Consider the following 137,122-nt stretch of genomic DNA (forward strand, 5'->3'; position numbering starts at 1 on the left):
GTGTCAGTAACTCTGCCTCTTAAATAAATATATATATATATAGCCATTTTTAAATTGAACATAGGAAAACTGATTGGAGTTTCTCTTAAGAAGCCTTCAGAGCCACCTTGAATCAAAACCACGTTGGGTACAAGCCAATGGGTTACCTACTTCCTCCACTTGGAAGTGGAGAAGAAAATCACTGTCTGTCTATCCCTTGGAAGTCACTAACATCAACTTTAAAAGTGCAGGTAGCTGGCCAGCGCCATGGTTCACTAGGCTAATCCTCTGCCTGCGGTACTGGCACCCTGGGTTCTAGTCCCGGTTGCTCCTCTTCCAGTCCAGCTCTCTGCTGTGGCCCGGGAAGGCAGTGGAGGATTGTCCAAGTGCTTGGGTCCCTGCACCCATATGGGAGACTGGGAGGAAGCACCTGGCTCCTGGCTTCACATCAGCGCAGCGCTGGCTGTGGCGGCCATTAGGGGAGTGAACCAATGAAAGGAAGACCTTTCTCTCTGTCTCTCCCTCTCTCTCACTGTCTAACTCTGCCTGTCCAAAAAAAAAAAAAAAAATGCAGGTAGCTGCCCCAGTGAATATCATTTGGAACCTCTCCTTTAGTACAGTAATGGAGACGTCCCATTGTGACCCTGGGGACCCAGTCACTGACCTTACCAATTATACATCAGTGACTTCAGAGATCATGCTACCCGGGAAGCCAGAGTCCCAGGGGAGAGAAGCGTGGCTAGAACAGAATGGACTCGGGGTCAGAAGGTGGTGAGTGTGAGTCAGCTCTTCTCCCTGGCCCCAGCCTCAGCTCATCCCCCTCCTCTCCAGTTCCACGCCCTCAGCAAGTGCTCATCAAGGGCCTGCTAAATGGCAGACCCAGTGCTAAGCAGGAAACACACAGAGGGCTCCCTGCCCACTGGCACTCACCAGGCATCAGCACACACTAAACACACTATTATGTGATTAACCTGCACTCCCACGCTGCCGGAGTGCAGCTGCTGTGAGCACAGGGGGCGCCGTCGGGGGAGAGCCCGCATCAGCAAGAACATGACATTCAGCCAAGATTTACACGAGAGGCAGGAACAGGCAGGCCCAGGTCTAGAGGAGTGTGTTGCAGGCAGCCAGCACAGCCTGTGCATACAGGCCCTGAGCTGGGAAAGCTCCACCTTGGCAGCCTCAGTCAAGCGAGCAAGGCAGAAGGCCAGGCAAGGTGAGGCTGGGCCACGAAGGCCAACGCCAAGACGCTTGGCTTGTCTGAAACCAAGGGATGGACTGGGTCAGAACAAAAACCAATCCGTATTTTTATTATTCATTTGAAAGATACGGAGAGAGCAAGCACTCTCCTCCACTGCCCAAACGCCACAACAGCCAGGGCTGGGCTGGTACAGAAGCTGTGAGCTGGGAATTCAATCCAGGTCCTCCCACATGAGTGGCAGGAACCTAATTACTTGAGCTATCTACACTTCCTCCCAGGGTCTGTATTAGCAGGAAGCTGGAGACAGGAGCCAGAGGCAGGCATCCAACCCAGACACGATGACATGGGATGCAGGCCTCCTACCTGTAGCTTAACCACTAGGCCATACCCCCACAATCTGCATGTTTAAGGAGCCCCCTGCCAGGCTTATGGAGGATGCCTCTGGGGGATAGGCGGGTAGGAGTGGGCACAGAGCACCCTTGTGTTATGGCCCACACTACATCACAGCGACCAAGGTGGCCTAGGCAGAGCAGTAACAGTGAAGCTGAAGAGGAGACAGACAGGAGACACATCGTGGAGGCAGCTCAAAGGCACGGTAGTCAGCTGGCTACGGGAGGGGAGGAGGGGTGTCAGAGATGAGCACGTGGGTGGCTGAGCTGTTACCTACCGAGATGGGAGTGGTTGGGGGAGGAGCAGGTGGCAAGGCAAGATGAGGACACTGCATTGGGACACACTGAGTTCAAGGTACCTGAAATCTGGGCTCAGAGCTCAGCAGAGACATCTGGGCTAGACAGAGATCCTTGGGAGCCAAGGCGCATGACTGCATTTGGGCCTGGGGTCAAAGATGAGCTGTTGTGCAGAAGAAGAGAGGAGGGCCCAGGACCTGACTGGAAGAGACTCTGACATTTAAAGGCCCTGTAGAGAAACCGGTCCCAGTGTTGGTGACTGGTGGAGGAAGGAGACAGGAGGAGGAGGCCAGGCAGGGTGCAGTGACAAGCGTGAGCCCAGTGGATGAGGCCAGTGGTGCCCAGTGCTGCTGCGCAGCCTCTGCAGGGGCAACGTCAGGCCACAGGTGACCCCAACCCCGGGGAAAGCAGGCTGTAGGGGCTGCAGAACCAGGGCAGTGAGAAAGGGAGAAGGGGAAGTGAAGCTGCCCTGCTTCCTCTCTATCTCCCCTGTGCCATCCAAAGTCTCTGGCCGAGGGCAAGACAGCAAACCAGTGTCCCTGACCCAGGCAACTGGATTTCAACCCCCGATGTCACACTGGCAGGGGCACCTGAGGACTACACTCAGCACAGATCAAAGAATCGGCTTTGGAGCAAGGAGAAACCTCAACGTGGGCACTTGAGCCTCAGCTCATGAAAAGGACATAGTTGGGATTTTGTTTTTCATTGGAAAAGCAGAGAGCCAGATCCCATCCCCTGGTTCAGTGGTTCACTCCCTCAGATGCCCACAATCGCCAGGGCTACACAGGCCAGAGTCAGGCGCCAGGAACTCACTCTGGGGCTTCCACACGGCTGACAAGGACCCAAGTAGTGCAGCCATCACTTGCAACCTCCCAGAATGCACATTAGCGGAAAGCTAGAATCAGAAGCAGAGCCAAGACCTGAACCCAGGCACTCCAATATGGGATGCAGGCATCCCAAGCAGCCTCTTAACCCCTACATCAAACATACCTTGAGATCTACTCCCAGATGAGTGCCTGCTGGTAGCACTCCTTTATAAACCTTCCCCAAATCCTGGCCAGACAATCAGCTATGGCCCTGAGCTCACAGGATGACTTACTGGATTTGAGCCAGGGCTCCTTGGCCAGGAGGTGGGGAACAACAGGCCCCACACAGTCCAGGAGGGCTCAGACCTGCGCAGGATAAGATGGCAGGCAGAGAGGCAAAGGGCCCTTTGTTGGTGGCCAAGGGTAACTCTCAGACCTTCCCTGTGGGCCCTCCAGCCACAGCCCTGTCTCGGGGAGGCACCCCCAGCAGCACTGCCTCTGTGCTTTTGTCTCCATGGCTCCTTGGCTTTGGCCGCCCTCAGCTGCTTGACTCTTGCTGCTCCTTGGTGACTGCTGACACACCCCCATCAGAGCCAGGTCAGGGGCTCGTCCAGGTTAAGGAATTTGGACAGTGACCACCATTAGCCACTGTTCCTATGGTACTTAGTGTCTCCCATGCACTGGGGGTCTTAAGGGTCTGTGAGTTGGAGATGGGTCTTGGGAGTAACGTGCTGCGGGGGTAAAGATTGACAAGTGAGAGTGAGAGTACCTACACCCAACAGTGGGTGGCTAAGGGAGCCGTGCACCTCAGGAGCGCTGTTCTCTGCTTTCCTCTGAGGCTTCATGCCCCAGTTCTCTTCACGGGTGATGACAGAACTCGGCACATGGGTATTGACGTCGTTTATCTGTCAAACTCCTCTAGACCAGAAATCCCTTGACTTCTGAATCCTCACCACTGGCCCTATAGCATGTCCTCGATAAAAGTTTATGGACAGCCGGCGCGACAGCTCACTAGGCTAATCCTCCACCTGTGGCGCCGGCACTCTGGGTTCTAGTCCTGGTTTGGGCGCCGATTCTGTCCCAGTTGCTCCTCTTCCAGTCCAGCTCTCTGCTGTGCCCCGGGAAGGCAGTGGAGAATGACCCAAGTGCTTGGGCCCTGCACCCGCATGGGAGACCAGGAGAAGCACCTGGCTCCTGCCTTCGGATCAGTGCAGCACACCAGCCGTAGAGGCCATTTAGGGGGTGAACCAACAGAAGGAAGACCTTTCTCTCTGTCTCTCTCTGTCTATAACTCTACCTGTCCAAAAAAAAAAGTTTATAGACAAATAAAGTGCTTTTGTTCATTAACTATTTTGGTTAATAAATAGCTACCATATTGAACCCAGGTAATCCACTTACAAAGAATTAGGATGTACAAAATAAACCCTGGTGGTAGATTATTGTTCAACAACATTCACACCCTCCTTGGTGCCTTCAAGGGAAATGTACATTTCCCTGACGCATGCTTTGGGCAATGCTAGCATACGTGAACCAAGCAGGGGGTGGAACTGCTTGCCCATGGGACTTTCTGCCATTTCCATGAGAACATACCCTGGGGCCAGCCCAATGGTCCAAGAGGATACAAAACATCTGGAACATACTCCAGACCAGCTGATCCCAGCTGAGATCAGCTCACCCAGGAGACCTGCAGGAAAGTAAAAAAAAAAAAAAAAAAAAAAAAAACAAACCACATGCTTGGGACTGGGTACGCTGAGACTGTGGCATGGACTGCTAGGCAGCCCAGCTGATGGATACAACCTCCCATGTCTTGGCTATGGATTGAGTATGTCCACAAAGGTTCATGAAGCTTAGTCACCAATGTAGTAATGTAGTAGGCCTTTAAGAGGTGTGGCCTGGCCAGCGCTGCGGCTCAATAGGCTAATCCTCCACCTAGTGGCGCTGGCACACCGGGTTCTAGTCCCAGTTGGGGCACTGGATTCTTTCCCGGTTGCCCCTCTTCTAGGCCAGCTCTCTGCTGTGGCCCGGGAGTGCAGTGGAGAATGGCCCAAGTGCTTGGGCCCTGCACCCCATGGGAGACCAGGAGAAGCACCTGGCTCCTGGCTTCAGATCAGCGCAATGCGCTGGCCACAGTGCGCCAGCCGTGGTGGCCACTGGAGGGTGAACCAATGGCAAAAAGGAAGACCTTTCTCTCTCTCTCACTATCCACTCTGCCTATCAAAAAAAAAAAAAAAAAAAAAAAAAAGGTGTGGCCTGGTAGGAGGTAATTAGGTCATTAGGGGACTTACCCTCACAAGGGATTAATGTAGTTTTCACAGGATCAAATTAGTTCTCACGAGAATGGGATTTTTTTTCTTTTTTTTTTTTTTTAAGATTTATGTATGTATTTGAAAGGCAGAGTTGGTTGGGGGGGGGTGGGAGGGAGGGAGGGAGGGGGAGAGAGAGAGAGAGAGAGAGAGAGAGATCTTCCATCTTCTGGTTCATTCCCCCAAGACAGCCACAAAAAGATGCGGCTGGGCCAGGCCAAAGCCAAGAGGCTAGAACTCCATCTGGGTCTCCCATGTGAGTGGCAGGGGCCAAAGCACTTGGGCCACCCTCTGCTGCTTCTCCAGGGAACTGGATCAGAAGTAGAGCAGCCAGAACTTGAACTTGTGTTCTTATGTATCCATATGTATCCATATGGGATGGATAAATAAATCTTTTTTAAAAATTAAAAAAAGTACCCAGCCTTGAGTATTCTGTGAGAGGAACATAAAATGGAAAGAGAAAACCCTCTACTAACAATGCCCCAGTATAATTTTTTGTCTTCTTTGTTTAAAGACTTACTTATTTATTTGAAAGTCAGAGTTACACAGAAAGTGAAGAAGAGGCAGAGAGAGAGAGAGAGAGAGAGAGAGAGAGAGATCTTCCATCTGCTGATTCACTCCCCCAATTGGCTGCAACAGCAGAGCTGTACCGATCCAAAGCCAGGAGCCAGGAGTTTCTTCCAGGTCTCCCATGAGGGTGCAAGGGCCCAAGGACTTGGGCCATCTTCTACTGTTTTCCCAGGCCATAGCAGAGAGCTGGATCGGAAGTGGAGCAGCCAGGACTCAAATTGGTGCCCATATGGGATGCCGGCACTGCAGGTAGTGGCTTTACCCGCTATGCCACAGCGCTGGCCCCTGACCTTTGTTTAGGAGGGCGAGCCACAGACTCTGGATTCAGATGACCTCTGATCTCAGTTTCCTCACAGGTAAAAATCCATGAGGTTGTTATGAGGATTGAGGAGGAGAATCCAAGAAAATCATTTAATACAGCCCCTGGCACAGGCTTCAGTATGTGCTAAGGTGTTCCTGGGCCTTGGGACCTTGACCAGCAGCTGGCCCTGGGCATGGGGAGTGCCAGTGAGCAGAAAAGAATGTCAAGGGACACAATGACTGACCACAGGAGCCCCCTCACCTGCAGCAGAAGCATTCCAAGACCCCGGTGGATGCCTTAAACCCCACAGAGCACTGACCCCATGTATAACGTGCTTTTACCCTTAGACACCTATTAAAGTTCATTTCTACATTAGGCACAGTAATAGATTAATAATAACTAATAAAATAGGAAAAGTGTAACAGCATTATTAAATAATAAGTTACACGACTATGACCTCCCTTGAAAAAGCCGCGACAGATACAAGGATATTTCAGAGTTCACGGAAAGGGCTCAGTGTTGTGGTGCAGCAGGTGAAGCCACCCCTGCAACTCGTATGCCATATGACAGCACTGGTTCAAGTGCTCCACTCCTTTTTTTTTAATAGAAAGCCTTTATTTAATAAATATAAATTCCGTAAGTACAACTTTTGGATTATAGTGGTTCTTCCTCCATACCCGCCCTCCCACCCCCAAACCATCCCACCTTCTACTCCCTCTTCCATCCCATTCTTCATTAAGATTCATTTTTAATTATCTTTATATACAGAAGATCAACTCTACACTAAGTAAAGATTTTAACAGTTTGTACCCACACAGACATTCAAAATATAAAGTAATGTTTGAAGACTAGTTTTATCATTAATTCTCATAGTACAACACATTAAGGACAGAGGTCCTACATGGGGAGCAAGTGCACAGTGACTCCTGTTGTTGATTTAACAACTGAGACTCTTATTTATGACGTCAGTGATCACTCTTGTCATGACCAACTGCTCCACTTCCAATGCAGCACCTTGCTAATGTGCCAAGAAAGGCAGCATATGATGGCTGAAGTACCTGGGTCCCTGACACCCAGGTAGGAGACCTGGATGGAGTTCTGGGTTTCTGGCTTCAGCTGGCCCAGCCCTGGCAGTTGCAACCATTTGGGGAGTGAACCAGCAGATGGAAGATCTGTCTGTCTCTCCCCATCTCTCTATCACTCTGTTGTTCAAATAAATAAATGAATAAAATCTTTCAAAAAAGGAAAGATCTTGGAAAAGAGAATTAAAAGACGATTTAGTACAAAATGTTGAAATCCATGTATCTTTTTTTCTTTTTAAGAGCTTTTATCTATTTTAAGAGCTTTTGTTTATTTAAAAGGCAGAGTTACAGAGAGAGAGGGAGGGAGAGAAAGAGAGAGAAAGAATCTTTCATCTGCTGGTTCATTCCCCACATGGCCAAATCGGCTGGGTCTGAGCCAGGCAGAAATCGGGAGCCAGGAACTCCATCTGGGACTCCCATATGGGTACAGGGTTCCAAGGGTCCAAGCACTTGAGCCATCTTTTACTGCTTTCCCAAGCACATTAGCAGGGAGTTGGATCAGAAGTGCAACAGCCAGGACGTGAACCAGCAACCATATGGGATACCAGCATTGTAGGTGGCAGCTTAACCTGCTGTGCCACCCTGCCTGCCCCTGCATCATATTTTTCTTACTACATGTTTCCAAGAGCTTTTTGAAGACCGTTCATATTAACATTTTCAGCCCACGGTTGACCGTGGGTCACTGAAACAGCAGAGCACAAAGCTGCAGGTAAAAGGGGAGCTGCTGCACTGACAGAGACCTCTCCGCAAAAACCTGGAGTGACCCGCCCCACCTGCTGCCCAAGAGCGAGGACACCGAGGCCCATCCTCCCCGACAGTAATGGTGGCGCAGCTGTCCTGGAGGTGGCAGGAGCGTCCCCATGTTGCATCCCGTGGTGTGAGGGAGGCTGTGGTGTGGGTGAGGGCTTTAATCTGCTCATAGCAAGCAGAGGCAGGTCGCCAGCAGAGCACTTAGCACAGCCTCCCCACCCATCTGTCTTCTCTGCTCGTGGCCTCTTAATGCTGCCGAGCACTACCAGGCAAACTGTGTGCTGGGAAAAGACCCCGCACAGGGTGCAGCCCAGCCCCACCACAGTGCATCTCCCCGCGCCTCCCCGCAGCAGCTCATGCTTGTCCCAGAGCAGGATAAACCACAAAAAGCTCCCCATGCCCCCCCCACCCCACCCCCCACCAAGGTAAGGAGAATGATTTTCAGACTTTGGCTAACACAGACATGGAATCTGAAGCTATCTCATATTTGTCTAATCCACCAACTTGCAAACCCTTAGGATCTGCAGCTAAACTGAGCAAATCCTGGTGTTTGCACTATCCAGAGAGCAGGAGGGACTTCCTGATGTTTGATTGGGGACCGCAAATGTTTCTGGAGGCCCAACTGAATCTTAGAAAACAGAAAACAACCCATCCCACATTACATAATCGGGCCAGCAAAACATGCTTCTTATTAAAAAGGCAGCCAGTGATTTCCAGGGCTCGGACTGAGCTCTGCATCTTTTGTTTGGCCCTGAACCCACTAATTTTAACCTCTCCGCTTCTCCCCATGTCTCAAGCACAGACACATTCAGCTGCCTCTCCGTGGCTGGCACACCTCTTTGTGTATTGTGTTGTGTGTTTCACTCGAGAGAGGTGAATAGATATTGAAGCACAAGAATTATTATGCCTGGCAAAGAAGATGAGATCAATAAAATGTTCCTATCACAAATAGGAAATGAAAATGAAGAGCTATCAAGGTTCTCCGAAGCAGGCCTGGTCCATACAAAAGTGCAACAAAAGCAAACATACTCAAAAGGCCAGTCCCTCCAGAGTCATGCATCTTATCCACCCTCCCCCATCCAGCATACCCACCCCCTTAATCCTCCCCCCAGAACTTTGAGCTCCCCCAGGAAGGCCCCCAGCCCTGGCCTGGCCAACCCCCTCCCAGTACTCCTTAGCTCATCTTCATGACCATACGGTGTGAGGGAAGAACTGCTGCGGATGGTGAAATTGTGCGCTGCTCATGAGCATGGACTATGCAGGCAGTCAGTGTTAGCTTCAAATTCTGGGTCTGGGGCCAGTGCTGTGGCGTAGCAGGTAAAGTCACTGCCTGCGGTGCCGGCATCCCATATGGACACCGGTTCCAGTCCCAGCTGCTGCATTTCTGATCCAGTTCTCTGCTATGGCCTGGGAAAGCAGTGGGAGGTGGCCCAGGCCCTTGGGCCCTTGCTCCCGTGTGGGAAACCCAGAAGAAGCTCCTAGCTCCTGGCTTCAGATTGGTGCAGCTCTGACCATTGCAGCCAATTGAAGAGTGAACCAGCAGATGGAAGACCCCTCTCTCTCTCTCTCTCTCTCTCTCTCTCTCTCTCTGCCTCTCCTTCTCTCTCTGTGTAACTCTGACTTTCAAATAAATAAATAAATCTTTAAAAAAAAAACAAAATTCTGGGTCTGTTGCTTGACCCTAGGCAAGCTATGTAACCTCTCTCAGCCTCACTTTCTTTCTTTTTTTTTTTTTAATTTATTTATTTGACAGGTAGAGTTATAAACAGTGAGAGGGAAAGACAGAGAGAAAGATCTTCCTTCCGTTGGTCCACTCCCCAGATGGCTGCTATGGCCAGCGCTGTGCCGATCCAAAGCCAGGAGCCAGGTGCTTCCTCCTGGTCTCCCATGTGCGTGCAGGGGCCCAAGCACTTGGGCCATCCTCCACTGCCCTCCCAGGCCACAGCAGAGAGCTGGACTGGAAGAGGAGCAACCGGACTAGAACTGGCACCCATATGGGATGCTGGCACCGCAGGTGGAGGATTGACCAAGTGAGCCACGGCGCCAGCCCCAGCCTCACTTTCTTCATCTGTAAAGCAAAGGTAGGAATACCTCCACCACTGGTGGCCCCGAGAGTTAAGTGAAGTATGTGTGTATATACGTAAAGATAAAAACACTCTTGACTACCAGCACACAGCAAACACCCAGCAGCGTTTGGTGGATGGGTAAGTGGCAGAGCTGGTTTCATCCTGTGCAGGTACACACTTGGTTTCATGCTCTCATGTCACTGTAGATGTTTCAACACAGAGCCCCCCATTTTCATTTGGCACTGGGCTCAGCAGAGCCTGTAGCTATCCCGGCAGCCCCTGGGAGGCCAGCTGTAGCTCTGGAGCAATCTCGGCCATGCAGCGGATGAGCCGAACCCAGGCATGACCTTGGGTCGAAAGCACATTGTTGTACTTTTATTTTTGCAATGATGCCACATTTGGAACCAAGTCAATGCTGGGAATATTTCACACTAAACACATGCCATTTCATAGCAAGCTTCAAGGTATTTTTTTTTTTTTCTTAAAAAAAAAAAAAAAAAGCAACTGGGGCAGGTGCTGGACTCCACTTGGGATACCCACATCCCATACTGGAGTGCAAGGGTTCAAGTCCTGGCTCTGCTTCCCACTTCAGCTTCCCACTAAGGTGCACTGTGAGGGGCAGCAGGTGATAGTACTTGGGTCCCTGTGACGCATGTGGGAGACCTGGATTGGGTTCGTGGTCCTTGGCTTCACCCTGGCCCAGCCCTGGCTGTTGAAGGCATTGGAGAGTATACCAAATCTCTCCTTCCCCCTCTCTCTCCTTCTCTCCATCCCTCTGATTTTCAAATAAATAAATACATCTGGATAGAAGGCCTGTAAACATGACTATAAGCCTTGGCTCCAACCCTGAGTTTCAGATTCAGCAGACCTGGGGGGTGCTGCCCAAGAATGCGTACATCTACCAAACGGTGGTGCTGCAGCTCTTCTGGGAGTTGCGCTTTGAGAAACAGCATCTGACATAAAACGGTTTCCACCCATTACAGAGCCAGAGCCAGAGCCACAGCCCAGGTACCTGTGCTTTGGCCCAAAGCCCTTCCTGGACCATCTTCTTGTCCAGTGGTTTTGCCTTCATCAGCCCCAGTCAGAAAGAAGTTCCCTTGGTTGTGGTTTTTACATTTGTCTGCTCCACTTGAACTAAACTTGCTCTCTGCCTCAAAATAATGTCTATGATGAGCCTCAGGCTTCCTAGAAAAGAATGCTTTAACAACACCAAGTATTCCTGGCACTAACACGTATTATAAGAAGCATGAAGAAAGAGCAGTTTATAGAAAAATAATGTAATTGAAGATAAACTTAAATCCCTCCAAAAACCAAGAACCCAAAAGGTGCATCAACTTTTGGGGGGATCCTTCTGGGTTTCATCTATGCCTATGTTTATTTTGTTAAAAAAAAAAAACAGAAACATTGCTTGCATGCACCTAGAATATTGGTAATCAAGTTTTTTTTCCAAGTCCATCTTTTGAAAGCCCTCTTTTCTGGGCATGCAACCTGCATTACTGATTTAGAAATTACAGTTCCCACTTTAAGTCACAGAAAAATAGGGCCTAGGGATCTATTTCCTCCACCACCACCCAGGGGCTGACAGCTCTTGCCCAACATTCAAGTGATGGCAACAATTCTGCTGACCCCTCCTTCTATACCCTGTCCAGGAAAATGCCCCTCATGTGAGGACTCAGCCACAGAACTGCGAGCATACAGAGGGCCAACTGCATTGGGATCAAAAGGCAGCTTAGCTCCAAACAAAAGACCTGGGAAGAGCACACTGGGCACATTCCCACCTTGGTCCTTCCAGACTCGCGTTTCATGCAGATGATGTCACTGAAAGATTTGCTTCTCTGCCAGAGGTCATCTTTTGGACTAAACCTTTTATTCTGCCCTGAGCCTCTAATTTTAATATCCCAGTCCCCAAATCTATGGAATGCAGGCATGGTCATTCTATGGAAAATGGAACAGTGGCTGGTCCCCTTGTCTCCCCACAATCTTGCCTGCATGCTGGGTCTCTGTTTGAACCCAGTGAGTAATCTTGATGACAAGAGTAGGCCCAACCGAGAAGGATTCTTGCATAGACTCACAAGCATACATATCCACCCACACCCACACAGACAAAATGTGTACAAACATGAGCTTTATCCTCTACTTACATTTACAAAGTTCACCAGAACACAGAGTTTATGTTCCTGCTTGAAATTTTCAGCAAATTTACAGATTTTCTGGGATCAGACAAGTTCATAATATATAGAAAAATGGTCTAAACCAAAAAATCGAAAAATGTAAAGCTTTTTTGATTATTTATTTATTTGAGAAAGAGAGTACATGCTCCCATCCATTCAGTAGTTCACTCCCCAAATTTCCACAAGGGCCGAGACTTGGCTAAACCAAAGCCAGAAGCCAGGAAATCAACCCAGGCCTCCCACATGTGCAGCAGGTGCCCAATCACTTGAGTCATCACTGCTGTCTCCCAGGGTCTGCATTAGCAGGAAGCTGGAGCCAGGAGCCAGAGACAGGTATCAAAACCAGGCACTGGCCGGCACCATGGTTCACTTGGTTAATCCTCTGCCTGTGGCACCGGCATCCCATATGGGCACCAGGTTCTAGTCCCGGTTGCTCCTCTACCAGTCCAGCTCTCTGCTGTGGCCTGGGAAGGCAGTGAAGGATGGCCCAAGTGCTTGGGCCCCTGTACCCACATGGGAGACCAAGAGGAGGCACCTGGCTCCTGGCTTCAGATCGGCATGGCTCCGGCCATAGCGGCCATTGGGGGGTGAACCAATGGAAGGAAGACCTTTCTCTCTGTCTCTCTCTCTCGTTGTCTGTAACTCTACCTGTCAAATAAATAAATAAAAATCTTAAAAAAAAAAAAAACAACACGCACTGCAGTGTGGGATGTGGCCACCTTAACTGGCATCTTAACCACTAGGCCAGACGCCTGACCCAGACCAAGTGTTAGTGAACTTATTCATTGTTTTGCTATTAAGTTGTAGGATTAATAATAGGTCTTAGACATGTTTTTGTTGGAGTTGGCATTGTGGCATAGCAGGCTAAGCCACTGCCTACAACACCAGCATCCCACATAGGTATCAGTTTGTGTCCTGGTTGCTACACTTCTGCTTCAGCTCCCTACTAATGCATCTGGGAAAGCAGAGGAAGATGGCCTAGGTGCTTGGGCCCCTGCCACCCACGTGGGAGACCCAGAAGAAGCTCCTGGCTCCCGGCTCCTGGTTTTGGTCTGGCCCAGTGCTAGCCACTGCAGCCATCTACAGAGTGAACCAGCAGATGGAAGATCTCTCTCTCTCCCTCACTCTCTCTCCCTCTCTCTCTCTCTATATATATATATAATTCTGACTTTGAAATAAATAAATAAATATTTTTTAAAAAGAAAGTTTATGCTATATATAAACATACTTTATTTCCTTTAATGCCTATGTAACATCCCTTTGAGTTGGTAGGTCGCTGTTTTCTGCTGCCAATCTTTTAGAGTTTTGTAGTCAATATACTGTTATTAAAACAATGTGCTAAAAACATTATAAACTGATGACAACTTCCTTTGTGACCTTGAGTCCTTGCTCATGATGCTTATCAGTTTCTGCCTTGTTTTATGGCTGTCACTACATCCCCCAGGAGACAAAACTCCCTGAGGGAGGAGCCATGCCTAATGCCACCTCTTCCCGTATGGGGGTACATACAGTCACACACATGGTGAGTGTGTTAGTCAGCTTTTTGTTAAGGGAGAAGGTGTATTTGGAGGTTCCTAGGTCAAGATCAGGCAGCCCCACGAGTGTGGCATCTGATGAGTGCAGTGGATGGTGTACACATGATGAGGGAGGATCATACGGCAAGCCAGGAAGAACAGAGAGAGACAGAGAGAGAGAGAGAGAGAGAGAGAGAGAGAGAACGAATCCTAGTCTTCCATGTCCTTGTGTCTCTCTTCATAAAGCCTCCATGATTCATGGGGACTCCACACCCGCAACTTAATGCAACCCAATGACTTTCCAAGGATCAAGTTCCATCCTTAATTAATTAACATAACACTCTGCAGATCAAGACTTTAACAGGCAGACCTTTGGGGGACATCCAAACTATGATCCAGACTACAACAACAGGTGAAAATGTCCACTGTTTGTTTAGACCCTTTTTGCAAAGCCATATGGAAGCATCTAGTGTATGGGAGGATTTCCTCTGAGCTTCAGCAGACTTTTGTGACTTATCACCCACCAAAGGCAGAGGTTCCTGCTGCTGCAGAGACCTGAACACTGAACCTGCAGACACGAATCTGGGCAACAGCCCCAGATAAAGCAGAGGAGTCAGTGCCCTGCCTTGGCTTCCCCATTCAGGGAGCCACAGAACACAAAGCATACCTTCTGTTTTAAAAAAAAATGCTAAAACCTGTTGTTCTCTCATCCTGAGATCAAGGCTCAGAGAATGAGAAAACAGAAGCAATTCTACCCTTCATGACTCAGGAAGTCTGTAGTTAGCTTGCATACCATATTCAGCTTCTGTCTGGCAGAACCAAATATTCCTCCATTTTCAAAGGACAGGCAAAGTATTGTCTGTACAGGATTGGGTTCTTTGCAAACGTCTGTGAAGGTCCTCAGCCTGCCAGAGCAGACACAAGGCTGCTGACTCACACTGGGATCAGCTGGAAGCCTGCACCAGTGACTCCAAGATGAGTCTCCACACTTGATCCTTTCATGCCAAGGCCTTCCCTAAACCTAGTCCCGGACTCCCTTCTGCCCAACAGTGCTGCACAGCACTTTTGCAAAGTCTGGGCTAAAAACAACAGAAGCAGCAACATAAAAGCCCATTCTACTTTGCACACCTCACAAGCTCTCTGAGCTTCCTGGAAGCACCTGGGGTGTTTCAATGAAAAGGAGGCAGTGCCAGGGACAAGAGAACCACATTCCATCAGGGAGCCTGGTAGGATGCAGCATCATGAAAGGGAGAAGGAAATCACCCATCTCCCTCTGGAGCAAAACAGGAAGCCAGAAAGCTCTCAGAAGAAAAGGCCAGCAGCAAAGAAGGGGCCAACATTGTGGCACATGGGTTAAGCCGCTACCGGCGATCCCAGCATCCCATATGGACATCAATTTAAGTCCTGGCTGCTCTGCTTCCAATCCAGCTCCCTGCTAATGTGCCTGGGAAAAAAGCAGAAGATGGCCCAAGTTCTTGGATCCCTGAACCCACATGGGAGACCCAGATGGAGTTTCTGGTTCCTGGCTTTAGCCTGGCCTAGCCCCAGCCATTGTAGACATTTGGGGAGTGAAGCAGAAAAATGGAAGATTTCTCTCCCCTCTCCCTTCTCCCTCTGCCTTTCAAATAAATAAACAACTCTTTATTAAAAAAAAAAAAGGAAGGAAGGAGAACAGGTGCACATGTATACAAACCCCAACCTATGGATCAATACAATAAAAAGGTTCACCCTGGGAATCACTGCCCCCCTGTATCCTTTAAACCCTGGGACACAAGTGTGATTACCAAAATGCAACAAAACTCAACTGCAGATGAGCCAAGTGGCCTCTGTGTGGCCTAAAGTCATGAAGTGACTTCATGGGAACTGACCTCCCTATGTCAATTCCCACAATCAGTAAACACAAACAATGCATGGATATGCTCTCAAAAGTAGAAATCATCCTGTAGGAATGGGGTGGGGTATTTAATATTAATGATGAACACTAGGCAACTAAAGCAATCCTACTTGAAAGACTGGAAAGCCACTCTGGCCTGGGACAGCTGGAGAGCAGAAACCCTGTTTTCATCTTGGAGTTTGATGCCGATGGGCTCAGTCCCCCACAGGACACTAGGGCATCAGCAGCACCTTCCAGCCACATCAGGAGGGTGACAGGAGTTGAACTATTGCCTAGGCCCCTGGCCCTCTGCGATCTTTCCTTCTAAAATCCACAACTCCAGTTTAATCATGAGAAAGACATCAGACAAATCCCAGCTGAGAGACTTTCTACAAAATACCTGATTGTACTCTTCAAATCCATCAAGGTCCTCAAGAAGTGGGCGGGGGTTGGGGCTGAGAAACTGTCATGGCCAAGAGGAACAGAGGAGACATGAGGAATAAGTGTAACGGGGGGACCCAGAGCAGAACCAGGACATCAGGGGGAAACAGGAAATCTGGATGGGAGACCTTTCTCTGTCTCTCCCTCTGTCTGTAACTCTGCATCTCAAATAAATAAATCTTTTTTAAAATAATGAATAAAGTAATGTTACTCCTGTTTTTCATAGGAGGAAAGTGGGGCTCAGGGAAGCTAAGAACAGTGCCCATGCTCCCAAGGCAGGTGAGTACAGTACCAGGACTCACAAGGGAGGGAGTCCAATCCCTCCCTGCACACCTGGCCGCTTGTGTGAGCAGCCTCTGGTCTAGGCACCTGCCTTGGGCTGTGGAGAGGGTACCTCTGCCTAACAGGGAGGATGCAGAGCCCAGGGGGCCCTAGAGTCAGGGAAACACACCCAGAGATCAAAGCAGGGGTGCCACCGCTGCCTCGGACCCTCTAAGCTCTGCGTGCTGGAGGACACTGACGATCACAAAGGAGAGTGGGTTTCCTGTGTGTGTGTGTTCTAGTCCCTTCTACATGCAGACATGAGGGTGAGAGGGCAATGGGTGAAGGGCTCACTCTCCACAGCCCCCCAGGAAACAGGCTTACTTCCCTTTGCAGCTCTGGAGCCCTCCCAAAGATGAGGGAAGTGGATATAAGGATAGGTCAATATTGTGAACAGAGCCACATTATCATGTTTCCATATAAATCCACTTTGTAAAAAAACTGTAGCCCAAACCCCAGTGAGCTGGAATCCAAGCAAACCTTCCTCTGTCCACAAGATTAGTATTCTTGTTGCATCCCGTAGCAGCAAAACTGAAAGTTATCAGCAGGCAGACAGCCAGCTTTCAATCCCAGGCACCGCAGCCCGCAGATCGTAGCAGCACTTGCAGACATTAGAGAAGATTTACAGACCCTCACCGTCGCCGCCAGCTCTGAGCCTCTGTAAGGCATCTGATGGTGTGACATTCATCTGTGAGCAGGGGAAAGGAACAAAACATAATAACAACCTTCAGGAGCCATGCAAAACCCTCCGTGTGAGGTTGGGGCATTCTTCTCTCTGGCCATGCCAAGCCTGAGAGGCAGGGCTGAGATCAACCACCCACTCCACCCCCAGTCCCTCTTTTGGGACTCCCAGTTGTGGGGTCTGCTGAAGAAGCAAGCAAAAATAGAGTGGTAAAAATGGAATGTGCCTATTCTTTAGTTACAGTGAGCTGGGGTGGCCAAGCATCATCCCCAGGGGTCCTCTCTCTCCATTTGACCGTGGTGGCCAGGGTTTCCCATGTACGGCCCACCTAATAGGCAAAGGATTTGTGCAGTGGCATGGGCTCCACGTTGAGAATGGTCTCATGCTTGGTTTAATACTCTGCCTTCACCATCTTGAAACTGTCAGTAACTCAGACACAAGGGTCCCACCTTTTCATTTGGCACTGAGTACCGCCAACTAAGTAAGCCAGTTGGGGTTCCAACCCTCTCAAAAGAAGACCACAAAACATGGGCCATATCTGCAGCTCTTCTTAGAAAGTAACTCTCCAGGGGCCAGCACTGTGGCCTGTGACACTGGCATCCCATATGGGTGCTGGTTCTAGTCCCAGCTGCTCCTCTTCAGATCCAGCTCCCTAAAAATGTACCTGGGAAAGCAGTAGAAGATGGCCCAAGCACTTGAGCCCCTGCACTCATGTGGGAGACCCAGAAGAAGCTCCTGGCTCCTGGTTTTGCATCAGCGCAGGTCCAGCCATTGCAGCCATTTGGGGAGTGAACCAGCAGATGGAAAATTTCTCTGTCTCCCCTCTCTCTGTAACCCTGCATCTTTTTTTTTTTTTTTTTTTTTTTTTTGACAGGCAGAGTGGACAGTGAGAGAAAGAGACAGAGAGAAAGGTCTTCCTTTTTGCCGTTGGTTCACCCTCCAATGGCCGCCGCAGCCGGTGCGCTGTGGCTGGCGCACCACGCTGATCCGATGGCAGGAGCCAGGTACTTATCCTGGTCTCCCATGGGGTGCAGGGCCCAAGCACTTGGGCCATCCTCCACTGCCCTCCCTGGCCACAGCAGAGAGCTGGCCTGGAAGAGGGGCAACCGGGACAGAATCCGGCGCCCCGACCGGGACTAGAACCTAGTGTGCTGGGACCGCAAGGTGGAAGATTAGCCTAGTGAGCCGCGGCGCCGGCAACCCTGCATCTTAAGGAAGGAAGGCAGCCAGGAAAGAAAGAAGGAAGAAAAAAAAAATTTAAGTAGCTAAGTAACTCTTACGGAGCAGGTACGGTATACCCCTACGGCATACAAGAGTATCTGCATTAGAGTCCAGGCTTCACTCCCTCCCAGCTTCCTCCTAATGCTCACCCTGGGAGGCAGCAGCAACAGCTCAAGTAGCTGAGTTCCTGCCACCCACCTGGGAGACCTGGACTGAGTTTCCGGCTCCCAGCTTCAGCCCAGCCCTGGCTGTTGTGAGCATTTAGTAGCTGTCTGTCTCTCAAATGAATGAAAAACAAACAACAACAACCAAAAAAGCAGTTCTCATCAAGACCATAATGCTGTTGATTATTCCTCTTCATGGCAGGCCACTGGGTGAACTAATCCATGTCTTGGTGGCCCCTTGATGCGTCTTCACGATGGGGCTCCTCTGGGGTGGAAAAGGTAGCAGTGCCGCTGTGCAGTGTAATGTTCCTGCAGCAGCAACCGGGCTGCTGGCTTCTGCTCGCTTCACAGGCAGCCAGGGCTGCAGGGGCAGACCTTGGTATGCCACTTATTTTGGGCCAAATCGAGCAATTCCAGGTAGGTAGGGCACTGTTGGCTGAGGCTGCCTCTCCAGTGCAGAGGCACAGACACAGGCAGTTGCCCAGTGAACGCGGGCTGGTGCCTAGCCTCCTTGAAGCTGACCACAGAGGCAAGAATGCCCGGAGAATGGGGACTAGCCACTCACCTGGTTACTGCTCTCCCCATGATCTCACCTCTGGCCCCTTGAGCTTGTTCTTGTCCTGACAAATCAGGTAAACTGTGCCACCTGCTGGAATTCAGAGAAACCATCTGTGAGTCACAGCAACAGCTATGCAAACCAGGTTTGCAATGGAAAATTGAAACACATGGAAGACCTACAGAAAGAGTACCTCCAATTGAGACTATTCTGGAAAATCCTAATGCTTCATCCCACATGTAGAGTGGTAAGGTAACAGTGAAGGTGACAATAGAATGAATTTTCTCTCTTGCCCATCTGGGCTGGCAGCACACCTGGAATAACATCTTTTTTCTTCTTCTTTTTAAGGATCTGGACACAATAAATTCTTGGCTATATCTGCATTCCCAGCATCTTACCTTCTGATTCAGAGGTCTCAACCCTGGCTGCTTTTTGGACTCACCTGGGGAAACTTTTAAAGATCTAGATGATTGGCCCAGGCCTCAGTATGTTTCTTATTTGAATTTGTTTATTTGAGAGGCAGAGAGATAAACAGAGATGGTTCCCATCCACTCCTTCACTCCCCAAATGACCACAATGGCAGGGGGACTGAAGTCAGAGCCAGGAGTTATATCCAGGTTTCCCATGTGGGTAGCAGGATCCCAATTACTTGACTCACCACCACTGCCTCCCAGGGTCAGTATTACCAGGAAGCTGGTGTCAGGAGCCAGAGTCAGGTACTACACACACCTAGGCACTTCAGCATAGCACTCAGGTATCCCACCCAGAATTTTAGCTGCTAGGTCAAACACCCATTCCCTGGGTGGGTCCTAAAAGCTCTGCATATGATCTAACATCCAAAGTGGAAAAGCACTGGCCCAGCCCGTAGAAGGGACTCAATAAACAGTTACTGAATGTGGAATCCACAGATGGTTCCATGTATTCCAGCAAATACCATGGCATCATCAGTCAAGGATCCTCTAAAGGAGGATGCCTTGGCTACATCAGTAAAGAAGCATGGAGGGTGGCATGGTGGCGTAGCAAGTAAGCCTACCACCTGCAGTGCCAGCATCCCATATGGGTGCCAGTTCCAGTTCCAGCAGCTCTACTTCCGATCCAGCTCTCTGCTGTGGCCTAGGAAAGCAGTGGAATATGGCCCATATCCTTGGACTCCTGAACCCACATGGGAGACCCAGAAGAAGCTCCTGGCTTCAAATTGGCTCAGCTCTGGCCATTGCAGCCATTTGAGGAGTGAACCAGCGATGGAAGACCTTTCTCTGTCTCTCTCTGCCTTTGGCTCTCTGTAGTTCTGCTTTTCAAATAAATAAATAAATCTTAAAAAAAAAAAGAAGTATGGAGTCTGCTTCCTTCACTAAAAATAGCCCATGGGGTCTACTTCATGGGAGGCCGCAGGCAAACTACAAAACCAGCCCCTGTTCACAACCCAGCATAACGATTCCCAGTTGCCAAGATGCAGTTAATCCTCCCCCTGATTTGGCAGATAATTAAATAAAGCTCCCAGGGATCTCATATTCCCCTGGAACACACTGAACTTGGTTTTAGAGGGGGAAGAGAAGGAATCACCTTCAGTATCTTGAAGAGTGATAAATTCCCCACCCTATGTCCCTGGCTTTTGCCAGACATCCATGTTTCCCAGAAAAGAGGCTCTGGAAAGATTGGGCCAACTTCCCAAGCCACTGTAGAGTCCAGGCAGGAAATCCTGGCATTTGCCCCAAGGAAGTCTTTCACTGAACAACTGATGGGGCACCTGGTGAGCCCCTGCACAGCCAAGCTTAGGGAAGGGGAGTGCTAAGCTGCTCTCGCCTCCAGCTGCTCTGATCTGGGCACCAGCAAGCAAGTGCACTCCGCTCTCCAGTTATGTTGGAAGCCCTGTGCTCTTCACTAGGGTTCACATCTAGGCAGTGATGCAATGCCCCTCGTGAGAATCTCAGTAATAGCTCTGTAGCCACGGCTCCAGCGGTGATCCTGGTGACCAGAGTCAGCTTGAGCTCCTCATTGCTGTCATTCAGAAAACACGGTGACCCGGGGAAGGCCCTGAGCCCTCCTGTGAATTAAGTGTTGAAGAAAGGGCTCCAGGTACTGGCTCTGTCCACCTCTAGCTCGAAGCTGCACGCATCACTCACATGGCTGGCAGCACGCCCATCACTATGCAATCACTGTCCAGGACTTCCAGGCCTGCCAGTGACTCAGGCTGGCCACGGGGCACGCTGCTCACCTTGCTTGGCTAGTTCAGTGGCAGCTGCTTTTCCAATGCTGCTGTTCCCTCTGCAGACCAAGAAGGCTCTTCCAGGGACTCGGACCTCCAAGGCATCAGCGGGTAAAGTCCTCCGATGCAGACTCCTAGTCACTACTGGAAAAAGCAGACCCACAGGAAGAATGGCCATCAGGAGCCAGGACACAGACTCCTTCAGAGAGAAAGCCTGATCCTCTCTCTGCCTCTTCCAACACACCGCACGCCTTCCTTCCTCTTCTCTTTTCATCCTCCCTGCTTCCCTTCCTGCTCTCACAAACACCACCATCTTCTCTAGGCCTACGTCTCCTGGAATATTATCTTCCTCAGATTTTAAAAATATAAGAAGACTTCAACATTTTGGTTTCTGAACTGTCTCTCTGCCTCTGATACTGGAAAGTGGCAAAAACAAAGACCAAAAAAACCCCAAGCCCTATACCCTTGATCAATGGACAGTCTTTCTCGTGTTCTGAAAAGGAACGTGTGGGAGGCCACTAACAACGTGCTGATTGCACCTCACGCTATCCCTGCCTTGAGGACAGGGGCCGATTTGCAAGTGGGCCATGAAGGAGGAGGAGGCAGAGTGATTTGGGCTCTGCACCTGCTCAGGGGGAGGCAAGGCAGCTCCTTCAGGGCACACAGTGCACTGCACAACTCCAGAGGCGCCTTTCGGATTACAGCAGTGAGAGACCTGCACCTGCATTATGACAATTTTCCAGCAGATGACGGTGAGCATGCAAAGTGCTTTTACCAGTTTGCACAAAGGGATCACACCAGACAGGCATAACCTAGAGTGGCTGCATGGCTTCACTCCACCTTCCTCTTGCAATACATCTACTTTTACTCTGTTCCTTTCCAGTTTACAAAATTGGCAGGCCTGGGGGAGGGGGAGGGGGAAGACCATGAGGGCAGACTCTTCCCATACACAGCTCTGTGCCCCCACAGAGCCACACAATCCCCCCTCTCAAGGGAGAGCAGGACTCTAAGCCAAAGGGTCCACTATTTCCCCCTCAAGGGAGAGCAGGCCTCTAAGCCCAAGCGTCCACAAGAGGCCGAGAGCCTTCCCACATGCCCTGATTACACACACACACTGCCAACAGTTGGCCAGCTGCCTCAGGCCCCGGCCAGGTTCAACAGCCCGTTACACGCCCCGGAAGAGGCCCAAGGATGTTTACAAGCCTGGGTTTGGTTTGGAAGTCAGTGCCAAGGGGCAGGCATCACCTCTTGCCTCGGTCAGGTCAGTCATTCTTTTGTGAACAGGAAAAATGTTCCTGTTTGCACCACCTATAACTTGCCTGAATGCCCAGGCCATCCAGAGAATGTTCTCCCCTTTCCTTCCACTGTGAGTGGCTCACTGGTGGTTCAAGCAAGACTTCTTATTCCAAAGCCTTCCTGAAAGGTTGACTTGAAACTAAAAATAGTATCAGCAGCAAGGGCTTGGACTGAACAACCTGGGAGTAAATCACAGATCTGCCTTTTTAAAAAATGTTTATTTTTATCTACTTCAAAGTTGGGGGGGAGAGAATGAGAGAATCTTCCATCTGCTGGTTCATTCTCCCAAATGCCTGCAACAGCCAGGGCTGGGCAAAGCTGAAGCCAGGAGCTCCATCCAGGTCTCCCACAAGGGTGACAGGGACCCATCACCTGCCACTTCGTAGGATCCACTAACAGGAAACTGCATCGGAAGCGAAACAGCTGGGACTCGAACCAGGATACAGTTTAACCCACTGCGTCACAACACCAATCATACAGTTCTGCCTCTTAATAGCTATGCAACCTAGTGTGTTGACTTAACCTTTCTGAGTTTCTGTTTCCTCATCTACAGATGAGGAACAATAACACAGATAATAAGTGCTACCTGTCGGATGGCCTAAATGGAAAAAAAGAGAGCGAGAGATCGTGTGTGTAAGGTATTTATAATAGCACTTGGAACATACTAAGAACAGTGGTTGCTGTTTGTACTATTATGATTATTCAAGCCAATTCCTTCCATGTTTGGTTGAGCTCATGGACCTCCTAACCCTTGGCATTAGTAGGGCCTCTAAGTACATTTCAAACTGCAAAGACCTGCCTTCCCTTCAAGCAGAAGTGAGCCCTAGGGTTGCCTTGAAAGGATTTGCTGATGGAACCAAGGGCCCTGGGTCAGTGAGTGGGGACCTGCCCAGGAAGGGCACTGGCAGAGAATGAGCGAGGGCTTCCTAAAGCACAGAGAGCCAGAAAAACAGCAGGCCACGGGGAACATGGAGGAACCCGGCCGGAAGCCCCTCTCCTCCAGGCAGGAAGCCACGCAGGTGTTCCTCTGACACCCACTAGAGGAGGCAGTGGCCTCTGGGCTACCTGGCTGATCCGCATTAGACTGCTTGCAGGGAGGTTCTGTGGATGAAAGCTCTCCCTCAAACTCCAGGCTGGGAGCCCCGCCAAGCGGGCAGTGCGTGGCCAGCCTGCAGGACGCGTCCTACCTGCCCTTGGCCTTGGATCTTGGCCTTCCACACCAGAACTCCAGCCTGGCCCAATCTGTTGTTAATAAGACTTGGCTTTCATGTGAGCGCCCTCTCCCTCTTGGGGAAGCACTTCCTTTTCACAAACTCTGGATGTCAGTTTTAAGGTCATGAGATAGTAGAGGATAAAGGCCAAGGTCTTCCGTGTCAAAGGGGGAGGCCCCAGACCAACCTCACCTGGAGACCTGTGAGAAATGCCTTCTGTCTCCTAAGTCAGACACTGTGGGGTGAGCTCTCCCCATGATTCTGATTCCAGCTGAGAACAATGGAACTTAGTGCTACCTGAACCCCAGATAGTAGGAATCACGGTAGGGGTGGTGGGGGTGGTGGGTGCCGGCTAGGAGGCATTCGGGTCCTCTCACCCCCTACTCACCCAAGTAGAGAATTTGTTCAGGTGGCACCCATACCTGCCTGGGGCCTGGGAGTCCTTTTTAAAATAGCCAGGGAACTGTCAGATTCTGGCAAGTTTAGGAAACACACACCAGACCCTGCTGCTTAGGGACCGAAAACAGGAAGGCTTTACAAAAATCCTGGCGTGCCAACAAAAATATCATAAATCCTAACTACAGGTTCTCACAATGTAATCAAAAGAAGCTGTTGTCTGCCCCCACAACTCACCAAGCGGAGCAGGCAAAGCCACCTAAGTCTGTGCCGCAGCCGCCTGTTCCACGCACACCACTGGCTTGGGACGGGCCCTTCAAGCTGGGTCAGAAGGAAGGGGTCCAGAGCCCCAGAGAGGGATTTCTACCAGCTTGCTCTCCCCGGGCTGCAAGCTGGCGCAAGCGTTCCTACTGTGCTCTGTGTAACACAGAAAGATCCAGCCAACAGTGGCCACTGCCAGAAGACATCCTTTGAAAGAAAGAGGCCGTCACCTGTTCTTTAGTGGGACAGGGCGGAGAGTTATTCTCAACATTCTCCACGCCTCAGGAGGGACTGAACTTTTCCCAAAACCCTGTGGGGTGAAGAGAAGGGAGCTGCAACTCCTGCCTCTGCTCGGAGCTCCGCCTGAACCCAGGCAGGACGGAAACGAACAAATGATAAAACCCAGTGCAGGGACGGACGGAAGTCGCCCACCTGGCGGGTTTGAAAGACTGCCAGGCGAAGCCCCGCGCAGCCCCACTGAGTCAGCGTCCCTACGGGTGGGGCCTGGGAATTGGCGTCGTTATTCTCCCCCAGGCTCTGACGCGCAGGCAGGGTGGAGATCCACCAGGGAGCTTAATAAATTCTCAGATAAGAACCTCCCTCTGCCCTCCGCGGAATCCGCCAGCCCTGGGGCTCCTGGAGCCACCGCCAAGCGCCCTTCACCAGGCGCGCGCACGCACGCGCGCCGCATCGTCTCGCTGACCACAAACACGCCCGGGGAAGTACCAAGGCAGAGTCCCGCATGGCGACTCGCGACGAGCGAGCCTCACGCCGCAAACACCCTCACGAAGGACGGTCCCCCAGTGCGGGCGCCGACCTAACGCCCAGGAGGCTCCACGGCGCTGGCGCCGCCCTACGTCAGTGGGGCGGACGCGGGCGGGGGCGTGGCCAGCTCCCGCCCCCCAGACGGAAGCCGCGCCCCCCAGCACCCGGGAGCAGCACTCTGGCTGCTGCACCACAGGCACCCCTGTCGCTCCAGACTCGTTTAGTCCCTCCACTTAGACGGCGAGAGAGCCTCGGGCTCGGCCCCTCCGGCTCCCACTAAAGCGGGCCACGTGACAGCTCTCTGGCCCCGCCCACCGGCCGCCCGCGCGCCCGGACCCACGCGGCGCTGCGGAAAAGGCATGGGGCTTGGACGCGCGCCGCACGCCGAGCCCGCGCCGCGTACCCGACGCCCTCCCCCGGCGCGGCCCCGCCCCCGGGCTGCGGGAGCCGCCCGCGGTGACGTCATCCCGGTTATGTAAGAGCGGCTGAGGCCGCGGCTTCTCTCTGCTGGGGAGGCGGCGAGGTCCGGGGCCTGGGCGGTGTGCTCGGGCAGCTGCTGTGCGGGCTCGGTGCGCCTTTGGGGAGTACCCGCGTGCTGGGTCATGCAGGGTGTGGCTGGGATGCGGGATGGCCTGCTGCGAAGTGGGCTACTGAGGACATCCTGCGTAATCTAATGCTGAGGCTTAGGGTATTAATGTCTACATCGAATGGGTCTTACCATAAGGGTTATTATAGTAACTAGCAGCTTCTAAGTTCCTACGTGTGTGAGTTCACGCGGTGACTCCCAACAGGGTCTCCGTAACTGACCTCCGTCCCGGGTGTCCACTGAGGTCCCTCGGTGAAATTCCACGCTGCTTTACCCAACTGGTAGACTGAGGAAGATGTGTGAGGCCTGCTGCTCTAATAGCATCATTACCTGGGACACAGGATCGCTGCTCACTCACACCCCGCGCCCCCCACCCGATGGTCGTGCCCCTACTCCAGAAAAAACTTGTGAAATAAATTCTGCCAGAACGGCTTCCCCTTTAAACAGGACTCTGTTGGGGGGAGGGGGGGGGTCCACTGTGCGGCTCTTATTCCTGATGGTTGATGAAAACAGGTTTAAATGAGTCACATTTTGCAAACCTACCCATGCTGGGTGTGACTTTCCAGGCCTGCCCGCTTCCGGCGGGAGGGTATTTTGAGTGCCCAGAGGTAGGTGCCAGTGCCTTGGACACTGTGTCAGCCCTGGGAAAGCTGTCAGTCTGGGGTTCCCTCTCACTATATCAGGAAATACTTGGGGCTCATAAGGGTGAGAAATTATTTTGAGCCTCAAAGTCTGTCTGCACATCAGTGGCCCCCTGAAGTCGGGGGGTGGGGGTGGGGTGGAAACCCAGCTCTCTCCATGAGCCATGGTGAACCTGGACGAGCTGCAAAGCCGCTCGGTCTTGGCTTGTTTATTTGTAAAATGGGAATGAATATGTTCGCCTCATAAGGCTGCTGGGATGGTTCATTATAAAAAGCTTAGCTGCATGCAGTGTGATCAAAACTTGTCATTTCCATCTGTAAGTTTTCTTCCCCCTCCTTCTTCCCCTGCACCTGTGGCCATGCAGTTGCATTCAACAAATGTTCCATGAGTGCACGAAATGTCTAATGTTTAGCCTCAAAACAGCACATATCCCCAAGGTAGGTACTGTAAGCACAAATGCATTTCATAGGCTTTAAGAAAAGCCAACCTCCCCACCCGAGACCCGCTTCTGCTCTCCATGGGACAAGTGACACATTCACGAAAAGAAACAAAGGGTGGTGTGGGGTTAACAGGAGGAAAGCTCCAGTTTACGTAGAAGTCACCTGAGCTGGATTCTAGTCCAATTTCTGCCTCTGGCTCCCTACATGACCACTGGCAGTAAATTTATGGAGGGTTTAATATGTGCCAGGTGCTGTGGGTTGTCTTACTTCATCATCACACGGATCCATAAGCCTGCTCATACTATTTTTATTTTCTCCATTCTACATAGGAGCAATTTGAGACTTGGAGGGGTTAAGTAAGTTGGCAAAGGTCAGAGGAAAATACACCCTGTAGCCAGGATTGTAGGCCAAGTGTAAGGTGCATGCCTTCCCCTCGCTATGGGGCAATTCGCTTACCCTCTTTGGGCCACCGTTTTCTCATCTGAACAAAGTCAGACCAGATGACAGCTGCAACTTCCCTTCCAGCTCCAACTGCCTGGAAGTCCTCAGTTCAGTAGGGTAGAAAGCCTCTAGAATATTTGTGTCCCTGGTTCCAATTTGCCACTGAAGAGGCCAGAGACAGAATTCATCCTCTAACGCTTCCTTCCCATTGATTTAGATCCCTGAGGTTAATTTTGACCAAATGGAAAGGAGACACAGAAGGTGTGGACTAAGAAAGCCATGGCTTCCTGCACCACAGATGTACATGGTGGGAGCTCTGCGTCTCCTACACACACACACACACACACACACACACACACCAGTGTTCATCTCCCCTTCCACTGAAACTCAGAACCAGTGTCTCTAGCCAAGTTGTCATGGAAACACCAGCTGCCAATGAGATCATGGAAGACAAGGTCATAATGGCAATAGTGCCTTAATATTTTACCTAGCAAAGCCACTTAGTTAATAAGATGAACAACCATCAATCATAAATTCGCAGGAAACCAGGCACCATTTACGGTAGGTGTTTAGAGTACAGCTGGGGGTGGTGAATAGAAATGGAGGGGAGGGAAATGAGCACTAAGAAAGAGAGGATGAGGCAGGGGGTGGAAGAGACGGCCCTGATGCGGATCCTTGTCACTCTCAGCATAGACCAATGCACAGGGCCTGACACTGCCTCTGTGGGTTTTTCTTAAGGACAAGAAGGATTGGGGGGGCGGGTAGGGGTGTGTTGTGGGCTCCCAGCCTCAATCACAAAAGGCTGAAAAGAAGCCCAAGGTGACTGTGTTTTGGAGCACACACTGGCGGAGCAGGGACAGTGGACGCCACCCCCTCCGCCTCCCCCACGGTGGCCACCACTGTAGCCCTGTAGCCTCCGGCGGCCCTCGGTGCCCGGCAGCTTTCACAGATGGGCTCACCCTGGGGCTCTTTGTGGCCCGTGAGAACCAACTGCCTAAACAACAAATCAATTTGACCGGAGGGTTTCCAAACATAGTGCGGGTCTCAGTCTGGCAAGAACTTGGCCGCGGGGCGCCAAAGCTGGGGGGAGGGACTCAGCCCACACGGAATAATACGCCTTTGTGCCTTGGCGTTTTGTAACCTGTGCATGAATCACTTAGACAAAAAGCGTGCAAACACCCCCAGCTCCCCCCCCACACACACCCCCAGTTTCTTCCTCCAGCTTTGTCCACCCTCTAGGGAACAGACCCACGGCACTGAGATGGGCCCAGGGTGGGGCAGCGGGGGCCCCTGGCAGGTCAGTCTTGCACAGACTGGTGTGGGGGGTCTTTATGTCTCAGGGCTCCTGCTTGATAGCAAGCAGGCTCTGTTCCCAGTGCACAGGCAGGTTCCCTCTGTTGGGCCTCGGGGAGCAGGAGGACCAGGACAGCACAGAGTTTGCCCTAGCCCAGTGCTCTCTGCACTGCGTGGGGCCAGCACTGGCTTCTAGGGGAAGGGCTGGCAGCGCAGGCTGGGAGTGGAAAGTGGATGCAGAGTGGCTGGGTGACAGGAGCCGCGGTTGGAAGTCAGCAGGCCAGGGCTCAGTCCGACGCCGCTTCAGAAGACATTCCGCGCTCTGTTTCCCCACTCCATAACTGTGCAGTGCTCACATCGTGGGAGGGAGGAGCAATAAGCCAGCACTCACACTGCACTGCCCATGTGCCCCGCACTGCCCTGAGCTCCTTACAAATGAAGCTCCAGGAATGGTAGCAGCAGAGTGTATAAGATCAGACTTCTAGAAGGGTGCAGAGCCAGGACCCAGTCTGACAGTCCACGACCCCTTCTCCGCCAGGACAGGGGACATGTCCGGTGGCGGCTTTTCTGCAGGTTCTTATTTTTAGTAACTTGTGGGGGCTGGAAGCTTCCACTATCGTCCCCTCAGCCTCTGGGGTTGGTTGATGTGTTCCCAGGTGTGATTGGGTGATTTGCGATTCCCATGGTTCGCTCTGCCAGCTTTCCTCCCCACCTCCCAAGCCACAGGTGCTCAGAGACTGAACTCTGCGCTGAGACCTGCCATCAGCCAGGCGAGGATCCGGTTGGAGCCTGTGGGCTCATGTGCCCTGATGTATGCACTGGATGAGCGCATGAGCCTGCCCTGGCTGGCTGTTTCATACAGGGCAATTTGGACATTTGGCACAGGCCTGGCTTGGGAGTCCTGAAGAATACATTACTTTTACATTTTTAAAGGGATTTATTTTATTTATTTGAAAGAGTGACAGGGAGAGAGAGGGAAAGAAAGAAAGAGAGAGGTCTTCCATCCACTGGCTCACTCCCAAAATGGCCTCAACCACTCGGGCTGGACCAGGCTGAAGCCAGGAACCCAGAACCCCATCTTGATCTTCGATGTGGGTGGTAGGAGCCCAGGTACTTGGGTTATCTTTGCTGCTTTTCCCAAGCACATTAGCAGGGAGCTGGATGGGAAGTGGAGCAGCTGGGACTTGAACGAGTGCTCTAATATGGGATGCTGGCAGTGGCTTAACCCAATGTGCCACAATACCAGCCCCCAACTTTTACATTTTTAATTGTGGTAAAATGCACATAACATAAAATGCACAACTTCATTTTAAAAAAGAGATTTATTTATTTATTTGAAAGGCAGAGTTACAGAGAGAGACAGAGAGAGAGAAAGAGAGAGAGAGAGAGGTCTTCCATCCACTGGTTCATTCCCCAGATGGCCACAATGGCTGGAGCTGCACTGATCTGAAGCCAGGAGCCAGGAGCTTCTTTTGGGACTCCCAGGCGGGTGCAAGGGCCCAAGGACTTGGGCCATTTTCTACTGCTTTCCCGGGCCACAACAGAGAGCTGGATTGGAAGTGGAACAGCCAAGACTCGAACCGGCACCCATATGGGTGGGACTTCACCCGCTACACCACAGCGCAGGCCTCAAAATGTGCCTCTTTAAGCGTTTGCAAATGTGCAGTTCAGTGGCACAGAATACATTCACCACCACCCATCCCCAGAACTTCTTCATCCTCCATCCAACGCTCTGTGCTCACAAAACACTGAGCCCTCAACCTGCTCCCACCCCACCCTGCCCCCAGCCCCTGGCAGCCACCATTTTTTCCATCTCTGTAATGCTTACTACTCAATACCTCATATATAAGGCTACTTCTAAAAGTTTATGGAAACGAGAAATAAAAGGTAAGTTTATTTAGGTGCAAAACAATTTGAAATCCATGCATGGCATTTTCATAATACTCATTTTCTATGAACTTTCTTGAAGACCCCTCACACTTTCTCACACTCACCTCTCAGTTGTTCGTGTAGCAAAATCACATTTCACATTACTGGTTTTCCTATTTTGATTTCCAGAAAGGATACAGCCTGCCAGGTACAGAGACCGTGCCCCTTTCAGCAAGTGTCAGGAAGATAGCGCGTGTTGGTGTTGGAGGCAGATCTCTGCAGGGATAACAGAAAGAAATCCATGATCCAGGGAGTGCAGCAAGCAGGCCACAGGATGACAGGAATAGTCTGGCATGACTTACGCACATATGATTAAAATCACATGGGGTACTAACAAATGAATGCAGGGTACTTTCTTGTAAAAATCTATTTATTTATTTGAAAGACAGAGAGACAGATATTCCATTCATCTGCTGGTTCACTCCCCAAAGACCTGCAATAGCAGAAGCTGGGCCAGGCCAAAGCTTGGAGTCAGGAACTCCATCCAGGTCTCCCATGTAACTGGCAGGGACCCAAGTGGCTCACCACTGCCTCCCAGAGTGTGCATTAGCAGGAAGCAGGAATTGGAAACAGAAACAGGACTCAAACCCAGACATTGTGATATGGGATGGGAGTGTCCCAAGCAGTATCTTAACTGCTCTGCCAATGCCTCATCCCACTGGGCACTTTGTGGCAACTGGAACTGGGACTTGGGGCAGAGCTTGACATTTTTCCTATTTTGCTCCCCACCCTTTGATGTTCTTTGAGTTTCTAGTCAAAGCATGTATCACTTTTACAATAAAAACAAATTTTTAAAATAGACATTTTAGGAAAAGAAAGAGGGAATATGCTAGTGATTTATCCCGTGCCTCTAGCTGTTGAGAACCACTCGTGGCTTAGCCGGGTTCCCTGGGTCCGTGTAATGCAGCGTCCTGAGGGCGTGGTCTCAGGAGAAACAGGATTGAGAATGAGGGGAGAAGGACAGAGAAAGGGAAGACTTTGGGATGTGGCGGCCCATGAAGTGCAGTATCCGCCCCATCTCCCCGAGAGCCCTGGAGCACAGGGGGTTGACCAGCCCTGTAACAAGGGGTTGAGCTTTTGCCCTTCTTCCTGCTCCATCCTTACCTACGAGGTAGGGGTGAGGAGGACAGCAAGCAGTGACTCCCATCACCTCCTGGTAGCTAGCCCCAGTCAGCCACAGGTGGGCCCCAGGAACAGGTGCAGGTGGGAGCCATTAACCACCACACCTGCTGCAGGGCTGCAGGGCGGGAGGGGATCTGGGCTACCCCCTTCCCCCATGACTTGGAAATTGAACCAAAACTGGCTTCCTTAGAAACACATTTACAACCTATAAACCGGTTTATGAAATGCATTTTTTTTGGCTATGGAAAAACACAGGCTATGTAATACTTTAGAAGCTGCAATATTCCAATGAAGAAAAAAAAATGAGTTGAAAAGAATCCAGACTGCCAGGATTTTATTGCTGTGAGTCACTGGACGGTTGCTCACGACGGGGACAGGAGGAGCTTCGACCCGGCCAGGCCTTGTGGCACAGGGGCCTTATTTTTTTTCTTGAACGTCATGGACAATGTGTATCTTCTCATTGATCAGCTCCTCCTTTCTGCTTTGGATGTTAAGAAAAATGCAAAGCCCCATTTGAGTCCAGGACTAAGTAACCCAAGGAATAAGGCCAATTAATGCGAGGACCGATGCAGGAGAGTGGATTGTAGGGCCCATGGCTCCCTGCACTGCTTTGACATCTTCGGGCCTCCCAAGAGCCCAGAGGCCCAACCACTGGGGAAGGCTGCCCTCCAGCCCTGGCTGGTCCCTCTGTCGGACTGTACTTCCCTGGTCACCAAACCTAATCGGCTTCATGTCCCTGCCAGCCCTTGCAATTACACAGACAAGCCACTCACACCCTCCTGTGAGGACCCAGGGCCACCACAGCCTCTTGCCACTACAAAGCAGGACTCCGAAGCCCTTCTGGGTCACTCTGACCCTGAGTGCGTGGCAAGCTGTGTCCTCCCCCACGCTGTGAGGACAGGGGACTGCTGTCCCTGTCACCGGTCTGATGGGTCCAGCTGTCTTGCTCTATTTGGGGAGGGGGACTTCTACAGAGGGGTGAGTGGGAGTGACAGAGAAGAGGGATGACACCCGAGTCACAGGTCAGAACATGCTGTGCGTGCAAGCCCTCAGAACACAGAGGGCCCAGTGCCTTTCCTGTGCCTCTGCAGTGAGTTTAACCCTCGGAAGCTGACTGCTGTGGCGAAGCACCCCAGGGAAACCAACAGAGTGGGTCTTCGGAAGACATCCTCCTCCTGAAATGTGTACTAGTGAAAATCCATCTCTAGAAAAGACAGACTTGTTGTCTTCTTTCTATAAACAGAGACATGACCATTAGAATCACTAAGAAGGATTTCCCGTTAACCCATGTTTCTAGCCTCTCCACTATAGACGCATCTATCCAGCCCAGGAGTCTGAGCACAAGGAGTCCCTGGAGCACAATGTGCCTAAAACAGGCCCCTGCTCGTGGCCAGCTTCTGTGTGCAGAGTCCCTCTGGGGTCTCACGGAACCCAAGCCTGGAGGAGTTGCCTCCGCCAGGGTATTCAAGGAAAGGCCTGGGGAAGCAGATTGTAGAAGAGTTTATTTCATCAAGAATGAAAAATGCCCACAAAGAAAGGAAGCACAAGATTCAGTTAGAGCAAAATGAAAGTGGCTGGCCACGTGGCCTCCTCCTTACTGACACAGATGACATTGCCTGATGCCCTCGAAATAACCAAGCCGGGCCTGGCCCGAGACAGCCCAGGCCTGTGTGCATGTGTGTCACGCATGTGCGTGGTCTGGATACATGCCATCTTTCAGAATCAGAATTTCTGGGGGCTGCGACTGTGCACTGGAGAAAAGTCCTAAGGTATTTTCCGATGCCTCCTGAGGTTTCGGCAGCACCGCTGTGGCCAACTCAGTGAAATGGTCCTATTTGTATGGCGTTTGACTGTCACTCCTGTAGATGCAGGCAAAGCGTGGTGTGCAGAATGATGCCCACGTGGAACAAATAAAAGGAAATGACTTCAAAGCACAGCGTATGTTTGCTGCAGTCTCTTCTCAGCTAGGAACAATTGCCTAGCCCTCCCAGCCAGAGGCAGCTGTGTCCTTGAGTTATTGTAGCAGGTGTCTGCATGTTCATCTCTCCCAGAATTCCAATGCCTTCCATCTTCCCCCCAGAGAGGCATGGCTGTCCTCTGGGTCAGCCATGGGTAGACACTCTCCCGCAGGTGCACATGGCCCAGTAACATCAGCACACAGCACTGCTTCAGGCCAGGCCAACACTGGTGGCCCAGGCTTCTCACACTCACCCACCAAAACCCGCCCAGGTGAGAGAGGATTCTACCAAGCGGTCACCTTAAGCAAATGCTGCCCATGTGCTCCCTGATTAAGCCAGGTGGTCCCACCCACAGCTGCAGACTGTAGGCCTGGGGTCCAGAACCTTGCTCTCAAAGTGTGCCTCATCATGCCTATCTCTCCACCCATTAGGAGGCCCCTAATAAATGACCCCTCAAAGCCTGCCGGGGAGTCTGGAAAGCAGGCTGAAGATGTGGCCCTCTGAAATGCTCAGGTCCCCTCTGCAAGTGATGCAGTGTCTTCCAGACTTACTCTGTATTTCTACAGAGAGGGAATCTTTGTTTGTTTAAGATTTACTGGGGATGGGGGTGGAAGTGGGGGAAGCTGGTTTGAGTCCCGGCTGCTCCATGTCCAACCCAGCTAATGTGCCTGGGAAAGCAGTGGAAGATGGCCCAAATACTTAGGACCCTGAAGCCATGTAAGAGACCCAGATGAAACTACTGGCTCCTGGCTCCTGGCTTTGGCCTGGCTCGGCCCCCACTGTTGAGGCCATTTGGGACGTGAACCAGCAGATGGAAGATAGTACTCTTTAACCCTGTGTGTGTGTATGTGTGTGTGTGTGTGTGTGTATATATATATATATATATAACTCTAACTTTCAAATAAATTTATTTATTTACTCCCCAAATGGCCACAATGGCCAGGGCCAGGGCACAGCAAAACCAGGAGCCCGGAACTCCATTCCCATCTCCCACATGGGTGGCAGGGGCCCAAATACTTGGGCCAGCTTCTTAGGCATACTATCAGGGAGCTGGATCAGAAGTGGAGCAGCCAGGAGTCAGACTGGTGCTCTGATATGGGATGCTGGTTCAACCCACTGCACCACAATGCCCGCCCCAGGAGTGCTTCTTACTCCAAGGAAAGTTTGCAATTTATAACTGGTCATCACATCTTCCTTTACATTTTGATGACCAGGAAATGCAAAGCTAAAAGTTCAATCCAGATTTCAGCAATAATTTAGGACCTGGGTCAGCATTGTGGTGCAAGGGATTAAACCACTGGTTCACTCTCCAAGTGGCTGCAATGGCAGAGGCTGGGCCAGGCCGAAGCCAGGAGCCAGGAGCTTCTTCCAGGTCTCCCATGTAAGTGCAGGGGCCCGAGGACTTGGGCCATCTGCTGCTGCTTTCCCAGGCGCATTAGCAGGGAGCTGGATTGGAAGGGGAGCAGCTGGAACTTGAACCGGCACCCATATGGGATACCGGTGCTGCAGGGGGCAGCTTTAACTGTTTTGCCACAAAACCATCCCCAGTTCCACTTCTGATCCAGCTTCCTGCCAATGTGCCTGGGAAAACAGCAGAAGACGCTTCAAGGACTTAGGGTCCCTGCCACCCACATAGGAGTCAGGGATGGAGTACTGAGCCCTTGACTTTAGCCTGACCCAGCTCTGGCCATTGCAGCTATTTGGGGAGTGAACAAGTAGATGGAAGATCTATCTCTGTCTACATCTTTGTCTCTATCTCTGTCTCTACTCTCCCTTTCAAGTAAAATAAATCTTTTTAAAAAATTTAAGACTTGTGACCAATATTCTCCATTGTAATTGGGGGATGAGGTGGTGAACATATGAAAATGAGCACACTCCTTCCACTGTGGGCTGGGAAGCAAGTGTGTCAGTATAGAAAGAAGTAACATATATCAAGAACCTCTGTCCTACCCACCATCGCATTTCCTATAGTTCTGTTTTTAACTGTGTCTTTCTTGACTTCTTCCATCATTTTATCACACCACAGTCTTTAAAGAGCCTTCAAATTTATTGTGACATAAGACATAACGGAAGGAACGAAATTCTTCACCCAAGCTATTGGTGGGAAAGAAATATTCTGCCACTTTTATACCCCATTTGAATAAATCATCCACTACACCAGCATGAAGATTTCTTCTACTCTCCAGGGAAAGCCACACCTTTCAGAAACCAGAACCCCGAAACCCACGACCTGGCTGCTGATGGACCCAAGGCACTGCTAATAGGCATTTTCATGCTCAGGGTTTCTTTACAGTTGAGCAACTATTTAGGACCTGCGCCCACTGTAGTCCCCTGCACCTTCGTGAAACCCCAGCGCGTGTGCCAGGCCCCGCGCCCACGCCTCCAGCGTGCTTCCTTCAGGGTCACTCCAGGCTCTGAGTGAACTAGCGACCCGGGGAGCAAGCAGGCGACAGCAGAGGCGCTGTCACCCCGGCGGCAGCGCGCACGGGCTGGGGTGAGGAGTGCGGGGCAAAGGGGCGCTGGCACCCACTTTCCTGACTGCGTTGATGGACCTGTGTCCAGAATGAGACTCAGAAGTGGCTCTGGCGGCTGACCACTGCTCTTGCTTGTGTCCAAACCCTGGCCAAGCAGCTGGGGGCAGTGGACGAGTCACTCCCTCCCCGGAACACTGCCCGCCTCAGGGTCTGAACCTCCAGATTCTCTCCGGGCCCCATTACGGAGCGGTGACGCAGGGAACAATGAGGATGGAATCGGACACCACCAACGAGGCAGCGCCCGCAAGCTGCACACCTGCTGGGGCTGCTTCCACCGCTCCAGCCAAAGCTGCGAAGACACCGCGCCGAGGGCACGGCAAAGGCTGTTCCCCAGATGCCCAGCAGAGGGCGCACCAGGCACCGTCTCACCCGGCGGGAAACCCGGACTTCGCGGGACTCCAGGGAGCAGATGTCTGGGGAGTGCTTCTGCACTCTAACGGGAACTTCCCGAGGGACTCCCGGGTCCTTTTCTATCACAGCTAGGAAGGGGAGTGAGTCTCACGGCCTGAACGGCCACGTCTAATAAGGGTGGTGCCTCCTGTTGATAGCCATAGAGAGTTGCTGATTTGGTTGCAAAGCCCCCGCATCCCCACCGCTCAACCCCAACAACGCAAAGGCGCTCAGCACCCGCTAAATTTTGAGTGGCGGGGCTTGCAGGTGAGATGGAAGCAGAGTTGTGCGGGTGCCACCTCCACCTGGGCACTGCCTCTGGAAACGCTCATGGCAGTGCCTCCCTCTCAAAGTCAAGCCAGGGGCCTCCCCCTGGGACGGCTCCCCCACAGGCGCTGACCCCTGCCCTGGGACCGCTGCTCGGCACCGAGGGGGATGTCAGCCGTGGTCCTACACATCCAGAGCAGAACCCGTCGCTCAGTGGAGGAGCTACATTTGAGTGAAGAAACCAAAACCCACCTGCAGGGATGGCTGCTCAATCCGGGCAGCTGGCAAGAAGCATAGAAAACTGTGCCTTGACACAGCCGTCCACACATCACACAGACGGACACAGATAACCAGGAGGAGAAACAGGCTGAGGGCCACAGGCTTTGCAGTGGAGGCACAGAGAGCGTGCAGCTGTCGCCCACGGGGGACTCGACTTCCCTGACCTGGGCTGTCCTCGGGGTGTCCCCTCCCATCAGATCCAACTCTTCTGATCCAGGGTCGGGAGACTTTTCCCCTTAATTCTCAGGAAAGACAGCTTGATTCATTCAAAGAGCAGCTTTCTCCCTTTAATAACCAAAACTACGATAGCAAGGAAGTCATGCCTTGTTTGAAAATCTGTGCTTTTTTTAGAAAAGAAAATTTTATATTATTTAACTGAAAGAGTTACAGAGAGATGTTTAAGCTGTTCCATCTGTTGGTTCACTCCCCAAATGGCCGCAACAGGCAAGGTTGGGCCAGGCCGAAGCCAGAAGCCAGGAACTTCTTCCAGGTCTTCCATGTGGGTGCAGGGGCCCAAGGACTTCTGCCATCCTTGGCTGATTTCCCAGGTGCATTAGCAGAGAGCTGGATTGGAAGAGGAGCAGCTAGGACTCCAACCAGCTCCCATATAGATGCTGGCATTTCAGGAAGTGGTTTAACCTGTTACACCACAACTCCAGCTCCAAATCTGTGCTCTTTCTATAACTTATGGGACCTGTAGCTGAAAGACCACAGCAGCAACACCACCAACAGCCTTGCTCTTGTCACAGTCACTGAAATTGCACTGGGACTTGAAGGGTCTCCCACTCTCTCTGTGCCTCTCTCACCTCATCTCCCAAGAAAATCCCTTTGAAAATTTCCACGAGCACAAAATTCTCAGTCTGAGAAGAACAAGTCTTTTCCCACGTAAGCAAGAATTTTTTTAAAAAAATATTTATTTATTTGAAAGACAGAGAGAAGGAAAGACAAGAGAGAAAGGTCTTCCATCTGCTGGTTCACTCTCCAAATGGCCACAATGGACAGAGCTCAGACAATCTGAATCCAGGAGCCACGAGCTTGATCTGGATCTCCCACATGGGTGCAGGAGCCCAAGCACTTGGGCCATCTTCTACTGCTTTCTCAGGCCATAACAGGGAGCTGGATTGGAAGTGGAGCAGCCAGGACTCGAACTGGCACCCATATGGCAGCTTTACCCACTACACCACAGCACCAGCCCTGGCAAGAGTTTCTTGAATCTGCTAAGAAATTCAGTGCATTTTTTGTTGTTTCTGAAATGCCTGCATCAAGTCCCCCTCCTGAAACTGTGTGTGTGTGTGCACGCGCATGCAAATGTTTGCACACATGTGTGCATGTGTCTGCATGTGCTTGTGTGTATGTGTGTGCATGTGTGTAGTTGTCACTCTTCTTTGGCAGCAAGCCTCCACTGAGAACACACGTGGACACGGGCACTGCACAGCATGAGTGAGGCTGGCACTGTGTGATGGAGCCCCAGAACACCTGCCCTACCCTGAAGAAGCACAGGGCTTTATCACAGTAATCCTGCAGCAGCTGGAAAGGCGGGGTGAAATCAGGTAGGGACACAGAGAAGACCGAGTGGTCACCCAGGGCGAACCAGAGGCAGAGGCAGAGACTAAGGCTCATGGAGGAGCTGTGCATGCATTCCACCTCCAGGGATATTCGTCGTCGTCATCGTCATCATCCGCGACCAGGGAGGGCCTGGGACCGGAGGTGCTTCACCAGAGTGGTGCAGCAGCAGAGACACCTGGGTGGGGGCAGGGAGTGAGCGCGCAGCACAGCAGCCAGAGGAGAAGGGATGGAAGGCAGGAGAGAGAGGATGAGGGAGAGGAGAGGAATGATGAAAAGTGCACACACTGGAGTTAGAAACGCCACCAAGGAGTGAAGCTTCGTTTAGGAGATTTAGAACTAGAACTGGCAAGAATGCAGCAGTGAGCACCGGCAGTGGAGTTTCCCCTTGGGGCATGCACGCTGGCTTGGGCAGGCAGTTACTAGAATGTTCTCATCCTTGCGGCCAGGCTTGGACCGGCCCTCCCTGCTGTGGCCCTAGTGCATCTGAACCCACACAAGGCGACGTTACAATGGTGCCTGGCTGATTGCAGGCGCTCAGCTGGCCCCTGTGCCTCATCAGGCTCCCGCAGCAAATCACCTCTCAGGCCCAGTCACTCCAGCGACCACCAAGGCCCCTCCTCTGTGCCTCCCACCCCCAGCCCCAGGCCACTCCTCTCTGCATGTGGGCATCTCGCACCCCTGTCTCAGCATCTGCAGCTCCCGAGTGGGGCTGTGGCATGACAGTGTCCTCCCTCTTGTTGTGGCTTGCCTTTCAAGCCAGGGGCACAAACCCTTGGCTTTGAGCAATGCTCATGGAGGACAAAGACCACCTCAGCGCCTGGCACACAGACCCAACTCCAGCCTGACACCTCCTTGGAATTCTGCTCCCAAGGCAGGAGTTGGGTGTGGCAGTTAAGTTACCACTTGGGATGCCCACACCCGCTGTTGGAGGGCCTGCTCTCGGATTTCTGCTCTCTTTGGATTACACAAAGGACCAGCATTGCCACCATCCCCACTGGTTCACGCCCCAAATGGCTGCAATGGCCAGAGCTGAACTGATCCAAAGCCAGGAGCCAGGAGCTTCTTCTGGGTCTCCCACATGGGTGCAGGGACCCAAGCACTTGGGCCATCCTCCACTGCTTTCCCAGGCCATGGCAGAGAACTGGATTGGTAGAGGAGCAGCAGGGTCTCAAACCGGCACCCATATGAGATGCTGGCACTGCAGGCGGCAGCTTTACCTGCTATGCCACAGTTCTGGCTCCCCAGATTTTTTTAAAGATTTATTTATTTGAAAGGCAGAGGCACAGTGGGGGGTCTTCCATCCATTGGTTCACTCCCAAATGGCTGCAATGGCCAGAGCTGAACTGATCCAAAGCCAGGAACCAGGAGCTTCCTCTGCATCTCCCACATGGGTGCAGGAACCCAAGCACTTGGACCATCCTCCACTGCTTTCCTAGGCATAGCAGAGAGCTGGATCAGAAGTGGAGCAGCCAGGACTCAAATCAGCACCCATATGGGACATCAGTGCCACAGGCAGAGGCTTAGCCCACTACACCACAGCACTGGCCCCCAAATATTTTAAAATAAATATAAAAAGAGCTCCCTGGACTTTGCCAAGTGTCTTGTTTGGGTAAACTGTATGTTTGTGTAAATTGCACGTTCAACTTATCCAAACACACTTATATGGAAGTGTCACATAACACTTAACCTCCAAGGCAAGCTAATGTTTTCTAGTTTTTAAAAACCAGGTCACACCCTACCAAATTCACTTCCTGGTCTTTTAATGGGTTCCTTTTGGTAATTCTAGGCAATGTCACCTCACTTCTGTTCAGGTTTCTCTTTGACAAAATGCAATAGTGTGATGCTGTTGGATGCGTTTCACAAAGGGGGCTGGGGCGGCACGAGCCATGCTCTGAGCGAGCTGAACACAAGGCGATATAATCACCAGTAAACTTCTGCCTTTGGGACTCCATCACCCTGTTTGCAGCTGTTCTGATAATTATGAACTCACTGTGTTTTTACTTCACTCTGATGAGCATAAAAATTTAATTTGGCTTCCAAAAGGAAAAAAAAAATCATTGTTGTTTATTAGGGGTCTTATTTGTTCATTAAAATAAATTACCTTTGGGTTCTGGGCCAACTTTCTGAAAGGAAAAGTTTTCTGTTATTAAGAACAGACTGGGGCCAGTGCTGAGGCACAGTAGATTAAGTCTCCACCTGCAGCACTGGCATCCCATATGGCATCCCACTATTAGCAAGAGTCATTGACAAATGGAGCTTGACTTGACTTAAGTGTTGAAATTTAACTGAAATGTGATCCCTGTTAAAAATAAGAGTGGGGCTAAGAGAGGGAAGAGATGTATAATTTGGGACATGCTCAAGCTGATTTGCCCCAAATGGTAGAGTTAGAAACATACCAGGGGATTCCAATTCAATCCCATCAAGGTGGCATGTACCAATGCCATCTCACTATTCCAAGTGATCAATTTCAGTTCACAATTGATCATAATGAAAGGACTAAGAGTCAAAGGGAGCACATAAACAAGTCTAGTACCTGCTAACACTAACCAATAGAATAAATAAAGGGGAGAGTGATCCAACATGGGAAGTGAGATACTCAGCAGACTCATAGAATGGCAGATGTCCTAAATAGCACTCTGGCCTCAGAATCAGCCCTAAAGGCATTCGGATCTGGCTGAAAAGCCCATGAGAGTATTTCAGGCATGGAAAGCCAAGACACTCTGGCAAAAGATCTCTGTGAGTGAGATCCCAGTGGAAAGAACAGGTCATCAAAGTAGGAGGTACCTTTCTCTGAAGGGAGGAGAGAACCTCCACTTTGACTATGACCTTGTCTAAACAAGATAAGAGTCGGAGAACTCAGAGGGCTTCCATAGCCTTGGAAACTCATGACTGGAGCATAGGGAGATTACTGATGCCATAGACAGGAGTGTCAATTGGTAAAGTCAACAACAGGAGTCACTGTGCACTTACTCCTCATGTAGGATCTCTGTTCTTAATGTGCTGTGCATTGAGATTTAATGCTATAACGAGTACTCAAACAATATATTTCACTTTGTGTTTCTATGGGGGTGCAAACTGTTGAAATCTTTACTTAATGCATACTAAACTGATCTTCTGTAAAAAAAAAAAAGGAGAAATTATCAATTCTCAACTTGACTCTCACTGGGATTAAACATGACAATAGGTCTGATCTGATTTCATCATCATTTAAAAAAATCATCTATTATTTTTCACTTTATGTTTCTGTGTGGGAGCAAACTGTTGAAATCCTTACTTAATGTATACTAAGCTGATCTTCTGTATATTAAGATAATTGAAAATGAATCTTGATGTGAATGGAAGGGGAGAGGGAGTGGGAAAGGGGAGGGTTGTGGGTGGGAGGGACGGTATGGGGGGGAAGCCATTGTAATCCATAAGTCGTACTTTGGAAATTTATATTAATTAAATAAAAGTTAAAAAAAAATGGAGCTTGACTCAAGGTACTTTAGCAGGTGCAACATTTCTGTGGGCCAGGGGTTTTGGAAACTTAATTGCATGATATCCATGCCCCTTGATATCTTCTCTTCATTGCTTTTCCCTTTTTTTTTTTTTTAGATTTTAAGGTAGAGTTACGGACAGCCCCCCCCCCCCAATCTTCTGTCCACTGGCTCACTCTACAAATGGCTTCAGCAGCCAGAGCTGGGCTGATCTGAAGCCAGGAGCCAGGAGCCAGGAGCTTCTTCTGGGTCTCCCACATGGGTCCAGGGGCCCAAACACTTTGGCATCTTTTACTGCTTTCCCAGGCCATAGCAGAGAGCTGGATGGAAAGAGGAGCAGTTGGGACACGAACTGGCACCCATATGGGGTGCCGCCAGTGCCACAGGCAGAGGCTTAGCCCACTATGCCACAGCGCTGCCCCTCCTTTTCCTGTTTAAACAGATGTCAACCCTCTGGAGCAAGTCAGCTCACCATAGTGACACAAGCTTGAGAGTCTCAGAGCAGCACTCCGTGCCCCAGACATCGGAGTTTAATGGTTGACTGACCACTGCAGTCAATTAATTCCATGTTAGCTATTTGAGAGCTAGGACATATAGTTAAAAACAGAAATACAAGCACTAAATCAAACATACTGTAGCCAAATGCACTCTCTTGCCTTAAATGGGAACTTGTTTTAAAAAAAAAAAAAAAAAACACAGAGAAAGGCCGTGATTCCACTAGCTGAATTCAGTGGTAAAACTGACAGTTGGTGACTCCCCTGCATCGACTCTTGTTAGATCAAAGCCACAGCTTAGCACATTGAACTTGAAAGCAGGAAGAAAGCTGTTGCAAAGATGCACAGCCCTGGGTGAATGCCTCATCATCTGGAAAAACCCGTCTCTGAAGCCAGCCTTGTCACTTCAATAACCTCAGTTAGGATTGCCTCTTGTGAGTAGCCAGCCATTAGCAGATGCGTCTCACTGTCCCAATAAGTTAAATTTCTACAAGAACTACAGACAACAGATTATATCCTTTACCTTTAAGGTACCGACGATCTTGCCCACTAGCAGAATCAAAGGAATGAGGGACTGGATGAGACAGTCCCCCAAAAACTTCATCCCTCCAAAAACTTCATCCCTCCAAAAACTTCATCCCTCCAAAAGGCAATCAGAAAGGGACTGAGAGAAACACCTTGAGAGGCACACAGTGCAATTGTGACAATAGGCTACTTCCCTGCAAAAGCCAGCACGCCAGTCACAAGAAACCACAAACTGATCCCTGCAGGTGGAACCTGCGCAGCTTGGCTGGCCCCTGGCCCTCACGTTGCTCAGTGATTGGCTAGGTGGAGGCCACCCTCTCAGTGGAATGGTGGAACAGACCACCAGACAGGGCGGGGCCCCACATCACTGCACCTCTGGCCTGGTATGGCCCTGGGTGGGACTCTGCTTTTGTGAAGAGCCAATGTTTGACACTACAGGATTCATTTTACAAAAGAATTCAAAGAATCCCTTGACATATCTAGTTTCCTTGGTATACTTAAATTTTTTTTATTTATTTTTTTGACAGGCAGAGTTAGAGAGAGACAGAGAGAAAGGTCTTCCTTTTTCTGTTGGTTCACCCCCCAAATGGTCGCTACGTCCGGTGTGCTGTGGCCGACGCGCTGCACCGATCCGAAGCCAGGAGCCAGGTGCTTCCTCCCGGTCTCCCACGCGGGTGCAGGGCCCAAGCATTTGGGCCATCCTCCACTGCACTCCCGGGGCCACAGCAGAGAGCTGGACTGGAAGAGGGGCAACCAGGACAGACTCTGGCGCCCTGATCGGGACTAGAACCCGGTGTGCCGGCGCCGCAGGCAAAGGATTAGCCTAGTGAGCCGCAGTGCTGGCCAGTATACTTAAATTGAGATTCTACTTATGGGTCATGTCCCCACCAAAATACACCCACTGTGTGAAATGAGGCTCTCGTGTGTCTGCTTTCAGGGCCCAGGTGGCAGCGAGGCGCTGGGGAGAGCTCGCCCTCTTGCACAGTGAGCCCTCTGCTGTGTCGGCCAACGTCACCACACTGTCACTACTGGCCATTTCACCCACTGGACCCCAAGCCAGGAAACGTGTGCTCACTGGAACCCCCAGCAGCTAGATACAAATCTCTACTGAACCACCGGCCTGACTCCCAGCTTTCTTATGCTCACCCCCGCTCCCCGCCCCCGAAGCGATGCCTTCTCTACTTTCCTCACTTCTCGATTTCCTGACTTCTCACTAATTAATGCTATCATTGTCTCTATTTAGGACACAAGGGAGAAGCACCTGTCTCCTTCAACCACTGATATGGTCCAACAGCCAGGCTCCAGGTGGGTACTAACCCACTTCCTTGTGTGGAGACCTTGTCTCATCACCCATGTCCCCGACAACGCCCAGACCCTGGAAGGTAGGCAGGACTGGGACTAGTTCTACCTAGGAGGTAATTTTGAAGTCAATGCATTTAAAAACTGATGCCTGATCCTTGGTTTTCTTCCCCTGCTTCGACCCCCTACAAACCATGCATGGAGATGGCCAGCCGACAAGGTAAAGCAGCTCCCGGTGTGTTAAGTTGTCGCGATGCCTGGACGAGTCCCCTGGAGCCCTGGAGAAGCCCCTGATCCATGATGGAATAAAGCCTCATAGAGTGACACTACTGAGCATCAGGGTTAGTCTGTCGCTGCAGCACAGTTAGGTTACCCTACCTGATAGATTTGTCAACCTGGGCCAAGACAGGCAATCCTCGCTGTAGAATCAAAGTCCCCTGTTTAAATGACACTTAAATGACATTCTAGTTTTGACTTGACATTGCAATTCCCATGAATGCCATTGAAACTTATACAGCGGAAGTAAACCACATTCCAATGACACAATACACACAGCCATAAATCCAGGGCCCCAAACAGAGGATCCCCCTCCATCCAATCACCAGCTCTGGGGGCTTGTCCCGCTAGCGAGCTGAGATCTCGCTGACTTTGGTATTAGATGGGGAGCTTTGCAAGGCTCAACACAACCTTTACACACAAGGACCTTTAAGCATTTAGTGCCAGATTGGTAGGGTATGCGCTGCCTCTCGATTGAAAACCCAGCTGGGAAATGAGCATTGAGTAATGACTTAGATATCTGCTCATCGCCAACGAAGAAAAACAGCTGCTGTTCCCACAGAGGTGATCAGAGCGCAGATGGCTTCCACAGAGCCCAAGAAATTCCGGGCTTGCATTCTGTTGGTGGCTGTCACAGGTACGGCTTTTGGCTCTGGCACCCTGCCCAGTGCCATTGGTAACAACTACCAGATGTAGCGAGGTGGTTTTGTTTTTGTTTTGCCATCTTTGTGGGATATATATATATATATTTACAATTTTTATTGTGATGAACGAGCTAAGGAATTTTCCACAGTAACCACCTTTAGGTGTGCAATTCAGTGGTATTAATTGCATTCAACATCCTGTGCGACCATTTCCAACATTTTTTTAATCACCCCCAAAACACATTCTGTAACCTATTAGCAATGGCTCCCCAGTACCCCTTTTCTACAGTGGCTGTAGTGGTTTGAATATAAAGTCATTGAGAACTGGCCTTGACGTGTCTTGTTTCACTTAGGCAGTCTTGCTGGTGAATGAGCTGTTCAAGTTCAGATGCCAGATAACAAGGCACAGGGTCCGAATGCTTAAATTCTCTTGCTCTATGGAACTGGTATTAACCACTCTCTTAGGGAGCCTCCAGGTTCCTAAGCAGGGCACACCTAACGTCTTATACTCTTTTGGGAAGGGCGGAGCCATCTAACAGGTGCTCACTGTTGGAATCCTGACAGCTTCAGGGCCAGCAAGGTGCTCAGAGCTGTTTGCCCTGGCACTAAATGGCCCCAGGCTACACGGCTGTCACAGTTCCGGACAAGCTTCAGGATCTGGTTTTGTCCTTTTACCTATTTCCTGCAGAGTGTCAGCTCTCACATCTTCCAGGGCTAAGGGTACCATTTCTTAGTTCTCACTGTTAGTAGTGCTGCTTTTTTTTTTTTTTTTTTGAGATGCAATTTCACATAACATAAAATTAACCATTTCAAAGTGAAGTCCAGTGGCATGCAATGTTTCCAGAATGTTGTGCAACCACCGCCTCCCTCTAGTTCCAGAACACCTTTGACACCTATTAAGCAATTAGAGTACTGGTTCTTGTTTGGTTGGAGTTTGTTCGTTCGTCCTTTCTTTCTGTCTCTCTTTATTGCAACAACTCCCATGCCCTTTTCATTTCTGCTCCAATGTGCTGTGAGCTTGGAACCTAGAACACCAGCCTTGCTCGGCCTCCAGATAAATACAGGTAGCCAGATCCTGTACCCAGAGCTCAGGGCTCCCAGGAGCTGTGAGGCTAATTTCACTGATGGGTGACAACTGAGTAGCTGGGGCTACTCCAGGATTTCACCCTCTGCTCCGCTCCCTGCCACCTCCACTGTACTTAATACTTTTGGATTATGAAGTTGCTCAATATATGGGATTTAAGGAAGTATTTATTCGTTGAGCAGAAAAAACCATATGGCACCCCAACCCATGATCCCAGCATGAGATGCACTTTTCACATCACTCACAGCAGACAGGATGAACCACCCAGGATGAAGCCATCTCGCGCCCAGCAGTTCACCTGCGAAGGCCATGGACAGCGGCAGGACCAAGGAAGTGAAGAGCGCAGAAGTGAAGCAGGCTGCAAGGAGAGGAAGGGCGGGTGCTGGGTTAGCAACACGCAGCCCCTTTCACTTCCTTCTTGCTGCAGTTCTCGTCTGCACCCTGGGAAAGCTGCCCTTCTCTCCAGTCTCCACTTACCAGATGGGAGGAGAAGGTCGCTGCTTGCCTGGGACTTGCATGTGGCAGGTGCAAGCCAAGACTTGCATTTCTGGGAGAGCTAAATGCATCTATGATCGCGCCACCCGCGCTAAGGCCCAGGTTTCCTGCACGACCTCTCCAAGTCTTTTCTTAAAGAAGAGCAGTTCATAAAATCCTGCTCTGCCCGAGCCAGGATGCCAGAAGCCGCTGGCACTCACCAAGTGCTCCCTGGGAGACTCTACCCGGGGCAGATGGTTCTTCTCTTTCCTGGATGAAAGTCAATGACAATTCACTTCATTGCTTAGAAAAATTGGCTTCACGAAGTCTCTTCCCCATCCCATTTATCTGGTTATGTATTCCCAAGCTTGGGATACAAAGTGGTGCTATGGTTGGGATCTGGTTGGGTGTATCCAACCGCTGGAAGGTAGGAGCCCCAGTGAGGTGACATTGGGGGGTGGTGGGAGCTTTAAGAGGTGGGACCTGATGGGAGCCAATTGGGTCATTGGGGCACAACTCTCAACACTGCCCTTTCTACCCTCCACTGTGCTGTGACGATGCAGCCCAGGGGGCCCTCACTGGAGGCTGATGGTAGAGCCACACCATCTGGAACTTCCAGCTTCCGAAACTGTGAGCCACCCAGCTGTGTTTGTAGCAACACAAAATAGACTAATCCAGATCATCACCCCAAACCGCTTCCTGCTGCACAGTGCCATGGAGCTCTGCACTGACTTGGAGTTCTTCTTCCTGTTCATGCCACCACTTCACCCTTTAAACATCGTGTTTCGTCCACGAAGCCTGACGGGACAGTGCCACCTGTGTGGGAGCAGGAGGGCATGAGTACATTTCCAGGGTCAGAGCTGTTCTTGCTGCCACATTCACATAGCATGTTGGTGAATTCTAGTGGGCCTGTGGCAGGTGGGTGTGCAGCAAAAACTCAAAGTGAATACAAGGCAAGCAACAGGGGTACAGACAGCCTTGAGAGGTGCCACGTTTCCAGAATGTGCTTCATATGCACACAGGGGGTATTGGCCTTCCCAGAAACACGAACAATCAAGGAACCTTCCTGTCTCCTTTTTGACTCATGTTGCTGCCCGGTATGAATCAGCCGCCTACCCTGAAAATGATGACAGAGAAGGAAAGGGAAGACAGGGCAGCCCACAGCTCCTCTCCCTTTCAGGCCTTCCCTACCCATCAGCCAGCAGGAGGAAGCCAGCAGGTGGAAGGTGCTCATAGCAAGACGTGAATGGAAAGTTACCGGCTGGTGCGGCGGCTCAATAGGCTCATCCTCTGCCGTGCGGCACCGGGACACCGGGTTCTAGTCCCGGTCGGGGCACCGGATTCTGTCCCGGTTGCCCCTCTTCCAGGCCAGCTCTCTGCTGTGGCCAGGGGGTGCAGTGGAGGATGGCCCAAGTGCTTGGGCCCTGCACCCCATGGGAGACCAGGAGAAGCACCTGGCTCCTGGCTTCGGATCAGTGTGGTGTGCCGGCCGCAGCGCACCAGCCGTGGCGGCCATTGGAGGGTGAACCAACGGCAAAGGAAGACCTTTCTCTCTGTTTCTCTCTCTCTCACTGTCCACTCTGCCTGTCAAAAAAAAAAAAAAAGTTATCAGTGTTAACACTGTGCAGTGTTCTCCCAGTTCTGGTAAAAATGGAATACACATGAGTATCAGCTCTCAAACACAACTGTGCTATTCAGGCGATTGCACAAGTGAATGGATTGCTCTTGTGGTTGCATTTCTTAAAAAATGCATTCATTTTCATTTTTTATTTGAAACGCAGAGAGAGAGAGAGATATATCTTCTATCTCCTTATTCACTCCCAAAATGCCCACAGCAGCAGACGGTGGCACCAGGCTATAGGTGTGAACTTACGGAGCAGCTCCCAGAGGAGGCACCTGCCATCCAAACCTCCCACTGCAGGGGGGGCAGAATGTGCCAGGCCAAACTGCTTGTTGCCATAGGATTAGTTTGTGTATGTGTGTGTGTGTGTGTGTGTGTGTGTTTGTTTAAAGATAGTTTTCTTCATTTCAAAGGCAGAGTGACTGAGAGAGAGGCAGAGACATTCACTGGTTCACTGGTTCATTCTCCAAATGACCACAACAGATGGGGTTGGGCCAGGCTGAAGCCAGGAGCCAGGAACTCCATCCGGGTCTCCCACATGGATGGCAGGGTCCCAAGTATTCGGGCCCTCTTCCACTGCCTTCCTAGGGGCATTAGCAGGGAGCTGGTTGGGAAACACCGCTGCCAGGACTCAACCTGGCACTTGGCTATGGGATGCCTATGGTGCAAGAACCAGCGTAAGCCACTGGGCCCCAACACCAGCCTGGGCATAAGGATTATTTTGAGCTAAAAGCACCCGATAAGCAGCAGGGCACTCTGCTCTCCCTTTCTTCGTCCTGAAAGCAGGAGATAAAACCTTCCCAGGGAAGATGCTGTCCTTGCTCGATGGAAAGTAACATTCTTATCATCCAGGGGGGCAGGACACTGAGACCAAGATAATTCTGTACAATCTGACCTTGTCAAAAGTCTTATCTTGCCTTATCCTCCCACACAGCTGGGTTCCTTTTCTCTTTGTTCGGCCTCCTAGAGAGACAGGCCTTGCCACTCCCCTAGGTCTTCCTTCCATGTGAAGGCTCCTCTGTCACATAAATCAAACTTGGATGAAATCAACTTATTGGCTTTTCCCCTATTAATCCCTGTTATGTCAGTTTACTGCAGGGGCCTGCCCAAGAAACCCTAAGAGAGTTGAGGCAAAAATTTGCCTCTTCCACCTTACTTTTTTTTGTTGTTGTAAGATTTATTTATTGTATTTGGAAGGTAGAGTTACAGAGAGAGAGAGAGAGAGAGAGATCCTCCATCCACTTGTTCACTCCCCAAATGGCCGCAACAGACAGAGCTGAACTGATCCAAAACCAGGAGCCTGGAGCTTCTGGGTTTCCCATGTGGGTGCAGGGGCCCAAGGACTTGGGCCACCCTCTGCTGCCTTCCCAGGCAAATTAGCAAGGAGCTGGATTGGGGTGGAGCAGCTGGGACTCGAACTGGTGTTCATTCGGGATGCTGGCCCTCTACACTACTTCTGAGCAGGGCTGAGAGAGAGGCCCCAGGCTAGAACCTTTCTTATGGCCACCAAGAAGAGAGCAGGAACACTCACACCTGGACCCGCATGGAAGGGGGAGGAGGCTAGAGTGGTACAGGTGGGACTGCAGCACAGGGGAGGCTCCAGAGAGGGGTAGGGAGCCCAGTTCCTCTTTGCTTGCTACCTCCCTGCACATCAGAGCCAGCCCACCTGTGTTCACACCTGCCGCCTCTCCTCATTTTCCTGTGGTGGGAACTGCAGGACTGTTAACCCCTGAGGTTGCCATGTCCTCATTTCAAGCACGGACCTAATTCTAGAACTCTCCTAACAGACCTGCTGAAGTGTCACCATCCACACAAGGCACCAAGCAAAGGGCCTGCCCCATGGTAAGCACTAGATAAATATCAGCCATTAGCACCATCACCACTGTTATTCTCCCTTCATGATGGAAGGAAGCTGGGACTTCCCTTTAGTTCAGCTCCTACTTATAGATCCGATGGAGAGCCGATCCCATGGACTCTGAATGAGCTGAGTGAGGCCAAGGTGGACACGACCTCAATCCCTGGCCCTGTCCTCAGGCCAGGCTTCAATAGAGTCAGCCTTTGGGGCCATCACTGTTGCCGGCCAAGCCTCGGAGCCATGATTCTCAGACTCTCAGTGGTCACTGTAAACCCAACAAATCAGAGTCACTACAAACAGTTCCTGGGAGCCTGCGTCTTCAAGCAGCCCCCAATGACTGTTGAGTGCCTTTCTGTAGGTCGGGTTCGAGAATCTTTGGTGGGGCCCTTCCTGGAGCCTCTTTGCTCAGGCAGCGTGAGCCAGCGACGCTGGCCCGGGCAGTAGGATCTCATTGACTGGAGGTCACGAGCGATTAACAGCACAGGGCTTCTCTACCACCGGGTCCTAATGAGAATGCCCAAGCCACAGTCGGGGATGTAGGTCCTCATCTCTCCCTGCCCCCCAGGGACCTGGGTACCAAATCCTCAACCGTCAGATCTCCCTGAGCTTCCTGGTGATGTCGCTGTTGCCAGGACAGCCATGTGACAGCAGTGCCCACAATGGTGCAAACACCACTGTGCATCAGGTGTGTGAAGCACCCATTCCAGTGCGGCTCTGCGTGCCACATTCTGATCCGGACAAAACCACGTATGGGGTCCTCACCAGTGCAAGGCAAAGCCAGAGCTGCCCCCGAACCTCCAAAACTGTGCGCTGAATAAATCCTTTTCCTTATAAAGTACCAACATAGCCACGAAAAATGGACCAATCCACTGCAACCTTGAGACAGTCCCACGGAACAGCTCTTTGTGGGCAACAAGTAGCACCAGCGGCTGGCCCTGTCCAGGGAGCAGGAGAGAGGTGGCTGCACCACTCAGCCCCTCTCTTCCTTCCTAACTCACCTGTCCCACAAACAGCTGAAAATCTCAGCCCTTTAGAAAGTCAAGAAGGAGGGCAGAGGAGACGGTTTTGGAAATCTTGTCACTGCGTAAAAAACACAGCCAACCAGGGCGACGGTGTTCTTGCTTCAGGCTGGAGCTGTGGGGTGAAAATCAGTACTGTTCCATACTGATCCAGTGCTAACGATGAGCAAAGCTTAGACACCTCTGCATACAGGCTGGCTGTAGATTCCTGACCAAATCAGCTGGGAATGCTAGATATAGAAGGGTTTTTCAGACACAGTGCCATTGAAGTCTTGGAGCATTTTGGGGGTGGGGCTGCCCACTCTTTGCAGGATGCCTCACAGCAACTCTAGTCTCTATTACCCACAGCCCCCACCACAGTCGTGAGGAGCCCCCACCCCAGTCGTGAGAATTACAAATGTTTCTGCGCATCGTCTGCTAGGTGACAAATCCCTCCTTGTTGAGGATGGCTGAGAGACACCTTGTGTTGAACATTCAGAGTGTGCAGGGAATGTCCCTGGTGGTTATGAGGGACTCATTCCCGCTGTGCCCTCACTTTTCACCTTCTAGGAAAGGAAGTAACAGGTGCTGTTGGCACCAATGTTCCTCTGACCCATGCAGAAGCAAGCAGGAGACAGATAGCCTCACACATGATGACTTCTTCTTCTCCTTCTTTTTTTTTTTTTTAATTTTTTTTGACAGGCAGAGTGGACAGTGAGAGAGAGAGAGAGAGAGAGAGAGAGAGAAAGGTCTTCCTTTGGCTGATGATTCACCCTCCAATGGCCCCCACAGCCAGTGCTGTGGCCGGTGCATCGCGCTGATCCAAAGCCAAGAGCCAGGTGCTTCTCCTGGTCTCCCGTGGGGTGCAGGGCCCAAGGACTTGGGCCATCCTCCACTGCACCCCCGGGCCATAGCAGAGAGCTGGACTGGAAGAGGGGCAACCAGGACAGAATCTGGCCCTGTGACCGGGACTAGAACCTGGTGTGCCGGCGCCGCAGGCAGAGGATTAGCCTAGTGAGCCATGGTGCCGGCCCTTCTTCTTCTTCTCTTCTTGTTTTAAAGATTTATTTATTTATTTGAAAGGCAGAGTTACACGGAGGCAGAGAGAGGTCTTCCCCAAATGGCCACAATGGCTAGAACTAGGCTGATCCGAAGCCAGGAGCCAGGTGCTTCTTCCAGGTCTCCCATGTGGGTACAGAAGCCCAGGGACTTGGGCCATCCTCCACTGCTTTCCCAGGCCACAGCAGAGAGCTGGATCAGAAGAGGAGTAGCTGGAATCCGAACCGGTGCCCATACGGGATGCTGGCACCACAGGTGCCCCCATGTTTACCTCTTGTGGGAGTCAGGAGCAGAGAATACTCTGGCTCTCTAAGCAAGGCAATCATACAGACCATTTGTGGGACTTTTCCTGACAGGGGTGGGCTTGGAGGACACACAGCTTAGGAGCAGAGGTGCTTTGGTTTGAAGAGAAGGGTGACTTCCTCAGGTTGCCAGGGGTCTCCATCTTCGGCTTCACCATCTCCTTCTTTCTCGAAAAACCTCACAGTTGCACACTCTGTCCTTGCACCTGGGCCCATGCTTGTGCTGAGCTGGGAACGTCCGGGTCTTTAAGGGCCTGAAGGTTCAGCCTTCATTGCATTTGATGTGCCCAAAGCTCCAACCTGAAGCAAGAACATCGCTGCCCTGTGTTTTTCACACAGTGACTTGGTGACACAAATTGTTTAAATGAGATGCGAGGGGGACCCCAACTCGTTGCGTGGTTTGAATAGCACTGAATGTTAAACATGTGTTGTCTGCATATCCGTTTCTCCACAGCCAGGCGCCAGCCTGCACTGGCACCCGCTTCCGAGGTGTTGTGGGCGGCCGGGACGCCGCCCTTTCTTACCCAAAGCTCTCCCGGGACCCTACGCTGTTTCCTTTCCGGGGTTCAGCCGCGATTACAGCACTCCTGGCGCACACCTGTCCTGCGCGGGAGACATTCCCGCACCTGCCCGGGACCGTTGGCTGTCTGCTTCCTGTGAAAGGAAAACCATACCGCCTTTGAGCCCCACCTGTCTGCTTCAAGGACCCGCTCGGCGTCCCCTGTTGACAGCCCCCGGCGGCAGGCCCGGGCGGACTTGGGGGAGCCCCGCTAGCTGCTCGGGAGCTGGCACGACTTGCTCGCCCTGTAGTTCACTGCCGCTTGCCTTTATTCTCTCCGCTTGGACGAAGATTAAGGCTTATCTTTCCCTGCATACAATTAAGAGAAGCACTCCCGCGGGGGAAGGGGAGCGTCTCCCAGCGTCAAAGGCTGCCCGGGGCTGGCCACATCCACTCACTTTGGGAACGGAGCAGAGCCAGATCCCGAACCCCAGCAGCCGCGGCCCCGGGCCACCCTGGGGGCTCTCTGCTGCAGGCTTCCTTGCTCGCTTCGGTTTTCTCTCTCCCGCAGCCTGACTGCACCTCCCGGCTGCTCCCCGGAGGGGCGTCCCGCCTACTTCCCCACTCACCGTTGCGGGAGCGCGCCCACCGCCCACTTCGGGCCGCCAGGCGGCAGCAGCGCCGTCGAAAGGCAGCTGGGGCTGGAGCCCGCGTGTCCTGCGCGCCTCGCTGGCTCAGAGCCTTTGGCGGTGGTGCAGGCCGGCCTGGCGGGGCAGCCTCATGGCAGGGGCCATGAGGGGTGGGCCGCCGTGCAGAGAAGGGACTGCCCGCTCTTCAGGTCATTCCAGGGGCCTCACCCGAGGCAGAGGGAAGGTACAGGGAAGCCAGCTAGTGTTGGAGGAATGATCTTCCGGACAGGCGCAGTCCAAGCCCGGAAACAGGCTGCCCTGTGAGGCCGTGTAAATATGCATCAAGCAGCAGGTTCTCTGTTAATGTATAAGAAGTGTCTGGGGCTCCGTTACAATGCAGTTGCCTGCCTCAACTCCCAAAGGTTAGAAACCTGTAGGTTGGCCGGCTCCACGGCTCACTAGGCTAATCCTCCGCCTGCGGCGCTGACACCCTGGGTTCTAGTCCCGGTTGGGCACCGGTTCTGTCCCAGTTGCTCCTCTTCCAGGCCAGCTCTCTGCTGTGGCCTGGGAGTGCAGTGGAGGATGGTCCAGGTGCTTGGGCCCTGCACCCGCATGAGAGACCAGGAGGAAGCACCTGGCTCCTGGCTTTGGATCAGCACAGTGCACTGGCCATAGCGGCCATTTGGGGGTGAACCAACGGAAGGAAGACCTTTCTCTCTGTCTCTCTCTCTCTCACTAACTCTGCCTGTCAAAAAAAAAAAAAAAAAAAAAAAAGCCTGTAGGTCTGCGTTTGGGAATCATATATATATATATTAAGATTTATTTTATTTATTTGAAAGACAGTTACACAGAGAGAGGTCTTCCATCCACTGTTCACTCTCCAGATGGCCGAAACGGCTGGAGCTGCACTGATCCGAAGCCAGGAGCCAGGAGCTTCTTCTGGGTCTCTCACGCAGGTGCAGGGGCCCAAGGACTTGGGCCATCTTCTACTGCTTTCCCAAGCCATAGCAGAGAGCTGGATCAGAAGAGGAGCAGCTGGTACTAGAACCGGTGCCCATTTGGGATACCTGCACTTCAGGCCAGGGCTTTAACCCACTGCGCCACAGCGCCAGCCCCAATCATGTATATTCTTGACTCTGCTGGGACTCATGTGGGTGCTCTGTGGACCACACTTTGGGGAGCAGTGCAATCACAGATGAAACAGCAGCAGAATTTCCACGCGGACAAGGTGGAGAGAAAAGCAAGATTTATTTCAGGCAGAAGCCTCCTGCCGAGGCTGCCTGGGGTAGGGGTTGGAGAGAGGCAGACCCGCTGAACTGTGAGAGTCTGAGTCTTTGAAACACTTTTAGGGGAAAAAAAAAAAAAAAAAAAAAAAAACAGAGCAGCAGCTAACAACCAGCTAGAAGGTGGGGACAAAACCCATCAAAGGCCAGATTTGTGATCCTACTTGCCGGATCTAGATTGCTCAAGATAAAACAAAACAGCCATCAGGAGGGTAAGCTGAGAACCCTGAAGGGTGGGCTGGGCACTTCTGTTTTGCTAAAGGCAGCTTTTGGGGAGACACAGGCAGTAGGATTTGGCACCTTGATCTTGCTGAAGATAGCTTTTGGTGAAGCAAGCATTTTGCACCCTCCTTGGGGGACTCCTCTTTCCTCATTTTCCAGGGACCAACCTGTCTGTCCCCGGTCTGACTCACGACCAACCCTGGCATTCTGTTTGTTGTTGTTTCTCGGAGGAAGCTGTCTCCAGAAGCAGATGCAAATATTATACACGACGGAAGGAGCCGCCCCCTTTACGGCCGCCTCTGCCCTTTCACAGCCCCCAGGTGATAGGACGCCTCTCTCCCTCACCCTCACGCCAGCCTTTCCCCTCTCCCAGCATCCAATCCAAGCTGACCATGTCACAGTGCCAACGGGTAAAACGGCGGTGAGGAAAGGCAGTCTTGGTTCCTGGCTCACGGGAAAGAATTTCCACGCAGACAAGCAAGATTTATTTAAGCCAGAAGCCTCCTGCCCGCAGCAGCCAGGAGGGGACTCTAAGAGGGGAGACCCAAGAAACCGGTGAAAGCAGAGTCTTTCTTTTTCTTAACATTTATTTTATTTATTTTAAAGACACAATTACAGAGAGAGGTCTAGAGAGAGAGAGGTCTTCCATCCACTGGTTCATTCCCCAAATGACCTCAACGGCTGGAGCTAAACCAGTCCGAAGCCAGGAGCCAGGCTGCAATGGCTCGGGCTGGGTCAGACCAGAGCCAGGAGCTTCTTCCATGTCTTCCACATGATAGCAGGGGCTCAAGCTCTTGGGCGTTGTTCTGCTACTTTTCCCAGGTCATTAGCAGAGAGCTGGATAGGAAGTGAAACAGCTGGGACACAAACCGGCGCCCACATGGGATGCCAGCATTGCAGGCAGTGGCTTTACCCGCTATGCCACGGTGCTGGCCCCTGTAATGAGTTTAAATTGAGCCTGTTCGATCCAGAACACTTGCCCTGGAACACTACACTGCCTGCCACAGAAATAAAGGGCACGTTGAAGGAAACGACGATAGAATTGAGTGAAAGGTGAATTCAGAGAATAAACCTTATTATGCATGCTGAAGAAGTGGCCCGGCTGGTCCAAGTGAGTTCATTCATTGATTGAATAAATACTACTCACTCTCAGCCAGTAAAGGGATGATTTCCTGGTTTCCTATATGTCCCATAAGGACTTGTAGTTCAAGGGAGTAATGAGTCAATGAGCTTATGCTTGAGTTTAATGGCAAAGGAGCCTGTGAGTTAATGAGGGGATTCCCGACTTCTTGACAGAAGCCACAGAAAAGAAGGAGGGGTGACGTTTAGCCTACTGGTTAAGACACCTGCATTCCATATCAGAGTACCTGTGTTCTATTCCTGGCTCTGGCTCCTGACCCCTGCTTCCTGCTAATGCAGACCCTGGAAGGCAGCAGCAATGGTTCAAGTAGTTAAGGCCCTGCCACCCACTCAGGAGACCTGGATTGAGTTTCCAGCTCCCAGCTTGGGCCCTGGCCCAGCCTGGAGCCATTGCAGGTGTTTGGGGAATGAACCAGTAGATGAGAGCCCCCCTCCTGTGTGTGTGTGTGTGTGTGTGTGTGTGTATCTGCCTCTCAAATATATACATTTTACAAAGAAAGCAGTGAAGGGAGGTACAATCAAAGTTGGTCAAAGACCAAATTGCACTCCCCATTAGCAGTAGTCTGAGCCCATGGACATGATGTCCTCAGCCACCACGGTTTATTCCCAGGTTTTCCCCAACACTGTGCAGAAGTGTTTGCTTTTCTCTTGTTAGAGTTCTGTGTAACCTTCTCACTCTCCTCATGCCATCCCTGGAGAGTCCCCAGTCTGCTGTCACTCTTCTATGTGTGTCACATTTTCTGTGTTGACCATCTGCTAACCCAGACAACAGGTCCCTGTGCTGGGAGAAATCCTTCCGGGTCCCTCACTTCCACATCCACCTGGGACAAGACATGTGTTCAATTGAAACTTTCATTTTGTTTTTAACTTCTCTCACTGTTATCATTTTCCTGAAGATAATTTAAGAAAAAACGAAACAAGCTGAGCCCTGAACTAGCTCATCCTTTGGAAAATGAAGAATTGAAAATCATTCCCTGACACATGCCAGAGACCCTTGAGGACGTTGTGCTGCGTGGAATAAGCCGATCACAACAAGCAAAGGTTCCTTACACACGTGTATGGCGGTGGCTGACGCTAGCTGGGGCTAAGACGTCTGCTTGGGACTCAACCAGAACAACTGTGGCCTCACCACAGGCCCTGCACCCCTTCATGACCTATGGCTGGGATGTAAGAGCAAGCATAGCAACAGAGAGAGAGAGAGAGAGAGAGAGAGAGAGAGAGAACGCACCAAAGAACGCTGTGTCATCATTCATGACCAAGCATCACAAAGTCGTTCACTGGCATCACCCAGCAATGGGTGTGTGTGTGTGTGTGTGTGTGTGTGAGTTGTGGCAATTGCTGGCTTCCATAATAGAAGTATTACCACCAGGGCTGCATGCCAGATGTGAGCATGGCGCTAGGAGAAGGTGCACACTGCCTGGCTGGCCGCTGGAGAGGGCCCCAGCACCTGGCTGGCTCAGCTGCACCCCATTGACTGAAACAGATGTCTGCCTAGGTGCAAGGGGAGGGGCTGACTCCGCCTCCCCATAGAGGGGTTGGGGTGGTCCCGGCACTGGAAGAGCATGGGGATTTGGAGGCTGTCTTTGGAAAATCACATCTGCCACAGTCAAGAAGGACAAAGATCTGAAAGAATTCAGAGGAAGAGACAATGTAGAGAAAGTCCCCCAAAACAAGCAGAGCAAGACAAAGTCCTTCTCTTCATGCGGGAAGGAGATGCTGGGGAGGGGGCAAGACCAAGGCGTGTTCTGGGAAAAAAAGTGTGATGAGGAGGGGCAGAGGAGCGGAGAGCAGACACGGAGACAGTCTGAGCAAAGAGCTCCTCCCCACAGCATCCTTGGACTCGCTGGCCACTCCTCCTTGAGTTCATCCAGTATCTGCTCCTCCTGTGCCAGACACTGTTCTAAGTGCTGGGACCCAGGCACTGAAGAGAATAGGAATCCCTGGGGTATCCATTTGCCAGGGCTGCCGTAACAAAGCACACAGACTGGGACCTTCCACCGCGGCGGTTCACGGTCCCTCAGCTCTGCAGGCTGCAGGTCCCAGATCAAGGTGTTGGCAGGGTTCCTTTCTTTGGAAGATTTCTCCTTGGCTCGTGAATGGCTTCCTTCCCCATGCTCCCACTTGGTCTCTGCTGTGTGTGTCTATGTCCTAAATTCCTCCTCTTATTTAGAGATTGATTGATTTGAAAAACAGTGACAGGGAGAGAAAGAGCGAGAGCAAGAGAGAGAGGGAGAGAGAGATCTTTCATCTGGTTCATTCTCCAAATGGCCACAATAGTCAGGTCTGGGCTAGGAACGAAGAACTGTATTTGGTTCTGCCACGTGAATGGCAGGGGCCCAAGTACTCAGGCCATCTTCTGCTGCTTTCCCAGGCACATTAGCAGGGAACTGGATCATAAGTGGAGTAGGGGTTGGTGCTGTAGTGTAGCAGGTAAAGCTGCTGCCTGTAGAGCCAGCATCCCATATGGGCACTGGTTAGAGTCCCAGCTGCTCCACTTCCAATCCAGTTCCCTGTTGATGTGTCTGGGACAGCAACAGAAGATGGCCCAAGTGCTTGGGCCTCTGCCCACATGGAAGACCCAGAAGAAGCTCCTGGTTTCAGATGGGCACAGCTATGGTCATTGTGGCCATCTGGGTAGTAAACCAGCAGATGGAAGACCTCTCTCTCTCTCCCTCTCTCTCTCTCTCTATCTGCTTCTGCCTCTGTCTCTCTGTAACTCTGCCTTTCGAATAAATAAATACATTTAAAATTTTTTTCACTGTTTTGTCAGTGGGAAGCCGCAAACTTACTCCAGTGTCCCTTGTTTTAAATTTTTATTTTTATTTTTTTATTTGAAAGCTATATGGATATAGAAAGAGAAAGAGAGAAACATATTAACAGAAAGAGATCTCCCATCTGTTGGTTAATTCCTCAAGCGTCTACAATATCCCAGCCAAGGCCAGGAGTGCAGAACTTAATCGAGGTCTCCCTGTGGGTGGCAGACACCCAACTCCTTGAGCCACGCCTGCTGCCCCCAGGACTCACACCAACAGGAAGCTGAACTCAGAAGCAAATTCAAGTCAAACTTGAACCCAGGCCCTCTGAGGTGGGATGCAGGCATCCCCAAGTGGTGTCCTAACCCCTGTGCAAACACTCGCCCCTTCTTATCTCCTTTTGGTGGGACAAGAAGGCTTCCTAGTTTTCTGAAAAAAATATCTCACAGATTCATTTATACGTTCCACCCCCCTATGCCCAGAAGCAGTCATTTGTCAGTGGAGGCCTGACTTCTGTTAGTGGGGAATAGATTTAGGGGCCGCATTGTGGCCTTGCAGGCCAATCCACTGCCTGTGACGCCACATCTCTTCCTGGTGCCTGGTTGTGTCCTTGCTGCTCTGCTTCCAATCCAGCTCCCTGCTAATGTGCCTGGGAAAGCAATGGAGGATGGCCCTAGTGCTTGGGACCCTGTGCCCAAATGGGAGACCCACATGAGGCTCCTGGTTTCAGCCTTGTCGCTCCCCCTCTTCATGGAGGAACGACACAGGACCCTGCGCTGTTCTTTTGTCTGCTCGGCCCTCCCCGGGTTTGCTGCTGGTTCTTCCCGGGTTGGCTGCCAACTCTTCCACCTCCGTGGAAGGGCGGTTTCCCCTGCCACATTCCCCACTTCCGCGGGGGAGCGGCACACCGCCAGCCGGCTCTCTCGGGGGCTGCACAGGTGTTCCTTCAGATAGATGTTCCTCTTAGATGTTCCTGGTGCATGTTGTCTCTCTCCTCCTTTATAGTCCTCTTCCACCAATCCCAACTCTGCTACCCACACGCTGAGTACGCTGCTCTCCTCCAATCAGGAGCAGGTCCTACAGTTTATTGGTTGAACTGGAGGCAGCTGTGTAGAAGCTGTTTCTCCCTTCTCAGTGCCATATTGTGGGAGAGCAGATGCATAGAATAAGTCTTAATTCCAGTAACTTAGTCTAGTCCGAGTTGCTCCCAGTTGCTCCCCACAAGCCTGGCCCGGCCCTGGCTGCTGTAGCCATCTGGGGAGTAAACAAGTGGATGGAAGATCTCTCTCTCTCTCTCTCTCTCTCTGTGTGTGTGTGTGTGTGTGTGTGTGTCTCCTTCTCTCTCTGTAACTTTGATTTTTGAAATAAATAAATCTTAAAAAATAAAAAAGATGGGGGCCAGCGCTGTGGCATAGCGGGTTAACACCCTGGCCTGAAGCGCCGGCATCCCATATGGGTGCCAGTTTGAGACTCGGCGGCTCTACTTCCAATCCAGCTCTCTGCTGTGGCCTGGGAAAGCAATAGAAGATGGCCCAAGTCCTTGGACCCTTGCACCCGCGTGGGAGACCTGGAAGAAGCTCCTGACTCCTGGCTTTGGATTGGCACAGGTCCGGCCATTGCAGCCAATTAGGGAGTGAACAAATGGATGGAAGACCCCCCCCCCCCGCCTCTCTTCTCTCTGTGTAACTCTGACTTTCAAATAAATAAATAAATCTTAAAAAAATACAAAAGACTAACATCTGTCCACAAGGAATGTTTATTGCTTCTGCAAAATTGTTACCACCACTCCATTTCAATCAACAAGCTTCCCTGTTGTGGGGAGCAACCCGGACTAGACTGAGTTACTGGAATTAAGACTTATTCTATGCATCTGCTCTCCCACAATATGGCGCTGGGAGAGAAGAAAACAGCTTCTACACAGGTGCCTCCAGTTCAGCCAATAAACTGTAGGACTCGCTCCTGATTGGAGGAGAGCAGCGTACTCGGCGTGTGGGCAGCCGAGTTGGGATTGGCGGAGGACTATAAAGGAGGAGAGAGACGGCATGCACCAGGAACATCTAAGGGGAACACCTGTGCAGCCCCCGAGAGAGCCGGCCGGCAGTGTGCCGCTCCCCTGCGGAAGTGGGGAATGTGGCCAGGGGGAACTGCCCTTCCACGGAGGTGGAAGGGACAGTAGCCAACCCGGGAAGAACCAGCAGCAAACCCGGGGAGGGCCGAGCAGACAAAAGAACAGCGCAGGGTTCAGTGTCGCTCCTCCACGAAGAGGGGGAGCGACACCTGTGTCTGTTTTTAAATAATGAGTTCATTTTGATATTTTAAATTTACCTTTAATACTATAGTATTTTAGGTGATCTTTTTGATTTTTATAATTGTATTCTTTTTCTTTTACACAGAAATTTTGACTCCAAAAGTTACTAACAATTTTATGATTTGTCATATAATAGCACTGCTAGAAAATAAAGCTACTGGGTCACATGTTCAAATATCTTTGCAGTTTTTTTGTCTGTAGAATACAGCCCACTAATTCGGTGCATATAGTCCCTGACTTAAAATGGTAAAGCTGATGGATTTTTGGCCTCTTGTTGGAAGTGACAGGCACTCAGTGGAAACTGTGCTTCACCTTCTGAATTTGGGGCTTGCCCCAGGCTCCGTGAGGTCTGAGCCCCTCTCTCCCAGAGGCTGGGCCTCCTGTCTGCACCACAGTCGTGTGGGGAGACACTCAGCTCCACAGTGAGCTGTGCCGCTGAGCCCTGGTGTGCCTCGGTCAGGGTATGCAGTGTGTTCTCAGCTTCCGATATTTTCAGTTTATGGTGGACTTATCTGGATGTCACCCCACTGTAAGTCAAGGAGCAGCTTAGTGCTTGAATGAAATCCTCCCTCTGTATAGGCATGGTCTGGGTTTTGTAGGACCCCAAAAGCGGTGTCCTCTTGTGACGACCCCAGAAACACAGACTCCGGACCAGACGATGCAATAGAACAGGAGGTAATTTTATTTCATTTGTACAAATGGGCCCTCTACTGCTGCAAGCAGCAAGCAAGCGAGAGGAGCCCCGAGCAGCTATCTCACACAGCTTTTAAAGGGCAAAACCACAAAATTAACATATTATAGGCTGGCGTAAGTTCATTGGATAATTTTCAGTAGCGGGCCTTGTATGGCAGTCTAAAAGTGGTAATGTCGGTGGAAAAGTACTAGGTCAAAGGGATACATTAGGGGAGGGGGTTTCTAGGAGAGAGGAATAGGTTGCTACGTGCCTTGCAGCTTTCTTTGTTAACCTTGAGCAAGCGTAGGGAAGGGGCTTATCTATAAGGCAGGTGTTCTGTGTATCTCTGGTTAGTAGCTGACTGCTTTCTCTGTGAACCGGTTTACTCCCCATTTCCCAAGGCCGTCTCTGGAACGGTTTGTCTCAGGAGCCCCATTTTTTTTATGGTGGCTCTTGGCTCCTTTCAGTTTAACATGTGCTTGTGTTCCTGTTTTTTGTTTCTGATTTTAAGGGGTTTTGCTTTTGCTTTTTAAGAATAGGCGTTGCATTTGCATTATCTAGAGACCAGGACTTACAGAGGAGTCTCATTTCTTTCTCTTGCCCCTCTGGTATTTTGCTCATACCTAAGCATTTGTATTGATTTGGTGTTTTTTTCAGGATTTTTTTTTTGTATAAATATCAGCAAATGCTTAGATAATATCTTATTTTCTACCTTACACAAAATGTAGTGCTATTCTGTACTTTGTCAATTTTTTTCCACGTAATACTATATCCTGGGGCTCTCTCCAAATCAGCACAAAGGAAACTTCGCTGTACTTTTTTCTATGTTATAGCGCTGTTAAGTTTATTCAAGTACTGCCCTATTGTTGCAAAACTGGGTTATTTCCAATCTGTGGGGGCTACAAATAATGCTCCACACAGACAACCTTCACAAGTAGCATTCTGTGCTTGCATGGTTGTTCCTGCTAGATAGACCTCTAGGAATGAAATCGCTTGATCAAAAGATAAATGCGTCTGTGATTTTGTTAATTACTGATAAATTCCCCTCCATGAAAGTTGTAACATTATGTGTCCCTACCAGCTCTGTGTAACAGGGCATATTTCCTTGTAATTTTGATAATATAGTCAATAATATTGTCAAACTTGCAGGTTTTTGCTAATCTGGTAGATGAGAAAAACAATGTTTATTTTCTACTGCCTTTTTTTTTCTTTTAAGGCTTATTTATTTATTAGAAAGGTAGAGTGGTAGAGAGATGGAATAGAGAGGGAGAAATCTTTTTTTCTTTTTTTTTTTTTTAAGATTTATTTATGAGCTACAGAGAGAGAGAGAGACAGACAGAAAGGGAGAGAAATCTTCCATCCACTGGTTCATTCCCCAGTTGGCTGCAATGGCCAGAGCTATGCCAAGCTGAAGCCAGGAGCCAAGAGTTTAATCCAGGTCTCCTACATGGGTGCAGGAGCCCAGGGACTTGGGCCATCTTCACTGCTTTTCCCAGGCCATTAGTAGCAAGCTGGATTGTAAGTGGAGCAGCCAGGACTGAAACCAGTGCCCATATGTGATGTCAGCACCGCAGGCAGCAGGTTAAACCGCTTTGACACAATACTGGCCCAGAGAAAGAAAATTTCGTTCTCTGCTGGTTCACTCCTCCAAATGCATGCAACAGCCAGGGCTGGAGCACTCCAAAACCAGGAGCCAGGAACTCTGTCCAGGTTTCCCATGTGAGTGCAGCACTTGGGCCATCATTGGCTGCTTTCCCAGGCCAATCAGCAGGAAACTGGATCCGAAACAGACTGGAACCAGCACTCCCATGTGGGATGTCAGATACCTATGGTGGCTTTATCTGTGGCGCCACAACACCGGTCCCCTTCCTTTGCATTTGTTTAATTACAGATGTGGTTGAGACTGTTTTTCAGATGCTTAAGAGCCATTTGCATTTGTCCACACCCACAGTTTATTCCCTTTGATCTTCTGTTTGATTTCGGGAACTGTTTATAAAATAGGCACTGAGGATAGAGCTGAGGAACAAAGCCAAGTCTCCACCTTCACAGCCTCCTTCCAGTGGACAATATTTTGCCGTGGCTGATGTTGCCAGAAATAATTCTCCTCTTTCAACACGGAGGCCATGGGCAGTAACGACTGATTACGTTACCATTGTCTTCAGCTATGTGCAACTTTCCTGTTTGACCCACCCTTCCAGGAAAAGACTATATCCTTAATGGAATGAATCCATTTCTCCAAACAAGGAAATGTGCACTCTTGCAGTTATTAAAAATCATGGTTCATTCCCAAATGCCCACAGCAGCCAAGGTTGGGCTAAGCTGAAGCCGGGAACCAGAAACTCTGGATCTACCAGGTGAGTGGCGGGGACTCCAGGGCTTAAGCCAGCACCGCTGCCTCCAGAGTGCACATTAGCAGGAAGCTGGAATCAGAAATGAGCTGGAGCTTGAACTCAGGCACTCAGAAGTGAGATGTGGTTGTCCTAAGAAGCATCTTTACTGCCGCACCAGACACCAACCCTTAAGGGCAAACTTGAACTCAGAAGAAAACAATCCATGAGCATGCAACAGGTCAACTGAAATTGACCCAAACAATAGAAAGAAAAAAGGATGAGCAGAGTCTGAGAGACATGTGGGACGTGACCACTCTGATATATGCACAGAAGTGTTCTAAGAGAAGATGAGAAAGATTAAAAGAATATTGGGAAAGTTATGGCCAGAAATGCCTTACTTTTGATGAAAAACGGCATCAAATCTGCATACCCAAGAAACCCAACACCAAGTAGGACAAATGCAAAGAGACCCACACCAAGACAGATCTTGGCAAGAGGAGTTAGGAGAGGTACAGCAGGTTAAGCTGATCCTGGAGACACTGGCATCTCATATAAGGGTGCTGGTGTGATTCCCAGGTGCCCTACTTCTGATCCAGCTCCCAGATAATGAACCTAGGAAGCAACAGATGATGGCCCAAGTGCCTGTGCACCTGCAACTCCTGTGAGAGAACTGAATGGAGTTCCTGGCTCCCAGCTTTGGTCTGGCCCAGCCCAGGCTGTTGCAGCCATTTGGGAGTGAACCAAAAAAGGGAGATTCTCTCCCCCCTCCCCACCTCTATCTGTTGCTCTGCCTTCCAAATAAATTTTTTTTTATTAATTTTTTATTAAACAGGCAGAGTTAGACAGTGAGAGAGACAGAGAGAAAGGTCTTCCTTCCATTGGTTCAACCCCTAAAATGGCTGCTACGGCCAGTGCACTGCACCTATCCAAAGCCAGAAGCCAGGTGCTTCTCTTGGTCTCCCATGCAGGTGCAGGGCCCATGGACCTGGGCCATCCTCCACTGCACTCCCGGGCCGCAGCAGAGAGCTGGACTGGAAGAGGAGCAACCGGGACTAGAATCCGGCGCCCATATGGGATGCCAGCACCGCAGGCAGAAGATTAACCAAGTGAGCCACCGCACTGGTCCCCCAAATAAATGTTGTTGTTGTTGTTGTTGTTTTTTTTAAAGGGAAGGGGGGCGGGCCGGCACCGCGGCTCAATAGGCTAATCCTCCACCTTGTCCCAGTTGCTCCTCTTCCAGTCCAGCTCTCTGCTGTGGCCCGGGAGTGCAGTAGAGGATGGCCCAAGTCCTTGGGCCCCTGCACCCGCATGGGAGACCAGGAGAAGCTCCTGGTTTCTGGCTTCGGATCAGTGCAGTGCGCCGGCTGCAGCGCGCCGGCCGCGGCAGCCATTGGAGGGTGAACCAATGTCAAAGGAAGACCTTTCTCTCTCTCTCTCTCTCTCTCTCACTGTCCACTCTGTCTGTCCAAAAAGAAGGGAAGGGGGCAGGCATTATGGCACAGTGGTTAAGCCTCCCATATCAGGTTGCATAGACTTGAGTCCCTCCTTGTTTCCAATCTAGCTTCCTACTAATGTGTGCCTTGGGAAGAGCAAGTGATGGCTCAAGTACGTGGCACTGTCACTCATGTGGTAGACCCAGAAGGAATTCCTGGCTCCTGGCTTCAACCTGGCCCAGCCCCGGGCTGTTGCCAGGCATTTAGGTAATGAGCCAGAGAGTGGATGTTCTCTGTTTCTCTGTCAGTTTTCCTCAATACAAAAAAAACAAATAATCAAAGACAAAGAGAGCAATTCTTTTTGTTTGTTTGTTTGTTTAAAGAATTATTTTAGGGCCAGCGCCTGTGGCACCAGCACCCTGGGTTCTAGTCCTGGTTGGGGCGCCGGATTCTGTCCCGGTTGCTCCTCTTCCAGTCCAGCTCTCTGCTGCGGCCCGGGAGGGCAGTGGAGGATGGCCCAAGTGCTTGGGCCCTGCACCCACATGGGAGACCAGGAGAAGCACCTGGCTCCTGGCTTCGGATAGGCGCAGCGCGCCTGCCATAGCAGCCATTTAGGGGGTGAACCAACAGAAAAAGAAGACCTCTGTCTCTCTCACTGTCTAACTTTGTCTGTGGAAAAAAAATATATTTTTTTTTATTTTTGACAGGCAGAGTGGACAGTGAGAGAGAGAGAGAGAGAAAGGTCTTCCTTTACCGTTGGTTCACCCTCCAATAGCCGCTGCGGCCGGCGCACCGCACTGATCCAAAGCCAGTAGCCAGGTGCTTCTCCTGGTCTCCCATGCGGGTGCAGGGCCCAAGCACATGGGCCATCCTCCACTGAACTCCCGGGCCACAGCAGAGAGCTGGACTGGAAGAGGAGCAACTGGGACAGAATCCGGTGCCCTGACCAGGACTAGAACCCAGTGTGCCAGCGCCGCAAGGTGGAAGATTAGCCTATTGAGCCGTGGCGCCGGCCTTATTTATTTGAAAGAGTTACAGAGAGAGGTAGAGCCAGAGAGAGGTCTTCCATTCTGCTGGTTCACTCCCCAAATGACCGCAACGGCCAGAGCTGAGCTGATCAGGAGCCAGGAGCTTCTTCTGGGACTCCCATGTGGGTACAGGGGCCCAAGGACTTGGGCCATCCTCTACTGCTTTCCCAGGCCACAGTAGAGAGCTGGATCGGAAGGGGAGCAGCTGGGACTTGAACCAGTGCCCATATGGGATGCCGGGACTGCAGGCTGGGGCTTTAACCCACTGCGTCACAGCACCGGCCCCAAAGAGAGGGATTCTTTAAAGCAGCAAGGGAGGTCACTGGCACATGACTCCCAGAGGCTCCCTCCCAGAGACAATCCAGATAGAATCTGAGGTAACAATTATCTGTGAGTCATCAACAAAGCCACCCTATGGGTGAGCTCAAGGATGGAAAATGGCCGAGCGTCTTAAATCTTCCCAGTGCTCTCTTCTTTCCTCAAAGTCTCTTATTCAGGGCCCCATCTTGGCCCTCTCCCTCCTGTAAGGCAGGACTGAGAGGGTACAAGGGGTCTTTGCCAGCGGTGTTGGGGTGAGTCCTGAGACAGCATCACTGCGAATCTGATACAACAATGACTGCCCGCCCTTGGAGGGCCACAGTTGCCCAGTTGGGAAAAGCTAAGCAGTAAGTAACAGTTGGTTCTATTATATTGCATGTAGCCTAAGCATAAAGTCATATAGAACATTTCCCTTCAAAAATAAAATTCCAAGACTTACAGTGTAATTACAAAAATTAGGCTTTTTGACATTTATTTATATTTATGTGAAAATGAGAGTTACAAGAGAGAGACAGAGAGAGAGAGATCTTTTATCCACTGGCTCACTTTCCAAATGGCCACAATGGCTAAGGGTTGGGCCAGACTGAAGCCAGGAGCAAGGAGTTTCTTCCAGATTTCCCAAGTGGGTGCAGGGGCCCAAATACCCCGGCCATCTTCCATCGCTTTTCCCAGGCATGTTAGCAGGGAGCTGGATGGGAAGTGCAGCTCTGTATTTCTTTATTGCATAAGTTTTATATCTACATAGATGCACATCTACAGTTTTGTATTATACTTCATATCTAAATACGCATCTATGTGTCTGATATGGTACTTCAATCTGTTTCACAAAGATAATTTAGTAGAAACTTGAGGAGAAAAACTTGGTGATTAATTTTTCCAGGAGTCTAACCCGGGAGCCTGCCATTCATTTAAACTGACAGCTTCTCTATATCCGTCGTGTGCCAGAAATTGTGCTGGACTCTGGGTGTTCCTAGTTGGACAGGAAGGCCACATACTCAGCCTGAGCTTGGCCAGGGGTTAGGAGAGGCTGCCTGGAGGAGGAAACTCCTTAGCTGATTGAAGGATTACCCAGATGAAGCGACACGAGAGCAGGCAGAGCTAACCAGGGAGAGAGACCAAGAGAGAAGGAAGGGAGAACTTGGCAGATTTGAAGGCCTCCAAAGAACCATAGTACAACTTAGAAAATCAAAGTTCCAAAATTCAGTTCAAATCAGCTCAAATCAAAAGCATATTTCTCAGTTCCTTCCCCTGTGCATGGCCTTCTATTATAATACAGGTAGCAGGAAGACATGGCCACACCCAGTTTGTCAAGCTGACAAGTAACAATAGGGGTAACAAGTAACAATATGGGGACTGGGGAGGGACTTTTCAAAGTTCAGCAGCTCCTGCCAGGGAGGGGATGGACAGGAATTCCAGCATACAACCGGAGGAAAAGGTAGGGACAGGAAACTTCCAGTTGTTTCCAGAGAGCTGACCAGAGCTCTTGTTACGAAACAGATCTGGAGTTGAGTGGAGACTAAGTGGGAGAGTAAAGGGAGAGACAAGCAGGAGTCAGGGTGCAGAAGGCTTAAGACTCTGGCTCTGGTTTCTTGGGAGGTTTGAAAGCAGCTGAGATACAATGGGATGTGGTTTTGGAAACATCCCTGGGGCTACAGTGTAGGGAGTGGATGGAAGAGTGAGATCCATGCCAGAGAGACTGGGTGGCCATTACCGGCATCCTGGCCTGAACTGGCCATGGTCAAAGAGATGCAGTACAGTCATGGTTTTAGAAATGTTAAGGGGCCAGTGCTGTGGTGTAGTGGATAAAGCTGCTGCATGCAGTGCCGGCATCCCATATGGGCCCCAGTTGGAGTCCTGGCTGCCCCACTTCTGATCCAGCTCTCTGCTATGGCCGGGGAAAGCAGTGGAAGATGGCCTAAGTGCTTGGACCCCTGTACCCATTTGGGAGACCCAGAAGAAGCTCTTGGCTCCTGGCTTTGGATTGACCCACCTTAGCCATTGTGGCCATCTGGGGAGTGAACAAGTAGACAGAAGACTTCTCTCTCTCTACCTTTGCCTCTCAAATAAATAATCTTTTATAAAACATTTTTATGTATTTATTTGAGAGAGGGAGTTACAGACAGAGAAGGAGAGACAGATCCTCCATCCACTGGTTCACTTCCCAAATGGCCACAATGGCCAAAGCTGAGCTGATCTGAAACCAGGAGCCAGGAGCTTCCTCCGGGTCTCCCATGCAGGTTCAAGGGTCCAAGCGCTTGGGTCATCTTCTACTGCTTTCCCAGGCCACAGCAAAGAGCTGGATCGGAAGTGGAGCAGCCAGGACTAGAACGGGTACCTATATGATATTCCAATGCTGCAGGCAGAGAATTAACCTACTGCACCACAGCACTGGCCCCAATAAATAAATCTTTAAAAACAGAAGAAGTAGAAGAACTGTTAAGGATCTTATTGGTAGGCCTGATAGCTGATGAAGTCTGGTAACAATGAGTAAGAGGTCAAGGATGAACCCCAGGTTTCTGGTTTGTGTGACCTTATGGACAGGGTTGTCAGCAGCTGCCACATTGTAGCTGCCGTCTCTTCATAGGCTCCACCTACACACCAGTGGCATGTGTTTCTTTCTCCCCCGCTCCCTGCTCTCAAACCTGGAAGGAAAACCACAAGGCAAGCCTGGAAAATCTCCCTGAAAGGCTTCATGTTGCTCCGTGCCTGGTGAGGCCCCTAAGCGGGGCCAGCTCCTCCAGAAAGCAGAGTGGAAACCAACGCCCCTCCCATGTACACACACTCCTTGTATGGCCACACTAAGGCCTTGCCTGCACTCTAACCACCTCCCCATTCCCAGCCCTTTTTCTCATTCCCCACCTACCTATGCAGGTAACAGAACTGTGGATTGATCTGATATTGACAGCTTAGATAAATGGCAACATTTAGAGGTTGTTCTTCCTGTCTCTATCTGTTCTTTTTTCTCTTTCTCTACTGTTTTTCCTCTCTCTCTCTCTCTCTCTCTCTCTCTCTCTCTCTCTCTCTCTCTCCTTCCTAGCTTTCATCATGAATGTACTGCAATGCATTACTTGGGTACATAAAATATGCATGTGCAATTTAAGTCATTCTTATAACAACACACATGCAAACACCACCCAAGCAAAGCTATAGAATACAACTGGCCCCTCAGAATCCCCTCTTAGATACTCGCCCCCCCACAACCCTTCGCACCCACCCCTCCCACTTCCTCCTGCACATAACTAGCATCCTGACTGTGGGACTCTCTTCCTTGCTTTTCGTTTCTGTGTCATCACCTTAAATATGTTCCCCTAAGGTAAACAGCAGAGTTCAGCTTTCCTTGTTTTGGAACTTTACCCTTTGGAATTCCTTGAATCTATTTCCTTCTTTCAAATTGTGTTTCTTTTTCTTTTTTTAAAGATTTATTTATTCGAAAGGGAGAGCTACGGGGGGGGGGGGTTCCATCCACTGGTTCACTTCCCAGCAATGGCTGAAGCTGTGCTGATCCGAAGCCAGGAGCCAGGAGCTTCCTTCGGGTCTCCCATGAGAGTGCAGGGGCCTGAGAACTTGGGCCATCTTCCACTGCTTTCCCAGGCCACAGCAGAGAGCTGGATCAGAAGTGGAGCAGCTGGGACTCCAACCGGGCCCATATGGGAAGCTGGCACGCAGACAGCAGCTACGCCACAGTGCTGACCCCCTCAACATTGCTTCTAAGATTCACCTATGTGATATGTAGCCATGCTGTCCTTTGCATGAATATACCATCATTTAAATAAATAGATTTGGGGCTGGCACTGTGGTGCAGTGGTTAAAGCTGCTGCCTGCAGTACCCGCATCCCATATGGATGCCAGTTCAAGTCCCAGCTGCTCCACTTCCAATCCAGCTCCCTGCTATGGCCTGGGAAAGCAGAAGATGGCCCAAGTCCTTGGACCCCTGAACCCTCCTGGGAGACCTGGAAAAAACTCCTGGCTCCTGGCTTCGGATCAGCTCAGCTCCGGCCACTGCGGCCAATTGGGGAGTGAAGCAGTAGATGGAAGACCTCTCTCTCACTCTGCCTCTCCTTTTCTAGGTAACTCTGACTTTCAAATAAAATAAATAATTCTGTAAAATAAATAAATAGCTAGCTTAATTTGAAAGGCAGAGAGACAGAGACAGAGGGAGATTTTTTATTTGCTGGTTCACTCTCCAAGGCCTTCAACAGCCAGGGCCAGGCCAGGCCAAAGTCAGGAGCAAAGAACTCCATCTCTGTTTCCCACATGAGTGGCAGGGACCCAACTACTTGAGTGATCAGCTGCTGCCTCTTCGGGTGTTTGTTAGTCGGAATCTGGAACAGAGTGGAGCCAGGACTCGATGCCAGGCTCTTAGGCGGCACCTTAACCACTCTGCCACACGCCGGCATGGTACCACCATTTTTTCCCCACACCATTGGGATGGTCACTGGATTGTTTCCAACGTGAGCTATTACAAACAAAGCTCCGTGAATCTACTTGTGCAAGTGTTGCACAATTCCTAAGTTTCCTGGGTTTGCATCTGGGAGAGGCGCGCTCCCTCCTAAGGTGCCTTCATTCTTGGTCCCTGGCACTCACTGTGCCACATCCTCACCAACATTTGGCACTGCCTCTCACCTTTCCACACTTTATTCCCAAAACAGACTCTCCTACAAAAGTAGGCTTCCCCAGGCCAGTGAGGGAAGCACACTCACTTGCTTCCTGCTTCCCAGGAAGCTGTGACAGGGGACACTCACAGACAAGGCACCCTGCTGGGCACGAGTGACTCCCAAGTGAGGAGGCCAAAACCTCCAGGTTCAGTGATTTGACAAATCCTGCTTGGGCTGGGGTGCTTTAGTACTTAAAAGCAAAACAAAGCTCTACATGACACACTTGCTGTGTTATCATGTGGCCCCGGTATGCTTTAATTCTCAAGTTTAGAACCTGGGTGGCCGAGTTTGTTTTCAGTAGCCTTGAGCTTGAATGGACTGACCGCCCTGTCAGCCCCAAGCCAGGGTGACCCGGCATGATTCCCTACCAAAGCTCATCCCTCACTAACACCCCCAGTGGAGCGGGAGGGCCATGATCAGGTTCTGTCCTGGCTCGGGATTCTCATGGGTACCCCCTCTCTGGTGCCCCACAGGGTTTGACCAGCTGACCTGGACTTGGTCCCCCAGCCCGGCCCTGGCCTCCATCACAGCCGCCCCACCATCCTGGCTGAGCAGGAAGATGCTCCCCTTCAAGGTGAGCAAATGGATGGGCCTCGCTTGCTTCCGGCCGCTGGCGGTCTCCTCGCCCAGTGTCCGTCAGAAGAAGCTGATCCACAAGCTGCAGGAGGAAAAGGCTTTCCGGGAAGAGATGCAACGTTTCCGGGAGAAAATAGAAGACTTCAGGGAACAGATGTGGAGCTTCCGAGGCAAGATCCGGGCTTTCCAGGGCCACATCTTGGAATTTTGGGAAGAGGAGAGACCTTTCTGGGAAGAAGAGAAAACCTTCTGGAAAGAAGAAAAAACTTTCTGGGACATGGAAAAATCTTTCCGGGAGGAGGAGAAAACCTTCTGGAAAAAGTACCGCACCTTCTGGAAGGAGGATAAGGCTTTCTGGAAAGAGGACAATGCCTTTTGGGAAAGAGACCGGAACCTTCTGGCGGAGGACAAGGCGCTGTGGGAAGAAGAAAAGGCGCTGTGGGTGGAGGAGAGGGCGCTGCTCGAGGAGGAGAAGGCCCTGTGGCAGGATAAGAAGGCCCTGTGGGAGGAGGAGAACGCGCTGTGGGAGGAGGAGAAGGCCTTCTGGGTGGAAGATGGCGGCCACGCGGCCGCGGCGCAGGTGCGGGAATGGGGCCTGCACAACGCCAATGGTGGGCAGCGGTCGCCAGCCGTCTTGAGAGGGAGGGCGTAGCCGGGGCAGGACCTGCGGGGCCGTGGTGGCCAGACCCCGCCGGCTGGGATTAGAGTCCAGGGCGATCCCACATGCCAGAGAAAAGTATGCACTTGTCTCCTAATAAAGTCCCGAGGAGAAGTTTGGGGCGCCAACTCTTCCAGGAAGGACACTGCGTTTCCTCCGGGTGCGGAAATTCTCCGGGCTACGGCGGCTGGCCGCAGAGCTGAGGCCCAGGCTGCGTGCAGCAACTCCGCTGAGTGGGTATTCGTGAGGACACGCACGGGGCCTCTCTCCAGTAGAACAAGGGGAGGAGAGGCTTGATGCCAGCTACTGACACACGGTCACTGTGGCATCGCGGGGGCGGGGCACTCTTCCTTCCCTCTGGGCATCGCGGCCTGGAGGGGGCCCCCCGCAGCTCTCCAGGAGAGACCACAGCGCTGTTCGCCTTTCCTGTGTGCCCCTTCCTTACCAGGCAGGCCACCTAGAGCACACTGGCAGAGTCCCTCGGCGATCCTGGCAGTGCCTACTTCCCACAAACTACTCAATGGCCCATGGTCAGTGCGAGAAGGAAGTCCTGACGCGAGGCTGTGGTGCAAGAGCATGGTCCCCCAAAGCACTGACCTCCCTGGCCAGTGGAGCCCCATCCGGCCCTTGGGAGAAGCTGGGAGCTCTAAGGGGCTCCCCCTGCCGGCCTTGGAGCCCCACTCACGTAGGTCTACCTGTGCCTGCATTTCTGGCTTCTAAACTCCTCTGGGTTTCCTGCCTGGATGACAGTTTTCAGTCAACACGCCGGAGGGAGACGATGCATTGAGTGGATGCTCACCAGTGTGGCTGCTATGCTTGGGGGTGGGGCAGTTGGATGGCCTAGGGAGACGGGTATGGAAACAACTAGAAGTGGGGGGGGGGTGGGTGGGCGGGCGCAGCGGCTCAATAGGCTAATCCTCCGCCTAGCGGCGCCAGCACACTGAGTTCTAGTCCCGGTCGGGGCGCGGGATTCTGTCCTGGTTGCCACTCTTCCAGGCCAGCTCTCTGCTATGGCCCGGGAGTGCAGTGGAGGATGGCCCTGCACCCCATGGGAGACCAGGAGAAGCGCCTGGCTCCTGCCTTCGGATCAGCGCGGTGCGCCGGCCGCAGCGGCCATTGGAAGGTGAACCAACGGCAAAGGAAGACCTTTCTCTCTGTCTCTCTCTCTCACTGTCCACTCTGCCTGTAAAAAAAGGGGGGGGGGGTAAGAAACACCAAGACGGTCACTTCTGCCTTCCCTTTCCTTTTTTTCTTTTTTTATTAAAATTTATTTATTTGAAAGGCAGAGTTACAGAGAGGCAGAGGGGAGAGAAAGAGGTCTTCATCCGCTGCTTCACTCCGCATTTGGCCTCAATGGCCAGAGCTGGGCTGATCCAAAGCCAGGAGCAAGGAGCTCCTTCCAGGTCTTTCATGCAGGTGCAGGGGCCCAAGGACTTGGGCCATTTTCTGCTGCTTTCCCAGGCCATAGCAGAGAGCTGGATCAGAAGTGGAGCAGCCAGGACTTGAACTGGCGCCTATATGGGATGTGGGCGCTGCAGGCAGCGGCTTTACCCGCTATGCCACAGCGCCGGCCCTTCCCTTTCCTTTAATGTGTTCACTCACCTCACACCTGCCTTGGGCAAGCACCTGTGCATTCACTGGCTCATGTGATCTGCACCACAGCTGACAGGGAATGCACATGAGCCCATTGGACAGATGGGCACACAGAGACCTGGAGAGGCAGTGACTGAATGGGGCCAAACATGTAGCAAATAGAAGGGCCAGGACTGGAACCCGCATCGTCTGCACTTGGGTCTTGTTCCTTTTCTAACTGAGCCCAGGTTGAGAGCCTGTGGTGGCAGAAGTACTTGGCTGACCATGGTGTCGATGCTGGAGGAGACTTAAAGGGCTTTGGGATTTTGCGGTGGGGTGAGGTGGTGGTGGAGAGATGGAGAGGACAAGGGACCCTTCAGAGTCCCCTAGATTTGCAGGACATTCATTCTTGGTGCCGGCTCATGCAGCCTTGAGACCTGGGTGGCGCCAGACTCTGCGAGACCTCTGGGTCTCCGAGGGCCAAGACTGCAGTAAGCATGGGGACAGACAGCAAGAAACCTGGGGTGTGCAGTCAGAGCACGAAGGGGGAGCCAGGCCCACACTCAAGGTCTGCCCAGCCAATGGTGCCCGGATGCAGGCCCCCAGTGAGGGAGCAGCGGCTGACTCAACAGCCCCCAGGGGATCCTGACAGAGACGAAATCAGATGACCCTTGACCTCAAGATCAAAGAACTATAACGCAGGTTGGGGTAGGAGCTGGCGGTGTGCAGTGCATAAAAATGATCCTTTTAACAGCGCCCTAGGGAAAGCACCAGAGACAGAGCTGCCACTTGACAGTGGGTTGAGCCGCTGACCGGAAAATTCCACCCTCCATGGGCAGACAGCTGTGGACGTCGCCTCCGTTAAGCCATAGGTGAGGGGATGGGCAGGTGAACAGCACAGTGCATTGTAAAGCCGTGAGGGTTGGGCAGACAGTCATCGAGCGTTTCACTGCGAGTGAAGAGTGCATGCATGGGGTCTGCAAAGGATTCCTGGAGGAGGTGACGGATGGGGGAGGTTAACAGGCAGGAGGGCAGGCAGGGGGAACAGCTCAGGTGCATGATTGGAAAAGCTGCAAACACATTGGTGAACGTGGGGGAAATGCAACATACTGAGCTCCTGGCCTGGGCCGGAGGGAGCCACTACGGAGTGTGAAGGGAAGGAGTGACAGTCTTCAATTTTAGAAGCAACACCTGGCTGCTCGTTGTGGCTTGCAAGCCACCAGTACTGGCCTCCCCGGGCCCAGCTCTGATCTATTGAAGCAGGCCCTGTGTCTCCACAAGGTCCCCAAGACTTGCACAGCCTCAGGTGTGAAGATGTGTGTCTGCAGAGTAAGTGAGGGAGCTGTGAGTGGAGAAATGGAGAGACCCTCAGCAGGTGGCCGAGGCGTCCAGGTGCCCTGCCCGAGGTGGTGGTGGGGTGCACGTGAGGAGAAGCCTGCTGCTTAAAGAGCCACTGGGAGGCGGGCAGAGGCCACTGGCTGTGGACGGACTGGATGTGGACAATGCGGGAGAGGCAGGTGATGTGTGGGCTCCTGCCTAGAACAGTGAGGGGGTGGCTGTGCCTGTCTCTGAGAGGGAGCCCAGGAGGAAGAGGAGGAGGGATTTTTGAGGGGCGATGACAAGTGTAGGACATGCAAGATTGTAGATGCCCTTTATCTGCAAAGCCAAGCAAGTTCTCAAAGCTCAGCCAACCTTTCTCCTTGTGCAGTGCCACCCAACAAGAAGCCGCACACCAACCCCCCTTCCTTATGTAAATCACTCAGCAATTATGTCATCACTCATTCATTCATCCATCCACCACCAAGCCTTGCCGGTGCCGTGCTGTGTCTGGGAGAGTGAGTTGTTTTCCTGGCTCCGGGAAGCTTGCAGACCAGCAGGGGACAGATAATCACATCAGCACAACTGGCCAAATGCCATGAAGACCACAGGCCTGGGAGGAGGAGCCAACAGGGAGTTTGAAACCAGAACAGGATGCCTGCGGCTAAAGACCACGCACCCAGGGATAGGGCAGCTGTGTGCAGCAGGAACGGGGAGTCCCCGGGTCCCCAGGATAGGCTCCCAGACACAGGGCAGGAGGCAGGTCACGTCTAACGGGCCTCCCAGCCTCTGGGTTATCGCTGCTGCTGCTGTTTACCCAAAGTGGAAAGTTTCTCCACACCTGGGCAGCTGGGGAAGCTGGCTTCCCCTGGGAGACAGCTCCTGCGACAGCATCTGGGAACCCCTGTGTGCTTGCTCGGGGTGCTTCTCCCAGCAGGGAGCCGTGGTGCAGAGCCTTGCTTACTTGGCCAGGCCCCGGATTCATAATGGGTCATCTTTTATGCCAGAGGCACAACCCAATGGGGGCCTGGAACAGCTTTTGCTGCTGTAACTGTTGGCTCACCCCCAGCCTCACCCTGGGGAATTGCCATCTTCCTCCCCAAGCCTGAGCCCATGCAGAGGTGCCGACCCGGCTCTGCCAGAAGGGCAAAGATGACGTCTTTGAGACGCAGGGCATTCTCCAGCTGTCTTAATTAGTCGAGCTGCTACAACAGAACAGATATTTCTCACCCTGCCGGCTGCCAGGAAGCCCGCGAGCCAGGTGCTGGCAGTCGTGGTGGTGCAGGCTTACTTCCCGGCTTGTGGATGGCCCCTTCCAGCTGAGTCTTCCGATGGCAGAAGGGACAAGGCAGCTGTCTGGGGTCTCTTGGATGAGGACATTAATCCCATTCCTGAAGGCCCCAACCTCAGGAGCTCATCACCTCCCAAAGGCCCAGCACCTGATACCATCACCTCGGCAGGGTGGGGCTAGGGCTTCAATACAGGAATTTGACGTACAGGGACGTAAACATTCAGACCACAGTAGCACACGAAAGCATTGCACTCATGGAAGTTGCCATTGACGTCCTTAGGCTGCGGACTCTCCTGGGGTGCTTGTCATAAATGCAGATTCCTGGGCTCCACCCCAGACAATGAATCAGTCTTTGAGCCAGATCGCCAAATCTTATTTTCAGCATGTTTCCAGAAGATTTTTATGCAAATGAGTGTCTTGGCACAAAGTCTCTGAAACAGACTCTGAAGTCCACGGTCCTGTTGTGGCTGTGGGCTTGAGGGCATGGGCCGAGCCTCAGCTCCCTCAACCACAGAAACGTGGACTGGGTCTGTCATTGGGTGGAAGGCGTGGGGCTCCCCCTGAGAAGTGAGGATGAGGAAGAGCAGCTCAGAATCGCTGCGCCCTTCCTCGGAGCCCAGCACAGATGGTCTGCATGAGGTCCTTGTGAGCCAGGCCAGAACAGCTGGCTTCTGTTCGTTGGACTTGCACGAGAGGGAGAGCTCATGCATCAAAGACCTGACATGGGGTGACCGGCCAAGTCCTTGCCAACCTCACTGCATCTCTGCATAGGCCTGTGTCCCCTCTCAGCAGCCGGGACCCTTCTCTGGGGAACAATGCTGCACTAATATGTTAGAGACAAGAGCTTACAGTACAATAACTGTCCAGCTCCTAGGCCAATGGCACCTAGGGAAACCTTGCTCTAAGTAAGTAGGAGTTTGCTAGAACTTCTCAGCAAATGTAGAAGCTCCCTGCACTCATGGGTGCCCTGAATCTGAACCACATTTTCCATTCCTCCAAGGGTCACACAGAGCGAGAAGCTTCATTCTCATCTTTGGGGAGTGCTACATGACTTTTCACCTGATTCAGGCCCAGAAGCACAAAGGGTCCTATGTGACCCAGGGTGACTCACAGTCAGGAGAGTTACAGGAGCCAGTGGAGCGAACTGAGTTAAGCCACAGACAGGCAGCCCAGGGGCCAAGGTCAACTCTGTCATTTACTACAGTGAGACTCCATGAGTTTCCCAGGGCTGCCCTAACATATGACCACAAACAGAGTGGCTTGAAACAGAAGAAATGTCTTCTCTCAAAGCTTTGGAAAATGAAATCAAAGTCCAACATCCAGATGCGAGCAGTCTTGGACCCTCTGGCGGCCCTGAGGGAAAATCCTGTCTCTCTCCCAGCTTCTGGTGGCTGCTGGCAGAGCATAGTGTTTCTTAGGGCCAACGCTGTAGGCTATGTCTCTGCCTGTGGCACTGGCATCCCATAGAGACACTGGTTTGAGTCCCAGCTGCTCCACTTCTGATCCAGCTCTCTGCTATGGCCTGGGAAGGCAGTGGAGGCTGGCCCAAGTCCTTGGGCCCCTGCAGCCACATGGGAGAGACAGAGGAAGCTCCTGGCTCCTAGCTTCAAATCGGCCTAGCTCCTGCCTTTGCGACCATTTGGGAAGTGAACCAGCACATGGAAGACCTCTCTGTCTCTCCCTCTCTGTTTATAACTCTGCTTCTCAAGTAAGTAAATATTTAAAAAAAAAAAAAAAAAAAGCTAAATGCTCCTTGACTTACAGATGTGTCACGCAGTCTGTGCCTCCGTCTTCATGTGGCCTTCTTCCCGCGTCCCTGTGGCTCAATTTGCTTTATCTTTCTCAAGAGATCTTTGCTTTGAGGATAATAGAGTTTTCTTTTTTTTAAGATTTATTTTTTATTTATTTATTTTTTTTTTATTTTTATTTTTGACAGGCAGAGTGGACAGTGAGAGAGAGAGACAGAGAGAAAGGTCTTCCTTTGCCGTTGGTTCACCCTCCAATGGCCGCCGCGGCCGGTGCACCGCGCTGATCCGATGGCAGGAGCCAGGAGCCAGGTGCTTTTCCTGGTCTCCCATGGGGTGCAGGGCCCAAGCACCTGGGCCATCCTCCACTGCCCTCCCTGGCCACAGCAGAGAGCTGGCCTGGAAGAGGGGCAACCGGGACAGAATCCGGCGCCCCAACCGGGACTAGAACCCGGTGTGCCGGCGCCGCTAGGCGGAGGATTAGCCTAGTGAGCTGCGGCGCCGGCCTATTTTTTATTTATTTTAAAGGAAGAATTATAGAGAGGCAGAGGCAGAGAGAGGTTCTCCATCCACTGGTTCACTCCTCAGATGGCTGCAATGGCCGGAGCTGCACTGATCCGAAGCCAGAACCCAGGAGCTTCTCCCTTGGCTGTATTCTATTGCTTTCCCAGGCCATAGCAGAGAGCTGGATTGGAAGTGGAACAGCCAGGACTCGAACCGGCATCCATATGGGATGCCAGCACTGCAAGTGACAGGTTTACCCAATATGCCACAGTGCCAGCCCCATGCATTCTCTTTTAAGGACACTGTCATTGAATCCAGCACCCACCCAAATCCAAGTTCTCAAAGCAAGATCCTTAATTTAATTACATCCACAAAGACTCTATTTGCAAATAAGGTCACATTCATAGGAATTAGGTGTTGGGACTTTTGAGGGGGAAAAGCCACTACGGCGACTTAAAAAGTGTATAAACTCTCTGAGTACCTCCCCATCTCTTTCCCTTTTGTGGGAGTAGAGGAGTTAATTGCATACTTGCCCTAACCTGATGCCCTTTCTGACTGAGGATAGTAATGGCTACTCTGATTAGATAATATTTTAGAATATTTAAAAGTTTTTTACTTTTTGTATGTGACTCCTCCTATTTAACCAGAATCACATGTTTCTTTTCTTTTTTTTTTTTTTTTTTAAGATTTACTTATTTATTTGAAAGACAGAGTTACAGAGAGGCAGCAGCAGAGAGAGAAGTCTTCCATCTGCTGGGTCACTCCCCAGATGGCCACCACGGCTGTAGCCACAGCACCATAGAAGAAGATCCTGGCTCCTGGCTTTGGATTGGTGCACCTCTGGCCATCTGGGGAGTGAACTAGCAGAGGGAAGACTTCCCGCTCTCTTTGTCTTTGCCTCTGCCTCTCTGTAACTCTGTCTTTCAAATAAATAAATAAATAAATAAATAAATCCTAAAAAAAAAATTCACCTAAAGTTTTTATTCAGTTTTTAACTTTCAAAGTGATTCTTTACCCTTTTTCAGAATTTTATGAGAAGAGGAAAAAAGGAGTAATTTTCAGATCAAAGGGCAAAACTCAGAAGCAGCAAGGATGAAAGAGAAGGAGAGCTTCCAGTTAAATATAAAAAAAAAAAAAATGCAAGGGCACAGTGGGTTAAAGCCCTCGCCTGCAAGTGCAGGCATCCCATATGGACGCTGGTTTGAGTCCAGACTGTTCCATTTCCAATCCAGCTCTCTGCTATGGCCTGGTAAAGCAGTAGAACCCTGTACCTGCATGGGAGACCCAGAAGAAGCTCCTGGCTCCTGGCTTAGGATCAGCTCAGCTCTGGCTGTTATGGTCATTTGGGGAGTGAACCAGTGGATGGAAGACCTCTCTCTCTTTCTCTCTCTCTCTCTCTCCATCTCTCTCTCTCTCTCTGGCTCTCTCTCTCTGTAACTCTGTCTTTCAAATAAATAAAATAAATTTTTAAAAAATGCATGCAATACCTTCTACTTCTTTCCCTAATTCCAATAAAGCCTAGTAAAGGGATTATTAAAAACAATTTTTGTCAAAACAAACTCACAAAAGCAAAGCAAATCATAGAGATACCCATAGCAACACAAGTCTAAAAGCAGAAAATCAGGTGGGTAAGTGGAAGCTGACTTAGCAGAAGTAAGGTTGATTTTTACATTGGCAGTGGAGAAAGCCAAGAACCAACCCAATGTATATTACAGAGCTGGCTCCTTACCACATGGCTAAAGAATTATCAGGTTAGACACTGCTTGAAGCCAAGGCAAGGGTGGGACCAAATACAAGAAAACTGCTGAAAGTCTATTTGGGAGGCAAACTCCTGGACCCTCTCCCCAAGTCCCTTCTCTTCCATTTTGTATGAGATTGGAGCTTTATTCTTTGGGAAGAACAAAATTCAGGGTCCCTGAACCAGAGGCATCAGGTGCAACTGAAAGTGACAATACCTTGCTAAAAATGACTAAAAAGTAAAAACACCCATTGTGGGGCAGGCACTGTGATTTGGCACTGTGATTAAGACACCGTTAAGATCAACTGCATCCCATATTGGAGTGCTGAGGTTCAAGTTCTGGCTCTGCTTTCCATTCCAGCTTCCTGTTAATGTGCATCCTGGAGGCAGTGGGTGATCCCTGTGGTTCACATGAGAAACCCGAACACTTCCTGGCTCCCAACATCCTGGCCGAGCCCTGGATGCTGTAGGCATTTGGGGAATGAACCAGTGGATGGAAAAATCTCTGTCTCCTTATCTCTCTGACTTTCAAATCAAATAAAAACAAAAAAAATTTTAAATGTGCATTATGTGTTGAGATGTTTCCCTTCCACCTCATGGTAGTCAATTTCCAATATGGCGCCTCATGGCTCTCTTTTTCTGGGCTGCAGGCTCTTAGGTAGTCTCCTCCCACACTGGGTAGGGTTAATCTGTACAGCTAAATGGATATTGAGAAAAATGACAGAATATGACTTCCCAGTCTAGGTCATCAAGAACACTGTGGCTTCTACCTTGCTCTCTCTTGAATCGCTTGCTCCGGGGGAGGGCAGCTGCCAGGCCATGAGGACACAGGGGAGGAAATGAAACTCCTGCCAACACCTGGCATCATGTGCAATTGGCCAGGAATGCAAGTGAGCCACTTTGGGAGAAGAACCTTCAGACCCAGTTGATGGCTGTAGACCGAGCCCCCATGCACTGCAGCTTCACAAGAGACCAAAGCCAGAGTCACCCAACAAAGCTCTTCTTGATCCCTAAACCACAGAAACTATGAAATAATAAATATATTCTTTAAGCCACCAAGTTGCAGGGTAGTTTGTTATACAGCAGTAGATAAATAATAATGCCCCCTCCATACACACTCCTAGCCTTTTCCCCTACTCAACATCCAGAATCCTGGTAACCAAGATTCTGCCTTCTAGGCAGGAGACAGGGAGAGTCTTCTCTGGAGAATTTGGCCATCTCAGGATAATAGGCATACAAGGACAAACCCATGCACACAGAGAAATCACCTTTTTATTGTCCACCCCTTAAATACAAGCACTCTAGGGATGCCTCGAATATGATGGAATCTAAAACTAACAGATAACTGTAAGTTGAAGGAAATAGAGAATATGCAGGGGGAATAAATCTTCATAAAATATAACAAATTATCATTCATACCCTTAGAGAGATAAGAGAAGATATTGCAGATCTGAAATAAGAAAAAGTGCTAAGAATATTCAAGAAACAAAATAGTTACTGGAAATATGTGGTAGCGGGAATGAAAAGTTCAAAAGGTGAGTTGGAAGATAAAATTGAAGAATTCTCTGAGGAAGATGAGCAAAACCACAAAGATAAATGGAGGGCAGAGAGAGAGAGAGAGAGAAAGAGAGAGAGACATGCATTAGGCCAGGAATTCCTTCCTCCAAAGAATGAGATCTGAAAATAAAGAAAAGGAAAAGAATATAGGAGAATAAGTGATGAAAGAAATAATTCAAGACCATGTCCCAGAATACAAGTTTGCAGATTGAAAGAGCTCAAAGCTCCCCAGAATAGTGGATGGAAACAAATGCAACCAGGACATATCACTGTGGAATTCAGAACACTGGGAGTGAAGGGAAGATACTAAAATCTTCTGGAGGAGAGAGAGGAGAGAAAGTATAAATAAGTAAATAAAGTATGCAAGTCACATACAAAAGACCAGAAATTGAAGTAGATTCTTATTCCACGCAGGATGCTGGAACAGAAGAGGAGAGGGGAGCAATTATGTCGACCTTCTGAGAAGTGATTTCCAACTATCACTTCTACACCCAGCCAAACTACCACTCAGGAGTGAGGGTAGAAAAAAGGCATTTTCAGGCATTTGAGATCTAAAATCATGATTATTCTATATTTTCCTGGGAAGTGCCACCAGAATGAAGGAGTTAAGCAAGATCAGGGCAGAGGTGGTATCCAGGAAACAGGAGAATCAACATGTTAGGGAAAAGGGCAGCCCAGAAAGGGCCCAAGTCCAGATTGGCACATGTCTGAAGGCAGCAAAGAGACTTCATGGGATAGCATTAATGGGACGCCTAACATCATCAAGTGTATTGAAAGGAGATGAACACTGTTAGGGGGAGTTTGTGGGTGACTACGTGGTTAGTATGGAAAGCACTCAGCAATTGGGAGGAAACAGCCATGCAGTAGAGATCAATGTAAAACTAACATTTGTGCAGGAGAGAAGGCTAGCCTTGGTATAGCACTCACACAGCTGTGAACAGCATTTACATTGCTCTACAGATATAAATACCAAAGAGTGATCTAACCCAAATTCCAGGTACAATATTGGAACAAGAAGGGAGATGGGAAGTGCTCGTTTTTGTGTGTTTGTTTTTTTTTTTTAATGTGGGAAGTCTTAATGCCTAGTACTGAAAATTCAAAAAGTAGGAATATAAGAGTGTTATAAAGCAATATTTCTGGAATTTCAGCATCTGTCAGAATCATCTAGAGGGGCTTGGTTAGCCACCGGTTGCTCTGCCCACCCAGTACTCCAGCCGCTCTCCCTTGTGACATCAGACCTCTGCAGGTGTCACTCACACGATCAGGGTGTCCTTCCAGCAACCTTCACTGTGAGGAGCTCACATTCCTCCTCAGGTAGCAGCCTAGACACTGCTGACCCTGGGGAACCTCCCCCAGCCTGTCATCTGGGAAGGTGTCCTGCTGCTCTCCCTCTGGCACCCATCCTCCTTGCCCAGCACTGGTCCCCTGGGCTGTCCTTCCAGGCTTATTTGCCTGAATTCTCCAGCAGATTGTAATGACCAAAGGGGTACAGACAATACAGAGAATCCCTGTAAGACTTTGTGGCTGCCCACCACCCAGGAGTACCCTTCCTGTGTCTGGGAAAGATCAGACATTTATTTCCCAGGCTCCCTTGCAGCCAGAGCTCATCGTGTGACCCAGGCTCCCACCAATCAAGTGCACCATGCCAGACCTCAGTGAAGAAAAAGATGTGGGAGTCACTGCAGGAGCGTGACAGGAAACCATGCTTTTAGAGGCAGCAGAGGCACAGGGGGCCTTGCTCAGAACAGTGGTGTGAGCTACAGAGCTTGCATCTAGCTGCAGGAACAGGAAGGCTCTTCTGGAGCAATTCAGAACTGCACTCTACACAATTATCCTGGCTGTGTAGCCACCAACCCTGACTCTCTGGCTGTTACGGAAATTTTTTCTCTCTCTCTCTCTCTCTCTCTCTCTTTATTTATTTTTTTGACAGGCAGAGTGGACAGTGAGAGAGAAAGACAGAGAGGAAGGTCTTCCTTTGCCGTTGGTTCACCCTCCAATGGCCGCCGCGGCCGGAGCGCTGCAGCCGGCGCACCGCACTGATCCGAAGGCAGGAGCCAGGTGATTCTCCTGGTCTCCCATGGGGTGCAGGGCCCAAGCACTTGGGCCATCCTCCACTGCACTCCCGGGCCATAGCAGAGAGCTGGCCTGGAAGAGGAGCAACTGGGACAGAATCCGGCGCCCCGACCGGGACTAGAACTCAGTGTGCCGGAGCCACAAGGCAGAGGATTAGCCTATTGAGCCACAGCGCTGGCATCTCTCTCTCTCTCTCTCTTTTTTTTTTTTAACAGTTTTTTTAAAAAAAATTATTTGAAAGGCAGAGAGAGAGAGAGAGAGAGAGAGATCTTCCATCCACTGGTTCACTCCCCACATGGCTGCATCAGCCAGAGTTGGGCCAATCCGAAGCCAGGAGCTTCTTCCGGTCTGCCATGCTGGTCTAAGGACCCAAGCACATGGGCCATCTTCCGCTGCTTTACCAGGCCATAGCAGGGAGCTGGATCATAAATGGAGCAGCTGGGACTTGAACAAGCACCCATATGGGATGCCAGTAATGCAGGTGGCGGCTTTACCCACTATGCCACAGTGCTGGCCCCAAAGCCTACTGTTAAAGAGCAAGCTAAGGAGGTTTTCAGGAAAGAAAGAAGAAAACACTGCAAAGGGCTTTTGAGTTTCTAAGTGTCAAGAGGAGACCTGATTAAGGGAGCAGCAACCAGTTTCACCAACTTGGAGCCACATATCCAAATTTGGACCCAGGTCATGCATTCCCAGGCCCAAACACACCTAAAGGCAAGATGCCCCTTTGATCCATGGAGGACACCATTCTGAAGATGAAAGGTGACTCATATAGGTGAGTTCTCTCACTGCTGCTGTGGGGTAGGAGCACACATCAGTACTTTTTTCCCCTACTTTTTCACCCATTGTGAGCTTCTCCAGCTTAAGAAGATGGTCTTAGTGTCTGCAAATAATGAAGGATAGAATTAAAAGGGAGAGAATGATCCTGTAGGGGAAGCAGGACACACAGCAGACTCATAGAATGGCAAATGCCCTAAACAGCACTCTGGCCTCAGAATCAACCCTTGGGGCATTTAGATCTGGCTAAAAGGCCCACGAGAGTCTCACAGGCATGGAAAGCCAAGACACGGTGGCAAAAACAACCTAAATGAAAGATCTTGGTGAACAAGACCCCAGCAGAAAGAACGGGCCATCAAAGAAGGAGGCGCCTTTCTCTGAAGGGAGGAAGGAACCTCCACTGTGATATGGCCTTGACTAAACAAGTTCAGAGTTGGTGAACTCAAGGGGCCTCCATAGCGTCAACAGATCATGGCAAGAGCCTCGAGTGATTACTGATGTCATAAAAAAGAGTGTCAATTGTTAAATCAACAATGGGAGTCACTGGGCACATGCTCCCCATGTAGGATCTTTGTCCTTAATGTGTTTTACTATGAGAGTTAAAGATAACACTACTAGTCGAACAATACTCTATATCTTGTACAGTTGTGTGAGTGCAGTCTGTTGAAATCTTTGCTTAGTATATACTAAGTTGATCTTCTGTATATAAAGATAATTGAAAATGAAACTCGATGAAGGGTGGGATGGGAGAGGGAGTGGGAGATAGGAGGGCTGTGGGAGGGAGGGAGGTTGGGGGGAAGCCACAACAATGCAAAAGTTGCACTTTGTAAATTCACATTTATTAAATAAAAAAGGGAAAAAAAGAAGATGGTCTTGCTCATGCTTTGTGACTGTGCTGTCTATGCATGCCCCTCTCTCCCTGCACAATTAAAAATGAGCTCTTAAGTAATATAAAACAATGCTTAGCAACAAGCTCACTGGGGCCCGACTGGCTTGCCGCATGCAGAGCCTGCACATTTGCAGAACTCAGAGCTGGTTGCTTAGCAACAAAATGAGATGCTGATTTAACTAGTCCTAGATCTACATTTCTCTAATCAGTGTGGCTTCAATCTTTTGGTAGAGAACAAAGACCTCAGCAAAGTCATGAGATGAGAAAAATATTGTGAATGTTTGTTGAGCACTTCCTCTGCTCTACACTGAGTGCTGTACATCACGTTGTATCTCAATCCTCACAAAAGTCTGGTGACAGAGTATTAATATTAACTCCAGTTACAATTGATCAAATTGAGGCACTGGGAGCCCAAAGTCACACACCCAGTAAGAGGTGGAATGGGGGTGACCCAGGCTATCTGGGGTCCAGAACTTAAGTTTTTCCAACATGGTTGAAGTGGCCCATGTGGTGGCCACACTCAGTTGCTTTCCCCTTGAAGCAGCTATTGCAGACAGCTCATCCAGTGGGCAGCTGTGCAGGTTTTAGCTGCTATGCAAGACTTAGCCCACTCCTGTTACATAAAGCTTGCAGGAGGTTATGGCTTTTGAAAGGGCACTGCACTGGACACAACGAACCAACCCAACATATAGAGTTGAATCACAGTAGGAGACCCTGTAGCAAATTAAATTTTTAAAGATCTTTATTTATTTTATTTGAAATATAGAGTGACAGAGAGAGAGGGAGAAACAGAGAGAGAGAGAGAGAGAGAGAGAGAGAGATTCCATTTGCTGGTTTATTCCCCAAATGATCATAACAGCCAGGTCTAGGCCTGGCTGAAGCCATAAACCAGAAACTCCATCTTGGTCTCCCACATGAGTGGCAGGGCCTAAAGAGTTGGCCCATCCTCCTCTGTCTTCCCAGGTGCATTGGCAGGGAGCTGGATCAAAAGCAGAACAGAAAGGACTTGAATCAACGCTCCAATATGGGATGCCAGGGTCACAGGCTGCTGTTTAATCCAGTCCCCTAAATTAATTAATTAAGAAGTAACTAGCTCAGTGGTTAAGGTGAAACTGGCCAGTGATGAATTGACAGAGCTGTAGCCAATTAGCTTGCTTGCTCTGCCTCACTTCCATGTTCTATCAATACTGTCTGATGACTTTGTTGATTGAAGTTCTCAGAACTTGCTCTAGTTTGGGGAGCTACCCTAATCACTAGTCATTTCTCTTTTGTTCTACTTCATTTTGCTGTTCTTTGCTCAAATGAACTCTACTTACATGATTGACCCAAGGCATTTTTCCTTTTAATCCTTATATCTCAAGTGCTCTTCTCAATGAATGACCTGATATTGATGCCAAGGCCATTCCCAAAGTGACAGTTCACCCATAGGGTACTCTGTGGACAACTCACTTGATGTTAACACAACATCCTGGCTTTGGATGAGCAGAGTCATGACTCTTGGAAAGATCTGGACAGGGGTAGAGGACTGGGAAGAAAAAAACCTTCTAGCAGGAGCTGCCATGCTGGGCATGGCCACACCCTCCCCAGGGCCCATGCATGATCTCCTGGTCAGGTTCAGCTCGCAGTTTCTCATAGAAAACCAGCCAGGGGCCTGTGCTGTGGCACAGAGGGTTAACACCCTGGCCTGAAGCGCCGGCATCCCATACGGGCACCGGTTTGAGACCAGGCTGCTCCTCTTCAGATCCAACTCTTTGCTGTGTCCTGGGAAAGCAGTAGAAGATGCCCAAGTCCTTGGGCCCCTGCACCCATGGAGGAGACCCAGAGGAAGCTCCTGGCTCCTGGCTTTGGATTAGCACAGCTCCAGCCGTTGCGGCCAATCAGGGAGTAAACGATCGGGTGGAAGACTTCTCTCTCTCTCTGCCTTTCAAATAAATAAATAAGTCTTGAAAGAAAGAAAGGAAGGAAGGAAGGAAGGAAGGAAGGAAGAAAGAAAGAAAGAAAGAAAGAAAGAAAGAAAGAAAGAAAGAAAGAAAGAAAGAAAGAAAGAAAGAAAGAAAACCAGCTAGGATTCCCCTTCCTGTAGGCCTCCAGGCATGAGGCCTAGACAGCTGCCTCTGCACGATGTCTTCAGTCCTCCCTCTGCAACCAAGATCTCCTTCTTGGATCCTCAAACTAAGGCGATTCTATTGCAGGTTCTTCCCACTGTCAGCCTCTGGGCAGCTAGGTGGCTGTTTCCTAAAATGTCTTTCTTTACAAAATATTATTTATTTATTTATTTATTTATTCATTTGAGAGGTAGAGTTACAGACAGAGAGAGAGACAGAGAGAGAGAGGTCTTCCATCTGCTGATTCACTCCCCAAATGGCTGCAACGGCCAGAGGTGGACTGATCCAAAGCCAAGAGCCAGGAGCTTCTTCTGGGTCCCACACATGGGCACAGGGGCCTAAGGACGTGGGCCATCTTCTACTGCTTTCTCAGGCCAGCTAGCAGAGAGTTTGGTTGGAAGTGGAGCAGCTGGGACTTGAACTGGTGCCCATATGGGATGCCAGCGCTACAGGCAGTGGCTTTACCTGCTACGTCACAGCACCAGCCCCAAGTCAAGGCTTCCCTGACCTCCTTTTTGTCCTCAGGCCTGTGCCTCCCTTTAGTTGTTCTTTGCAGCTCTCCTGGGAGACTGGAGCCAGAGGGTGATCAAGAACCATTTAGTAGAGCATTGGCCTCTTGGCTTCTGGAATGTTCCCCACAGCCTCCCTAGAGCTACTGTGACCGCTTTCCAAATTATGCTCCCTTGCGATGGCCCCTGTGGGGTTTCCCCTTGAAGTGTGAGCAGCAGCGGGCTTACATGTGGCCCCTGGTGGGCTGCTAAGAGGACCTCAGACAGGGGATTCAAGGAATCACGAAATAATTTCATTAGCCCACACTTCACCAGTTTGAAACTAAGCTGAATGGCGACACAAGAAATCCTGTTAGCTTCTTAATAATTATTATACATGCAGGGGTTCACATATGCTGCAGAGATTACTCTTTTAGTCTCTTGGTTAATACCCAGTGAACTTCTTTTTCATGTCATTTACATTTTCATTATTATTTACTTTGGTTAAATGTGCATGCTCCGATTCTCTTATTGTGCTGGCTTACATCCTCACATATAAAGTTAAATCACTGTCTCCACAGTGGCTTAAGGAATGGGCTGTGATGCAATTGAGAGGATGTTTTGGGAACACTGGGTGGTGAGAAAGCCAGAAATGGAGGATCTGGAAAACCAATGTTTGGTGTGTAAATTTGCTTATATATTGGGGGACCATTAAAGTGGTTTTGTGGTGGTTTTTCACTTGCTTGCTTCTGTGTGTGAAAATTTCTTAGCTATTTATAATTCTTTTTTTTTTAAAAGACTTATTTTATTGGCGCTGGCGCCGTGGCGCACTAGGTTAATCCTCAGCCTGTAGCTCCCACATCCCATATGGGAGCCGGTTCTAGTCCTGGCTGCTCCTATTCCAATCCAGCTCTCTGCTGTGGCCTGGGAAAGCAGTAGAATATGGCCCAAGTGCTTAGGCCCCTGCACCCATGTGGGAGACCAGGAAGAGGCACTTGGCTCTTGGCTTTGGATCGACACAGCTCCAGCCATAGACGCCATCTGGGGAGTGAACCAGTGGAAGGAAGACCTTTCTCTCTGTCTCTACCTCTCACTTTCTGTAACTCTACCTCTCAAATAAATAAATACAAATCTTTAAAAAAATAAAAGATTTATTTTATTTATTTGAAAGACAGTTACAGAGAGAGGTAGAGACACACAGAGAGAGAGGTCTTCCATCGGCTGGTTCATTCCCCAGATGGCCACATCGGCTGGAGCTGCGCCGATCCGAAGCCAGGAGCCAGGAGCTTCTTCTGGGTCTCCCACATGAGTACAGGGGTCCGAGGACTTGGGCCATATTCCACTGCTATCCCAGCCATAGCAGAGAGCTGGAATGGAAGAGGAGCAGCAGGGACTAGAACCAGCGCCCATATGGGATGCTGGCACTTCAGGCCAGGGCTTTAACCTGCGGCACCACAGCGCTGACCCCTAGCTATTTATAATTCTAAGTGACAGCAGATGGGATTGTGTGAAGCAGAGGTTTCTTTGTTTGCAGGAACATTGGGTTTCCTGGTTTTGTTTTTGGTTCTAGTGTTGAGCTGATTGGTATTTACACAGAGATTCTATGAATTTAAGCTTTAGGTAGTAGAGCAAGAGAAGCCCCAGCCCTGCGCCCCACAGACCACAAATGCCAGCAGACAAAGGTCTGTGAGTTTTGTAACTACTTTGGTCCATGAGAATTATGGGAGAGGGACCTGTGAGCAGGATCAGTCCTCCAGGCCAGAACCTGGTGAGCACTTGACCTCACGGTGACAGCTCTCCTGAAAAGAGACCACGAACCTAGAAGTTCTTGCAACGCACAGCTCCTGCTTGCAGGGCTGAGAAACAGAGAAAACCAGCCTGCAGCAGGGGGGAATAAAGAACAAAACCCACCTTCAGAGAGAAGCAGAGTGAGAGCCGGGGGCTTCCTGTGCCCCTCCAGCAGGCTGTGCCCATTGTCCAGGGTCCCCAGATGGCCAGAGCGGCCAGGGCTGAACCAGCTCCCGTCCTAAGTAACAAGAGCTGCCACAGACACTGCTCACAGAAGGAACCCAACAGACATAGACCGATGGCATTCAGGTGTTCCCCGTGTCATCCAAACCTGCCTACGGACAGGTTCAGAGGTTCAGAGGACGCTGTGGGACTCAGCACTGCCAATGGAAGCGCTGACAATAGAAAAGCCCATGAAAAAGACCATATCCTTCACTTTCTCACCCCCTCCCAGGAATTCAGATCACCTGTTTTGTGCCAGGCATACAATGGGGACTTACCTCTGGTTATTGTCCTCAAAGATATTCAAATAGAGTGGGAGGGTGAGATGACCTTGATTGGTGCCCAGAGAGAGGGTGGCAGAGGGTGATGAAGAGGAGTCACTTAGCCCAAAAACCGGATCAGGGAAGGCTTTCCAGAGGAGACAAGGAAAGCAAACACCGAGTTGGACCATTGTGGATGCCTCGAGCGGACACCCTTGTTGACAGCAGAGAGTTCATGGCCGGAAAATCCTCTTGTAGCAACCAGAGTTTATGCTCTTCACTTGAGATGTTGTGGTGTACGCGGTGATGGGGGTGACGGCGGCCCAGGGAGAGGTGCAGTCAGCCAAGCTACAGATCTTCTATTTTCAAGCTCAGGTTTGATTTGAGAATGAGGACTAAAACAAGCACAGGTAATAAATAATAAGGTCTGTGATTTTGATCAGTGCTTATTTTTGGAAGATAGTGGGTGACTGCAGTAATTTTAAAGCTCCTAGATCGCTGACTTTTAACACCCAAAAGAAGAATGCTAAACTAAGCTAGGAACAAAGGCAGACTGAGACTACTGAAATACTTGCAAAGAGCCTCTGTATTTATTGTTATCTGGAAGCATGGTCCTGTTGTACTAAAGCATTTGGAAATTAGAATGGGTTGGTTTTTAATACCTCATTGATGTGCCTCCTGTCCCATGGGGCCATGAGCAAACCACACATCCTCTTGGCCCACAGGGTCTGAAGTCTAGCCAGTCCTAGAGAAGGGTGGCACGAGGTGACCAAAGGGACTACAACTTCTGAGGAGCAGCTGGGACACGAACAGGCACCCATATGGGATGGTCTACTACACCCCCCAGGGGCGGTTCTACAAGTAACAACTTACCAGGGAGAGGGAATATGATGCGCCTCGACAGCTGATTAGTTTTTACCAATGATGACTTCTCTTCAAAGTCAGGGAATGGGGGCCGGTGTTGTGGAGCAGTGGATTAAGCCACCACCTGCAATGCTGGCATCGCCTATCAGAGCACCGGTTCAAGTCCCTGCCGCTCTACTTCCAACCCATTGTCCCTGCCATTGCATCTGAGAAAGCAGCAGAAGGTGGTCCAGGTTGGACCCCTGCCACCCACATGGGAGACCAGGATGGAGCTCCTGGCTCCCAGCTTCAGCCTAGCCCAACCCCGGCCATTGCAGCCATTTGGGAAGTGAACCAGCAATGGAACATCTCTCTCCCTCTCTCTCTGTCACTCTGCTTTTCAATAAATAAAAATAAATAAATCTTTAGAAAAAACCAGAGACGGAGAAGCAAAGGAAGAACTAGAAGGGTGGAGCAGAAAGAAAAATTTTAAATCAATCAATGCAACAGAGCAGAGGGGAAAAAGGGGTGAGAGGGAGCTAAAACTTCAGGGGCAGAATAAGTGTGCAGCATCAGTGACGAGAAGCCCCAAAGAGTAGGGGCTGTGCTGTGGGTGTGAATGTGCTCCCAAGCCCATCTGCTAAGATCTTAACCCCCAGCGTGAGTGGGTCATAAAGGCTGAGCTCTCGTGAAAGGTATTTGTGACCTTGGAAAAGAGGTTCTGCTGGGGCGTAGCGGGTAAACCCACAGCCTGAGATGCCAGCATCCCATATGGGTGCAGGTTTGAGTCCCAGCTGCTCCACTTCCGGTCCAGCTCCAGCTGCTAAAGGCTTAGAAAAGCAGCAGAGGATGGCCCAAGTGTTTGGACTTCTGCTACCCATGTGGGAGACCCAGATGAAGATCCTGGCTTCAGCTGGTTCAGCCATGGCCATTGTGGCCATCCAGGGAGTGAACCAGCAGATGGAAGCTCTCTCTCTCTCTCTCTCTTTCTGTGTGTGTGTGTGTAACTCTGACTTTCAAATAAATAGATAAATCTTCAAAAAAAAAAAAAGAATTATCATTCCATGATTTTCCTTAACTTGCCATTGATCCTGATTCTGTATGTTGCTAAAGCTAAAGTCGGCTTCCTAAGAATTAAAAATCAGACAGGTAGAAACACCAAAACATGCTGAGAGTATGTCATGCCACAGTCCCATCTTTGAATGAACTGGCAGTTATGGAAGTATTGAAGGGACATGGTGACATGGGGGGAGGAGTGACAGTCACCAGAACCATGAAAAAATGGCCAGAAATACTTAACAATGACTTCAGAAATAGTGAAGCCTAAGTGACAGCTCCATTTGTTCTGTGTAAGTATAAATACTACAAACTCCATCATGAGAGGAAAGGGACACTATGAGCAGGTTGTAACACACTGATGGTGACCTTTGAACGGTGTCTCCACACTGCTGGTGTTTGCCACGTGAATTGGTGAGTGTCCCCTCCATCCTTGCAAAGGCCCTGCTTCCCTTGGACTATCAACCTCTTTGTCATTTTAAAATCTTTATCTATTTTTTTGAAAGTCAGAGAGGCAGAAACAGACAGATACAGTGAGACCGTCCATCTGCTGGTTTTCTAACAAGATCATTGCATGTTCAAAATTCAGTCTAGGGGCCAGTACTTTGGCTTAGAGAGTAAAGCTACCACCTGTAATGATGCCAGTATCCCATATAGGCACCAGTTCGAACCTTGGCAGCTCCACTTTCTAATCCAGCTCCCTGCTAATGGCCTGGGAAGAAGCAGAAGATGGCCCAAGTGCTTGGGCCCCTGAACCCAAGTGGGAGACCCAGAAGAAGCTCCTGGCTCCTGGCTTTGGATCGGCCCAGCTCCAGCTGTTGCAGCCATTTGGGGAGTGAGCCAGTGGATGGAAGACCTTTCTCTATGTCTCCCTCTCTCTGTCTGTAGCTCTGCCTTTCAAATAAATAAATAAATCTTCAGGGCCAGCACTGTGGCATAGAGCATAAAGCTGCTGCTTGCAGCGCCCTCATATGAATACTGGTTCAAGTCCCAGCTGCTCCACTTCCAATTCAGCTCTCTGCTCTGGCCTGGGAAAGCAGTAGATGATGGCCCAAGTCTTTCCCCATATGGAAGAAACTCCTGGCTTCAGATCGGCCCAGCTCCGGCCGTTGTGGCCATTTGGGGAGTGAACCAGTGGATGGAAGATCTCTCTCTTTCTCTGCCTTTGCCTCTCTGTAACTCTGCCTTTCGAATAAATAAATAAACAAATCTTAAAATCCTCAAAAAAAAAATTTCAGTCTATTGCAGAGAGCCGGATTGGGAGAGGCAGGACTTTCCAGACAATGAATGTTTCTGCTGGGAAAGTCCTTGGCATTGGGCCTTTCCCCTTAGACTAATCCGGCAATGCACACCCTTACGTGTCTCATTTTCTGGCCACTTACAGGGAATTAGAGGGATTCGTTTCCATGACCTGACCGCAGCAGGAGGAAAACTGCGAGTCTCCTAGGACAGTGAAGTCTTGTAACTCGGTCAACTATTTGCAAACTGGAACCTCCTTCTCCTCCCCTTCTGGAAGCTTCCAGGTCCGAGGAGTTCAAGGGGCTGCTGAGTGGGGAGGTGAGTTAGATATTTCACACTTCATTTGACTGCTGCCCTACCCAGTGTCTCTTAACACGGCAATGCCCAGCTGGCTCTAGTTGTCTGAAACAGATCTGAGTCTGTTCCTTTTTATTTTACTTTAACAATATCTCTGAATGGAGCCAGCACTGTTAATAAGGATTAAGCAGCTGCTTTCAATGCCAGTATCCCATATCAGAGCACAGTTTCCAGTCCTGGCTGCTCTGCTTCTTTCTTTCTTTCTTTCTTTAATTTATTTTTTATTTATTTGAAAGACAGAGTTACAGAGAGAAGTAGAGACAGAGAGAGAGGCCTTCCATCCGCTGGTTCACTCCCCAGATGGCCTCAACAGCCGGAGCTGTGCCGATCTGAAGCCAGGAGCCAGGAGCTTCCAACAGGTCTCCCACGTGGATGCAGGGGCCCAAGGACTTGGGCCATCTTCCACTGCTATCCCAGGCCATAGCAGAGAGCTGGATTGGAAGTGGAGCAGCTGAGACCGGAACCGGCGCCCATATGGGATGCCGGCACTTCAAGCCAGGGCTTTAACCTGCTGTACCACAGCGTCGGCCCCTGCTCTGCTTCTAAACTAGCTCCCTCTCAAATGCCTGGGAAGCCAGCAGAGATGGCCCAAATACTTAAACCACTGTACCCATGTGGGAGATATGAGTGGACTTTAGGGCTCCTTGCTTGGGTCTGAACCAGTCCCAGCTATTGTGGTCATTTAAGGAGATGGAAGATCTCTGTCTCTCCCTCTCTTTGTCACTAAGCCTATCAAACAAATAAATAAGTAAATAAATACTTTTTTAAAGTCTTTAGAGGTTGATGTTGTGGAGTAGTGGGTAAAGCCACCGCCTGTGATACTGGCATCCTATATGGGTACCAGTTCGAGTCTCAGCTGCTCCACTTCTGATCCTGCTCCCTGCTAATGCACCTGGGAAAGTAGTGGAACATGGCCCAAATCTTTGGGCCCCTGCACCCATGTGGGAGATCCAGAAAAAGCTCCTGGCTCCTGCACCCATGTGGGAGATCCAGAAAAAGCTCCTGGCTCCTGGCTTTGCCCTGGCCCAGCCCTGGTTGATGTGGCCATTTGGGGAGGGAATCATCAGATGGAAGACCTCTCTCTGTAACTCTGGCTTTCAAATAAATAAATAAATATATTTTTAAGAGGTCTCTAAACCTATGGATACCTTTATAATTTTACATAAATGACAAAATGTGATCACATTCTGTGTGTTGTAGGTTTACTTAATGCAATCTTTCAAAAAATTTATTTACTATTTTATGGTTCCCACCTCTGCAACCTCCCATCGCCACTAAGTCCCGTTAGCCCTCTTCCCCATCACCTTCCAGGCAATCCCTGCCAACAGCCTTTATAATCATTTACCAGCAGAAACACCTGTAAGATCCATTTTGCCCTGGTTTATAATCATCTTATGCACACTTCCCTGTATCTTGCTTTCCCTACACAGGAGCATTTTATGGAACTCCCTCCTGGTAAATTGGTACAGCTCTGATTCCTTCTCTCTATGGCTGCGTAGTCTGTTGGGTGTGTGTTTCCCTGTGACTTCTTTAACTGTCCTCACATGGTGGGCATCCACACCACACCCAGGTGTGGCTGTTTGCCACTCTGACAGCGCTGTGCTGTCCTTGGACACATGGCAATTATTCCTAGTAGCTCTCTAATGAGGGGATGATGTTTTCAGAATGCATCACTCTGTAGAAGAGTATTTTTAAAAATTTTCACATATGTTTTATATATACACATATACACACACACACACACATAGACACACACACAAATTACTTTCCTAAAGGGCCTGGTTTTCCTAATGCTCCCTTGCAGCCCCAACTAGCAAAGTGATTAATTTGAAGACAGGGCCTCTAGAGAGGTAAGTCCCATTAAATGAGATCCAAAGGGGCCTCTAATCCAACAGGACTGGGGTCCTTAAAAGTAGAGCCTGAGACCTGGGGATGTGCTCCATGAGCAAAGGCTTTTTGAGGTCACAGCAAACTAGGGCAACCTTGGGAGCAACCAAACCTGCCGCCATCTTGACCTTGGAGCACCAGCTTCCAGAACAGTGAGGAAATAATTGTCTGTTGCTGAAGCCGCCTCTGCCACGGCACTTTTGTCACAGCAGCAACAGCAGACCAATCCACTCCCCTACTGCTTTATGTCTTTCAAGAAGATTTAATTATCCCTTCTAAGTCCCGTGCATTCCTTGTTAAATATCTTTCTAGGCATCTGATAGGTTTTGTCATTATATGACCATTCTTTTGGGGGTAAGTTTGGGCAATGTCTCTTCCCAGAAAATCATTTTTTATTTTAATGTATTTACATTATTAATTGACAGAAGTAATTGTGCATGTTTACAGAGTGTGGTGTTACGTTTCAGTATGTTGCATACTCTGTGCTGTGAGCAGACCAGGGGAGTTAGAATATCCATCATCTCACACGATTATCGTTTCTTTGTGTTGGAAATATTTGAAATCCGCTATTCAGGCTATTTTGAAATGCACATTTAATTGTTGTTAACCATTGCACTACAGAATATTAGAAGTTATTCTTCCTGACCAACTGCATCTTGGTACCTATTAACAATCCTCTCTCCTTTCCCTACCCTGACACCCTTCCCAGGCTCTGGTAGTCACTGTTCTAATTCTCTGAAGCCGACTTTTGGCTTCCACAGATAAATAAGAACATGCACGGTTTCCCTTCTGTGTCTTGCTTGTCTTACCTAACACGACATCCTCCAATTCCATCCAGCTTGCTGCAAGGACAATGTTTCCCTCTTTTTTGTGACCGAGTCCTATTTCATTGGGAATATATACTACAATGTCCTTATCCACTCATCCATCAGTGGACACCAAGGCTCCAAATCCTGGCTATCATGACAGTGCGGCAGTGAACACAGGAGTGCAGACATTTCTTCAACAGACTGAGTTCATCTCCGTGGGAACACATTCAGCAGAGGGGTTGCTGGCTCACACGACAGCCCTACATGTATTTCCAGTCTTTTAGAGAATCCTCCTTTTCATCTAGGATTTCAAAAAACAGTTTTTTTTTTTGCCTTTGAGTTGCACAAAATATTCTTGCAAAGCTTTGAAGTGCTCCTCTCTTTATTCTGCTCTGCTTCTTGTTCCTATCTTGTCGACTTTGGCTCTCGCTGTTCTTTCTCTTCTAATCAATATCACACTATTTTATTGGACTTTTCAAAGAATTAGCTTATAAAATCAATTATGTTTTCCACTAGATTTTCTGTGGCATTCATAAATTTTGGCCTTAATCATGATTAATCTCTCTGAATAACTGTCTAACATCTTATTGCAGACAGTAATAAATGCAACCAGAAACATAATCAAAATTTAAAATGGAAAATGGAAATTATATAAAACTATTCTTTGCTGCTAATGTGACCATAAACCTTAAAAACCCCAAAAGCTCTAGTTAATAAAAGAACTACTACTAACATTTATATGGAATTTGGTAAGAAAACTGGTTAGGAGATAAATGTGCAAAATTAAGCACTTTTCTTCTGACAGCAGCACCTAGAGATAAAAATGAGAAAATGACACCATTTTCTCTTCCTGGATTATATTAATCTATCTTACTTTTTTTCTGACTTGTTAAGACTCCATTTCAGGGCCAGCACTGTGGCATAGTGGGTAAAGCTGTGTCTGCAGTGCCAGCATCCCATATGGGCGCTGGTTCAAGTCCCAGCTGCTCCAGTTCCAATCCAGCTCCCTGCTAATGGCCTGGGAAAAACAGTGGAGGATGGTTCAAGTGCTTGGGCTCCTGCACCCACGTGGGAGATCTAGAAGAAGCTCCTGGCTCCTGTCTTTGGATCAGCCCAGCTCCAGCTGATGGGGCCATTTGGGGAGTGAACCAGTGGATGGAAGATTTCTCTGTCTCTCCCTTGCTTTCTCTCTGTAACTCTGCCTTTCAAATAAATAAATACATTTTTTTAAAAAAAGTAGATAGAAAGTAAACTTATTAAATATGGAACATGTTCCAAAAGTATTTTTAAATATTTATTTATTTGAAAGACAATGTGACATAAAGAGATAGGGAAAGACAGCAAGAGAGAGAGAAAGGAGAATCTTTCATCCATTTGTTCACTCCCCAAATGATTGCAACAGCCAGGGCTGGACCAGGCTGAAACCAGGAACTAGAAAACCCATCCGGGTCTCCCACATGGATAGCAGGGGCCCAAAAACTTGGGCATCTTCCACTGCTTTCCCAGGCACAATAGCAGGGAGCTGGGTCGAAAGCAGGACAGCTTTCAAACCAGCACTTGAATATGGAATGCTGGCATTGGAAGCAACTTAACCCATTGTGCCACAACACCAGTCCCCACAAATAACTGTTGACTATCTATTGTGTGCTATAACTAGGAGTAGTGCCTGCTGTTTCCCTAATGAATCCTCAGGAGGATTTGGTGCATTTCTGTGTTTGGTGATGATGCTCTCAGGGCCCTCGGGGTCTAGGGGACACGGTGCAGGTAGGAGCATGGGAGACCTGAGCCTCACACCTCTGTATTACCTAAGCAGCTCTCCTATGATCTTTGGAGACCTGGATACTATTTAAACACCATCTTGGGGCTGGTGCTATGGTGCAATGGGTTAAAGCCCTGGTCTTCAGTGTCAGCATCCCACATGGGTGCCGCTTTGAGTCCCAACTGCTCCACTCCCAATCCAGCTCTCTGCTACGGCCTGGGAAGGCAGTGGAGGCTGGCCCAAGTCCTTGGGCCCATGCGCTCACATGGGAGACCCAGAAGAAGCTCCTGGCTCCTGGCCTCGGATTGGTGCAACTGTGGCCGTTGAGGCCATCTTGAGGGTGAACCAGTGAATGCGGAAGACCTTTGTCTCTCTCTCTCTCTGCCTCTGCCTCTCTGTAACTCTGCCTTCTAAATAAATAAATTAAAAAAATAAATGACATCACAAGAAGGAAGTTCGGCACAGCGATCAGGCAGCTACTTGGGGTGCATGCAACCCATACTGGAGTTCCTGATTTGAGTCTTGGCTCTGCTTCTGAGTCCAGATTCCTGCTAGTGTCCACTCTGTGAGATGGCAGGTGATGGCCCAAATGCCTGGGTCCCTGGAACTCACCTGGGAGACCTGGACTGCATTCTAGGCTCCTGGCTTCAGCAGCAGATGGGAGATCTCTCTGTTTCTCTGTCTCTGCCTCTCTCTCCTTCATTTCAAATATTTTTTTTAAAGATTTATTTATTTATTTGAAAGGTAGAGTTACAGAGAGGCAGAGGCAGAGAGAGAGGAGAAAGAGACGTCTTCCATCCCCTGGTTCACTCCCCAGATGGCTGTAACGGCTGGAGCTACACCAATCCGAGACTAGGAGCCAGGAGATTCCTCCAGGTCTCCCACATGGGTGCAGGGGCCCAAGGACTTGGGCCATCTTCCACTGCTTTCCTAGGCCACAACAGAGAGCTGGATCGGAAGTGGAACAGTCAGAACTCAAACTGGTGCCCATATGGGATGCTGGCACTGCACACCAGGTCTTTCATCTGCTACGCTACGGCACCAGCCCCTCAAATAATTTTTTTTTTTAATTTAAGAATTGGATTTGATCCAAAGGCGAAAGTTTTTATTTTGCATTCTCAAATAAGTTCCTGAAATTCAAAACAGTGGTATGAACATTGAAGGCCAAAATATTTTTAATTTGGAAACATCTTGAAATAAATAAATATAAAAAGATTCTTACTAGCCAGAGCCTAGAGGATCCAAACCTAGATTTTTTTTAAAAAGATGTATTTCTTTTATTTGCAAGTCAGAGTTATAGAGCGGGGGAAGTAGAGGGAGAGGCAGAGGCAGAGGCAAAGAGAGAGGTCTTCCACCCACTGGTTCACTCCCCAGATGGCCACAACGGCCAGGATTGGGCCAGGCCGAAGCCAGGAGCCAGGAACTCCATCCATGTCTTCCACATGGGTGCAGGGGCCCAGATACTTGGGCCATCTTCTGCTCTTTCCAGGCATGTTAGCAAGGAGCTGGATCATAAGTGGAGCAGCCAGAACTCAAACAGGTGCTCATATGGGATGCCAGCACTGCGGGCAGCAGCTTTACTCACTATACCACAGTGCTGGCCCCCCCTAACCTGGATTTTATATCACAATATTAGAAACAGACAGAGAGACTTAGAAACAAACAACAGGACCCAGCACTGTGGCATAGCTGGTTAAGCCGCTGTCTGAAACACCAGCATCCCACACAGGTGCCGGTTTGAATCCTAGCTGCTCCACTTCTAATCCAGCTCGCTGCTAATGGCCTGGGAAAAGCAGCAGAGATGGGCCAAGTGCTTGGGTCCCAGGGAGACCCAGAGAAAGCTCCTGGCAACTGGCTTCGGCCTGGCTCAGCTTATGCTGTTGCAGCAGTCATCTGGGGAGTGAACCAGTGGATAGAAGGATCTCTCTCTCTCTCTCTCTCTTCATCTCCTCTCCCTCTGTAAGTCTGACTTTCAAATAAATAAATAAATCTTTAAAAACAAAAAAATCCTCCCTGGATTAGGAGCAGAGGTGGGGAAGAGAGCGAAGACGGGAAGATGTCTGGGTCCTGGCCACCCACTTGGGGAGAGAGAATCCTAGAACACAATGATTTTGCACCTCACTCCCAATGTGCCTGAAGCCAGGAAGACCTGCACCGGACAGACTGCCAGAGAAAAGGCAGCAATGACGGACAAAGTGCCTGGTGCCTGGGAACTGAGCAAGGGTGGCTGTGGCTGTGAGGGGGCCCAGCTCATGCAGGCGTGCGTGAGACACAGTCGCCACCTTCAAGGACTCCACAGTCTAGCGGGAGAGATGGGCACTCAAAGAGAAGCAAGTTGTACACAACCCCCAAAGTCAAATGCACACACTGTTAAGCACAATTTATGGAAGGTCACTGCTTTAGGCTGAGCCCCTACACTAGGCCCAATAAAACAGAACAAACCAGAAAGAAGTCATCTGTGCTTGGTGCCAAGTAATGAAACTGAACTTGGAAATGAGCCACACAGGAGATTCACAGCAGCAGTCAGAAGCAGCTCCGGTTACCCGACCCAGCTAAGTAAACCCCTGCACTTGAACCCTGTAAGTGAAGCAACTTTGAAATGACCACACCACTTTTTATTCTATTTCCGCTTCTTCAGCCCTTTTCTGCCTATAAAACCTCCCTCCTCCACTCAACTCATCAGAACACCTTGTCCAAATCTTTAGATGGCCACTGCATCATTCATGAATCCCTAACAAAAGTCAGTTCAGCTTTAAACTCGTTTTGTTGAAGTTCTTGTGTGTGTGTGTGTGTGTGTGTTTAATGGACTAGCTTCACAACTTTGTTTCCAATTAATACCCAATCCTTGGGATCATTTTGTTTTCTTCTTCTCCTTCTCCTTTTTTAACGGGCCGGCGCTGTGGCCTAGCTGGTAAAGCCTCTGCCTGCTATGCTAGAATCCCATATGGGTGCCGGTTCGTGTCCCTGCTGCTCCACTTCCAATCCAGCTCTCTGGATGTGTGTTGTGATCTCTCTCTGTCCTTCCCTCTTGAGGGAGAGAGAGAGAGAGAGAGAGAGAGAGAGAGAGAGAGAGATCGATCTTCTATCCACTGGTTCATTCCCCAAATGGCCGAAATGGCTGGAGCTGAGCCGATCTGAAGCCAGGAGTCAGGAGCCTCTTCTGGGTCTTCCCACGTGGGTGCAGGGGCCCCCAAGGACTTGGGCCATCTTCTACTGCTTTCCCAGGCCATAGCAGAGAGCTGGATCAGAAGTGGAGCAGCTTGGACTCAAACCAGCACCCATATGGGATGCTGGCCCCGCAGGCAGCAGCTTTACCCACTATGCCACAGCACCAGCCGCCAAACAGGCAATTTTCTGAAAAACCTCATTGGTATTTTGTGTCCCAACAGATTTGCTGGGGAGTTTCTGTTCTTGCATTGTTTGCCCTGGAGCAGGCCTTGGAAAACCCTGCTTTGAAAAGGCCCAGGGAAGCCAAGATGGCCTGGGGCTCCAGTCTGGGAGGGGCGAGGAGAGGGTGGAGGGTAGAGGTTGAAGCCCCCAGGCCACTTCCCACACAGCAGCTTCCCTTTCCCCGTCTCTGTGCGGTCTCCTCAGTGAGTTTCCCATTAGGCCAGGTGGAGGGGGAAGACAGACATGTTTTAGGGAGACAGACTGAGCTGGCATCTGAGCCCTGGGTCTCCAGCCCGGAGCGGATGCGTAGTGAGTGTTTTTGGAAGGTGTTTCGAAGGGAAGAGGTGGACTTTAGTACTGGAGCAGGAACAGTCAGTGGAATGGAATTGAAAGCCAAAGAAAAGTTTGTCAGCTCAACGGTTTTTGGAATATATTTGCAAATGCGAGTTAACCAAAACTCTACAGACTGATGCAAAGCCGGATTCTGGGATTTTGCCTTTTCCCCAGTGCCAATCTGGTTTCCTCGTCATGCCCAGAGGCGGCAGAGGTGGGGGGTGGAGATGGGAGTCAGGAAGGAAGAAGGAAATCCTTTACTGGCTTCCTCTGCGTCCCTGAAGCAGGTGCTGCCTGCGGGGAAACTGAGGAAGAGCAACACGAGTTCCTGCCACTCAGCGACCGAGGGCTCTGAGACTTGGAAAACAGGGAGTTTGTTCCCATCCACCCTCTGTAGATGTAGGAGTTGATGTTCACGGGAGCCCGGAAGCAGAGGCCTCCAGTTTCCAGTACGCTGCATTCTTCCTCATTGCTGTCGTGTCCTCGGCTCAGCCAGACAAATCCGCTGTGCCGCCAGAGTACCCCAGTCCTATGTGGCAAGAAAATCGCTGGTTTTCTAGGCAGAAAACTCAGTTTTCTTTCAAACCCAGTCTGCACCTTCCCGTTCCGCTCCGTACCGCTAGAGGGCGCCCTTACCGACTGTTTTCTCCCGGCTCAGGGTTCCCGGGCTCCCAAGCTCCTGTGTTCCTCTCTAGCTAAAGCCAATGTGATGCGTGGGTGGAGGAGGAGGGACGCTCCATGCCAGGCCATCCTGTCCCACTTCTTCCTTTCCCAGTTCTTCTTTGGGCAGTGGCTGCCTCTCACAGGTAACCACCTTCCTCCTTGTGATACGGGATAAGGTAGCCAGCTGAGCTGGAGGTCCCCAACCACAAGCCCTCGCCCCAAGTAGTTCTCTCCTACCTATGAGAACACCCCTTGTCCCCGGGATGCCTTTGTTTTCCCAGGGACCTGGGGGAAGGTAACCATGTAAATAATTATACTGAGCACCACGTGGACTTTCACGGAGGTATCATAAAATTCCTAGGTGACCACATTACCTCCTAAAAGGAAGTGCTCCCCCCTCTTCTGTCTACACCAAGAATACAGAGGTGCTAAACTGCTCTCTCTCGTTCCCCTTTCCTGCCCCAGCCCGTCCTCTGCCTATGTGCGTGCGTGCGTGTGTGTGTGTGTGTGTGTGTGTGTGTTTCTCACCTTTTACATAAACCTTGGACACTGTCTACGTGCCTGTGCTTAGAATGCTTCTCTAAGTAGAAGGCAAGGGCCTGGAATAAAAAACTAAATTCCACCTCTCCCACTTGGACTCAGGTCCACCACACACTCCTGCTTTGTTTCTGGGCTCCGTCTCCCCCACCTTGGCTCACGCGGGCTCCCCCCTCCTCCATGGCTGCAGCCCTGGAGCCCCTCAGAGGCTCCTCACACAGTGCCCTCGCCACAGTCCCAGCTCCCAGTCCTGGGGCTGGTGACTGACTGCTCCCTCAGCCCTGGGGGCCAGAGTGCTGCCTGCAGCCCTGGGTTGCCCCGCCTTGCTTGGGTTCCAGCGCTCACAACACACTTCTAACCAGGCTGCCTTCTAGGACTCTCCCTGTCCTGGGATCGGCTTCCTGATTGCACCCTGTTTAAGACACAAGGGTTTTATTAACCCAGTAAGATTTCTGAAGTCTGGGGCCAGTGCTGTGGCATAGTAGGTTAAGCACTGAGGCGCCAGCATCCTGTATGGGCGCCTGTTTGAGTCCCGGCTGCTCCACTTCTAATCCAGCTCTCTGTTATGGCCTGGGAAAACAGTAGAAGATGGCCTAAGTCCTTGGGCCCCTGCACCCACATGGAAGACTCGGAAGAAGCTCCTGGCTTCAGATCTGCCAAGCTCTGGCTGTTGAGGTCACCTGGGGAGTGAACCAGCGGATGGAAGATCTCTTTCATTCTTTCTTTCTTTCTTTCTTTTTTAATATTTATTTGTTTATTTGAAAGTCAGAGTTACACAGAGAGAGGAGAGGCAGAGAGAGAGAGAGAGAGAGAGAGAGACAGGTCTTCCATCCGCTGGTTCACTCCCCAGTTGGCCGCAATGGCTGGAGCTGCACCAATCCGAAGCCGGGAACCAGGAGCTTCTTCCAGGTCTCCTACAAGGGTGCAGGGGCCCAAGGACTTGGGCCATCTTCCACTGCTTTCACAGGCCACAGCAGAGAGCTGGATCGGAAGATGGGCAGCCGGGACTAGAACCAGCGCCCATAGAGGATGCCGGCACTTCAGGCCAGGCCTTTAACCCGCTGTGCCACGGCGCTGGCCCCGGAAGATCTCTTTCTCTTGATCTCTCTGTAATTCTGCATCTCATATAAATCAATAAATCTTTTTAAAAGAAAAAAATAAAAGCTCTGAAGTCATTTGTCTGTATCTCTCCACTCTGACATATTGTAAACCCATCCTTCCCACTCCCTGAAGTGTCCGCACACATCCCTTGCACACCACCTGGCCCTGCCTGGAACGCTGTCCCACGGTCCTGTCGCCAAGGGTTCCCAAGAACCCTGTGCAACCCAGGAAGACCCTGTGAGGTGGAGATCAGCTTAATTTGCTTTCATTGCATTTCTGAAGTATTTGCTTAGGGGATTAGGAGAGAGTTAAAACCCGGCCCATTGTTTTAAGCACTTAAAAAGAATTTTCAAGTATTAAATATGTCAGAAGCTCTGCCTCCCCATTAAGGAAGTAGAAGCAAAAAGCACTCAAAGTTCTATGCTACACACACACACACACACACACACACACACGTCTCCAAACTCAGGACGCCCCCCCCCCCCCGCTTTCTTCCAGGCTTGCCAGGGCCGGCTGCCTCAGGATCACTTTGGTGCTCCACTGCTAGAAAATTCAGACAGGGGCTGGCGCCGTGGTATAGTAGGTTAAGCCTCCACCTGTGGTGCTGGCATCCCATATAGGCACTGTTTCATGTCCCAGCTGCCTGTCTTCCAATCCAGCTCTCTGCTATGGCCTAGGAAAGTAGTAGAAGATGGCCCAAGTGTTTGGGCCCCTGCACCCGCATGGAAGACCCAGAAGAAGCTCCTGGCTCCTGGCTCCTGGCTCCTGGCTCCTGGCTCCTGGCTTCGGATTGGCCCAGCTCCAGCAGTTGTGGCCATCTGGGGAGTAAACCAGCAGATGGAAAACTTCTCTCTGTCTCTCCCTCTCTCTGTCTGTAACTCTACCTGTCAGATAAATAAATAAATCTTTTTAAAAATTCTTTTTAAAAGATTTAATTAGCTAATTAATTATTTTGCTCTAGCTCTCTGCTATGGCCTGGGAAAGCAGTAGAAGATGGCTCAAGTGCTTGGGCCCCTGCTCCCACATGAGAGACCCAGAAGAAGCTCCTGGCTCCTGGTTTTGTATGGACTCAGCTCCAGCCATTGTGGCCATTTAGGGAGTGAACCAGCAGATGGAAGACCCTTCTCTCTGTCTCTCCCTCTCTCTGCAACTCTACCTCTCAAATAAATAAATCTTAAAAATAAAGAAAAGAAAATACACAGGAACAACCATGAATGGGTGTTTTCTGGGGTTCCCTCAAATAATTTTTGTGTTTGAGAACTTGTGTGCAAAGGTTGAAGTAACACCTTGACAGGAGGGATTCCATTTTGGAGAACCTGAGACTCCATTCTGGGAAGGTGCCCCCCCCCACACACTGTGAGGCTCTGGTCTGAAACTATGAACTAGAACAGTCAGACAATAGCAGTCTACTACATCGCACTTAGCAGAGTACAGAAACCCCCTAGCATGACTGCTGAAGCTTGGAAGCAGATAGGCTGCACCTGGGTTAATGATAAAAATGTAATTTGTCTATGTCCTACATAAGATTAAAACCAATACCTGCATTAACGTCAAGATTATAATTGAAATTGTTAAGATTGTAACTGGTATTGTCAAGATTATAACTGATACTAGTTTTGCAGAAGTTTTAGGTCAGCTTGACCCCAGTAACCATGTATTCCCCCCGATCCTAGCAACCATGTATTCCCCTCCCGATTTTGTGGTTTTTGCCTTTATAAACCCTGTTGCTTTGGGCTTCAGGGTCAGGAGTTCTTTAGGGCATGAGCCCACTCTCCACCGCCAGCAATAAAGGACCATCAAATTCTATCAATGTGTGGTGCTCCTTTGTTTACACTCGCTCAGGTACAACAAGGTCTCTTCCTCCAGCTCACTCCGTGTGTGCTTTGTGTGGCTGCCCCAGCCCCAGAAGACAAACAAGCAAATCATCAGCCGCAGACCTGACCACCAGGGAGTGGCGAGTCCTCTCAGGCCACGCAGTAGGATCTCTGCTGGGGAAAAACGGTTCTTACTGAGTCAATATGATGTGCCGGCTACGTGCCCAGAGTTAAAACCGGCCTTAAGAAGGGTGTTTTGACACGTGTAAATACCATCCCGGAAGTTTGCTATTTTGTTGTGGAGACAGCAAACACAGGCAATCCTCCCTGCTGAACTTGATACTGGTGGTGACAGCGATGGTGATGAAGATGGCAATAAAGGAGGAGGTGATGATGACGCGGACGCAGCCAGCAGTGCTGGGATCTGAGTGAAAAAAGGAGGGGTTCATGACTCCAGGCCAAGTCCTCCCGAGTTGGGACAGGCCAGAGCACTTGCTTCTCTTCAGCTAGAGTTTGCAAGAGCAGGTAAAACTCCGGCTGCACTGGGGGACACACTGGATCGAGTGCGGACTCATCACAGCTGCAGCGGCTACAAGCGGCAGAAGCGACCTCATCATCAGGGATGGAGTGGGAGTTACTGGCTCAGATAACGGACAGGACAGGGAAAGCAGTAGCCTCGGGCATAACTGGACTCGGGCCCAAAGCAAAGGCAGTGGTGCTCCACAGCTTGCTGTGTGTTCTCTGGTCACACGGTCTAGTTCCTTACCCGGCAGACACTCTGTCTTCACGTCCTGGAGCATCTTAGCTCAGGATGATCTGAAAGTAGAAGACCTACAAGTGGAAATTCAGTAGAAGGGTTCTGATTGGCTGAGCTTACACGATGTATTCATTCCTTAAGCCAGCTGCCGTGGCTGGGGAAGCGGTGATTGTGATCCAATGGGGCTGAGTCGTGCGTCCCTGTGTGTGGCTGGGGAGCTGGGTTCTCTCATTCGTGGCCCTGCCCCAATCCCACATAGCCGGACGGTGGGAATCAGATACCTCATGGATACTGCTGGAAAGGTGCAGAGGACTGAGAAACTGGTGAAAGGGCAAGCCCAAATGTGTGGATGGAAACTAAGTCACTTTAAGAAAAAGCAACCTAGGCTGGCGCCGAGGCTCAATAGGCTAATCCTCCGCCTGCGGCGCCAGCACCCCAGGTTCTAGTCCCGGTCGGGGCACTGGATTCTGTCCCGGTTGCCCCTCTTCCAGGCCAGCTCTCTGCTGTGGCCAGGGAGTGCAGTGGAGGATGGCCCAAGTCATTGGGCCCTGCACCTGCATGGGAGACCGGGAGAAGCACAGCGTGATGTGCTGGCCGCAGCGCTCTGGCCGCAGCGGCCACTGGAGGGTGAACCAATGGCAAAGGAAGACCTTTCTCTCTGTCTCTCTCACTGTCCACTCTGCTTGTCAAAAAAAAAAAAAAAAAAAAAAAAAGGCAACCTGGGATGGGCGCTGTGGCGTAGCAGGTAAAGCCGCCGCCTGCAGTGCAGGCATTCCATATGGGTACCAGTTCAAGTCCCGGCTGCTCCACTTCTGATCCAGCTCTCTGCTATGGCCTGGGAAAGCAGTAGAGGATGACCCAAGATCTTGGGCCCCTGTAACTGTGTGGGAGACCCAGAAGGAGCTCCTGGCTCCTGGCTCCTGGCTTCAGATCGGCACAGCTCCAAACATTATGGCCATCTAGGGGAGTAAACCAGTAGATGGAAGACCTCTTTCTCTCTGCCTCTCCTTCTCTCTCTGTGTAACTCTGCCTTTCAAATAAATAAATAAATCTTTTTTTTTTTTTAAATAAAAAAGCAACCAGGGTGGCCTGGCTGGGATGCTTATGATATTGGGCATGGTTGTAAGAGGAGCCAGGGTGGGTTCTGGTGGTCTGGCCCCTTTCAGCTGCTGTCTTGGGGGTGGGAACCTACATGTTGGGGTGGCTCTCTAAATCCCTCAGCCAGTGGAAGTGTTGCCTTGCAGATGGGGATGATAACTCCAGCCGTCTTCACAGCCGGGAAACCGAGCCTCGACACACGGGGCAGCAGCCAGGTGCTCTGCGCTGCAGGTGGAAACAGATTCTGGCTGCTCCTGGAACACCCTGAAAAGAATTGTGGTGGGAGGGAACGGAGTGGAGGGTTCATCAGGAGCCCCTCCTTGTGTTGTACTGTGTTATGGGATCAGGGGCTCTGGGGCCCCTAGCTGGATTTATCCCAGGTCCTTGTCTCAGTGTGAGAGAAGAATTCAAATCAGAGACATAGAAACGTGCAGGTAGGAAGCAGGAGTTCTTTAAAGAGCTTGAAGGGATAGCATGCACACACTGCAAGGTCAATTTGGGCAGCCCCCCTCCGGGAGCAGAGACAGGTGTTCATCACCACTACATTGAGGAGGTGTGATGCCCTAATTGAATATACAAATGGAGCAGGGTCTGGGGAGGAGTCGGTGCATATGGTGTTTTCTGGGAAGATTTCCTGGTGTCTCCATCTGGAGCTCAGCAAACCTGTAGTTGTTACGGTGTCTGTGCATGGTGGGTAGTGAGGCTCAGGTGCATCCTGGGAAGTGGGTGTGCAGAGCATGCAGCCATGTTGGACTGGCATGGATGGAGGTGAGATTTTGGCGGTGCGTGGCCGAGGCACAGAGACAGCTGGCAGTGTCTCAGCTCCTTGGTTCTCTAACTAGCTTCCTACCTAGCCCATGTCACCTGGGGATGTTGACAGGTGCACCAGCAGGGCAGGACTCAAGCAGACCTGCATTTACTCTCCTCCAACCTCTTCTCCCTTCACACCTCCCAGCTGGACCCGACACCACCGCTCACTTCCTCCTCCCACCTGCAGGACAGGGGAGAAGTGGGAACAGCTGAGCAGGCAGCGGATCTGACAGTCACGACTACCCGCATGGAGTACTTCCTGGGTGCTGAAAGCTTACTCCACATCACCTGACCGTCCTCTGGGAAGGTCAGTACTCTCCACTCTTAGATGAGAACACAGGAGCCCTGAGACTCAGGGTGGGCTTGCTCACTCCTCCTGGTCACCCAAACACCTTGCCTCTTTTCTTTGGCAGGTACTTGCTTCAAGATGGCTCCATTCACCAGGGAAAAGGGCATGCTAAAGTTGTGTTAGCATTTAGGAAACGCCAGGCTCCAATATTTGATGTCCCCATGCCCCAGGAGCCAGCCCATGGGAAACCTAACCCTGAGCACATAAAGCGTTGGTCTGACTTCATTTCCTTTCTCCCACTCCTCTGGCAGCGTCATCAGGGACAGCTGAGAGAACATAAAAGGTTTTCAACAAGTCCTACAGCTCTAGAGGTGGGGCAGAGAGGGTGTGTGACAAATTGTGGCAAATTGTTAGAATTATTGAAACTTTTTTTTATCCTGTCAGAGGCCCCGTGTGTGAGAGAACTCTGTTGGGCAGCAGCATTTCCAGGAAAGGCGTCCTCTCACAGCCTGGCTCACCTGCTCAGGGCTGGCCATGGTCTGCACTGCGGCTGCTGTCTGGGGAAAGTTGCTCTCAGAGAAATTGCAGGTGCACCTGCCCTTCTGCCTCAGTCAACTGGATGCCCTGAGGGAAGGCTGCCATGGTTATCAAGCAGAGCCTGGCGAGACCTCCGGAGAGGCCCATCTTGTCCCATGGTACACTGGGGCACCTGCCTCCCTATGTGCATTGGCTCTGTAACACCACTGGGTACTTCCAGCTATAGCCTGATCCCTGTCAAAGCTTGGCTGGTCTCTTAGGCTTGTCATGAAAACACTTGTCTCAACCGGTAGTGTGTACCAGAACCAGCCAGAGAACTGACACAAACTCAGGTGCCTGGCCCCAAACCTCTGGGGTGGGACCCAGAAGGGGGTCTATTTTTGAAGCCCCACAGGTGAACTGGATGAACATTTTGACACGTGTTGTCTGCCATGCATTAGCCTGCCACAGTTCCATGGACATTGACAAAAGACACGAGACTTTTGGGTCAGAGATTCAAAGGACTTTATCGCTCATTGCACACCAAGCAGTGCAAGCTTCATGACTGGGTTTGTTCTGCTTGTTCCTCAAGAGCCACAGGTGACACAGAGCGGCCCATATGGATACAGCACACATAGTGGATATGTCACAGCACAGGAACCCCAAGCTAAGGGACATAGGTCTTTGAAAAGGATTCTAAGCAAACCTGCCCAACTTTCACACCAGCAGAGAGACATTACCTTAGACAACCAGTCAATCTTCCCTCTGCCCTGGAGGCAGCCCCATTTATGTCTTCCAATGCGATTTGCTTTGTACTCTTCATTAAAAAGGTAAGTCAGAAAGAGTTGGGAAGATAGTCTAGGACAAAAGTACAGCATCCCAGCTCACAAAATGTGCAGAAACACAAGAGACACAGGGAAACTGTCTCCTAACATACACCTGCCAAAGAATCGCTGATGAGGGGCAGGCATTTGGCACGTGGCAAAGATGCTTCTTGAGAGGCCTGCATCCCCTATCAAAGTGCTGGGCTCAAGTCTAGGCCTGACTCCCCATTCAAGTTCCCCGGGGGCAGCAGGTGATGGTTCAAGTACTTCTTGCCACCCGCATGAGTCAGCTTCACTGAGTTCCTATCTGACTTCAGCTGGGCCCGGTGTCAGCCGTCACAAACATTTGGGGAGTGAACAAGAGGATAGATCTCTGTACCTATCCCATTCTCTCTCTCTCTCTCTCTCTCTCTCTCTCTCTCTCTCTCTCTCTGCCTTTCTAATAAATTAATTAATAAAAATCTTAAAACTTTTGTAAAAAAATCCCTGATATAGGGTATTATTTCTATATACAAATGCTTTTCAGTTTTCAAACAGCTGATTGAGAGAGAAGCTCTTTAATACCCAGCAGATGTCTGTCTTAGAGCGGGTGGAATAGTTAGCTGCCTTATGATATGAGCGCCACCTTACATAAATACCTCTCATTCCTATATAAAAAAATACCAGGTTTACAATCACAACTATAGAAATATTGTGAGGGTTAAATTAAATGCTACATGCAAAATAAGGGCACACAGTAGATAATAAATATTAGGGCTCACTCCTTGCCTGGAGCTATCCTGATTGCAAAAAGCCAGATTTACGTCTCTCCTGCTGTGAGTGGCACTGCTGGAAGGAGGCCCTTGGGTCCTTCAAATGTGTTCTGGGGAGGCACCATCACGTGCAAAGGATAATAAGCTGACTGAGCCACAGGCCACCTGTCTTCTGGGATTTTCTGACAGCTGCCTAGCATTCCCTCAGGTTCTTTCTCCATTGTCATCTTTCCCAAAATCACCTTTTGAAGACTGGACTATGTGCCCTGAGCCCCCATAGCCCTTACTTATTCATTTAGTAATAACAATGGTAATTAATGTTGAGTAAAAGTATCTCTATTCATAAATGGCATGATTTTTTTAAAAAAATATAGAAACCCCACAGAAAAACTATCAGAACCAGTAAACAAGTACAATATGGTTGAGAATATAAGATCAACATATAAAAATCAGTTGTATTTCTATATGTTGGCAATGCACAATCTGAAAATGAAATTAACATTTCATTCTCAAAAAGAAATAGCATATTTAAAATAATAATAATGCTGGTGGGGCTGGAGCTGTGGTGTAGCGGGTAAGGCTGCCGGCTGCAGTGCCCACATCCAGATGGACGTCAGTTCTAGTCCCGGCTGCTCCACTTCTGATCCAGCTCTCTGCTATGGCCTGGGATAGCAGTGGAAGATGGCCCAAGTGCTTGGGCCCCTGCACCCGCAGGAGTGGGAGACCTGGAAGAAGCTCCTGGCTTTGTATCGGCGCAGCTTCGGCCATTGTGGCGATCTGGGGAGTGAACCAGCAGATGGAAGACTTTCTCTCTCTCTCTCTCTCTCTCTCTCTGCCTCGGCATCTCTGTAACTCTGCCTTTTAGATAAATAAGTCATTAAAAAATAATAATGCTGGCAATGCACAATCTAAAAATGAAATGTTAATTTCATTTTCAAAATAAGCAGTGTATTTTAAATAAAACTTAACATAAGAAGTGCAAGGATTTTACCCTAAACACTATCAGGCATTATTGAAGGAAATTAACAAAAATCTAAATGAAAGACATGCCATGCTCATGAATCAGAAGACTTAAGTGTTGTTAAGATGGCAACAGTCCCAAGATTAACATACAGATTCAACACTATGCCCATCAAAATGTCACCTGACTTCTTTGTAAAAACTGACAAGCTGATCCTAAAATACATATAAAAATGCAAGGGATGCAGATTAGCCAAGAGAGCCCTCAAAAGGAGCAAAGTTGGAGGCACACATTCCCCAACCTCAAAACTCACTGCAGAGCTACAGTATCAAGACTGCGTGGCACGGCAGTAGCGCTAGATACTGAGATTAATCAAATAGAATTACATTTCTTGCAGAAATAAATCATTGACAGAAATAAACTCCTACTTACATAGTCAATTTCGATAAGAGTAACTAGGTAAGTAAACAGAGAATGACAGTCCTTTTCAAGAAACGCTGCTGGGAGAACTGAAAATCCACACGTGAAAGAATGAAGTTGGGGCCGGTGCCGCAGCTCACTAGGCTAATCCTCCACCTTGTGGCGCCGGCACACGGGGTTCTAGTCCCGGTCGGGGCGCCAGATTCTGTCCTGGTTGCCCCTCTTCCAGGCCAGCTCTCTGCTGTGGCCAGGGAGTGCAGTGGAGGATGGCCCAAGTACTTGGGCCCTGCACCCGCATGGGAGACCAGGATGGGCACCTGGCTCCTGGCTTCGGATCAGCGCGGTGCACCGGCCGCAGCAGTCATTGGAGGGTAAACCAACGGAAAAGGAGGACCTTTCTCACTGTCCACTCTGCTTGTCAAAAACAAACAAACAAAAAAAAGTCGGGCCTCCTATTTCACATCACATACAAAAATTAACTCAATGAGGAATATAGTACTAAAGGTAACAGATGAATGTATGAAACTTTTAGAAACTAACATGGGGGGCTGGCGCTGGGGCACAGCGGGTTAACGCCCTTGCCTGTGGCACCGGCATTCCATAGAGGTGCCAGTTCTAGTCCCAGCTACTCCTCTTCCGATCCAACTCTCTGCTATGGCCTGGGAAAGCAGCACAAGATGGTCCAAGTCCTTGGGCCCCTGCACCTGCCTGGGAGACCTGGAAGAAACTCCTGGCTCCTGGCTTCGGATCGGCACAGCTCCAGCCTTTGCGGCCATTTGGGGAGCGAACCAGCAGATGGAAAACCTCTCTCTCTGTCTCTACCTCTCTCTGTAACTGTGTTTCAAATAAATAAAATGAACCTTAAAAAAAAAAAAAAAGAAAAGAAACTAACATGGGAGTAAATCTTCCCAACCTTAAATTACAGCATGGTTTCTTAGATATATATTGAATACAAAAGCAAGAAAAGAAACAATAGATAAATTGAACTTCATTAAAATAAAAAACTTGTGTGCTTCAAAGTTCACAAATGAGAAAAGGTCCCATCGGAGCAACATGACTTCTGATGAAACGGTGGCAAGAACAGGGCTTTAATTTACGGTGAAGCTTGAGGGGAAGAAGGTGAAATCACTGACGCTTTACTAGTAGTTATGGGGACAATGTCCCAAAGAAGTCAGCAGTTTGCAAATGCTTAACTTGTTTCGAGAAGGGCTGAGGCAACGCAGATGGAGCCTTTACCGGCAGCCCATGCACATCAATCTTTGAGGAAAAAAATTAGCCTTGTTTGTGCCCTAAGGGAAGAGGAGCAATGATTAACATCAGAAACAATAGCCAATAGCCAACATCATCAACATCTCAACTGGCTTACCCAATTCTGATTGAACAACTATGGTGGAGCAAGCTTTCGACTTGATGGAGGTCAAGAACTGGAACAAGAAGAACTGGAACGAGATACGGAACGGAACGTGGCTTTCCCAGTGTGACCCCGAGGACACAGCACAGTCAAAGCAAGGCTCCAAGAGACGGAGGTGGTGCACCCAGCGCAGAAGCGGATCAGTGAAGAGCCAGTCAGAGCAACAGCTCTGAGGGGTGCTCACATTTTCTGGAGGGCCAGCCAATGATAGCACCCGCCTGTTACGTGGGTGTTTGGAGAGCGTTAGCTGGAGTGTTAGCAAAAAATGCACAGGAGACCCTCACTGAGAGGCCTCCATCACGACCGTACTCCTGCTCATTGCCCTCATCCGAGAAGAGCAATCAGGCACCTACCTTGCAGTCCTGATTTGGCTTCCAACTTTTTTATTTCCTAATCTTAAAATATCTTAAAGGGCATCCATAGTGACATGATTAACTTCTCAGGAGCCTCAATTCTTTTTTTAAAAAAAGATTTATTTATTTATAGGAAAGGCAGAGAGAGAGAGAGAGAGAGAGAGAGAGACTCTTCAATCTGCTAGTTCATTCCCAAGTGGCTTCAATGACCAAGGCTGGGCCAGGCTGAAGCGAGGAGCCTGGAACTCCTTTCAGGTCTCCACATGGGTGGCAGGGATCCAAGCGCTTGGGCCATCTTCTGCTGCCTTCAAAGGTACATTACAGGGAGCTGGACTGGAAGTGGAGCAGCTGGGACTCGAACTGGTGTGCATACGGGATGCCGTGTTACAGGCAGCAGCTTAACTTGCCATGCCTCAGTGCCGCCCTCAAAGCTGTTGTATTTCACATGAGGCTCAGACTTCTGAGATTCGTGATGACAATGTCATGACACTTCCTGTGCGCTTACAAGGTTGTGAAGGATGAGAACGTGGTCTGTAACACCCTGCAATGGAGTGTTTCCTGGTGTGGCTGCCTGGATCTGGCCCAGGTGGAGCACTGGGTTGGGTACCAGTCCTTCCAAAAAGTGCAAGGCCCACGTGGTCTGGGGTTCCGTGCAGAAACTTCCCTTGTCCATATAATGAGACCACTCCACTGAAGCTGCTCCACATAGGTCACCCATACCTCACACCCCTCTCAGCTGTCAATGGCCCCTACAGGTACCTGTAGGAATCAAGAAAGCCAAGGAAACTCAAACAAAGACAGTCCCAACAAAAACATAGAAACACATTGGTTTATTTGAGTAAATGGCGTCGCTAGCCACTCAAGGCTAATCCTGGACACACCTTCAAGACTCCGTTTTCCCCACTGCTCTGCCCCAGGTCCCTTCGCCAAGCCCTGTGATGGTGGAAGGGTCCACCTGCTCCCCAGAGGCTATGCCTGCTCCAGTTCAGGCTCTGTCCACCTCCGTCTGCTCCCCTGCCTGTCCTGGCTACACTCCTCCTAGCAGAAAACCCCAGGGATCCATTCACAGCCTACCCTTCTCAGAAGATTCACATACCTCCCGTGGACAACCTAGTCTAGTGCAAACATGCCAGGTCCTCTTATTTCAAAAGTCAACAGGGAGGCGCATATCAGGGCCACGCTCCATCAGGAAGTCACGTAAAGAAAGCACTGAAAAGAATCGCTGGGCATGGTCGCAGGCAGGTCACCATAAGCCTTTGGAGGAGCCACTTCAGTGGTGAGGTCAGAAGCCAACGTGCCCCGGATGAGAAAAATAATACAAATATACATGGAGTCATGATTTTAAGAGAGGATAAAATCAAGAGAAGCAAAGGACAACAGCACTGAGGTTGAAGATGGTTTCCAGTTGCCTGGGTTGCATTTTTCTAGGTGGGATTTAAGCAGATTGGGCATCGTTTCAACATTATTTCACCATTCTTCCCTTCCCCTGGCAGGATGCATGACAAAGACAGAATGTCGCTGTTGTGCTGCCGTGGATGGCGCCCATGCACCTGGAAAGCCAGAGCTGAAAACGTTCCACATCTGAACAGTGGAGAGGAATGCTGCACTCCTAGAGAAGTGATCATCTGGTTAAATATTGTAATACATAGGTTTTTCTGGAAAACATTTTGTCTTAGGTTTTCTGGAAACTGAGCTGGAAATGGGAATTCTTGCCAAAGTGAATAATTTGGAGAGAGATATTAGGAAAAGGGGAGGGAGGGAAGAAAGATGGGGGAGGGTGCAGGAAGCTAATAGAGTGAGTGATCTCATCTGGAGACCCACAACAGTCTGGTCCCCCTGGGCAGCTCTGACCAGCAAGTGCTACACAGAGTTGGTCCCTGAGGTGTTTGGTTTTTTTTTTCTTTTCTTTTTTTAGAATTTATTTGAAAGGTAGAATGACAGAGACAGAGAGAGAAAAGGAGAAACACAGAGAGCAAGACAGTGAGAGGGAGATATCTTCCACTCACTGCTTCACCCTGCAAGTTGCCACTACAGCCAGGGCTGACCCAGGCCAAAGTCAGGAGCCAGGAACTCCACCTGGGTCTCCCACATGGGTGACAGGGGTCCGACATGTAGGGCATCCTCTGCGGCTTAGCCTCAAACTGGTGCTCCAGTATGGGATCCCAGCTCTGATACGAGCTCCTGTGTCACAGGTGGTACCTCCACCTGTTGTGCCACAATGCCAGCACCCCTGCAGTGATTTTTTAAAGATTAATTTACACACAGAGAGAAGGAGAGGCAGAGAGAGAGAGAGAGAGGTTTACCCCCCTATTGGCTGCAATTGCCAGAGCTGCGCCGATCTGAAGCCAGGAGCCAGGAGCTCTCCCACACGGAGTGCAGGGGCCCACACGTCTCCCGCATGGGTGCAGGGGCCCAAGGACTTGAACCATTCTCCATTGCTTTCCCAGGACATAGCAGAGAACTGGATCAGAAGTGGAGCAGCCAGGAATCGAACCGGTGCACATATGGGCTGCTGGCACTGCAGGTGGTAGCTCCACCCACTACCCCACAGTGCTGGCCCCTGGGTGGTTTTTAAACTTGCTTTCAAGTTCTTTGGCTTCTGCTCTTCCAAAGGCGCACCTTAGTTCCCCTCCCCGTGAATCTGGGCATTACCTGTCAGTAATGGCTGGAATGCTGCGATGCCAGCGACTCCTAGGTGATGTCAGAGAACACGTTTCCACTTCACCTGGCTCTGCAGCTGCTCGCTCAGCGTGATGTCATGAGGACTCTTACGCAGCCCTGGAGGAGCCCCAGGACAGGATTCCAGGGCATCCGACCAACATTCAGCACCACCTGACCGGCCAGGCGAGCAAGCCACCGGAAGCCGGTCCTCCCACCCCAGCCAAGCCTACAGGTGACTGCGGCCCTGGCTGATACTCTGTCTGCAACCTTAGAGAAAGCCAAGCTGAAACCATCTGCTTGTGAACCCCAGACCCACAGGAACTGTGACACAACAAATGCTTGTTTTGCTTTGGGCCACTTGTCGCTCCCCCTCTTCGTGGAGGAACGACACAGGACCCTGCGCTGTTCTTTCGTCTGCTCGGCCCTCCCCGGGTTTGCTGCTGGTTCTTCCCGGGTTGGCTACCGACCCTTCCACCTGCGTGGAAGGGCGGTTCCCCCTGCCACTTTCCCCACTTCCTCGGGGGAGCGGCACACCGCAGGCCGGCTCTCTCGGGGGCTGCACAGGTGTTCCTTCAGACAGATGTTCCTGGTGCATGTTGTCTCTCTCCTCCTTTATAGTCCTCTTCCACCAATCCCAACTCTGCTACCCACACGCCAAGTACGCTGCTCTCCTCCAATCAGGAGCAGGTCCTGCTGCTTATTGGTTGAACTGGAGGCAGCTGTGTAGAAGCTGTTTCCTCCTCTCCCAGCGCCATATTGTGGGAGAGCAGATGCATAGAATAAGTCTTAATTCCAGTAACAGTCTAGTCCGAGTTGCTCCCCACAGCCACTAAGTGTTGGAGCAATTTAGTGTGAGGCACAGCAAGGTCAGCCCCGGGGGCAGTCAGTCACTGGCTGTGGGATGCCAGGAAGTAGACATCCTCTCGAGCACAGGGGCTGCTGTTCCACAAAGGACAGTTCTTCCAGAGGGACAGCTGCGGCAGGTGCTGTGGCCCAGTGGGCTAAGCCTCCGCTTGCGATGCTGGCAAACCATATCGGAATGCAGGTTCAAGTCCTGGCTGCTCTGCTCCCAATCCAGCTTCCTGCTAATGCACTTGGAAGGCAGTGGAAGATGGCCCAAGTACATGACCCCTCCCCACCGTCCACCACCGCCACCCACATGGGAGACCCAGACCCGGCTGTTGTGGCCATTTGGGGAGTGAACCAGAAGATAGGAGATCTCTTTATTTCTGTTTCTCATTCTCTCTGTCATTCTTCCTTTCAAATAAATAAATAAACCCTTATAGAAAAAAAAAAAAAAGAAGAGTTCAGCTGCTGTGAGCCAACACTCAAGAGAAGCTGAGGGGTGAGCAATCCTGCAGGAGACCTGGGCAAAGCACCAGAGGCATCCATTACAGGCATTGATAATAAGCTGTCTCGATGTGGTTTTGATAGTGCTGTGCATACGCTCTCTCTCACACACACAGGATTACGGAAATACTTTGCACTTGTTGGCAGGCACCTTCCCCTGATGTGTGTCATCAGGAGGCACACAACCAGAACCACGTTCATGAGGAAGGGCAGCGGGGAAGGGCAGCAGCAAGGCGACGCAGAGGTAGTTTGCTCCTTACCCGTGCAGCCCCGAGAGCGCTCGCAGATATAGAACGTACAGGTGGATGGTCAGTAATAAATGACTAGCATGACTTCCATGTGTAACTACTCAAGTTCTGCTTCCCAGTGTGACACATCAGGGCTCAGGCATAACTATTAGACGCACGAGGAAGCGTTGGGTAGGAAGAAGGCACATCATGGCCAACAATGACTCAGGTGGCACTGCAGATTCTGGTTGCTTTCTCCACCGGACAGACTGGGGAAGCCACCAACTAGAGGGCAAACTGTTCCCTAACCCAGCCGAGTCCACGGTTTATCCTGATCTGTAGATACAGAGGCAGAAGACCCTGGGCATTGAATTGAGTCAGTGCTAAATTAAAATACCCAAAAGCCAATTTCCAGGAAGGAGCAAGGGAAGAACGGAGTGCAATTTCTGGGCTCCGGTAGTGATGCAGCAAGGACAAAAAGCCTTAGACCCATACTGACCTCTCACCTACACACAGTGAGCAGGCCCCCATTTCTCTGCCCTGCTAATACAGCCCCACCCCACCTTGACCAGCCCCGCCCTGCGTGGACTGCTGGACACTCCACTATCTGAAGAGTCTGGCCATCGGCCTGAGCTCGCCCCGCTCCTCCCAGGCTCTCTCCCCCCATCCAGCTCAGCAGCTCGGCCCCAGAGTCCAGCCCCAGCCTCAGCCCAACCCCCTCCCAGCCCGCACCATGATCTCGCAGGACCGTTAGAACTAGCCCCGGCTCTCCCTCTATCTCAGCAGCCCAGCTTTAGCTCCGACCCCCAGCCCCTTCCCCCCACCTTGTACTGTATAAACCGCTAGTCTGTAAGGGAAGGGGCCTCTGCTGTGTATTCGCTGGCAACTCTCTGCCGTGCGTTCACCTAGGAGTGAGCCCTCCCTGGCTTTATTCTAAACCTGCTCTGGCTGTGGCTTCATGCTCTGTCTTCTTTTCTGACAAATAGTAACTGAAAAATGGAGAAGACAGAGTGGTGTCTGTGAGTGTCTGCGAGAGGGCAAACGGAAAGAAAGAAGGACCTGGCCACCAGAAGCCCAGACACCAACAGCTCTTAACACAGATGCATTCGCACTGGACAAAGTGAAGTCTCGAGCCCGAGATAGTGTGCGTGTGGCCTTGGGCTGCTGGCGGTCGGAGGGTGCTCTGTGGCATCGCACTCCATTCAGTGTCAGCACCAGCATCATCATGGACATTAGCCTGCTTGCTCACTGGGTTGTAGTGATGGTGATCACATGATGATGATGATGGCAAGGGCAGCCCATGGAACCATTTCAGTGGCTCCTACTTTAAAGTTAAGAATACAGGATGGTGGCAAGCACATTCCATGGCAGCAGGCTACAGCCTGCTGACCGACGCCTGATTGGGCCAGCTTATACACAATCCTTATGATGACTCTGGGGTTACTGTTGATGAGGAGGATCATGATGATGAAGAAGGAGGAGAGGAAGGAGGAGGAGATGTAGGGAACCACCATCTGGCCCACAGTAGCCTGTGGATAGTAGCAATGGACGTTTGTCCCTGGGCTTGAATAGAAATCACTGCTAGGGGCATGGAAAAGGAGGAGGCACTAGATCGAAAGCGATGAGCAGCATGGCCATTTGCAAGCTGTTGTGAAAAGCACCGATGCAGGGGTTGAGACTCTTGGGCTTCATTGGCCAGGTAAGGGATCCGCTGTCCACAGCAGGGTTTCTTAACTTCAGTCCAACTGACATCAGGACCTGATAATGCTTTGCTATAGACAGTTGCCCTGGGCAACGCTGGATGTTTAACAGCATCCCTGGCCTCTCCCCACCTGAGGCCAGGTGCCCTCCCTCCAGGAGTTATCAATGTCCCTTGGGGGACGTCCAGATCACCCTGGTGGAGAAGCACCGAGCTAGGGGGAAGGCAGGACCCAGAGAGCAGTGAGCAGAAAAGGCCTCTAAGCAGGAGAAGAAAAGCCAGGCTGAGAGAGAGTGTCCTGCCCCAGAGGAAAGGGGTGTCGAGGCACAGAGCAGAGCCCAGCTGCAGGACTTCGCCAGCAGCAGCCACAGAAATCCACGATACCAGAGCAGCCTCAGTACTCTGTCAGCGGCTCCTGCACCTGACTCTTCCTCCCAGGCAGGAAGACGCCGCTGCCCTCTCAGGACCCAGTCATTGGACAGCACCTTCTGCAGTGCGTCCTTGGCAAAGCCTGAATGCCTCTGAGCAGGTCTCTGGTTGTTCTTTCTCGCAGGCTGCTTCCCTTTGTTCACAAAGGAAGCACCAAAAAGGCAGAGGAGTTGGAAGCAAGCCCAAGGAGCAGAGAGTCAGCCCCAGAGCTGGAACTGGAAACCTCAAGTGTGGCCTGACCACCCCCACAGCCCTCCCTGCCCCCCACACCGTGTCCCTATAGCGATCTGAGCTACCTCCAGCTTGAGAAAATGCAGAATGTGCTCACGTACCGAGAACACTTGAAAGACAACCTACCCTCTGGTTTCCAAAGAAACAGTACGTTATCCCGAGACTCCATCCTCATTAGCATGGGGAAATGTCGCTGTGTGTCTAAGCGCATTGCCCAGCGGTGCTCTGTTCAGAGTGACTCAGGCAATGATTCAGCCCTCCTGTCCTCAACAGGTTCGACAACAACGACATTGTCACTTACTGGGATTCTGAAGCGAACAGGTCGGTGTCTAGCTCGGACTATCAGATGCAGAACAAATGACTCACCGGGATGAGTCCCTCTCACCCCACTGTGCAGATGCCCAAGTCCCTGCAGAGAGAGCTGAGTGGAGCTCTGGGCAGGGCTGGGCTGTACCTGGGGCGTCAAAGCAGCTTCCCTGGCAAAGGAAACTCCTTGGGGTACCCAAGGGCACTCCGAAGCATCTGATTCAAAGACGAGTGAGCAGGAAGGTGGGACTCGCTGAAGCTCTGCTGTGAGATGGGGGAGGGAGGGAGGGAGGTTGCTGTGTAGTGCTTCCACAGCATCACCCATGGAGCCAAGGCAGCTCCCCAGGCTCCAAGATGATTCAGGCCCCCAGCAAGTCCCCGACACCCCGCAGCCTGTGGCCTCAGTGTCCTCATATGGCAACCAGGATAATGAGGTTGACCCCATAAGTGACTGTGAGAACAAAGGGGCCTATGGAAAAGTCCTTCCCGGCTCTAAAGCAGGACGTGGCTGTGGGTTACCACTGGCCCAATGCCGTATGCGTTAGACTTTCATTATAACAAGGCATCTGCATTTCTACAGGAGAAGTTACAGGCTTCCTTTAACTCCTTTCGAGAAGAGAATGCATGTGTCCATGAGAGTGCCTGGCTCTGAGGCACTCAGACAGTTGCAAACAGGCCTGGGCCCCCTGCAAGGCAAGCAGGGACCACCCAGGGATGCCAGGCCTTGAGGCAGCTTCCAGGACAGCCACTCAAAGCTGTACCAATATCCTCTACCAGCACAGAAAGTCTCTGGAGCTCCTCGGCAAACCCTCAATTGGCCTCCGATGCCAGGGTGCCCCATTCCCTGTCCATACACGAGCAACGACAAACCAGCTGGGGCTCAGCTTCTTTCCTTCCTTCTCTTGAATCTTATCATTCAGCAAAGCGTAGTGACCATCAAAAGCTACATCTTCTATAGCAGGTTGTCTGCACAGATGGCCCCAACACCCCTGCTTGGCTGCACGGACCTATCCTCTGGTCAACAGTGGTACTCTGGGTGGGTCTGTGACTTGAGTCGGCCAATGGGATGCAGAGGAAATGAAGCCACACAACTTCCCAGCCTCAGCCTTAAGTGGCATTGTGGTGTCTGCCCTGCCCTCCTCTGCCCTTGACATAATTTAAGAAAGTTCCCATGGGGGCCAGTGTTGTGGCCCAACAGGCTAAGCTGCCACCTGCAATGCCGGCATCCATATGGGTACCAGATAGTCTGGCTACTTCGATTCCAATCCAGCTAATGCATGTGGAAAAGCAGCGGAAGATGGCCCAAGTGCTTGGGCCCCTGCCACCTACATGGGAGACCCAGGTGGAGTTCCTGGCTCCTGGCTTCAGCCTGGTCCAGCCCCAGCCCTTGCAGGCATTTGGAGGGTGAACCAGCAGATGGAACGTCTCTCTCTTTCTATCTGTAACTCTGCCTTTGAAATAAGTAAGTAAATCTTAAGAGAGAGAACGAGAGAGAGAGAGAGAGAGAGAGAGAGAGAGAGAGAGAAAGGGCCTGCGCTGTGGCTTAGTAAGCTAAGCCTCTCACGATGGCATCCCATATGGGTACCAGTTCATGCCCAGGCTACTCCCTTCCAATCCAGCTCTCTGCTGTAGCCTGGGAAAGCAGTGGAGGATGGCCCAAGTGCTTGGGTCCCTGCACCCACATGGGAGACTCGGATGAAACTCCTAGCTCCTGGTTTTGGATAGGCTCAGCTCCAGCCATTGTGACCATTTGCGGGGGTGGTGGTGGTGGTGGTGGTGGTGTTAGTGAACAACAGCGTATGGAAGACCTTTCCCTCTGTCTCTTCCTCTCTGTCTGTAACTCTGCCTTTCAAATAAATAAATAAAATCTTTAAAAAAAAAAAGAAGAGAGAAAGTTCTTCTGGAGTACTTAATAAGGGACATGTTGGAAGCCATGATATTTATATTTATTTAATTAATTTAAAAATTTATTTGCAAGAGAGAGAGAGACATGAACAGAGAGAGAGATGATACCTCTGCTGGCTCACGCCCCATGTCCCACACTGGGACTGAGCCAGGGTGAAGCCAGGAGTCTGGAATGCAATCTGGGCCTCCCATTGAGTGACAGGAACCCAACTACTTGAGCCTTCACTGCTGCCTCCCAGGGTGTGCATTAGCAGGAAGCTGGAATTGGAATCGAAGTGGGACTGACCTCGGCACTGATACAGAATGCAAATGTCCCCAGCAGTGGCTCAAGACACACCACAACGCCTGCCCCCTGACACTGTATTAGCCACACCTTATCCTTTTCTGTGTTCTGCGCTCTGATGCCTAGGGGCTTACTGGCCCTGGACAGACCGCTGCTTCCAAGGTTAGGCAATTCTCTCTTTCTCCAAAGTTCCTTCCTAGACGCCCACACATTTCCCCAGAACCCTTGCAGAAAGTTCCCCCAACCCTGGGCCTTTGCTGAGAGTGGGTCTGTGCTCCCCCTCTCTACCCCTGGCTTCTAACTCCAGGGCAGGGAGAGGATCCCTAGTGAGCAGCACAGTTCCGTATCAGTCACATTCCCGGAGCTTCACAGTTCCTTCCTCTAACTTTACTTCTTTCTGCCTAAATTTACAAATCAAAAGTGTTTCTTGTGCTTCATTCATTCATCCATTCAGGGTCTGTCTTCCATCTGCTGGTTCACTCCCCAAGTGGCCTCAACAACCATACCTGGGCCAGGCTGAAGCAAAGAGCCAGGAGCTTCATCTAGGTCTCCCACGTGGGTGCAGGGGCCCAGCACTTGGGCCATCTTCCGCTGCTTTCCCAGGTGCACTATCAGGGAGCTGGATCAGAAGTGGAGCAGCCAGGACTCCAACCGGCATGCATATGGGATGGTGGTATCACAGGCAGAGGCTTCACCTGCTATACCACAGCATGATCCCCACCAGCTGATTTTTTTTTTTTTTTTGACAGGCAGAGTGGACAGTGAGAGAGAGAGAGACAGAGAGAAAGGTCTTCCTTTGCCGTTGGTTCACCCTCCAATGGCCGCAGCGGCCGGCGCACCGCGCTGATCCGTTGGCAGGAGCCAGGTGCTTCTCCTGGTCTCCCATGGGGTGCAGGGCCCAAGTACTTGGGCCATTCTCCACTGCACTCCCTGGCCACAGCAGAGAGCTGGCCTGGAAGAGGGGCAAACGGGACAGAATCCGGCGCCCCGACTGGGACTAGAACCCCGTGTGCCGGTGCCGCAAGGCAGAGGATTAGCCTAGTGAGCCGCGGTGCCGGCTAATTTTAAAAAAGAACTGTATTGGGGGCCGGCACTGTGGCAGTGGGTTAATGCCCTGGCCTAAAGTGCCGCCATCCCATATGGGCGCCGGTTTAAGACCCGGCTGCTCCACTTCCAATCCAGCTCTCTGCTGTGGCCTGGGAAGGCAGTAGAAAATGGCCCAAGTCCTTGGGCCCCTGCACCCATGTGGGAGACCCAGAATAAGCTCCTGGCTCCTGGCTTCGGATCAGTGCAACTCCAGCCGTTGCGACCAACTGGGAAGTGAACCATCGGATGGAAGACCTCTCTCTCTCTCTCTCTCACTATCTCTCTCTCTCTGTATAACTCTGACTTTCAAATAAATAAATAAATCTTAAAAAAAAAAAGAATTGTATTATCACCAATGAAATGGGAGGGGTGCTCCAAAAAGGGGCAATTCGGCAGAATGAATCTCTTCGAATGACTACCATTATATTGTCTCACTGCTCCCTAAGCCAATGGCAGCGTGAGCAGGTCCCACGTGCCTCTGAGCCTGGGTTTGCAGCTGCATTGCAGGAACAGCTTAAAGAAGCCCAAACCCAGGCTAAGATGCAATGAAATGGTGGATCTCGGCTGCACAGCCTGGATCCAGACTGCCTGAGTCCACAGCCATCGTGTTTCATGTCCTCCTATGGGTTCCAAGGACAAGGAAGCCTCCAGAAGATGGAGACAGCTAAGAAGCACAGCCCGCCTCATCCATGAGCATTTTGTCCTGACATCTGTGTCTGCAGGACACAATATGAGACCTCAGGAAAAAATGAAACAAAACAAAACACTGCTACACGTGCTCTGGAGATGGCGAAGACTCATACAAATCACTGCCCGTGGTGTCATGCAGGGCCTGTGGTGATCAAGCAGCATGACTGGCATTTCCGGTGCATTTGGGAGGACTGAGGCAGGAGGAGAAGGCCTGGACCACTTCCTTGTCCTGTGCTGCACCTGCGTGTTGTGTAACCTGCGCCTGAAAGGGGCGGACCCCCCACGGAACACAGCAGGGCAATCACATTCCTTCCTCCCGGAAAAGACCTTCCCATCCCAAGCCTTCTCTCTCTCTCTCTCTCTCTCTCTCTCTCTCTCTCTCTCTTTTGACAGGCAGAGTGGACAGTGAGAGAGAGAGAGAGAGAGAAAGGTCTTCCTTTTGCCGTTGGTTCACCCTCCAATGACTGCTGCGGCCGGCGCATCGCGCTGATCTGAAGGCAGGAGCCAGGTGCTTCTCCTGGTCTCCCATGCAGGCGCAGGGCCCAAGCACTTGGGCCATCCTCCACTGCCCTCCCGGGCCATAGCAGAGAGCTGGCCTGGACGAAGGGCAACCGGGACAGAATCCAGCACCCCGACTGGGACTAGAACCTGGTGTACCGGCGCCGCTAGGTGGAGGATTAACCTATTGAGCCGCCGGCCGCCTCCTCTTTCTCAACACAGGGCAGGAGGTCAGTGGGTACAGTGATGAGGGTATGGGCTAAGTGTCCCCCAAAACTCCACATGTGGAAAAGTGACCCCCAGTGGGAGGCGTTAGGAGGGGGAAACCTAATCCAACAATGCAGTTTAATGGCAGGGTCTTCTGGAAATGCTGAGATGAGATCATCAGAGATGAGCCCCATGATTGGACCCTGATGGATTTACAAGAGAGAGACACCCCCTCCCAGACAGACACGCACACGCTCCCTGTTTCTTGCCATGTGACGCTCTTCTCCACATGGGACTGTGCCAGCAAGGCCCTCACCAGATGAGGCTTCTACATGAGCCCAAATCAACCCCTTTCCTCTGTAAAGCAGCCTGCCCGGGCAGTTCACTACAGTAATGAAAAGCTGACCAATACAGTGGGGATACGATGCTCCCGGGTGAAGGGTGGAGTCAAGGAGGAACTGGCTCCACAGAGGGTACTCAGGGCAGGAATGAGAGGCAAAGACTGGGAATAGGATCAGGAACCCCAAAGACAACAACAAATCAACAACAAAGATAGAAAGGCATTCGTAGATCCTGAATCCTCCCACCTTTGGCCATCCCCTGCCTTGCCTGGTTCTCCATGCACTTTATACACCTGAGCAAATCCAACCTGCTGTTTTCTGGACAAGCTTAGAGAAATCCATGTGTTCCCAAGGCTTGGTACTGCCGGTGAGTCCAGCAGATCCCCAGGGAGGCACAGAGGGCCTGCCTTGGAGCCCTTCCGCTACTTACTAATAAGCACACATTGGGCAAGTTAGTTACCATGTCCAAATCCACTTGCTGAGCACCGGCGGGTGTGCACGAGGCTTGCCAAGCTCTGCTGGCACCCAGTCTCTGGCAAGTCCATCACAGCCCTGGGTTGACCGCTGGTCTCTCTGCCGCAAAGGCATTGCGAATCCGCAGGTCCCAAACAGCCAACACAGTGCCCTCCAGGAACATCACCGCCCCCTTCCTGCACCTCTGCAACATTTGAGCCACTTCAGCTCTGCGTAGTGGAGAATTAGCTCCCATGTTCTCTTCCTTTCATTCACTTCTACCTCCCCTGGCTTTTGCTCCATCAATTTTACCTCCCTTTTCACACATGTCATTTGAGCCTCCAAATACCCACCTCTCTCCATCCTAAAAATATTTTCCCAGTCCTGCAATGCTCAAATGCCATCCTCCTCCCATCACGCTTCCCAAAATGATGAGTGGCATTTCTTAAAGCAGGCCCTCCACCGGCACCTGCAAGGCCTGAGTCCAGCAGTGCCTTGGGGCCGCTCCCTCCTCCCATGCCCCCTTGCAGCCTCAGGTGTGCTCCGTCCTGGACAGCCCCCTGGTCCTCATCTCTCGCAGTCATTGGCAACATTTAACGCTACCCACATTGTCCTCTTTAAAAATCATTTTCAAGAGCTGGCATTGTGGCACACCACTGCTTGTGACACTGGCATCCAGTATGAGTGCTGGTCCGAGTCCTGGCTGCTCCGATTCCAATCCAGCTCCCTGCTATTGTGCCTGAGAAAGCAGCGGAAGGTGACCCAGATGGAGTTCCAGGCTCCTGACTTTGGCCTGGCTCAACCTCAGCCATTGTGGCCTTGTGGGGGAGTGAACCAGCAAATAGAAGCTGTCTCTCTGTGTCTTTCCCTCTCTCTCTCTCTTTCTCTAACTCTGCCTTTCAAATAAATAAAGAAGAAATAACACGATACAAATACCGTTACAGATCCTAACATACATCTCCAGACCCCTCCTCTTCTTTTTCTCCCCAGAGGGATGGCTATCCTGTGCATCTTCCTACTGTGTCCAAACTGTAGACATGGAAACTGGGATCTACAACACTGGAGAGAACTATTCCATGCTTTCTAGATTTTCCAGGACTCGCATTTCACTATCTGAATCCGTCAGCCACTTTTGACACTCCACAATGTGCTTCCCAGAGCCACCCAGCCCGGCACCTGCAGAGGTAGCCCACATTCTGACTGCTGCACACTCTTCTGTCATTGGACGCTCACCACAAGCTGTCATTCATTTCCCTTCAGCCCAGCCCAGGCCTGGCCATTGTAGGCATTTGGAGAGTGAACCAGCAAATGAGAGCTCTCTCCCTCTCTGTCAGTCTGTCTCTTGGCTTCTCAAGTAAACAAAGCAAAATCCATGAATCAAATTGTGCCATGTAATTCATCTCTCATAGCCTTAGGAGGTAGGATCGGTAGGGTTGGTTCTAGCCTGGGCTGCCATGCCCCGTTGAGATACTGCCTTGCCCTCTCTGCCTCCTTCCTGCTCGAGGTTCCCCACACTGGCCACTCCCCCTCCTGAGAGCCTCCCCTAGGTCTCCTCTCCTGCCTGCCTCTGAAATTCTCCTCCCCACCTCCACAGCTGCAGTGTTCTAGTGCGGGATCCCCACTGGGCTCTGCACTAACACAAGCTGTCCTTCAGTTGCACAATTGTTGCCTTTGTATTCTAACATGTTAACTCTTGGAGGGCAGGTGCCTGTTAACTCTTGGAGGGCAGGTGCCTGTTTACTTCTACACTGTGGCCCCAGCACCTACAGTCATGATAGGAGTTTAGTAAGGATGGGGGGGGGGAGGGGGTTGAAAAGTTCATGAAAAATGTACGTTAGGAGAAAATTATGGTAAAATTCAATTTTTTGTACTAAAATAAACTTACTTTTAAGCATTTTAAAAATTTATTCTAAAGTCAGAGAGAGAGAGAGAGAGAGAGAGAGAGAGAGAGAGAGAGAGAGAGAGAGAAGAAATATCTCCCACCTGCTGGTTCACTCACTGAATGCCTGCAACAGCTGGAGCTGGGCCAGGCTGTAGCCAGGGGCCCAGAACTCAGTCTGGGTCTCCCAGCACTCGCTGCTGCCTCCCTTGGTCTGAACCTGCAGGAAGCTGGAACCACAGGCGCTGGAGCCAGGAACTGAACCCAAGCACTGATACTGGATGTGGCCATTGTTACCAGCATCTTAACTACTAGAACAAACCCCTGCCCCTAAACTTATCTTTTAATCCCATTTTCCACAAATGCTTGGAAGCACCTAGTATTTGTTGCAGGAGTCAGCAGGCTCCTGCTGGCCTGTGGATTCTCCAGTCCCCTGCCCTGCACATCTCTTCTGCCTGTATGCTCTGTGATCAGCCGTAAACCTGGGTGTTCCGAGTTCTGTGGGCTGCTCTCCCAAATTCAGTGAACCTAAGGAGGGAGATGTGGGGACCCTGGGTTCTAACTGCTTGGGTCAGAAACACAGGTGACAGCCCAGGCATCTGAAGGCTTGAGGACTGTGTCCTCAACCCATGGGCTCTGATGGATCGGATGCTGTCCCCAGGTGGGGAGAGTTAGAACTGAATGGGCCAGACGAGAGGCGGCTGGTGTCCACCGTCACAGAGCTGCGTGCTTGCTGGTGGGTGGGTGCTGTGGGGCGCACAGATTAAAAGCACAGCGAGACTTTTGAGGTCAAATCAGGAGTCTTGATTAGCCAGCTGGCAACTGCCCTCTCACAGAGCAAGCCTGGAGAAGACAGCCCCTGGGTGCAGTGGCGGGGATTTTTAAAGGCAAAACCTTTTCTTCTTATCGTTTAATCACATGTGCGGGTTTGTGCAAGCAGAAAGCAGGCATACAGAAGCGAGAAGAGGTTAGCCAATCAGCCAGCTTCTTTTTAACTTTTTTTTTTTTAAATGTAACGATTCAATTGTTCCCTGTCGGGGTCAGGCATGGCGTCACTGACCTTGGTGCCACCTGTGTTATCCTGTGGCTGCAGCCAGGAGAAGGCAGGGGAAACCATAATTTGGTGGCCCTGGCTGTTATCAAACAAGCAGAGGTACAGAAGCCAGAAATAGGCCAGTTACAAACCAACGTATATTTTTATGAAGAACATGTCCTGCTTTTAAAACAACCAAGCAAAATAACCTATATTCTATAGCCACCCGGGCGTGCTATATTTTGCAGACAATTTAAACTTCTGAGTCACCTGTCACAGTGGGGAGGTGCCCCCACCCTGGGGGAGCACAGAAGTCCGTTTATAACCCAGGCACGGCCAAGCTGCTTGGGAAGTTTCTCTGGCAAAGAGAAAAAGGATCCTGCTCCCTGCCCCCAGGACCGCTGGGCCACGGTGGGTGGTAAGTGGGTGAGATTTGTGTTGCTGCTGGAACAAATCGCCACAAACTTCGTGGCTGAAGACAGCACCATGGAGCCTCCCAACAGTCTGGAGGAGGGAAGTCCAGAGGGTCCTACTGGCCAACAGATGTCAGCAGGGCTGGGTCCTTCCGGGAGCCCCAGGGGAGGGCCCATTTTTTGCCTTCCCCAGCTCTGTGGGGCTTTCCCCTCTTCCCACGTCCCTTCCATCTCAGCCTCCATCATCCCACCATCTCTGGTCCTTCCTCTTCCCTGGAGAGGGCCCCTTCTGATACTGCTGCGCCTGAGGGCAGGGCCGAATCCCCACAGGACTCCTTGCAGGAGTGATAAATACAGCTGCTGTGTGCTCCTCCCAGTGTGACGTGTGACAAATACAGTGGCTGCTGCCCTCACTCAGCGGGGGCCCAGGTGTCTGCTCTGCGAACTTCCCAGTCACCTGGTGAGGCCAGGTTCCTCAGGGAGATCCACTTCCTAGGGCAAAGGGCAGAATTCACGGGTCTTTCCATTCTACTGCTGCGAGGACACAACAGGAGGAAAACAATGGATGTAGCAGGTACTAGCATTGGGGGATTAGTGACAGCCGGCGCTTTCCAGCTCAGGAGAAGGGGAGAGCACGTGCAAGGCAAAGCATAAGCAGGGCTCTTCATGGCTGGGGTGTGTGTGGGTGGGGCGTTGGGGGGTGCCAGATACAGAGAGAAGGTTGGGTAGGGGTGAGGTGAGAGGAGTCGGTGGAATGCAGCCATTTCCAAAGGTGGAATAAGAGACAGAAAGCACAGGTGACATTACAGCAGCGGCTAGAGACCCGTGGGGCATTGAGTGTAACACAAGCCCCAACCTGAGGCATCTGCTATTTTCCTACTTCCCAGGAAACCCCACCAGACCCCATATTAGTGTATCCAAAGCCAGAGGCTAGCAGTGTAAGCTTCTCTTAGGTTTCCATGAGTAATACATGCCAACATGTAGTTGGATTCACTTTGATTTTAGCCTTAATTCTAAGCATTGAATAGGAAGGAGAAAACAGGTTTAAGACTTTCTCTCTCTCTCACACACGCACCCACGCACGATGCAAAGCTCCTCTCACTGCTCTTGCCTCCCATGCCCTCCTCAACGTGCTATTAAATGCAGGTGATTCTGAATTTTCTTCCCACGTGCCAGGGCCCGCACTTCTGTGAAGGCAACACCTCCCCCACCGTGCGGGGCTATAGTTAGCCTTTGAGGAAGGGTCATCAGAAATAGCAGAGCAAGACTGTCTATTTTAGCCCCCAAATGAGTTCATTCTTTAGGAAACCATACCTGAAGATGATGTGATTCTAGCCTGAAGAAAAGGAAAATAAGATCAGAGAAGATGGGTGAGATGATTAAAGGACTAAATATAACGCAGGTGGGCTGAACGAGACACGAGCTCGCCTTGCGAACCCAGGCTGAAATGACACATTACAAAGAAATCACAGAGAGGGACTGCGGGGGAGTGAGGCAGCCAATGGCCCAGCAGCTTAAGCCCCTGCTTGTGATGCCAGCCAGCATCCAGTGTGAGTGCTGGGATGCCTAGTATTTACTCGGGCCCCTGTGGCCTAGCTTCCATTCCTGGTTTCAGCTTGGCCCAGTCCTGGCCATTATGGTTATTTGGGAAGTGAACCAGCAAATGAAAGATCTCTTCATCTCTCGCTCTGTCACCCTGCCTTTCAAATAAATAAATCTTAAAAAAAAAAAAAAAAATCCTGGGACTAGTGTGGTGACACAGCAGGTTAAGATGCAGCTTTGCAATACTGGCAGCCATTACCAGAGCAGGGTTGGGTCCCTGCTGCTCTGCTCCTGATCCAGCTCCCTGCTAATGCAACTAGGAAGGCAGGGGATGATGACGCAAGTGCTCGGGCCCCTGCCATCCATGTGGGAGACCCAAATGAAGCTCTTGGCTTCGGCCTGGCCCAGCTCCAGCTGTTCCAGCCATTTGGGGAATGAACAATAGATAGAAGATCTCGGTCTCTGCCTTAAAAAAAAATCACTTTTTTTCCCACAGCTCCTATGCACTAGTATCCTTTATTATCACTTTTTCCAAGTACCACCATGCACCAGCATCATTCTCTCTCTCTCTTTTTTTTTAAGATTTATTTTTTATTTGAAAGGCAGAGTTACACAGAGAGAGAAGGAGAGGCAGAGAGAGAAAGAGAGAAAGAAGTCTTCCATCCACTGGTTCACTCTCCAATCAGCCACAATGGCCGGAGCTGGGCTGATCTGGAGCCAGGAGCCAGGAGCTTCTTCCGGGTCTCCCACGTGGGTGTAGGGGCCCAAGGACTTGGGCCATCCTCCACTGTCTTCCCAGGCCATAGCAGAGAGCTGGATCAGAAGTGGAGCAGCTAGGACTCGAACCGGCACCCAATGGGAGGCCAGCACTGCAGGCAGCGGCCACACCCGCTATGCCACAGCGCTGGCCCTCTCCAGCATCATTCTCGGTAACAGTCCCAGAGCCTCTCAGCCCTGTCTCTCCACTCCACAGTCCCTCATGGGGGAGACCTCGGTGCCGTTCTCACAATGACTGTCTTCTACTGCATGCCAGGCACTGTGTTAGTGTTTCACGTATCCAGTTCCATGGAACCTTCAGAAGCCAGTGAAAGGGCAGTTAATTCATTTCACACCAATTTGCAGTTCAGAAAGGCAGATTCACTTCCTCAAGGGGCAGAGCCGAGTTCTGAACTCAAGTCTGCCCACCTCCAAGGCCAGTGCTTTTCAAGCCCACCCCCTCCCCCCTCTTGAGGCCTCCCATCACAATGTCCTTCCACATGCTAGGGAGCCAAGAGAGCCAGGGGTCTAGCTGGGAGTGCCTCGCTCCTTGTCAAGCAAACCTCTGAGAACAGGGCACCAAGTCTTAGAGGCAGAGCCGAAGGAGGGGCTGCCTCTGCTGTCGGCACAGAACACACCGGCACAAAGACGTCTTTGACCTGCGAGAGATGGAAAGGCCAAGTGCGTCCCCCTCCCTCTAGAACACAACCACTACCGTTCATGACGATGACAACAGCAGGCAACCTGTGCATCACACTCAGGAAATGCCAGGCACTATTCCGGGTGTTTCCCCCCGGGTGGCCTCACCCACGTCCTCCCAGCAGCCTTGTGAGATGGATGAGAAAGCTGAGCCCTCAGGTCACTTTTTTTTTTACCCTGTCTTAGGTTTATTTGTACAAACAGCACAGGAGGACACTAGCCCCACACAGACAACAGCCCAGGGGTCACATCAGTCCTTTTGCCCTTGCATTGGCAGGCAAATGATGTTAGTAGGCACCTTTGGGAACATGAGCCAGAACTTGGGCTGCAGGTGCGGCCTGGGCCTTGGCCTTGATTTGAGGATTAGTATGTCTAAGGCTACTGGCAATGGGGGCATGAGCATGCTTCCCAAGCTTGGGGTGGGTGATGTAGGCAAATGGATCGAGCTTGCAGCTGACACCCTTTGGGATCTTGGGCTTAACTTGCTTAGGCTTGACAAAGGCCTCGATAGCTTCAGCAGGTACACTCATGGCCTTGGCATTGTTGGTCTGCCTCTTCAGGCCCTTCTTGTGCTTCTTGTCAAAATGCACATTCCTCAGGAATGTGGGGTCCATCCCTTTTAGAAATTTGTCTTTGTAATCTGAGTTTCTGTCTTTTTGTTTTTTTTTTTTTTTTTAAAGATTTATTTATTTGAAAGGCAGAGTTACGGGGAGAGGGAGGGAGGGAGGGAGAGAGAGAGAGAGAGAGAGAGAGAGAGAGAGAGAATCTTCCATCTGCTGGTTCATTCCCCAAATGGCCACAATGGCTGGAGCTGGCTGATCTGAAGCCAGGAGCCAAGAGATTCTTCCAGGTCTCCCAGGTGGGTGCAGGGGCCCAAGCACTCAAGCCACCTTCCACTGCTTTCCCAGGCCATAGCAGAGAGCTGGATTGGAGGATGAGCAGCCAGGACTCAAAGTGGCGCCCATATGGGATGCCGGCACTGCAGGCATTTACCCACTAAGCCGCAGCGCCGGCCCTGATCTGAGTTTCTTGATGCCATTTCTTTGCCATTTTAGGGACTGGTTGTGCATGTTGTGGTTCTTGGACTGGTCATGTCTGCACTGTAACCTGCAGCTGCCAAAGCCCCTGGAAAAAAACATGCTTTAGGTTTGTCATAAGCAGGATGCTCTCAAGGGGGTGGACGACACATTCCATCCATCACCTTGTACTTGTGCGAGGGGTTTCCTGTGGACTGCCCTTTCAGTCTCCAAAACTCGGGCAAGTAAAGGGGACAGTTCTCAACAAGAAGATGAGAAAAGAGAGGCCCAGAGCAGGTAAATCCTCCTCGGTGAGGCTCCTCTAGGCCATCAGGGTACCAGATTTGCCACTGACAGCTAAGCACAGACTTCTGTCCAGCACGTTGGAATGGAGTCTTAGAGACAAGTCTTAGAACTTAGAGTTGAGAACCACTGAAAATGTTGTGAGCCCTTCAATGACTTCTTATTTTAATGTTCAAGCCTTTAAAAATATTATACAAATCGGTAAGCATACATAATACAAATCCTAGATCCACAGGATGATAAAGATAAACGCGGCAACTCCAGGTCATCCCAGCATGTACTCTGTACAGCTAAATGCAACCATGAGGAGGCTCTGCAATTCTGGAATGCAGGTATGAGTATGCATAGTTTTCAAAATGTTTTACAGGGCCGGCACCGTGACGCTGCAGGTTAATCCTCTGCCTGCAGCACCGAGATCCCATATAGGGGCCAGTTCTAGTCCTGGCCGCTCCCCTTCCAATCCAGCTTTCTGCTGTGTCCTGGGAAAACAGCAGAAGATGGCCCAAGTGCTTGGGCCCCTGCACCCGCATGGGAGACTGGGAAGAAGCTCCTGGATTCGGATCAGCACAGCTCCGGCCGTTGCGGCCATTTGGGGAGTGAACCAACGGAAGGAACACCTTTCTCCCTGTCTCTCCCTCTCACTGCCTGAAACTCTACCTCTCAAATAAATAAATAAAAATCTTTTAAAAAAGTTTTAGAGCCAAATAAACCTATTTTTAAATTCATGTTCCACAGGCTTTTTGAAGTACCCTCATATAGGTGTTAAACATAGAGGCATCCAAGCACCAGGGCTAAGCTCCACCCTCTCACCCTTCCCCTTAGTGTTTGCAAGATCAAGTTTATTTGAATCTCTAGATGCATGAGAAAATGGTAAAGAGAATTTGGGCTCAGTTGTTTTGGTCGCAGAGACACCTGGTGGCTCATGAGATAAACCACATGGTCCCGAAGGTCCCTGTGCTGCTGTCCCCCCCAAGGGGACAGTGCATGCCCAGGGAGCCGAGCCTCTTCCAAGGAGGGCCCAGGTGTTTGCCTTTGGGTGGAGGTGACAGCGGTCTGGAGGGAGTGTGAGCTTTGAGGACAGAGCCAAGTGGGTTTGAATGCCCCAGCGGCCGGCCTGACAGCCCTGGAGACTGGCTCCCTGTCTGTGGAAATGAGACAGGGATACAAATATCTGTGACCACCACCATGAGAACAGGACACACAAAGTGAGGGAGGGAGCCTGCTGCATCTCATGGGGGCCTGGCAGTATATGAATGTTGCCATCACGTGACCTTGCTGGAACCTGGGTGCCATCAGTTTATAGCAGGTCCACCCTGGGGGTCGCAAAGGCACCTGGGTGTTCAGCTGGCTGCAAGCTGTCGGGGAGCTGGTCAGTGACGGGCAGGAAGGTTCTGCTCCCTCTCTGTCTTGATGTGGTCACTCCACAGGGGCACCCTGCCCCAGCATCATGCTCAGAGGCTTTCCTCGGGTTGGGGTGGCCCATTACTGCGGCATTTCCCCCTACTGCAGCTCTGTATGGGTAACATTCTAAAAGCAGTTACTATGTTTATATTAAGATGATATAACAGCCATTTCCATTTCAGAAAAAAAAACGTTAAATTTCCATCAATTCTTGTTTTCATTTTTGTCCTTGGATGATTTTACATTTGTTTATTCATCTTTCTGAATAGAATAAAGGAAGCTCTGGGATTTCACAGCATTACTTAACATTCTCATATTCTAGCCTGTAATTTCATCCGTTGTCATTGTCCTCACACAAAGGGAAACAGCGACAAGCAGACATCTCCTTCTGGAATGAAGTCAAACAGTGGTATTTATGTCCGAGCCCAAGCTGCGTCCAGAAATGAAGAAAGTAGAGTGCTTTCATTCCTACAGCTGCACAATCCCAACACCAAGTCACCTTTCCCACACACCTGGGGAATCTGGGAATAGGCC

The 137,122-nt window shown here is 50.6% G+C and overlaps 2 protein-coding genes and 3 long non-coding RNA genes across 15 annotated transcripts; 3 read left to right on the forward strand and 2 right to left on the reverse strand.

The window, feature by feature from the left end:
- Window positions 1-9,246: 9,246 nt before the first annotated feature.
- Window positions 9,247-27,315, reverse strand: DHRS12 (dehydrogenase/reductase 12). 6 transcript variants are annotated; one of them, XR_011378812.1, is made up of 5 exons: window positions 24,781-24,920; window positions 24,031-24,210; window positions 20,900-21,034; window positions 18,694-18,774; window positions 9,247-16,749 (listed from the first exon to the last, which is right to left on the reverse strand). It is a non-coding gene; the product is annotated as a dehydrogenase/reductase 12 (long non-coding RNA). The 6 variants fall into 6 exon arrangements; XR_011378814.1 differs by having other exon boundaries at window positions 18,694-18,777; window positions 24,781-24,887; XR_011378810.1 differs by lacking the exons at window positions 24,031-24,210; window positions 24,781-24,920 and adding an exon at window positions 26,944-27,315 and having other exon boundaries at window positions 18,722-18,774.
- Window positions 25,188-25,849, forward strand: LOC138843808 (uncharacterized). The gene is made up of 2 exons (XR_011378816.1): window positions 25,188-25,388; window positions 25,611-25,849. It is a non-coding gene; the product is annotated as an uncharacterized lncRNA (long non-coding RNA).
- CCDC70 (coiled-coil domain containing 70) lies at window positions 26,596-72,992 on the forward strand. 6 transcript variants are annotated; one of them, XR_011378808.1, is made up of 3 exons: window positions 26,632-27,489; window positions 44,005-44,143; window positions 44,265-44,935. XR_011378808.1 is itself a non-coding variant. In XM_017350324.3 (3 exons), the coding sequence occupies exon 3, from the start codon at window positions 72,204-72,206 to the stop codon at window positions 72,870-72,872; it is 669 nt and encodes a 222-aa protein (XP_017205813.3). In that variant the 5' UTR covers window positions 27,389-27,489; window positions 44,005-44,066; window positions 72,118-72,203; the 3' UTR covers window positions 72,873-72,992. The 6 variants fall into 6 exon arrangements, 3 of the variants coding, with proteins under 3 accessions (XP_017205813.3, XP_008272088.3, XP_002720785.3); XR_011378809.1 differs by having other exon boundaries at window positions 26,635-27,489; window positions 44,005-44,066; XM_017350324.3 differs by lacking the exon at window positions 44,265-44,935 and adding an exon at window positions 72,118-72,992 and having other exon boundaries at window positions 27,389-27,489; window positions 44,005-44,066.
- Window positions 72,993-94,430: 21,438 nt separating this feature from the next.
- LOC138843810 (uncharacterized) lies at window positions 94,431-106,380 on the forward strand. Its single transcript, XR_011378818.1, has 2 exons — window positions 94,431-94,657; window positions 106,137-106,380. It is a non-coding gene; the product is annotated as an uncharacterized lncRNA (long non-coding RNA).
- A 27,775-nt stretch (window positions 106,381-134,155) lies between these two features.
- On the reverse strand, window positions 134,156-134,482 carry LOC100344614 (large ribosomal subunit protein eL29-like). Its single transcript, XM_051832249.2, has one exon. The coding sequence runs from the start codon at window positions 134,480-134,482 to the stop codon at window positions 134,156-134,158; it is 327 nt and encodes a 108-aa protein (XP_051688209.2).
- Between the last annotated feature and the right edge of the window lie 2,640 nt (window positions 134,483-137,122).

The sequence above is a fragment of the Oryctolagus cuniculus genome, chromosome 9, assembly GCF_964237555.1.
Source record: "Oryctolagus cuniculus chromosome 9, mOryCun1.1, whole genome shotgun sequence".
NCBI classification, from domain to species: Eukaryota; Metazoa; Chordata; class Mammalia; order Lagomorpha; family Leporidae; genus Oryctolagus; species Oryctolagus cuniculus.

Coding starts and splice junctions, on each gene's coding strand:
- CCDC70 (XM_017350324.3), top strand. CDS start 72,204: ATGCTCCCCTTCAAGGTGAGCAAATGGATGGGCCTCGCTTGCTTCCGG.
- LOC100344614 (XM_051832249.2), bottom strand. CDS start 134,482: ATGGACCCCACATTCCTGAGGAATGTGCATTTTGACAAGAAGCACAAG.